The sequence below is a fragment of the Malaclemys terrapin genome, chromosome 1, assembly GCF_027887155.1.
Source record: "Malaclemys terrapin pileata isolate rMalTer1 chromosome 1, rMalTer1.hap1, whole genome shotgun sequence".
In the NCBI taxonomy this organism is placed as follows: Eukaryota; Metazoa; Chordata; order Testudines; family Emydidae; genus Malaclemys; species Malaclemys terrapin.
Window position 1 is genome coordinate 98,970,798 of NC_071505.1, and position 143,105 is coordinate 99,113,902.

At 41.9% G+C, this 143,105-nt stretch overlaps 2 protein-coding genes across 4 annotated transcripts; one reads left to right on the forward strand and one right to left on the reverse strand.

The window, feature by feature from the left end:
• Positions 1-5,314: 5,314 nt before the first annotated feature.
• APPL2 (adaptor protein, phosphotyrosine interacting with PH domain and leucine zipper 2) lies at positions 5,315-62,094 on the forward strand. Of its 2 annotated transcripts, none has more exons than XM_054032911.1 (21): positions 5,315-5,611; positions 11,644-11,742; positions 27,916-27,975; positions 28,393-28,464; positions 34,218-34,305; positions 37,240-37,281; positions 37,391-37,449; positions 39,012-39,158; positions 42,024-42,106; positions 49,458-49,616; positions 51,246-51,434; positions 52,438-52,480; positions 52,562-52,618; positions 52,724-52,812; positions 54,724-54,882; positions 55,053-55,102; positions 56,374-56,548; positions 57,832-57,868; positions 58,022-58,162; positions 60,026-60,073; positions 60,976-62,094. In XM_054032911.1, exons 1-21 carry the CDS (start codon positions 5,558-5,560, stop codon positions 61,105-61,107), a joined length of 1,983 nt encoding a protein of 660 aa, XP_053888886.1. In that variant the 5' UTR covers positions 5,315-5,557; the 3' UTR covers positions 61,108-62,094. The 2 variants fall into 2 exon arrangements, with proteins under 2 accessions (XP_053888886.1, XP_053888895.1); XM_054032920.1 differs by lacking the exon at positions 5,315-5,611 and adding an exon at positions 12,815-12,897 and having other exon boundaries at positions 11,662-11,742.
• Positions 62,095-63,074: 980 nt separating this feature from the next.
• WASHC4 (WASH complex subunit 4) lies at positions 63,075-121,389 on the reverse strand. Of its 2 annotated transcripts, XM_054032953.1 has the most exons (33): positions 121,314-121,389; positions 115,928-116,067; positions 113,677-113,730; positions 113,441-113,506; positions 113,214-113,259; positions 109,907-109,974; positions 105,605-105,687; positions 102,906-102,948; positions 102,357-102,460; positions 100,288-100,408; positions 97,569-97,692; positions 97,328-97,455; positions 96,307-96,467; positions 93,810-93,936; positions 91,920-92,045; positions 91,291-91,398; positions 88,675-88,821; positions 88,428-88,507; positions 86,951-87,056; positions 85,813-85,929; positions 84,464-84,632; positions 83,794-83,948; positions 83,030-83,104; positions 82,831-82,935; positions 80,121-80,255; positions 79,167-79,275; positions 78,333-78,399; positions 77,466-77,552; positions 71,781-71,928; positions 70,371-70,467; positions 69,437-69,633; positions 68,504-68,603; positions 63,075-66,498 (listed from the first exon to the last, which is right to left on the reverse strand). In XM_054032953.1, exons 1-33 carry the CDS (start codon positions 121,372-121,374, stop codon positions 66,431-66,433), a joined length of 3,522 nt encoding a protein of 1,173 aa, XP_053888928.1. In that variant the 5' UTR covers positions 121,375-121,389; the 3' UTR covers positions 63,075-66,430. The 2 variants fall into 2 exon arrangements, with proteins under 2 accessions (XP_053888928.1, XP_053888936.1); XM_054032961.1 differs by lacking the exons at positions 63,075-66,498; positions 68,504-68,603; positions 69,437-69,633; positions 70,371-70,467; positions 71,781-71,928 and adding an exon at positions 72,863-77,172.
• Positions 121,390-143,105: the final 21,716 nt, after the last annotated feature.

Sequence of the window (143,105 nt, forward strand, 5' to 3'; positions counted from 1 at the left end):
TGGGAAAATAACACAGCAGGGCACAGACTATCCAACAAATTCTTGGACTGCATTGGAGACAACTTTTTATTTCAGAAGGTTGAAAAAGCTACTAGGGGGGAAGCTGTAGACTTGATTTTAACAAATAGGGAGGAACTTGTTGAGAATGTGAAAGTAGAAGGCAGCCTGGGTGAAAGTGATCATGAAATAATAGAGTTTGCAATTATAAGGAAGGGTAGAAGGGAGAACAGCAAAATAGAGACAATGGATTTCAGGAAGGCAGATTTTGGTAAGCTCAGAGAGCTGATAGGTAAGGTCCCATGGGAATCAAGACTGAGGGGAAAAACAACTGAGGAGAGTTGGCAGTTTTTCAAAGGGACACTATTAAGGGCCCAAAAGCAAGCTATTCCGCTGGATAGGAAAGATAGAAAATGTGGCAAAAGACCACCTTGGCTTAACCACGAGATCTTGCACGATCTAAAAAATAAAAAGGAGTCATATAAAAAATGGAAACTAGGACAGATTACAAAGGATGAATATAGGCAAACAACACAGGAATGCAGGGGCAAGATTAGAATGGCAAAGGCACAAAATGAGCTCAAACTAGCTACGGGAATAAAAGGAAAGAAGACTTTTTATCAATACATTAGAAGCAAGAGGAAGACCAAAGACAGGGTAGGCCCACTGCTTAGTGAAGAGGGAGAAACAGTAACAGGAAACTTGGAAATGGCGGAGATGCTTAATGACTTCTTTGTTTCGGTCTTCACCGAGAAGTCTGAAGGAATGCCTAACATAGTGAATACTAATGGGAAGGGGGTAGGTTTAGCGGATAAAATAAAAAAAGAACAAGTTAAAATCACTTAGAAAAGTTAGATGCCTGCAAGTCACCCGGGCCTGATGAAATGCATCCTAGAATACTCAAGGAGCTAATAGAGGAGGTATCTGAGCCTCTAGCTATTATCTTTGGAAAGTCAGGGGAGACGGGAGAGATTCCAGAAGACTGGAAAAGGGCAAATATAGTGCCCATCTATAAAAAGGGAAATAAAAACAACCCAGGTAACTACAGACCAGTTAGTTTAACTTCTGTGCCAGGGAAGATAATGGAGCAAGTAATTAAGGAAATCATCTGCAAACACTTGGAAGGTGGTAAGGTGATAGGGAACAGCCAGCATGGATTTGTGAAGAACAAATCATGTCAAACCAATCTGATAGCTTTCTTTGATAGGATAACGAGCCTTGTGGATAAGGGTGAAGCGTTGGATGTGGTATACCTAGACTTTAGTAAGGCATTTGATACGGTCTCGCATGATATTCTTATCGATAAACTAGGCAAATACAAATTAGATGGGGCTACTATAAGGTGGGTGCATAACTGGCTGGATAACCGTACTCAGAGAGTTGTTATTAATGGTTCCCAATCCTGCTGGAAAGGCGTAACGAGTGGGGTACCGCAGGGGTCTGTTTTGGGACCAGCTCTGTTCAATATCTTCATCAACGACTTAGATATTGGCATAGAAAGTACGCTTATTAAGTTTGCGGATGATACCAAACTGGGAGGGATTGCAACTGCTTTGGAGGACAGGGTCATAATTCAAAATGATCTGGACAAATTGGAGAAATGGTCTGAGTTAAACAGGATGAAGTTTAACAAAGACAAATGCAAAGTGCTCCACTTAGGAAGGAAAAATCAATTTCACACATACAGAATGGGAAAAGACTGTCTAGGAAGGAGTACGGCAGAAAGGGATCTAGGGGTTATAGTGGACCACAAGCTAAATATGAGTCAACAGTGTGATGCTGTTGCAAAAAAAGCAAACATGATTCTGGGATGCATTAACAGGTGTGTTGTGAGCAAGACACGAGAAGTCATTCTTCCGCTCTACTCTGCTCTGGTTAGGCCTCAGCTGGAGTATTGTGTCCAGTTCTGGGCGCCGCATTTTAAAAAAGATGTGGAGAAATTGGAAAGGGTCCAAAGAAGAGCAACAAGAATGATTAAAGGTCTTGAGAACATGACCTATGAAGGAAGGCTGAAAGAACTGGGTTTGTTTAGTTTGGAAAAGAGAAGACTGAGAGGGGACATGATAGCAGTTTTCAGGTATCTAAAAGGGTGTCATAAGGAGGAGGGAGAGAACTTGTTCACCTTAGCCTCTAAGGATAGAACCAGAAACAATGGGTTTAAACTGCAGCAAGGGAGGTCTAGGTTGGACATTAGGAAAAAGTTCCTAACTGTCAGGGTAGTTAAACACTGGAACAAATTGCCTAGGGAGGTTGTGGAATCTCCGTCTCTGGAGATATTTAAGAGTAGGTTAGATAAATGTCTATCAGGGATGGTCTAGACAGTATTTGGTCCTGCCATGCGGGCAGGGGACTGGACTCGATGACCTCTCGAGGTCCCTTCCAGTCCTATAATCTATGAAATCTATGAAAGTGACTTGAGTTGGGCATCCAAAAATTAAGACATCAAAAATCGCTAGTCACTTATGACAATTTAGGCCTTTCTTGCAAAAAAAGCTCTACTTTCTCTACGATTTTGCAGTTTTTATTTTTTACATTAAAATAGTTACACTAGCCTTCACTAGAACTGAAGGCAAAGTTATTCCATTCATGAAGCTGAATAATCCCTGTTACACACAATTATGAAAAAATTAGTTCTCTCTCCAGTGATCATGCGCACACTAAATACCTTTGAGTCCTGTTTGCACAGAACTAGCAGAACCAGTCATACCAAATAAGTGTGGTGCAGTGCTGGAAAGATAATTATAGGCTTCCGAACTTGAATCATTAACTAAACAAAGCCACCAAGAAAAACAGGTGAGCCCTCAAAGGTTGTGCTCTCGAGAGTGTCGAAGACATGAAGCAAAGCCACAGGTGTTACCTTGGTTTGGGAAGTGTTTCAGAGTACTTTGTTGTTGAACTACTCCCCCGTATGCAAAACCATGAGGAAAAAGAAGTGGACAGTTATCGGAGGAAGGAAGTGGCCTGCTAGACACAGTTAAGAAATCCACAAATGACCTGAAGCTAATTTAAGAGGCATGAATACCCTCTGGCCATAGCATGGAGTCTGAGCCTCAAATGGGGTTTTAAAAAGTTTTTAAGAAAAACAAAAAAAGCCAGGACTCCAAGACAAATGGAGACACTCTATCACATGCTAGCATGACAAGTTCAAAAGGGTCTTCTGTAAAGAAGTGTTCTTCACAGGTTACCACACCATCTTAAAGACCTCTGTAACACAATTAATATTTAAAACTTTGTTATTTCTGTTTTCTTCAGACATGAATGTATTGATTCCGCCTCTTATACTTGATACGTGTGAAATACTAGCTGATTATCTTTGTTGCTATGCGGTCTCTTTCCTGAGGGAGGCAAAGTGAAGTTAATGTGACAATCCAGTTTGCTGATTTTAATTAAGGGACTGGAACAGAGAGTCCAACTTCAGTGCCGGCAGAGCAAAGCCATGCCAAGGCAGACTTGGCACATTGGGTTAAAGGGTCATATCAGAAGCTTCAAAAGCAATACTATTCAACATCAGACCAACATAAATTCCAAAGCAATATAACTTAGTCAGAAGTACAGTGCCTGATGACTCTGTCAAACTTAATTAACGTTAACCATCTTTCAGTTGATTTGCAAAATTTTCCTTATGCCCCACTGCTTATGTACTTTCTGCAATAAGGAGGACCTTGTTTGCATTTTAAGGTGTTTATAATGTTTCAAGAAACACAAAAGCAGAAAAATTAACAGAGATTTAGATCCAACAAATGGGCACTGAGATTAATGGGAGCAGAGTTAGGCCAATGCTGAGCAGTTTTGAAATTTCCACCCTGTATATACTTAAAAAAAGAAAAAGGCGAGAGCAACATCATAACTGTATGAAGAGAGTGGAAACTTCTCTGTGGGGCCAGTGTCATATCATTTTAGACCCAAAATGTTACCTCCCTTAATGTTTCCTGTTTGATCAATGTGTAGTTCCTCTGGACTCTTAAGGGCATTCTTTTTAAAGAGGCTGCTGATTTTGGTTGCCTCAATTACTGGTCTTGGACCAATGAGAGAGACAGCTCTTCGTCACCTTTGAAAAATCAGAAGTTGTTAGCCTTGGTCACAAAATGCTTCCTGGCATGTGTCCAAATGTGGAATTTAGACACCCCACGCAATTAAGATATTCCAGGTTAAAAATCTGCCCTTGTTAGTAAGGGATGAAGCTCTCAGCACATTCCCTCTCACATAGGAGCGAGCCAGGAGCACTCTGCTTCTGTTATGTTGGGCTGCCAAGTAGACAGACAAGTAAGGTTGCTCTAACTTACACCAGGGGCTGCACTGGGCCTACAGAGTAGCCCACAGAATATGGGAGCCCCCTTTACTTCCACTCTTGGACTGTGACTTCTGTGCTGCACTGCTTGAAAAGCAGAGCACAGAATCTGGCCCACACAAGACAGACAACATGTCTAAACACAAAGTGTGCGGGGACAGACAGGATGTATGAGTTCCACAACATCACCAAGGGGGACAACCCTACGAGAATAAAAAGTTGGAGGGGGAGTGGAAATGTCGCCTCATGCCCCGTTCTGCTTGTGCCAGTGGACAGGGCCGCAGATGCGAGAATGGGGAGAACCGATCACTGAAACCTCGGGAGAGTGACTCTCAGATTTATGTTCTAATAAATCCTCTGAAGCAGTGTTCCACGGGAAAGTTGTAGACAGGTCACTGGCCTGGTGCAGGGGGGAGGTCTAGGGGTGGATTGGAGTGTTGGAGAGCAAACCCCCTGCACTCATCCCAGAGGCAGCTCCTGTGCTGGAGGCTTGGGACTCGCTTCGCGTGCTGGGCATTGTGACCCACTCCTGCCCACTTCTCCATCATGACAAAATGCAACTGGCGGTTTGGGAACCACTGCTCTAAAGGCTGACCACTGGATTTGCTGTTAAACTAATTTTATTGTCCCATTTAAGTCAGTTGGGAAGTTAGGCCAGCCACTCAAAATATCAGTGCATATCTAGCAGCCATCCCTCATTTCCAGGCACATCCCTCAGTTTAATCACCAAGTTCCACTCAAATTTAGCATCTCCTCCCTTTTCTTGGACTTCCCACCGGCTTCAGGGACACACGAAAGTGAAAGTATTGGAAACCCCCCCCCCCCCGGCATTTTAGGTGTCCCGTGCGTGAATAATTTCCCCGCGTCCCTCATTTTGGGTCTTGGTCAGGCACTGAGTCACCCACCCCGCGCTGCGCGTGGGAGAGAGTTTGGCGTCTGCGGCTCTGCAAAGAGTTAACCGAGGCAGGAAGCGCTCAGCCGTCACACTTCCTGCCAGGGGATCTCCCCAGCTGTCACTCTTCCTCGTGACTCGCTGCCTTGTGGGAGGAGGAGGAGCGCTCCTGCCTCGGTGCCTGGGTAGCAGGCTCGGCTGGGGCGCCCGGCGGTGTTTACCTGACTCCTGCACAAAGCAGCCGCGGGGAGGGGACAGAAGCCCAGGTTGGCCGCCTGGCTCCCCGCTGCAGCCAGCCAAGCAATACGTGTCCGGGCTGGGACGCTCTGCAGCCGCGGAGTTCATCCGGCTCAGGGACTCACGCTCCGCGGAGAGCCAACATGCCCGCCGTGGACAAACTCCTCCTGGAAGAGGCTTTGCAAGACAGCCCGCAGGTACCCGCCCCCCACCTCTGTCTTATCGCCGCTCTTGACCTGTCCCTCCGGGGAGCCCCCGAGCCGTTCTCAGGCTGGCGGGAGGCGCCTCTGCTGTCGGTGCCGCGCGGCGTTTCACGGGCCGGCTCGGAGCGGGGGGTTGTTTTCACTATCCCGCCGTGCCATGGGGCTACTCTGGGGCTAGCCCTACTCGGGCCGTGCAGCGCCGATGCCCGTGACGCACCTGCATTTCCAGCGGAGTGAAGGCCACACGGGATTCAGCAGGCCCGAGCAAAGGGGTGTGTGTGTTAAACCTCCAGTCCTGGCGGGGGGCAGCAATCCAGGCTGGTGGTTTTGGGCAGACGCTGTGCAAGAATAACAAATGGTAACATCAGGAGTTAGTGTTCTACCACGTTGTGCTGCTGCGGCGCTTTTCATCTGCAGCGCTCAGTGTGCATGGAAAAAAGTGGGTGGGGAGCATGCCACCGTTTTACAGATTGAGGAAACTGAGGCACGGCGGGGGTTAAGTGGTTTGCAGCGGCCTAGGTGAATATTATCTTTTTGCTGTGGGAGCGGGGAAGTAGCCACCCAGGAGTAGGCTGAGCAGATTCTCAAAGTGGAGAAATTAGGTCACCTGTCACGGGGGCAGGACTGCGGGGGAGGGTTTCATAGCCCGTCTGAGAGGGGATGGCACTTGGGATGAGAAAAGGGTGCCCTGCCCTCTGTTCTCTGTCAAACTGCCCCCTCCCTCTCACGGGTTGGATGTGACTGTGCAGGCTCCAAGAGGAGGGATCTGTGGGGAGGGGGGAAACAAGGTGCCACCCTATGACATGTCTTACAGGCGATGGTGCTTGAGATGCATGTGCACTTAGCTAGCCTGCTGTTGGTTTCCCTAGCTCCTCTGACCAGGGTGGTGAGAAACTGCAGGGTTTATAAAACTGGGACAAAATATTGTTTGTTATAAAACTGAGAGAGACACCAGGGCAGTCGCTGAAAACAGGGATGTTCCTGGGTTTTAGGGTCACAGTCACTGAGTGGGTTCATAGCACAAAATCCAGACTCTTACTGCCCTCTCCACTTCCACCCCAGGGGGCTAAAGAAGAATTTCCTTGTATTAGACTAGATCCTTTCCCTTCTGTCTAGCATACTCTACACCAAGGCAGGCAAACTTTTTGGACTGAGGGCCACATCGGGTTTCCAAAATTGTATGGAGGGCTGGTTAGCAGAGGCTGTGCCTCCCCAAACAGCCAGGCATGGCATGGTCTGGCCCCTCCTGCTTCTTGCCCTCTGATGGCCCCCCAGGGACTCCTGCCCCATCCAACCCCTCCCCCCCCCCCGTTCCCTGTCCCCTGATAGCCCCTGGAACCCCCGCCACCCCATCCAACCCCTCCTCTCATTCCTGACTGCCCCCCGGGGACCCCTGCCCCATCCAACCACACCTTCTCCCTGTCCCCTGATTGCCCCCAGAACCCCTGCCCCGACTGCCCCCCCCGCCACCCTATCCAACCCCTCCTCTCCTTCCAGACTGCCCCCTGGGGATCCCTGCCCCCATTCAACCCCCTTGTTCCCTGCCCTCTGACCACCCCGACCCCTATCCATACCCCCTGACCACCACCCTGAACTCCCCTGCCCTCTATCCAACCCCCCCTGCCCCTGCCTCCTTACTGCACTGCCTGGAGCACCGGTGGCTAGCAGCGCTACAGCTGCACCGCCCAGAGCACTAGGACAGGCAGCTGCGCCGCCTGGCTGGAGCCAGCTGCACCACCGCACAGCTCATAGCACCGGGTCAGGACCCGGCTCTGCAGCTGCGCTGCCCCAGATGCTCACAGCCCTGCAGCCCAGAGCATTGCGCCAGCAGCGGAGCAAGCTGAGGCTGTGGGGGAGGGGGAACAGCAGGGGAGGGGCCAGGGGCGAGCCTCCTGGGGAAGGAGCTCAGGGGCCGGGCAGGAGGGTCCCGCAGACCGGATGTGGCCTGCGAGCTGTAGTTTGCCCACCTCTGCTCTAGATCACACAGTGACCTCCATGCTAGGCCAGCTGCAGCCAGTGCTGCATTCCTATTGGAAAAGCGAACCAGGGACCTGGGGAATACTCAACACACAGGAGAGGCTAGCAGGTGACCTGTATTGATGGTGAAAGGGAGAGAAGGGTGAGAAGGAGGAGCCCTGAGAGTTGGGGCAAAAAGGGGGGCAAAAAGAATGGGGAGGGGAAAATTAGGGAAGGCAGGGAGACTCTACAGGGGCCTGGGGAGGAAGACGGAAAGGTCTGGGGAAACAGAAGTCACAGGGCAGGGTTTATGGATGGGGAAGAGAGGGGACTTCACCAAGGGATGGGAAGGAGGGGCACTTGTGGGAAGGGGTGTGCGTGTATGTAAGGCATGATGAAGGAAGAGAAACAAAAGGAAGTGGCAGTATAGGGAGGAAAGAAAGGAGGATGGGGTGAGTGGTAATTGGGAGAGAAGTCCTAGATCCATGGCAAGGAGAAGCAGTAGTCTCACTAGGATGGACCTACTGAGGCTCTGTGACCCCATTCTACCACCACCCCAAATTGGCTGGTCCTAGACCAGCAGGAGGAAGAAAATCAGAACTTGGGGGAATCACCGCCTCCTTCCTTTTGATACAGGGGGCACCCCACAATTTACTGAACTAGAGTAGATTTATTATTAATATTACTTAATAGTTATGGTGTTTACATCTCCAAGGCTCAATGCAAATATTAATTTTGAAGAACTTTATACAGCCACTAAGTAAACTCATTTTTCTGCTCCATCAACACCATCTCACATGATTAAAAATTTAACAAAAACTGAAAGCAACCAAAGAAAGCACGGACTAGGGTTTATAAGTCTCCCCAATCTTTCATGGCCTGAAACAAAGGAGCTTAACCCTTCCTTTACAATGGGTAGAAATACTGGAAGAGTAAAGACTATATAAACCTAAACTTTTGCAGGACATTTTTCACTTGATTCCTTCATCATTTGTTGTTTTATCTAGGTTTCTGGAAAAATAATTTCACGTTTGCATAATTGCCATATGGTCCTGATTTTTTTAATCATAAATTCATTCACTCACATGAATTTTTAATTCACAAAAATTAATTACATTTTCAAATTAGTAACATTTTGTATGCAAGAGACCTGATTCTCCACTGTCTATTACTAATTTGTGTTGTGGTAACACCTAGGAGCCTGTCATGGACCAGGACCCCATTTTGCTAGATGCTGTACAACACAGAACAAAAAGACTGTCTCTGCCCCCAAAGAGCATACTGTCTAGCACCTTGTATAGTAATTTACTCCTGAACAAAGTGGGCCTGATCCTCTTTTGGTCTGTACCTTGTATAGTCATTTTCAGAAATGCAAAGGGAGAACAAAATGAATATAAAACAATTCCTTTCCAACAAGGTGCCAGGCAGTGGAGAATTAGGCATAAGTTATTTATTAATAAGGTTTGCAAAGCTCACTTTCTCTCCAAGAGTAATGTAATTATATCTTCATTGTCCCCAAGCACTATACAAAAAAGCCCCCACCGTTTAAATGTGTTCCATTTAAAGTGTTTGACTGCAAATTAGGAGACAGACTGACCCAAGTAGTCATGCTGAATTCAACAGTTACTCATGTGAAGACTGGATGTTTCCAGCAGCAAGGGTGGTGGTGGCATGATTAATGAAGCCTCCAGAGAAATGTTAAAAGGTTATGTTTGGATTATCATGGTTCACTGGTGCACCATTATCTATTATGTAAGAATTTGACAAAACAGCAACAAGTAAATATACATCTGTTTTAAACCAGTGTAACTAACAAATAGTGATTTTAAAAAGAAACATCATAAAGATTTTGAACCTTAACATCCAAACTATTTGAATCATTATAGGGTTTACTATTTTTGAACAAAAGTGCTAATTGAGTCAAAATTTAATGACTAAATAAATGGGTATCTAAAATTAAGTAGCTGATTCCATATTTAGGCATCTGAATAAGTAAAGCTGGGATTTTTCAAGGTGCCTGTGCTAATTTCAATAGGATATAGGCTTCTAACAGCCATCTGTGCCCCGTATTATAAAAATATATATTTAGGAGCCTAACTTTAGGCATCTATTTTTTGAAAATCTTGGCCTGAGAATTTTCTTGCTTAACATTTCCCATAATTCTGTTGCTTTATCCTGTAACCACAATCCTTTGTTTATTGTGTCTGGTCAATCAGTCTTTTGTCATAGCACAGTATAATAATGTTCAGTGTTAGGTAAAGGAAAAGATGGGGTTATAGAGAATAGAAGTTTTAAATTACTAAAACTATAGTCAGTGATTGCAACAACTCAAATCCATTTATTTTTGAAAATTAGTGTGTTTCAATTATTAAAATCCAGACTGGGGCCCTGTTCTGGAAACTCTCAGAACATGGGGCTCCCATTGAAAGGAAGTGCTGCATGCCAAGGGCTTGCAGGATCAGCCCTTATGTAGCTTTCTGTTGGTGTGTTTTGAATTCTTTCCCTCTTTGATTTGTATGTGCTGTTGTTTTAATTAAAACAATATTTTGCACTTCTAATGCTCCTTTTTAGCCTACCATCTTAAAGTTCTTTCCAGGCATCAATTATCCCCCTCGATGTTTCTAAGATAGGTAATAATATACCCATTTAACATTAGTAAACTGAGGTGGTGTGAGATTAAGTGATTTACCCAAGGTAAGCAAGTACAGCCATGCAGAGTCTAAAATAGGACCTCCAGTCACCTGTTCTAATTACTAGACAACACTACTTCACACCGTAAATAGACACTTCTCAACACAGATGAAATCAGACGTTGTCTTAGTCCAAAAATCTCAGCAGAGGTGGTTTGAATCTCTCAGAAGCAATGTAAAATCTCTGCAAGGAGATTTGCAAAAAAAAGTAAATGTCCTGGAGAAGCAAGGTTGCATCCTCCCAAATAGTGATGCTTCTTATAGCTTTCCTAAGACTGTAAAATAAATTCCCACAATTAGCATCTAGATACTTCAGGCACATTAGAGATGACTAAGATAGGACAGATAAAACACTGACTAGATGTCAGGTCTAATATGGTTATTAAAGTACTAGAGTTTATGGTAGACAGATGAAACTAATGCAAAGTAATTTAGCTGTGCAGATGGGGAAGACCTTTTAATTTAGTATCAAACAGATTGGATTGACCAGTTAGGACACTTTGAATTACCAAGATGCAGAATGACTTTCTGAAAGAGACTCTGTCAAAGTTACACTGCCAGCCCAACTTTTTACCTCCCTTTTACTTGTATTGTCCTGATCTATTAAATTCACTTGCCCAGCACTAGTCCCTGGCCTTGGTTTCCTCCTTTGCATGTAGCACTGCAACAATGTAATTTGCTGTCCCTGGCAATTCCACTGAAACAAGCCAAGTGGATGCATTTCTCCAAGATAACACAAGTTATGTTTTCCTCTCTGCTGCTCCTCCGCTCATAAGAACAAAACAGAATGGCAGAGTGAAGAAACCATGCTTACGGACACGCAGCACTAAGTGTATATGTATGACTGTTGTCACAAACCAACATACTGCTGTTGGATCTAATTTTAAGTCTACCAGTTTTGGCCGTATTCTTTTAAAAGTTGTTCAACACAGAAGCCTCCTGAGATGGCATAATGGAAGATAATTTGTTTTTATTACCAAGGGGTGCTTTTAATTCATTCTAAGAGTAGAGAAATAAAACTAGCGATGGTGTTTTGACCACAAGACCTTGGCATGGCTTTGATTACTGTAATCAGCAAGAGGAATTTCAGGATTTGTTACATTCCTGACTATGCTGGAAGGAGTGTCTACCAATTAGAGCAAGAAGGTGTTTGTCAGGAGGACTCTGCCATTGCTTTGCAGTGTAAACTTATTTGTGCATCAGTTTACCATCTCATTATAGTGATCAATTGTTGTGTTTTTACATTGTTGGATAAAAGAAGCTGTACACTGTATATTCAAAGTCTTATTATGCTGACTAATTTGTTTTGCTACAGTTTGTTTAAATTTTTTTAATATTTCCATTTGGGAGTAAAACCTTTTGCTTTTTCTTTTATTAAAGACTCGCTCCTTGCTTAGTGTATTTGAAGAAGATGCAGGAACCCTTACAGACTATACAAACCAGTTGCTTCAAGCAATGCAGCGGGTCTATGGGGCTCAGGTAATCTTTCATTTGTGTTGACTTTGTTTGGCAAGCAGTAGAGGCAACCTTATTAATCGGTTCCTAACAGATACACTGATTTGCAAAAGTGCAGAACATGTGCAGCTCCCTTTGATTTGTGCAGAAGTTGTGTGGTTGCTCTGCTCTTTTGAAAATCAGTCTCGATGATATTGTCACTCCTGTCTTGGTGTTCCTCCGCTTATTCAGAAAACTGAAATAAAATAAAATAAGAATCGTGGCACACACTTACTCTTGTGTATACTGCAAGGTCAACATTTTCAAACTTGGCTGACTAAAGTTAGGGTTAAATTTTCACTTAGATGCCTATATCGCCTTTGAAAATTGGGCTTAGGCATGTGTGTCATTCATATGCTTTTGAAAAATTTACCCTAAATACCACTGAATAGTAGTGAAATTTAAGGCTTTTCTGCACAGGGAGCTATTCTGGAATATCTATTCCTGATTAACTCAATGTGTGGACAGTCTTATTCTGAATTAGCTAATTCCACTGGATTCCTTGGATTAGTTTGATCCACTGAAATAAACGAATTTGGAATAAGTCACTCTTATTCCAGAATAAGTGTGTCCACACATGGAATTAATCAGGAATCGTTAATCTAATTTAAATTAATATCCTACCTTATTCCAGATTAATTGTTGTGTGCAGACAAGCCTTTAGGGACAGTTTTTTAAAGATATTTAGGCACTTGAAGGTGTAGAGAGACAGTGGGATTTGGGCTGTAGTCCACGAAAGCTTATGCTCTAATAAATTTGTTAGTCTCTAAGGTGCCACAAGTACTCCTGTTCTTCTTTTTAGGTACCTAACTAATTTAGATGTTTTTGAAAATCCTACTAGGCATCTTTCTGCATCTTTAGGCAACTAAATACCTTTGAAAAGATAGCCATAAGTTCCTTTTGAAAATGACACCCAAACTCCCAAATCACTTAGGCACCTTCCAATTTTCCCCCTTGATCCTTATTTAGGTACCTTTATTAGGAGCCTAAATATAGATTTAGATGCCTAATTTTAAGCAATCAAACTTAAAAATCCCTGCCCTAATGTTCTGAACAGGAAACAGAATCCACATCTTGGGCCCAAACCTGCACCACTCCACTCTCACAAGAAGTCCCTTTGACCATAATGGGACTATGCAGGTGAGTAAGGCGTGCTTGAATGAGTAAGGGTTTGCAGAATCAGACATCTTATTCTATTTTTTTCCTTAAACTTAAGTGACTTTGTATTCAAATGAATGCTCGGAATCTTTATAGGAGAAAAGAAAGGGTCCAGTGTTGCCAACTCTCCCAATTTGATTGCAAGTCATATTTGAGATATTTGATGTTTTACTTAAAGCCCCAGCTCCAACAGACAAGTGACGAAAAGAAAATCTCAGCTTTCACTAAAAAGTAAATTTCTAGCCCTCATACTTATGGAGAAAAGACAGAAAATATGACCCAAGTGCACCTTGAAAGCACAAATCCCACACTGCAAATAAAATACCCAGATCCACAAAGATATTCAGGCTCCTAACTTCCATTGATTTTAATGGAAATTAGAAGCCAAAATACCTTTATGTACTGGGGCCAAAGAAAACAAAATTTCTTACTTTGGTTTTTTGGATTTTAAAAATCACTAGCTTTTTTGTTTTTGTTTGTTAATTTTGTGATTTTGGTGGGCCTAACCCCTGATTTTTCAATAGTTGTGGTTGGCAAAACCCACTGCCCTTGTCTTTGACTTCCACAGCTCAGAGGTAAATGACTTTAATAGCTGTGTAAACATTGATTTACAGTATTCTTGGGAAGCAGGTAAATATAACCCTTATTTTACAGATAAGAAAACTAAAGCAAAGGGAATTGACTTGCCTTAGGCAAGTCAGTAGAAAAGCCAGATTCAGAACTCAAGGCTCCCTACTTTTGTGCTTATTCTTCTATATCATATTCCCTCTTAAAAAGGAACAAGACTGCTAGGACTTCCTGGTGGGCTATCAGTGAGGCCAACCATGATGTATTCTAATGAAACAACTGCTAAAGTGTGTTTGGCCCCACACACAGATAGCAATTAGCAATTAATATTATGAACCTGATTATTTAGTTTATTCACAACTGAGGAATTCATAATAAAACATGAACATACAACAGATATCACTGACGGAGTCTACTACATATTAGCCATCCACACAGAGATTATTTTCGGGACATTCTCTTTGGAACCAAAATAAATACTCTTACAAGTCACTATTCCCCTTCCCCATCGAGGCAAGCAAACATAATTCATTTTACAACAAGAGGCGTGTGGCTCAAAAAGAACTGCCTAAAAAGTCTAGTATGATATTTTCAATGCTCAGTTGCCATTACAATGAATCAGAACTGGTTTCCAGGTGTTCTATGCATCTCTGAAATTCTCAGCCATGCTACATTACCTTTAATAAAAAAAAGATTCAGGAGCTATATAAACCAACACATATTCTTTAAGATTACATGCAAAGAATATAAGGACCCGAGTATAAAGATTTACAGCAAAACTGTGCAAAACAAACTACTTTATTGGGGTTGTCTCTCTCACAGACAATATGATACTCTGAACATTAGTATTTTCTTGCTACTGATCCAGGGTTCATTTCAAACTGCATTTCTGGGCCCTGGGCACTCAAACCCAATCTGATGTCATAGGATATTTATTCCCCAGGACAGCACACTGTCCACAAAGAGATCATTAGCAATGCTGCTCACATTAGATGCAAGAAGCAATACTGAAAGCAGCTAGCAGTAAGACATTATCATTGACAATGCTTCCAACATTAGCCACTAGGACCTGACTTTTCACAAGTGACTGACTTTACATTCCCAACTTTAGATGACTTAAAACAGTGGTTCTCAACCAGGGGTATGTGTACCCCTGGGGGTACAGAGAGATCTTCCAGGGGGTACATCACCTCACCTAGATTATTTGCCTAGTTTTACAACAGGCTACATAAAAAGCCCCAGCAAAGTCAGTACAAACTAAAATTTCATACAGACAAAATGAGAAAGTAAGCAATTTTTCAGTAATAGTGGCTGTGACACTTTTGTATTTTTATGTCTGACTTTGTAAACAAGTAGTTTTTAAATGAGGTGAAACTTGGGGGTATGCAAGATAAATACAACTCCTGAAAGTGGTACAGTAGTAGGATGACCAGACAGCAAATGTGAAAAATCGGGACAAGAGGTGGGGGGGGGGTAATAGGAGCCTATATAAGAAAAAGATCCAAAAATCGGGACTGTCCCTATAAAATCAGGACATCTGGTCACCCTATACAGTAGTCTGGAAAGGTAGAGAACCACTGCCTTAAGGGAGCCTGATTTGCAAAAAGGGTTAAGCACCTGCCCCCTGAAAATGAGATTTCTCAAGTCAGGCCCTCAAAATTAATAGTCACTTGCAAAAATTTAGAGCCCAAAACAGCTAATGCAAGAAGTGCTTGGGAGGAGAGTGGCCAAGGAGGAAATAGATCGGGCAAGGAGTAGGAGACTCAGTAATATAGCAAAGCATGGGAGAGTGTAGTGGGACAGTGCGAAGAGGAAAGATTATGGGGAAGCAAGAAATAGAGAAGACAGAAAACAGAGAAAGAAGAGAAAAGACAAACAAAGGAATGTATCTCACCAGATACAGCAAGTTTCATGAGTCAGTCAGTGATGGGTGGAGTCTCCCAATTCAGTGGGTGTACTCAGCCACTCTGCCTCCTCCTCAGCCAACCGAAGGGGCACCAACCACATGGAGTATCCTGGTACCGCAACCGAAATCCTGGCCCAGTGCGGAGCTTGGGAAGGGGCGGGTGCCTAGAGAGCTAACCCATGCCACAGCAATGGTTCCTGCCCTGGGGAGCTGGGCCTGGGTCCCTGAGAAGAGGTGTGGGGGCAGAGGATGCTGCTGCAGGTGGTCAGTAACCACAATGCCTAGAGTGAGGAACCAGGCCCAGCCCCGGAGGACAAAAGCCACCACTGTGGGGTTTCTGTGTGTGCAACTGAGCCCATAAGCCTCTGCTAAAGCCGCCCTGGCCACAGGCAAGAATCATTGTCTAGAAAAGCCAACTGAAGCATCAGGAAGTAGTAGGAGGCCCCAGAGCTTGAGTTTATATATGCCCACATTGCCTCCCCCAAACCATCTTACTCCTTACTGCCCCTTTGTGTCCTCTGAGTCACACCTCTTGTGCTACCTCCTCTGTTTGGGACTGCCTCTCAGTTTTCATATATCCATGCTCCTGTCCGCTCTCCACTTGTCATACTTAAAACCCAGTTCTTTTATGAAGCCAGCCAACACTGACCTTGTTGGAGTGTTGATCTCACCCCACCTGTACTGTATTGCTTCCTGTGGGTAGCAATCAGCACTAAATGCAAGCTGTTATCCATCCAGAAACATGTTTGTAGTTGCCCAGAAACAGTGCTGTGTGTGCAAATCGTTCATTTAATTGGCTGCTAGCTTATAAACTGTCAGTCACAGTTTTATTTAAAGATTTATCAGATCACTTGAAAGTCATGTAAGGAGAAACGAAGTATTTCCCCAGTATGGATGGCCTTTTTTTTTTTTCTTCTTTTTTAAGGTAATAGTTTTATAATAACTTGAGTGCAATTTATGGGTTTTTGGGTTTTTTTTTTTTTTTTTAAGCTACAGGATCCTATTAGGTGGTAGTGGGGCCTAATTATTTGAATTGTACATGTGTATTTTTGGTGCCCCTTGTATCAACCAACTTAATCGTGTTTGTTAATGCCATTTCTAGGTGCAAGCACTAGAAACTGTTTAATATCTGGTTAGGTGTTCAGTAAACGTACACTAGCACAGAGATACAAATACAGAGAAGCACCTGATTTTGGTCATATAAGATAAATAAATCACATGTCTATGAGTTCAGATTATACTTGCTGCTTTATTTGTATGCTCCTGCCTGTGCATTGTAGCCACAAGCAATTTAGCTTTGTGATGTTCTGATGGAAGAAAGCTTCCCAATAGAGTCTATCCCAGCTGCCCATTTAAGGGTTGCCAATATTGCCAAAACCAAATGTTCAAAAATCATGAGTCAGGCTCACCAAAAATCATGAGATTGGCTTTAAAATCATGAGATTATGTAAAAATAATAGATTTTGTGTACTTTTTATTTGCCTTCTGCTTTTTGAGCCTTTAGGGTGCACTGGGGTCACATTTTGAAGCTTTCTCCACAGCCACGAGGGCTGCAAACTTACTTTTTCTTTAAGAATGAAGGCTGAAATGATCCCATATCCACTTGACTCCAGGAGCTGGGGCTCTAAGGAAAACAGTATTTATCATGAGACTCATGACAAAATCATGAGAGTTGGCAACACTGCTGTTTCATTTCTATTGATGGGTTGAACTCACAGAAGTGACTGTGCCATTAGTAATAGTGATGTGTCAGACAGGCTGAATTGTAGGAGAGAGATCTTTCTTAAGTGAAGCTAGTGTTTACGTGATAAGGCTGTAGAGTTAAAACCAAGCAGCCTGTGCCCCAGCTTGCATTTCCAATCACCAGGTGCCGTGCCACACTGAATTAAGTCCCTCCTGAAATCTGAATGTCATTCTCCAGTTCCGCTCATCATGCTACAGTAATGGCCCAGTGGGGACCTTCATATGCCAAGAATAAAGAAAAGAAGACACCACAAAATAAACATGATTTTTTTTTTTTTAAATCGGTAATTCCATTTCATTCCACAGTCGACTAAAGTGTATCAACCAGGCACCTGAAGGGGAATCCTAGAAACAAGTTATAGTGCAATAAGATGCTGAACATTGTCAGTGCTGTGGCATTTTCTGTAGCAGTCCCAATAAATATATTTGTATGCTAACAGTGTTTGTAGCTGCTGGGGAGCAAGGGGGGAGAAAACTAGAAGCAGTCTAATGCTGCCTTTAGCAATGCAGAAAGAAAATATTTTTGTGCAAAGAGACATTGGAGAAAATGTCCTGAGGATTAGGTAGGTGCTACCAAGCAAAGTGACAGCACTGAGCATCACTTATGTAATTTGGAGCTGCCTAGGATTCCTTTAGTTTGTTCTTCAAACTAGTTTCATCCCACCACCACCCATATTTAATTCATGAATCCTTACACTCTCTCAGTGATGCCTCTTTTTGGCTCTAAGACCACTCCTGGGGCTCAGAAAGCCTGATTTAAAGCCCTTTGGAGTCCATGGGAGACTTTTCATTGATTTCATAAGGTTTTGGATCCATGAATGAGTTTCCAGCTCTTTGGGAACATAGACTTGGTTACTTATTATTTTGCCGTATTGCAATCTGAAACATCCAAATATCGTGAGTCAGGCTCTACAAAATCATGAGAATGGTTTAAAATCATGGGTATTTATTATTATTATTATTATTATTAATAGTATAATAATAATAATAAAAAATGTGTTCCTTTTATTTGCCTTCTGGTTTTTAAGCTTTGTGGCTGCACTCTGGTCATCTTTTCAAGCTTTTCTCTGCAACCATAAGGGCTTTTGTTTTCAATGAAAGTTGAGATTCTCACGTAACCATGTGTGGCTTTAAATCAGATATCATATAACACGAGACTTGCAATAAAATCAGTGGAGTTGGCAACACTGATTTTGTAAAGCACCATGTACATTTATGATGCCGTATTGATCACAAGTGTGCATTATTTATATGAGGGGCACCTCCTGTGATGTATTCTCCAAATGTAAATAAGAAGACAGTTAAAGGTAAACAGGATTTAAATGGATGATGAATATTGTATTTACAACTCCGTGGAACTCCATTTCATTGTTGCTGGTGAGCTTTGGAATTGTCACCAGGCCTAGAAGCAAGTTTATTAACATTAAAAAGGTTGTAGAGCAGTTTTTAAACTAGGAGATGGGGGAAAGCCGACTGCTGCAGAGGAGCATGTGGATCGGACAGAGACTTCTCTTAGAGGAGAGTCTGTTGATAGAGATTCTCTAGGTTAATAGTCAGGAGCAGAGGATGGAAGAGGATAATGTAAGGGCCAGATCAGACGAGAAACATTCACATAAAGAATCGAACACATCAGAAAAGGGCAGACAAATAAACAGTGACAAGTTTTTAAAGTGCTTGTACACAAATGCTAGAAGTCTAAATAATAAGATGGGTGAACTAGAGTGCCTCGTGATAAAGGAGGATATTGATATAATAGGCATCACAGAGGACAAACAATGGGACACAATCATTCCGGGGTACCAAATATATCGGAAGGACAGAACAGGTCGTGCAGGGAGGGACTATATGTGAAAGAAAATGTAGAATCAAATGAAGTAAAAATTTTAAGTGAATCCACATGTTCCATAGAATCTCTATGGATAGTAATTTCATGCTTTAATAAGAATTATACCATTAGGGATCTATTATCGACCACCTGATCAGGACAGTGATCGTGATGATGAAATGCTAAGGGAAATTAGAGAGGCTATCAAAATTAAGAACTCAGTAATAGTGTGGGATTTCAATTATCCCCATATCAACTGGGAACATGTCACCTCAGGACGAAATGCAGAGACAAAATTGCTCGATACTTTAAATGACTGCTTCTTGGAGCAGCTGGTATGGGAGCCTACAAGGGGAGAGGCAACTCTCGATTTAGTCCTGAGTGGAGCTCAGGAGCTGGTCCAAGAGGTATAACTATAACAGGACCGCTTGGAAATAGTGACCATAATATAATAGCATTCAACATCCCTGTGGTGGGAAGAACATCTCAACAGCCCAACACTGTGGCATTTAATTTCAAAAAGGGGAAATATGCAAAAATGAGGGGGTTAGTTAAACAGAAATTAAAAGGTACAGTGACTAAAGTGAAATCCTTGCAAGCTGCATGGACGCTTTTTAAAGACACCATAATAGAGGCCCAACTCAAACGTATACCCCAAATTAAGAAACACAGTAAAAGAACTAAAAAAGACCCACCGTGGCTTAACAACCATGTAAAAGAAGCAGTGAGAGATAAAAAGGCATCCTTTAAAAAGTGGAAGTCAAATCCTAGTGAGGTAAATAGAAAGGAGCATACACACTGCCAAATTAAGTGTAAAAATGTAATAAGAAAAGCCAAAGAGGAGTTTGAAGAACGGCTAGCCAAAAACTCCAAAGGTAATAACAAAATGTTTTTTAAGTACATCAGAAGCAGGAAGCCTGCTAAACAATCAGTGGGGCCCCTGGATGATCGAGATACAAAAGGAGCGCTTAAAGACAATAAAGTCATTGCCGAGAAACTAAATGAATTCTTTGCTTCGGTCTTCACGACTGAGGATGTTAGGGAGATTCCCAAACCTGAGCTGGCTTTTGTAGATGACAAATCTGAGGAACTGTTACTGATTGAGTGTCACTAGAGGAGGTTTTGGAATTAATTGATAAACTTAACATTAACAAGTCACCGGGACCAGATGGCATTCACCCAAGAGTTCTGAAAGAACTCAAATGTGAAGCTGCGGAACTATTAACTAGGGTTTGTAACCTGCCCTTTAAATTGGCTTCTGTACCCAGTGACTGGAAGATCGCTAATGTAACGCCAATATTTAAAAAGGGCTCTAGAGGTGATCCCGGCAATTACAGACTAGTAAGTCTAACGTCAGTACCGGGCAAACTAGTTGAAACAATAGTAAAGAATAAAATTGTCAGACACCTAGAAGAACATAAATTGTTGGGCAAAAATCAGCATGGTTTCTGTAAAGGGAAATCGTGCCTTACTAATCTATTAGAGTTCTTTGAAGGGGTCAACAAACATGTGGACAAGGGGGATCCAGTGGACAGAGTGTACTTAGATTTCCAGAAAGCCTTTGACAAGGTCCCTCACCAAAGGCTCGTACATAAATTAAGTTGTCATGGGATAAAAGGGAAGGTTCTTTCATGGATTGAGAACTGGTTAAAAGACAGGGAACAAAGGATAGGAATACATGGTAGATTCTCAGAATGGAGAGGGGTAACTAGTGGTGTTCCCCAAGGGTCTGTCCTAGGACCAGTCCTATTCAACTTATTCATAAATGATCTGGAGAAAGGGGTAAAAAGTGAGGTGGCAAAGTTTGCAGATGATAGATAATGTTTTCACCCCTGAACTCACAGAGAGCCGAGAAGATGCCTTTTTATCTGAAGATAGTTAGGACCAAAGCAGACTGTGAAGAACTTCAAAAAGATCTCACAAAACTAAGTGATTGGGCAACAAAATGCAAATGAAATTTAATGTGGATAAATGTAAAGTAATGCACATTGGAAAAAATAACCCCAACTATAGATACAATATGATGGGGGCTAATTTAGCTACAACAAATCAGGAAATAGATTTTGGGGTCATCGTGGATAGTTCTCTGAAGACGTCCACGCAGTGTGCAGAGGCGGTCAAAAAAGCAAACAGGATGTTAGGAATCATTAAAAAGGGGATAGAGAATAAGACGGAGAATATATTATTGCCCTTATATAAATCGATGGTACGTCCACATCTTGAATACTGCGTACAGATGTGGTCTCCTCATCTCAAAAAAGATATACTGGCACTAGAAAAGGTTCCGAGAAGGGCAACTAAAATGTTTAGGGGTTTGGAACAGATCCCATATGAGGAGAGATTAAAGAGGCTAGGACTCTTCAGCTTGGAAAAGGGGAGACGAAGGGGGGATATGATAGAGGTATATAAAATCATGAGTGATGTGGAGAAAGTGGATAAGGAAAAGTTATTTACTTATTCCCATAACACAAGGACTAGGGGCCACCAAATGAAATTAATGGACAGCAGGTTTAAAACAAATAAAAGGAAGTTCTTCTTCACACAGCGCACAGTCAACTTGTGGAACTCCTTGCCTGAGGAGGTTGTGAAGGCTAGGACTTTATCCAGTTTTCTTTTAAATGCTGTTAAATTCATGGAGGTTAAGTCCATTAATGGCTATTAGCCAGGATAGGTAAGGAATGGTGTGTCTAGCCTGTTTGTCAGAGGGTGGAGATGGATGGCAGGAGAGAGATCACTTGATCATTACCTGTTAGATTCACTCCCTCTGGGGCACCTGGCATTGGCCGCTGTCGGTAGACAGGATACTGGGCTAGATGGACCGTTGGTCTGACCCAGTACAGCCGTTCTTATGTTCTATGCCCGTGGTCTGCGGAGCAGAATTTGGAGATCTGAGTGTTACAGAGAGGAGAACACATCATAACCGTTCAGCTGATAGCTGGTTTGCAGGGAAACTGTAAAGATTTTTTTTTTTTTCCTCTCCAGAACTAGAATCCTGCTGTAGCTGCTGGCACTGTTTTACAGCAGAGCCATGACTTGTATCTTTTCTCTTCCTCTCAGATGATCCTTCATCAAGCCATTCATTACTTGTGAGGACTGAACACGCCATTGTGAATCAGCTTAAACAGGGAAAGCTATAAAATAGCCTGATCCCGTGAGCTACTGATCACTCTCAACACTAGGGGATCTCAGCATCTCCCAGGATTGGGATCTTAATTTCTAAAGCATTCTCTCTGCAAAGTTAAATCATTACAATGGTAGCATTTTCCCAATTGCCAGACCATTGAGTGCTTCAGATAGCATATAGACAGAGCTGGGTAACACATTCATCTCATGCCTCAGCTCCATTTGAGCTGAGCCTGGGTTTAAGGTTGGATACTTCCCATGATCCCAGAAGAAGGAAAATCCATAAATCCTTTGTGGACATCCTCCTCTTCCTATCTATGAGCAATTAGGTATCCCAAAAGCATACCAATTAAAACTTTATTGCACACCATTGTGTATACAGGGTGTGTGTGTTTATATTTCCCCCCTGCATCTGCCATTGCTATGCAAAGTAGTTTTGTATTACTCCACGCTCGTTTACATGCAAAGTTTTGAAAATGCTGTCCTTAGCACAGAGAAGTAGATATGCTGAAAGATTCATCATACTGGGGTTGGACAAGATGAGGTGGCTCAATGCCTTTAAAGCTAATTGTATAACTCAGTTGAATCCTTTACAGGTACTCTTATCTGGAATCTTGTAGACAATTATATGTAACTATCCACTATTGAAAAATTAGGGTTAATTCCAATTTTAATTCAATCTGACTGATGTTTTTACCACAGAACTTATTTAGAAAGAAAAGGTGTTGAGAAATGATGGACTATCTCACAAATAAATTGTATGTAAGTGCAGCTGAGTTTTCATTATGAACTGGAGGGAGGAAGAGCCTATTCTTGCATCAGGTAACTAGCTGTGTGCTTGACAGATGATAATAAAAGGTAGAGTCACACCAGAAGCCCAGATATGAACACTCTGACACTTTGGGGAAGTTCAGATCCAAAAATTAATAAATGGGAATTTTGCCATTGACTTGAATGAAAGTGGGATCAGACCCAGAGTTGACTAAAGTGTTGAAACAGCGCATTTCAAGTAAAGTCCCTTTTTCATTTACATATGGTAAAGAGAGGATTTAGATGCATTACGTTGTCTTCTTTATCACAGCCATGTAATCTGATGCTGGTAGATCTTTGTTTACTTTTTCCGTTACAGCTCTGAGCACTTGGTAGCTAAGCTCAAAACTAAATGAAATAATTCATCCAGGGTCGTCACTGCTTAATTAGAACGGATTTCTGTCCAGTCCTCTCTTCCTCCCAATAAACATTTGTACATGATTTCCCTGGGGATTTTTTCCCTGCTATAAAATCAGCTAATGAAAATACATGTATTTTGTGTGTATAGTACTAACGAAAATGAATTTTGCCCTCACTTAGATTTATCAGACTGCTCAGGCTTTCAATATGTTTTCTAGTCGGTAATCTGTCCTTACTGACTTTCCCACTACAGAAGCGTTTGATTAACTCTGAGATTTCAGAAGGAGCTGTGGGGTATTGTGACAGAGAGTAATTTGAACAGTTGGAAAAAAATTTATAATAGTCTTTATTTTGCTTCGTGCCACCGTTTTCCAAGAGATTTTTCTAATGTTGTTTATTTAATGATAAAAGTACATTTACAAACAAATAATGTTTGTTCTTCAACTTAATCAACACATTATTTTCAGCCAATTCAGGATAATAGTATGTTGCTGTATTCCAGGTGGAAATGTATGGAATTGAATTAACTGCTAGAATGGATTCCAAGGGCTTCATGGATCTGTAAATACAAGCAATGCAAACAACAACTTTTAATCCCTTCAGTTGATTAATGGTGGCAACAGAGGAAGGGGGCACAAGACAGTGCCAGAGAGAAGCCTGACTGAGAACGAATTGGAGGAGGGTTAAGCTGGAGTTGCCCAAAAAAAGTGTTTTTAATTAAGCAATGTTGCCACAGGCTGAGCAGAGTGTCTTGTCCCTGGGTAATATGGCGGTATTTACACCTGTCTGATTAACTTGATTTGTGTGCTAGTGTTTTCTGTTTGTTTGGAAATGACATAATTAAAATTTTATACTGAGAATAGGGTCACAATCTGGCAGGTAGAGAGAGGTAGGTGTGTGTGTGTATAACTAAGCATTAGCAACCCCAGATGGATTCACATGTACGCGGTAGTAGTGTGCACTGTATTCTGACAGAATGACACTCACCTCAGTGCACATAGCCAGCCCTAAGGCCTATGCACCACTGAAAGCACCGTCTATTGGCTTCAGTGATATTTCAGTGAATGGAGATCTTGTGCTTGTTTTCTGCCAGGGTAAATCTCAGCCCTCTCCACCTTTTCTCTCTATTCCTGCCGAGAATATGAATACTCTCTATGGGGTCTGCATATGGCGGCCATTGCCTTGTCATGTAATAGTCACCATTTAACTCAAGTACCAGGCCCCGAGCCCTTGGCTATGCCGTAGAACAGCTCTCTGCACTCACTGCTCCAATCGCTTAGGGCCTGTGAAAAACCATCTTCATGATCTAAGGGGGCCAGAACTAGGAGAGCCAACATCTGTCTTATGCTTGCATTGCAGCCATTCATGTAGATACCCTGCTAGACAGAATATGGCCTTGTTTTTTCCATGGCCTGAACATGACTTTACCACTCCTCATCCCCTGCAAACAGTGACTCTGCAGAGGAGTTAAGATGCTGCAGAGGCCCATGCAAAGACTGTTTCTAGAGTCTTTCACTCAGATTCTGTCCTATACCAAGATGTGCTTGCCCAGAAGGGCAGAGGAAACCATCAGGGAGCAGGTTCTGCCTCCCTGATTCTAATGGTACGTCTGCTCTAGCTCTGGCCCATTGGTGTAAATTAGAGCAGTGTAGAGGCTGCTCTGACTTACACAAACAAGCTATGGTTTTATTTTTTCATTTTTTAAAAAAAATCTGAACTCCTAAAATAGAAATAATTCAGAGGACTAATAATTGGAGAAAGGAGGGATCTAGCCAGGGCAAATATATAAGACCTGATTCCCCATTTTTTTACACCAGTTTTATGGCAGTGAAACAAACAAGACCTATCTGGCTAGTGACAAAGCTTCTGCTGTTGGAATCTTTAGTCTCCCTCTTACATATCCCAAGCCAAATTCTGCTCTCATTTACACAGATATAAATGTAGGTTAACTCTACTGCTTTAGCTGAGAGTAGAACTTGCTTCCTTTCCTACCCCGGCCTTCCCCCACTCGCTAGGTTTCTGATACACAGAGGAAGACACTGAGGGCAAATAGCAGAGGTGTGAGGGTGTTTCAAGCCCAGCATCTTCACATTTACCTGTTGGTGCTGTCACAATACTAATAGCAACATGGGGTTGCAGGAGCTTTACATTGTTTTCTCAGGACTATTTAAATAGTATTTGTTGTTGAAATCTTCTATGTGAGAACAGCCCCAATACTAGCTCAGAGTGTCTTTCAGCTAAACTTCTACATTATGGTTATTAGTAATAAATATTTATATTCTGGTAACACTCTAAGGCCTCAGTTGGGATTGGGACCCTCTTGTGCTTGGTGCTGTACAAACACATGAGAGATAGGGTTTGCAACCTAACTGACCTCCAGACAGCAATTCCGGGCCCCAGGGCAGAACAGTCAATGGGCCCCCACGCATGCACACGCTGTGCCCATGTGAACGCGGTCTGCCTGACATTTGGGTGGTGCTGTGCCTGTACTGACTGGTGCCCAGCGAGCTGCTGGGCACGCTCTTCCGGCATGGCCAGGGCTTTCACATGCCTGCCCAGTAGGGTTGCCAACTGTCTAATCACGTAAACCCACATACCCTTGCCCCACCCCTTCCCTGGGACCATACCCCTGTCCTGTGCCTTCTCTGAGGCCCCACCCCTGCTCACTCCATCCCCCCTCCCTCCGTTGCTCGCTCTCCCCCTCCCTCATTTTCACCAGGCTGGGGCAGGGAGTTTGTGTGTGGGAGGGGATGCGGGAGGAGGTTCAGGCTGTGGGAGAGAGTTTGGGTGCAGGCTCTGGGAGGGAGTTTGGGTGCGTGGGGGCTCGGCTGGGGTAGGGGGTTGGGGTGTGGGAGGAGGTGCGGGCTCTGGGTGGGAGTTTGGGTGCGGGAGGAGGTCAGTGTGTCTGTGCTTACCTCGGGTGGCTTCCGAAAGCAACCAACGCACCCCTCTGGCAGCAACCCGTATGCGGGGGGCCAAGGGGTCTTGGTGTGCCGCTGCCCACAGGCACCACCCCCACAGCTCCCATTGGCCGCAGTTCCCAGCCAATGGGATCTGCGGAGTTGGCGCTTGGGGAGTGAGCAGTATGTGGAGACCCTCTCCCCAGGGGCCACAGGGATGTGCTGGCCGCTTCCAGGAGCGGTGGGGAGCGAGGGCGGGCAGGAAGCCTGCCTTAGCCCTGCTGTGCTATGGCTGGGGGCCTTTGGGCCCTTTTAAATCACCTTTCCCACCCTACCACCTAAAGACACAGAATCTCTGTGAGTGAGAAGGAGTAACGGAGAGAAATCCTTGAGACTGTGGGGTGCAGTTTGTGTCTGGCCTCAGTCTGCAACATGAGCACTGCAGACCAGAAATTGCTAGTAGCGCCAAAATAATGGTGGTGCTTTAAATTGGCCTTAGGGTTCAGTGGCTAAACCAGTTCCCCTCTTTGGCTTAGATTGATTGATTTCACCTGTTCTGGGGCTACTTTCCCATCCCTTCTCATTATTCCTCCCCACTTCTTTCCACTAGTTCCTCCTCTGGATTGCAGATTTTAAGTGGGAAGTTATAACTTGTGACTTCTTTAGAAGCTGCTGTGTAATGCATTCTGTGGGAAGGGGAGCATCAGGCATAGTTTGTGACCTTTTCAATGTACCTGGTCGCAAAGTTACTCCCAGACTAGCCATGTGTCAGCAAACCGCCTATTCTTTTTACTCTTGAATTTGGGCTCAGTCCTGCAATCCATCCATTATGAGTGTACTTAAATTGATGCATATTAATAGTTCCACTGGCCCGTTTGGGATTGCTCTAAACATTGCTCTACACACAGCTTTGTACGGCTACCACAGTTTGAAACCTGTATAGTTCTATCAGTACAACCCCCTAGTGTGGATGCAGTGATACCTGTATAACTGGTATAACCTGTATATTGGCACAGCTTATTCCAGTGAATTTAGGCAAATAAGCTATACTAATATAAGGCACCTTTAAACTAGTATAACTGCATCCGTGTACCAATGTAATTATTTCAGTAAAAAAAATCATACTTCTAACCAATCAGTTAAATTCATACTGAAATCGAATGTAGACCAAGCCTCATTCACACCAACTGGCCACGGGTCGTATGAATTGGTGGAGGGCTTTGGGACTTTTCATGTACACAGAGTTAAGCATGTGCTAGAGTAATTGCAGAATCAGAGCCACCCGGCACATCTACACTGCAATAAAAGACCCACAGCATGGCCATGGCTGGCCCAGGTCAGCTGACTTGGGCTTGCGCAGCTCAGGCTGCAGGGTTATAAAATTGCAGTGTAGCTGTTTGGGCTCAGGCTGGAGCCTGGGCTCTGAGACCCCACAGGTGATAGGATCTCAGAGCCCGGGCTTCACCTGAGCCCAGACATCTACGCTGCTATTTGCAGCCCCACAGTCCCAGGCTCGCGAGCCTGAGACAGCTGACCCGGGCTCTAAGACTTGGTGCCGTGGGTTTTTTTATCGCAATGTAGATATACCCATAAACTGTGAAATCTTTGAGGCAGGGAAGGTCACTTGCAGTGTGTGTATATTCCCCAGGGTCCTGGTCCTGTTTGTGGCCTATAAACACTACCACTATCCAAATAATAAAGTAGTAACAACAGTAATTCTAAATATTTTTGGTTACCTCTACTAAACTCTCCTTTTTGTTTTGTAGAATGAAATGTGTCTAGCCACACAACAGCTTTCCAAGCAGCTTCTTGCATATGAAAAGCAGGTACGTCTAAAATTCTATGTTTGCAAGGGTAACAGTCTCAACCTTCAGCTGATTAGATGGTGCATATGAAAAATCTATTCAAAGGGTAGGATTTTCAAAATGGCTCATCATTGGCCTAACTCGGGTCCCATTGAAGCCATTGGGGGAAATCGCCTGTTGACTTCAGTGGGAGCAGCGCTGAGTATTTTTGAAAATCCCATCCAAAATGTTTGTTAGTAAATTAATGAAGATGCAAAGCAGCCTATTCTTGGTACGACCATTCCCATTAAATAAATCAGATAAACGTTATTCCTTTAGACAAGGAAATTAAAATATAAAGTGCATGTATGAAAGTAGTAGTGCATATTTGTAGTACGACATATTGTCTGTATAATGACCTTGTTAACTTACAGTATCAATATATATTTTTATTTTCAGAATTTTGCCCTGGGTAAAGGAGATGAAGAAGTGATATCCACCCTTCATTACTTTTCAAAAGTAGTGGATGAGGTAATTTAAATGGCCTATAGCAATATCATCATGTTCTCTGTCTCTTTAGCCACTTTCCTCTGACTACAACTAAAGGCTAAATTCTGCCTGGCCTTTGTGCGACCATGTAATGGAAGGGAAGGAGTAATAAATCCCACTCCCTTTATATAACCCTTGTGTTTGGAATTATTAATAATATTTGAAAATATTAATAAGGGAAATCACCGAACACTAATTTAACCATAAATTCCTTTATTAAATCCAAAGGCCAAATGGTACTGATACAATTGCTCTAAACATGCCTTAAAAGCCTAAATAATAAGCAATTTACTACAGCCAAACAGTAACAAAACATTGTAAGTATCTTGATCAAATGCTTATAAAACAGGCTAATCCCAGTAGTGCTCAGACCCATATTGGCTGACTCCAGCATGGTCAGGAATTAGCAATGAACCCTTGAGGAGTTCACTTTTTATACCCTTTAACAAACAAGTGATGCCATTGCCAATTACTGACTGCAGCTAAAAACCAAATGGAGACAGTTCACCCTTATTTCCAGTCTTAATCCAGACAAGATATACCACCTCTTTTCTTCCCTAGGCCTTTTCTTCTTACCTTGTTCCCTCCTTCCTGCTGACCAACAGCTTTTTTGTTGCACCTGTGTTCACATGGGACATAACACTGGTAGGTGGGGTGGGAAGGTCCATGTTGGCTCCTTTTAAGAGAAATTTTTTTTCTCTTATTGCCTGTAGTCATCCCTATCAGTCAGAGGCCTTCCTTTTAGAAACTTCCCCTTATTTCATTAGTTATTCTTTGAACCAGACATCCTGCCTACTTCATTCCATTTCGCCTTATAACTCATTATTTTTAAGACCTTCCTTCTACATGCTATTGAGGTCTGTTTTTACAACACCTATGTATTTCCTTAATGAATAAGCTAACTTTCCTTCTTTCATTTAATACTTATTCTACACCAGGTAAGGATTGGGCAGAGTTGCAACCCCAGTGCCCAGGGGAGTGTAGAACTGCTACTGGGATGCTCCCGTGGAAGCATACCGCTCCTGTGGGAGAGCAATGTCCCAGCTCTGCACCCCACTCCCATATGTGTGAGGGGGAGTAGATTGCATCCCTTAAGAAATGTGCCAATTTGTATTACTAGGGGAGTGCTGGGAATATTGGCTCAGAATCCACAAAGGTATTTAGACTCATAACTTCTATTGAAAGTCCTGGTCTTTGTGAATCTGGGCCATTCAACCTCTTTGAGCACACACCCTCCCCTCCACCCCCCTGCAATTCATCATCCTCAATGCAAGGGCTTTGCCAAACAGGCAGGGGAATTAGGGGAGATTCTGAAATGGGTCAAGTATCAACTGGATTGGGCTAGTTTATGATCTCCTCCTTCTGATAGAAAAGGCCTTTACACTATTAAGCATTAAACTCTGCAATCGGTGCCCATATTTTCCGGGGAAAGGAGCATCACAAGCAACAGTTAATGAAGTTTCAAATAGTCACCACAAGATGACACAGAATTTTATGCTGTAGGATTCAGCAGGAGTTTGATGGCAAGAGGGTTGGTTTAAATCAGGCTACAGAATTGAGTACACAATGCTTTTGTTCTCTCCAGGCAGTGCATGTCACTGCTAAGAAATGGGAGTTTTTCTAAATATGGCCTCACTGGGCATGAAATAATGTTTCCCGGGTGGTCTGAGTATCTAGGTGCTTGTATGACCTCAGTGTTGGAGTGGTTTTTTTGGTCTTACCTCATCCCTTCTAGGTTCCACAGGGTCTGTGCTTGTATAATCAGAAATACGCTACTACCTGTTTGTTTACTTTTAACTTTTGTTTGCCATTAAAGTAAAAAGGCAATGGGTTGTATTGGGGCCTAATTTAGACAGAATAACAAAACTTGGTTAAATAAGCTCAAATATTAGCATGGTGTAACTCCATTGACTTAAAGTTACCCCAAAGATTAATTTAGCCCTTACTTGCTTCCTGCCATGCCATTTCTTTCTGGTGATCTTTAAAAGGACTGATGGTTAATGTTACGTAACAGGCTCTCTCGGAACACACACAAAGCATTGCTCCCTCTTACTGGAGTATAAACAGGTCAAAAATCAATGTTTTCTCCCTTCCAAGGTACAAACAAAGCCCTACTCTTTGCTAGCTGTGAGCACAGAATCCATTTTGTTGAATCTAGGCTTTTCCTCTTAAGTTGCCCACTCCTTCCTTTCCTCAGCCTCCTGTCAGCTGTGCCCCTGGAATTTACTGAATCCCAGTTACGACTGCTCTACAGCCACGTAACCCCTCCAAGCTGGTTCCCTGCCTCTGCAGACTTGACAGGAAGAACAAGTTTGCAGAACTTGGCCTTACCGGGCAACCACGTTTAGGGATCCAGACAAGTAGCATCCTGGGTCTCAGTAATCCCTGACAGTATATAGAACATCACATCTTTGGTCTCATCTGTGGAACCTTTTGCCAAGCCCCAGCATGATCATGGACGTCCTAGCTGAGCCCAGTCTGACCCTCTCTCCCTGCTGCTATTGACATGGAAAAAGGGACTTCCCCATCCATATATAACAACATGCCACAACACATGTCTTTATGTGCTGGATCACATTCTGGTCTGGATTTTAAAGAGATACCTACAGAAATTGGGGGTGGGGGGAGAGGGAGGGAGAGACTTGCCATGAGAGTAAAGCATTTATGAATAGGATCCTTTATTTGTAATGGTTCCTATTGTGAATACATTTCAGTTTACACGAATGAAAGGAAAGAGAAGCTCTAGCAGTGGGAAATGGTCCTGACTCTGTTGTGTAGAGCATTAACAAAGAACGTGGTTAATGGAGGCTAATTACTAATGAAATCTACTCAAAGGCTCAAGTGTGAAGGAACTGAAATGCTCTTTGAATCCTTTAAAAAGATCAGGCAAGGATTAAATTAAGCTTTTAGGCTGAAATCCTCATCAACCATGCACATCTTGAGTAAACAAGCTTTGGGGATTGAAGTGCATAGTATCCTCTCACCCAACCCACTGAACTCGGGTGCAGAAGCAGTGGCCACTGCTATGTTGTGTGAGTTGTGGTAGCAGCTGTAACACACTGTGACACTCCTCCTTACCTATTTGGCTTTTCCCTGGATCACTGCTCAGGGACTTGCACTGGTTATTGAATGGTTCTATTTATCTCCTCCATAGTCTGCCCCTCCACCCCGTTCCATGCATTAAAGAATATAACTATGAATTTTTAATTCGTATTGTAGTAGCAGCCTAGCGGTTTTAGTCACACATCGTGGCCCCACTGTGCTAGGCATTGTACAAACACAGACTAAAAAGACAATCCCTGCTTCTAAGAGCTGATAGACTAAGAGTTTGTCTACAGGGGAAAGTTTTTTCCAATAAGGGTTAAACATAGCTACTGAATGAATCAAAAAAAGAACTTTTATGTGTAGGTGCAAGGCAGTTTGTGCCGAGAAAACTAAAGATACACTGAAAAATCTTTGCCGTGTAGACAAGCCCTTAAGTATAAGATGAGACAACAGATAAGTACAACAGACAGACAAAAAACACAAGGTAACAGTGAGATGATTATGAACCGTATGACCAACACACCTGCTACCCAACCATTGTTGAGTTTCATTGGGAGTCACTCCAAATGACAGTGGGGGAAAGACGTATTGTATAGAATCAGTGTTCATTTAAGCAGTGATTAAATTACTCTCTCCCTGATCTTGCAGTCCATACTCAGGCAAAACTCCCATTGCCTTCAATAGAGAGAGTTTCATGAATCAAGAGTGTAGGATCCATTGATCTTAATAGGAGCTCAGCACTTATTAAAATCAAGAGGTGCCTAAATGTGGCTTTTAGAAGTCTAACTTGCTGCTGCTGCTTTTTTGTTTTTTTTAAATATTGGCCTTAATCCATTTCCCTCCCCCGCACCAAAAAAGGGGAAAAATCAATCCAAATAAATAAGAAAATATTGATAAAATGAGAAGTTTTTAAAAATTAAAGCATTAAAAGTATAAAGAACAACACTTCTTTACAATTTAATTTGGACCTGAGACTAAGTTGAGTTAATGTTCAAGGACATTTTTCTTTTTGTTTGTGCAAGGTGGGTGTACTGTGCCAGGTGCAGCCCAAGTGAGAAACCAGTATTTAGACAGTAAATAGTGTGGCGGTAAACATTTTGCTTCAAAGCCTCTCCTTGAGCAAGCTTAATTTATGGGGTCCTGAGGAACTGTTGGACATTTACCACTGTCATTTTTGTTGAAGCTGTTAAAATTGTTGATGACTACAGAACTGATCCAGTTCCTAGTACGGTCAGTGGCAGTCTTTCCATTGACTTCAGTGACAACTGATTTTGCATTATATTTAGTAGTGCAATGCATTCAGTTTCCAGAGGAAAATGCTTAAAACCAAACACTATTTGAGCTGTTTGGGTTGACTCAGTATTTGTTTGTTTTTGGTGGGTTTTTAATACTCCAGGTAACCAGGTATAAGGTCAAAATTATTAATAATAATAAAAAATTAATGACACCTGGTCTGTCTGAGGTATTCCCTCCATATGGGATCAGAAATATCATACGACCACGAAGCCTGGCATTATTTGGCCCAATAGCTAGTTCCCTGAGAAATTTTTAAATCCCAAGAGAAATGTAAACACAAATGCTTTAAATACACCTGGAGAGACAAGGTGGGTGAGGTAATACCTTTTATTGGACCAACTTCTGTTGTGGGGACATGGTAATTGTGAGTGGTGTCGTCATTCTGGTGAAAGAATTATTTGAGGTGGAGACGGGTGGAAGAATTCTTCTAGTTCTCCACAAGTATGGTATCAGGTTCTGAGGTAGGGCAGAAGTTCAGTCCCTTAGAGCACAGATCATGCAGCTCCAGTGAGGGTTAGTCTTGATAAACTGATGCTGTTTGGGTGTCGTGCAGTGTCTACTTGGTGGATACTGGTGCTGTGGTGTTCGGTGGTTGTGGAGTACTTGTAGTTGGTTCCACTTGTTGTTGTTGTGTTGGGTGGCTTTCATCAGTTGTTTGTTTGTTTGTTTGTTTTTATAGTTGTTTTGGATTTCTTGCATGATTTCCAAGTAACTTTACAGACGCTCCCGGACTTACGCAAACGTTGCGTTCCGGAACGCCTTGCATAACTCAAATTTTGCGTAAGTCGGAAACCTATCCCCAACCATTATGTACCTCCTCTCCCTTCCCCCCCCCCCCCCCCAAAAAAAAAAAAAACCCCCACAACCCTCCTATTTCTAGCTTACGGAACTTTTTCCATAAGTGCGGATTTGCGTAAGTCGGGTTTGCGTAACCCGGGGGACGTCTGTACTGTTTTTTTTTTTTTAAACTCCAGTATGTGGGAGCCTGTGATGATTTCTCATTTGAGGTGGTCCCTTCTGGGGCATGTGAAGTGCAGTAAATGGTGCCTCAGTTTCTCTGAAGTCTGTCTGCAGAGCTGTTCAGCATATTTGCAGTTGTATGTAGTGATCATGCGGTTATAGAACATGAGACCTCTGGGGATGCTTTTTCTTCATGTTGTGGAGTTTCCATTTCAGATGGCTAAATTTGATACCTTCCATTGTTGTATGCAATGTAGTTGTAGTAATAATAAATATTTATTTACCTCATCCACCTTGTCTCTCTCAGATCCTTGGACTGACACGGCTACAACTACATTGTAGACAGAGGCCTATATGGCTCACGGGCTGATGACTGTGTGTCTGTAGTACTCTGTGCACAATGCAGTATTTTCAATCATTTCTCTCTCTTTCAGCTTAACATTCTCCATTCTGAGCTGGCAAAACAGCTTGCGGACACAATGGTTCTCCCGATCATACAATTTCGAGAAAAAGATCTTACAGGTAAGTTTTGGTTAGATTCCAAATTGCTATCAACTCATAACTTTTGGTGCCTGACACATTTTGTTGTAAGCTGTTGACTGTTTATCAATTTGTCATTAAGAAACTTGGTTTTGTATTAATTGCCAGAAAAATCTGATCTTTTCTTACTTGCTGCTAGACTGAGCATTTTTGGTCAGACATAAATTTGTAGAAGTCCAGCACACGTGCTACCTGTTTCAAAATACAAGGCCACATTCTCCACCGTGTGATCTGTTTTTATACCAATGTGACTTAATTGAATTCGGTGGTGTCATACTTGCATAAAGCTGGAGGAATGCAGTGGTGCTCCAGGCTTGTGAACATCTGAAAGGAGAGGTAATATTAACCCTACTGTGAGAAAACTGGGTTTGAAAAACAGGGGCAGGATTTTTCTGACTACAAAGCATACCTGTTTTTCCCCTGTTTAGGCAGATCAACCTTTTTAACTCTGTGCCACCCATGGAAAGATCCAGATGGCACGATGGCACAAAATTGGAAATTCCTTGCTTACAAAACAAAATAGTGCAAATATTTGGAATAATTTTGAAAGCAGGTTGCTGTGCAAGTTCAGAGAGAGTCTAATCAGCACATGCAAGAGACGCATAAGATTTTATTGACTGTATCTCAACTTTAAATAATAATAAATAGTTCCCATGCTCAGCTCACCTCAGAAGGCATTTAGGTGCCTACATTTGTTTGAACTGGTTTTATTGGAAGAGAAAACAACTGCAGTATAATTGTGAAAGAAAACATGCTTTGGAGAAATTATGATTTTCAGCTTGTTTAATTTCCATACATCACTATAGAGCAGTTAAGACTATGAATGGGCCTGTGACAAATGCATGTTGTTTATAATAGTTCTGTGGTAGGTGTCAAAACAAGAGGCACATAATGTCCAAATACCAAGATCTTTGTCCTGCAGATGCTTTCATATCTGCTTAACTTTGCTCACGTGATTTCAGTGAGACCACTCATATGCTTACAGTTAAACATGTACGTAAGTGTTTGCAGGGCTGGAGCTTAAGGAGTTACATTTTTCTATTCTACTCTTCTATGTATTCATCATAGTATCTGAGTGCCTTTCAGTAGTGCATTAGGCAACATGACTAATATCTGTCACATGTTTGTTCTCATCCTTTTCCCAGGGGGAAAAGTGTGTATGCACAGCAGTGTGTCTTGTTTTTAATTAACACATACAAACATATAGCATTGTGTGTGAGTCAGAGAAGGGAAGGTAAAAGAAAGGCACCTTGCACTTGGAGCAGAAGATGGTGAGGTTTGTGATGGTCTTTAGTTCCTGGGGGAGTTCATTCCGTAGTCTTGGGCCAGCCCCTCAGAAAGCTCCTGTCTCTCTTCAGCTCTTTGTGTGTGTGTGTGTGTGTGTGTGTGTGTGTGTAATTTGCACCCAAAATTTCAAATGACCTCTGCCCTTGTTCATAGGAGGGGAGAGGGCAAGGAGATATATCTCATCCCCACTATCTAAAGCCCCAGAGGTGTCAAGAACCCAAACTTTCTCCCTGTTCTGTAGATGCCAGAGTCCCATCTATTACCTGTCAGGCTGCCAAAATCTCTTGCTTCCCGAGAGCAGTTATGCATTTTCAGTACAGAAATCTGTAGCCCACTGAAAATTTGGTGTAGGATAAAATTAACTACTACTACTAATAATAATAATAGTACAAGCAGTTGTCTACTTACAGCCTTATTTTTCATATTGGATGCAATAAAAACCTTCATGTACTAGTTTATTTGAAGCTGCCTCAGAATTCCCACTTCTTGCACTAGAGGAACGCAGACACTGTTGGGGCATTGAGCTACAGCACAGTTTTGGTCTATGTGAGCACATGGTACCTTGGTGAAGAACACAAATCCTGCAATTTCTCTCTAAGCCTTTCACAATTTCCTCCTGGGTATTCTTACTGAAGAGATTAATGCAAGTTACGGTGCACAGGGAGGGGGCAGTGAGAGCAGCACCTTTGAAAAACAGCTTATTTACTTAGCTACCTTTCCTCACCCCAATCAGAACATTTTGCCGAATATCCTTAATATTGGCCCCAACCCAGCAGTCGCATCCACATTGATGTTACTGTGGCTTTGCAAAGGCACAAAGGTCTGCCCAAGTAGGTCTGATCCAGTTACAGGATCAGGGCCCTAGTTCATATGCTGTGGCAGTCACTGGTGGGCACACAGCTTTCTATGTGTCATTTAAGCACTGGCAATATGTTGTTCAAAACAGCAGATTTTTTTAGGCAAAGGACAGCTTCTCTTTGGTAATGGACAAAGTAGCCTGCAGGTTCCTTGTATAAATTAACCTGTACATACGGGATCTTTTTCCATTGTCAGAGCTTGTACAGTAAAGCAGGTTTATCTAAATCTTACCTACCTGCGTGTACAGGTGCTTCCTTCCATGCTTCCTTTCCTGAGGTCCCAGCAGGGGCCTGGCAGTGGAGCATCATGTGACCAAGTGGTACATTGGAGGAAGAGAAGTATTTCTTGCAGTAAGGAGGGAAGTGGATCGGTAAAGTGAATAGTAATGTAAAGCACAGCAGAGCATGAGGGTGGAAATTATTTATATTGCAGATGACCCCCCTCCCCCCCCCAAAGGCCCTGTTAGGATTGGGAACTCATTTGTGCTTACCTTGAGGTGTTTATAATTTAAGACAAGCCCCAAATGGATGAAACAAACTGGGGGCATAGGAGATGCCAGCGGCTCATTGCAAATATTTTGTAAGTGCTGCTCTTCATGTATTATTTTCAAGACATGAACATAAATTACACATTTCTGTTTGTAGGAGTAAAATGACGTAGGCAACTGTCCTTCAAGTACCTATAAAGGGATTTAGTTTTGTTGTGATTCTGCTTGAATGAGCAATGTATATAGCTCTCTTCATTCTGAAGTGTTGACTTTTTTTATTTCAGAAGTAAGCACTTTAAAGGATCTTTTCGGCCTTGCTAGCAATGGTATGTTTTATACTTTTGTTTGTTTCTAATGGCATGCACTAATTATGTCACAGGAGACATGTTGTGTATATACCCATGCCATGATGCTGAAAATGCTTCTTGTTTTTAGAACATGATCTCTCCATGGCAAAGTATAGCCGATTACCAAAAAGAAGAGAAAATGAAAAGGTAAACAAAAGTCTTTTATAGTTTGGTTCTTATTCATTTTTAACTACAGCATTGGCAAATGTACAGACTTCTGGGTTTTGTGGATTGAATCCACAGTAGCTCAAGACTCCGAGTGATTGCCTTTTGAGTCAGCAACAAAGCTTTTAGGCCTCAGTTGAGAGAGGTACTGAAGCATGTGCCTAACTTGAAGGAACTATTTATATGTTCCAAGTAAGGCATGTTGTGCTGCTTCTCGGGGCACCCAGGACTGTGAGACAGCCTCTGTGTCACACATGCGTGCTTAAGTGTTTAGTTGAATTTGAGGCCATAAAGCAGCAAGGGGAACTGTAAGGATGACTTCTTCATGACAGAAGAAATCCAAAATGAATACAAAGATTTTTATAGGCCTCCTGCTGTAAAACCCATCTGTCTGCCAACCTGCTAAAGGGAGGATGCTGTACTAAAGCAGTGGTGTCCAAAGTGGGGTGCACAAGAGGATCCTTGGGGGTGCGCAGCGGGAGGAGCTTTTTTTTTTTTTTGGTAGAGCCGGCGCGGCGGGGGGGTGTGCTCAAAATAATTTTACTGATAGGAGTGCACGATCAAAAAAGTTTGGAGACCACCGTACTAGAGGATTATTGATGCAGGGTGTTTGTACCTGAAGTGATGTAATAATGCCATATATCTGCTGTGCTTGAAGGACTACATTCTCCTCTTCAGTGTGCCTGGCAGGTCTTTGGATATTGAGTCTCATTCCACCTACAGCAAATGAATGTGATGTCAATGGGACTGATCCTGCATTTTTTGCACACCCAAGCCTCCCACTCAGTACAAAGTGTGCAAAGAACGTAAGATTGGGCCAATAGGGGGGCTTTACACTTTTAGAAAGATCAGAAGATGATTTAAGGGATCTGCATTGCAGATCAGAATGCAGTGTTTAGCTCCTGTATCGGAAGTATGTGCTTGGAGATGCAGCAGATCGTGACTTGTGCCCAGAATTACTTGTTCTATGAATTACACACACATAGGACCAGGTTCTGATCTCTGCTACAATGAAATTACTCCAGACTTGCGCTGATGTAACCAAAGTCATAACCTGATGCTTACAATTTAAAATATGCAGTACTTGTGCTATTTATAGCCCAGAGAGCTGCTCATATGCTTGAAGAGAGATGAGGTGAAACTTCTGTTGGTGAGAGAGACACGCTTTCGAGCCACACAGAGCTCTTCTTCAGGTCCTTGGAAGTTTCTCTTTTTCACTAACAGAAGTCAGTCCAATAAAATATATTACCACAACCCCCTTGTCTCCCTAAAACCTTGGGACCGACACAGCTATAACTACACTGCATACATCAAGTAAAGTTAGAGAGGCAGTTAAATATGTTGCCAGGTAGAGCCTATATTAATTGTTTTGTTTTACTTCTAATGCTTGTTTTTATCTTGTCATGGAGATATTGTTTCCCATAATGAAAAATAAATATTTAATGATGACATTAAAATAATCAGTAAATGATCTGGATATATCCATAACATGATTGTGCATTGCATGACTGTCAGTTTTAAATTCTGCCCAAATTTTTATTCAGCTAAAGACGGAAGTAGTAAAGGAGGTGGCAAATGCAAGGAGGAAGCAGCATCTTTCATCATTACAGTATTACTGTGCCCTGAATGCTCTGCAGTACAGGAAGAGAATTGCAATGATGGAACCTATGCTAGGATACACCCAAGGACAGGTATGTACAGTAAAGCCAGGATAGTGGAAGTGTCACTTAAAGGAACATGTCTCTGGGATATGAAAGACATTTTGGCATAGAAGGAGTTGTGGCAGCTGACACATGAAAATAGGGAAAACCTTATTCAAAATGTTTTCTGTTAAAATGTTGTGCTGGCATTTTTATTCTTTCTGTGTGAACCTGTATATTTCCTCTCTCTATTCAAACAATGTGCATATTGAACCAAATTTTGCAAGGCCTTACTCAAGTTGTACTTTATTTATGGTCAGATAGTTGGACATTTAGTTATTCATAAAGATACTACTTTAAAAACACACACACAAAAGCAAAATCAGCACATAGTAGGCTGAATGGTATGGACACTAAACTGTCATCACAACAAAATTTGTCATTGTTCACTTTGTGCTTTTATAAGCTCACCTGTGTGACAGTTTACTTCCCAGCATGAGATAGTCAGCATGCTGGTGAGTCTTGTGTGAACAGGAACTGGAGCATGTGTTGGAGAATAGGAGAGAGAGTGTAGTCAAGTGGATTGTGCACTTGGAAATCCTATATACTAATCCTTGCTCAGCCAGTGATTTGCTGTGTGGCTTTGGCCAAGTCTCTTCCTTGGTTTCCAAGTCCATAATATGTGGCAGTAATACTAAAAACCTACTGCCCAGGAGTGTTGGGAGGATTAATTGATTAATATTTGTACAGCACTTTGAGCACTCTATTTTAAGTTCCATTTACACTGCCAGAATGATGTAAAGGGTCCTTAATGTAAATGAGAACTAGGACCTGAAACTACTGAGTGTAAATAATAAGTCTATGCCAGAGGTTCCCAACCTGTGGGGCACACCCTTGGGGCGAGGCATGGCTGGGGCCTGGGCCAGCCCCCATGGGGGGCGGGGAGGAAGTGCCACCCATCTCCACTCCTGGCCCCGGCTGCTGGCCTTGGCCCGTGGCTGAGGCTCCATCCCTGCCCCCAGCTATGGCTCCAGCCTTGGCCCCTTTACCCGTGTCCGCATCCCTCCCTCCCTCCCTCCTGGAGCCACATGCCTGCTCCTGGTCATGGCTCTGGAGGGGGTGGGGGTGCAGACAGGAGTAAGGGGAGGTTGCGAGGTAAAAAGTTCGGGGACCACTGGTCTATGCAGTATTATCTAGTGAGGGGGAAACCACATAAAAGTCAAGTAGTTCAGGGCCTTCTCTGCAAATTATCCGCGCTGCTTTAGTCTGCAAAACTGCTGGAAATCGCATGAGAACAGGCCTTTGCATGAGATTTCTGTTGCTTCATACTTCCACTTGGGACAAAAATAGAGTGAGTCTGTTTCTTAACTCTCCTGTGCTTTGCATAATCATCTCCACCTGTGCAAAAGTTGTGTAACATAAGAATTCTCTGTCCACTTACACCAGTAGAGGGAGTTTACTCCCTCTTGGCACAGGTGTCAATCGCAGCAGGGGAAGACTGCACTGATTTTCCCCCAGCTAAAATCAAATGATGCTCCCTCCTCCTGTCTAGAGTGAGTAGTGCTTTCTCACAGTTCCCCCTCCCGGGCTGGTGCAGCAAGCGCTTCCCTTCCTGTTTCAATCTACTTTAACCACTGAGGCCTCTCTGCAGAGTAACACAAGGCATTCCCATTTATCTGCTTGTATGCAAACAAAGTGCCAAGCTGGAATCGTGGACTTTGGATGCCCTATACGGTAATGCCTTGTTACTGTGAGAATGCAAAGTGTCAAGCCAGCCCGAAGCCAACTCCTATTCATACATAAGAAGCTGTAAAGTGCCTATCTGTCTTTGTACTGTAAGTTGTCCATATTAATCGATCAGCTAAAATGTGCGCGCCTTGTGTTTCATGTTTCCAAAGAGAGGATGAGTATGAGGCTTAGCATATTGGAAATAATTTGGTGGGAGGAGCAACTGTTAGTGTCTATATGCTGTAGCTGCTTCTTCCTGTGCATGGAGATGGCAGTAAGATAAGATATGGGATCTAATATGAACCAATAGTTAATGCATGAACAGTGTTTGATTCTTTAATAATGAATTAACACTCGGTTTTATCGGTTTCCATCTAACTCAAGAGCCACTAACTAAAATAGCCTCACTGAACTCTTCTTGGGAAGGGTAGTCGGTCAGAATGAGTAGGGTTTGTTTTCCTCGCCCCCTATCCATTTCTTCCATAGCAGTCATCTGGTTACGCAGATTAAGAGCACAGATGCTAGGGAGGATCATCTCAGGCCAGGTCAACACTAGGAGTACTTTGGTGGTGTAGCTATATGGGTATCCTATACCAGCAAAGCACTCCTAGTATGGACACAGCTTATACGAGCAAAACTGCCAGCCCCGCTCCTCTCCCCCTGCTATACCGGTAAAAGCACAGGTTTATTGGTATAACTACAGGTGCAGTAGGGGCTTTTGCTGCCACAGCTATGTTGGCCATGGATACACGTCTTTACACCCCTGACTGACATAGCTGTGCCAGCAGATGTCTCTAATGTAGACCTGGCCTAATAAGCATAATTAAGGGGAAAATCCTGGCCCCAGCTTACGCAGCAGTATGGGGCACAGTAGTGCGTACTGCCACATAACTAGGTTCTGCACAATGCTGACAAATCTGGAGGATGGAAGAGGGGTGACATGGTTCTTTAGGCCAGTTAATAGTGTTAATATTAGTAATTTGACTGTCAGTGTGGTCACTACCCTTCATGTTTGGGGGGAAGAGGTGGGACAGGAGAGGTTGGTGTTTCAATAATGTCTTAGATTTGAATGGCAGTCTGTGACATGAGTCACCACAGGATCATGCTTGGCACCTTCCCCACCATCCATTTTTTGATTGACAAACCTTTCTTAGATAATTTCCAGAATACCCTTATTATATTTTTCAGATTAACTTTTTTAAGAAGGGAGCAGAGATGTTTTCCAAAAGAATGGACAGCTTTTTATCATCAGTTTCAAACATGGTTCAAAGGTAACACAACACCTAGGTTTCAGTTTGGTTTTCTGTATTTATTTGTGTTAAATTCAAGCAAGATTACTAACGTCCTTCCATGCCTGGATGGGGCTTGCCCCACACAGGGCCCAGTCCTGCAGTCCTTACTCAGGAGAGGAGTTCCACCAGACGGCTGCAGGGTTGGGCTCAGACTAACAGAGTTTATTGATTTTTTTTTATTTCATTTGCACTTCACTGTGTGAAAGAACAGATGGGTAGGGAGGTGTGTGTGTGTGTGTGTGTGTGTGTATGTATAAAAGGAATGTACTATCTGCATTGCAGAGAATACGTGCATAGCAGAGCCAGAGATTTTTTTTTTTCCAATGGCAATTGAGGATCTTTGGAATAAAGCCCAAATACTGTACATTAAATAAGACCATACGCCCAATTTTTTAAATCTGGGTACCTTTAAAGGACATCCAAAACCCCATCTTTGGACACACAAATCAGCATTTAGGAGCATAAAGAGGGTAAATAAACACCTAATTCCCTTCATGAGCACAGAAATTCGGGAGTTGAGCACCTGTGTTTGAAAAGCTTGTGCTGTATGTGATGTCACTGAAAAACTTTTAAATGGGGAAAAGTGTAGTCTAAGCCAAAAAAAACCCCTAACCATTTTAATAGCATTGTTTTATATAATCTGATTGTTTGATTTCTGTTTTCTAATAGTTTAGGGCCTGATGTAAAGCCTATTTAGTATTAATGAATATTAATATTATGGTAGTGCCCAAACTCAGGATTGGGGCCCCATTATGCTGGGTACTGAACAAACATAGAAGAAAGACAATCCTTGCCCTAGCTAGCTTAGAATCTACATTGAAATTGATGGGTGTCTTTCTGTTGAGTTCAGTGTGCTTTGGATCAGGCCCTTACTGAATATTTTCCCAATTTTGTCCTTCTGCATTTGGCAAACATTTGTTTTTCCTTGCATTTCTAATGGAGATGGAAATTGGTTTCCTTATCATTAATGCTCATTAGACGAGAACTTGACAGTGAAATCCAAATTTATAGGCAGTCCTGAAAACATTTTAAATCTTACATTCTAACTGGGACAGATTAGATAAAGCACTAAACAGACTTTTAGGTGGGACACTAAATTGTAAAAAGCAAATAAGGGTTCCAGTTTTTTAACAAAGGCATATCCAAATCCCTGCCTCTTCTGGGCTTGGTGGCCTTCTAAATATAAATTCATGTGAGAGCAAAGGTCATAAATAACCTGGAATATGTACTAGAAAGGAGTTGCCATACCAGAATTGATCAATGGTTCATGTACTCTGGTATCTTGAATGTGATAGTGACTAATGCCAGCTGGTTCAAAGGAAGGGATAAAACCCCCTCCAATGCACTTGCCCAACTGTTTTATACTATACCAAGATTGGAAAATTTGTTCCTGATCCCAGCTGGCAATCAATCCTCATGCTTCAGGACATAAGTTTGATAGTCATAATTTTATCCACAGTCACGTAACTGCAGCTGCCATTCTTGTTCATAGAAGTGTCTAATTATTTTTCAGTTTCGCTAAGCCATTCTCTTTAATAAAATCCCACAACAGTGAGTTCCCTTTACAGTTTGCACAAAAGTATTTTCTTTTTCAGCTTCAATTTTGCTGCCTTCTAACTTCCAACGAGCGCCCGTCTTGTTTCTGGACTGTTTGAAAAGGCATGTAAAAGCATGTGACTGGCTTTCACTAAACTGTTCCTTATTTTATATACCTTTTTCCGACTTTGACTTACTTTTATCCTTTCCACATTAAACAGTCCTTACAAAGATCCCTCCCTATGGTTCAAATCATTCATGTGGGCTAAAGTTCATTTTTTAAACTCCCCAGAAATAGCATGTACCTTCTATTTATGAGATGCCAGAATGTTTTGTCTATATACAGTAGATTTGTCTATACAGAGCACTGTTCACACTCTAGTTAAGACCATAGAAACATGTTATAGAGTATAAAGTCCAGTGGACAGTGGTGTAGCCAGGTTCTAAGAGCAGGGGGAGTGAACACATAAAAAAAGGCACCACCCGCTGCGAAGCAGCAAAGGAAAAAAAAAAGGAAAAAAAAAAAAAAAAAGAAAAACCCAAGTCTTGCCACCAGAGACTGAAGAACCCGCCACACCGAATTACCCACCGCCGAATTGCCGCCGAAGACCCGGAGCAACTGCTGTGGGAAACCCGCACTGGATTAGTCCTCAGCCAAGTGCAGCTGGAGCCGCAAGGTAGCAGGTGCCCCACAGCAGGCACAGGGAGGAGCATCACCCGGCCGCCACAAAGCGAGGGCGGGGGGGGCAGGAGAAGCACCGGCCGCAGGAGCCGCCACAAGATGCACGCAGTGGAGCCCGAAGTGAGTGCCGCCGAAGACCCGGACGTGCTGGGAAGCGCCGAGTGAGTGCTCAGGGGAGAAGCCGCTCTCCTGATCCTCCCCCCAGCTACGCTACTGCCAGTGGACACTCCTGTGAGGAAGCACAAAGGACTAGCTGGAGGCAGATGGGACTCTCACTTGTGCTCCAGAGTCTCAGCTTTCTTTTAAAAACAAAAAGTCTGTAGCTGTTGTGATTGTGAATAGAAGCTTGAAAAAACAACCCAAGCGTAACCAGTGCAGTGGTGTCTGCGTGAGTTTGCAGCAAGACTGAAACAGTATCTTGAAGAGGCATGAATAGCACTATTTATCTCAATGAGTTACCAAGATGCAGATGATGACACTTTTAAATAGCAACACTGTTAACTATTTCAGTGACCAAAGCCTATAAAAAAAGAAAGGAATCATCATACATCCTCCGAGTGATCCATATTTTTTGGTGCCACAAGTGGATGGGCTTAGGAGATGCCAGCCTTTCCTTCCCAACCCACCCTGCAATTAGAGAGGAGACAAGCCCCAGGAGCCCAGCAGAGCCCCACTGAAAGGAAGCCCAGCCTGAGGCCCCACATAAACTCCATATATGAGAGGTTTTGTTAGAGGAAAAATATCCGTGTTAAATATCACTACCGTTAAAAAAAATCACTAAGTAACACTGTTCTAAACATAGAAAGTAATGTTCTATTTCATGTTTAAATATAATTTAAATAATGTACTCAAGCGTCTCCTATCCAATATTGACTGTCGTTCCTTACACTAAAAAGCTGACACATTTTAAAATACAATCTGACTTAGTTAAAATTCAAATCTATTGATCAGCCTTTAACCTCACATCATGGGATTGAAGGGAACACAGTTGGTTTTATTTTTCCGGGAGTGGGGCTTTTCAAAGTTGGGGAGTCCTGGAAATGAGCCATTGCAGAGCAGAGCTATAACGCTATGTAAGAATGAATATGCCTTTAGTCAGTCAGATCCTGCCTAACCTGGACTAAAATGCAATGTTCTTCATCCAGGTTACGATCACTGCTCTGACCCTCAAAAGAACAGCAGCAACTACAGGAGCTATAACGTTTAGTCTCCCAAGCAGCAGATCAAGGGTAGGGTTGTGGTCTCAGTAATGGAAGAACTGGCCCCAAATGCAGTTGAAGCAGCTTGCTGTCTGGCTCAGGTAGGCAGTTGCCAGCTCTATGGGTGCCATATTTCCTATGGGCTGTAGGGTTACTTTGAGTATTTGTTATGTCTTGGAGGCACTAAAGGCGCTCCTGCTGCCTCACACATTCCGAGGTTTCACACACAAGCTGTGAAGGAATCCCAGCCAGCAGAAGTCCAAACATTGCAATAAGCATAAATTATATGTGCAGGTCCAGATGATTCTCTTTTTGTAAGCTAAGTGACAGAACTATTTGATACCTCCTTCTCTTGCCTCTCCTTGCCATCTATTGGGTGCAGTCAGTAACTCCTGGAGGGCTTGGAAAAGTGAGTAGAAAAATCCGATGTTTTGTGCTGTTATAGTTTTTTTGAAAGGAGGGGAATGTCTTCTAGCATATTGTCCTTGTGAGGCACCTTTTCAGATACAGAAGGCTGACTATTCGGTCTAATATCTTCAGCCTATGTTTTGAAAACCGCTTTCCATTGCTGAAAAAAGGAAGAACTTTTTCTTCGTTACATCTAGCCACTGTCTTGCTCTAGGGGGAGTGAAATGTCACAAGTCTTGGGACCCTCCTCTGTAATTCCGGGTTCATAATTCTATTAGCTGTAGAACTTGCTCTCACCCCTTTACTTGTTAGGACAATCAGAGTAACAGCTGCATAGGTCAGGTATAGCTATACCTCCTTTTTCCATTTGATGGCCTCCGCAGCTCAGAAGTCGGCTTGGTGTTTACAGATTCCCATGTCCCCAGCAACAGCTACCAAAACATCAGAAGGCCACAAAGGATTGAAAGTCCCATTTTAGCAACCAACCCTATTATAAGGGATCCTCTTTGTTCATTTTTCTTAGAAGACAGGCTTAAATAGGTACCGTTTTGACCCTGAATGTTATTAATAGTGCTCCATAATATACCTTGGTCTTAATATTAAACTGCTTTCTTCTTTCCTATTCTGAAAACAGTGACCTTCCTTGTTCATTATTTTAGAACGACACCGTGGTTAGAACATCATCCCCAGCTGCTGCTTTGATCCTCTGAGGATTAGCCTGTACTAGGGGAATTCTCAGCAGAATAGGGCTGGCAGACCCCAGCATCAGGAATCAGAGGGTGCAGGAAGGTGGCGTAAAGTCACCTATGTTCCCCTTCTCCCCAGATGAGCCGAACGCTGTTGCGGTGCACCTGGGGATCGCGTCCATCGTGTCTCACTTTTAGCTAACCACTATTTTTATAACTGGGGAAGAATATCATCAAACTTACCCTGTCAGTCTTTAAGGCTTTTTCAAAATGGCCGGCACCACACAGAAGGGCATACAGACCCACAATCGCTTTCTCACTGAGCCTAGAATGGCTCTTTGGGCAGGAGGGATGCCTGGCCAAATATGAGCTGCTAATGGAGGCATTGCAGAAGCAGGACTTAAAGTCTAATAGTATGTCTGATTGGTCCATCAGGTCACGGAAATCAGTTAATGTTGCCTTCTGATTGGCTCAAGCATTAGGACTAAAAAGACAGTATAGAGGTAGTCTGCTAGCGTTCGATGACACAGACCTCTTAGCTCTCTTTTCACATTAGTACAGGCAGCATCGATGAATGTGAATTTACTCCAAAGCTGAAAATGCATAATAGTGAGAGACTGGATCCATGTTTGTACAGCACTGTAGTGTGTCTGTTGCTGTATCCGTGTATTTTTATTTTTCCAGGTTGAATTCTGTACTTTGAGACCCTTTTGCAGTTACCATTCACCACAATGGGAGTTACGCAGGGATGTGAAGACAGATTTGGGTTCTGCTTGTTTAATTCTAACCATGTCTGCTTTCTAAATCATGTCTAGGTGGAAGATTTTATTATTTTAAACTTGTTACAAAAGTGAAAGACTTGACTTCACTGCAATGGAAGGGACACTGTCAAGAGGAAAATAGAAATTAAAAAAAAAAATCTTACTGGTGTTTCCGATAACAGTGTTACAATAGAAAGAATTTTTAAAGTCTAACATACTTCTCAAGATTTATGCTACCAAATTCCCTTTTTCCATTTCTTTAATATTGAACAATGAATCTAGAATGCTCAGACTTTTGTTTAGTCTGTCACTTTCTGGTTTTCATGCATTAACCAGTACGGCGGGGTTAGGGTTTCCAGTAATGCAGGGGAATGTTTGAGCCCACTCTACCCCTCCTGTTTACAGTGATTTTTTAAAAAAAAAAGTCTATTTGTAAGAGGTTTTGTGAGCCCCTACTAAAAAAGGGAACCTGAGTTTTAGCCCCAAATCACTTGTGTTTCCTTAAGTAGCAATTCCTTGTATTGTTCCTCCAAGCCCTTTGTAGATAAGACAGTTGTGGCAGCTTCAGATTGGGTCAGATTCTGCAAACCATACTCACATGGAATAACACTCAGGTGAGTAAATCATGGAAGTCAACTCAGTTTGAATAAGGGTGAAAAATCTGGCCCTTTGAGTCCAGGCCCATGTGACTGATGGGAGGACTCTGCTGCCCTTCTGTATGCTGACAACTGCCACCAGAGCATTTCTGAAAGTGGGTAGCACACTGTTGAAAGGCTCTGATCAACTAATCAGTGGTTCAGTGACAGGAACTCCAGTTAATCACGCAGTTCTCAGAAATAACCAAACCAGTTCTACGAAAGCCAAGACACATTATTATAAAGCCCAGCAGGAACATTACTAGGAACATACCGATTTAGTATTAATGACTGCATCTGTTTGCTCAGCTTCAATCACAACGCATATGCACAATGCTGTTTGGCTGCTTGAAGCTTTGTTTGTGTCTCAGAAAAACAAAGCAACCCAGCCTGATTTTCACGGTTCATGTTTAGCATTTCACATTCCTCACAGTCTCTTCACCTCCGCTTCACTCCACTATCCTGCCCTGTTCCCCTCAGCCCCTTCCCTTTTCTTTCCATGTAGCTTATCCCCTTCTAACTAAACTGCTCACTCAACCCCCCCCATCCCCAAAATAAGGGAACTAACATGCTGTTTGCCGCTATCACATTGCTTGATCTGCTTGTGTATTCCACCCCTTCCCCCACCCTGTGCCTGTCATCTCTATTTAGATTATAACTTCTCTGGGGCCCGGACCGTGTACTACGCTGTGTTTGTGCAGTGCCTACCACAATGGGGCCCCTTTCTTGGCTGTTCCTGTGACAAACAGAAAATAATCCTGCCATCATATCATGCTTTTTGGTCATTTTCATATCTCCTCTCTCCGTATCACTCTCCTTTATAATGTTCGGGGAAGAAAACTGCCATCCTTGGTGCAAACAGTACTCCTTCCAAGAAAAAACACAGTACTGTTTGAAATATGTTCACAGTAAATGCTGTTTTCGTAGAAATACAGTAAATGTGTTTGTACAGCATGCCTACAGGAAACTAGCTGCCAAGCACACACGTTCTTAAACACCAGAATTTCAGGACAAACACCAAGTGAAGAACCTGGCGATACTGTCGCTACCAAATTAAAAACACAGCCTTACTTGTGTTACACAAGTTTTCAATGTCTCCTTTGCAGGTACATCTTGTTTCTGTAATCCCAGATTAATTTACTGGGAGCAATTCCTTAATCTTCATCTCTTTCTCCATTCCTTCCTTCCTTCCTGTATTCATTGACCAAGTGCTCATAGAGATCCTTTCATGTGTATTCTTATAACTATTTTTCCTATTTAAATCCATGTAAAAATCACTTTCTCTTTCCACTACTCCAAACCAGCAGGGAACTGTGTGTAAACACCTTTTGTGCATTTAATCCAGCTGTGCCACAGTAGCATACAATACGTTGTGTGTCCCTGGTTAACTGACTGACAGTAAAACGGGTTTGATTTTTTCCAGCATACAGGGAGAGTTGGATGCTGAAGCTGACGCCATGAGAGTATCCCAGCAGGACTTGCTTTCAGTTAATGAGTCTGTTTACACCCCCGATTCTGATGTCACCTCACCAGCAATCAACAGAAACCTTATTCAGAAGGCTGGCTACCTTAATCTTAGAAAGTAAGAAAGATAGTCCACCGTGTTTGTCTGTGTGACTGGTGGTTGATTTCTGCATTATTTCTACCATGAAGATTCTTTGAGTAAAATTTTCAAAAGCGCCTAAGTGATTTCAGGGCCAAATCTCATTGAAAATCAGTGGGATTAAGACTCCTAAATCATTTAGGCACTTTTGAAAATTTTACCTTTCAGTTCCTAAATCACCTTAGAAAATGGGATTTAGGAGCCTAAGACATTTTATGGGCTTTTGAAAGTCTTCCTCTTTGTGACTAATTGGTTTTCCCTCTACCTGAATTCACCTACAAGGCCTGAATTCGTGCGTTTGAGTGTCTAAAAATAAAATGTCATGTTGGATTGAGGTCTGCAGCTCATTGGAGCCTCTGAGACTGGGATCAGGATGTTCTCTTTTTTATGGGCTAATGAAAATGCAATACTGCTTACAAGGAGGAGCTAGATTTTGGATTTTAGGGCTTTCACCACAAATTTCCCTTTATACCATCAGAGTGGTACAGAGAAACCAGGTCCATAGCGTTGAACATGTACCCCACTAGAGCTCAATCCTGCAGAGTTTCTTTTAGTAACCCATTGACTTCAGCAGGAGTTATGGATATGGAAGAGGAGAGGAGCAGAGGTGGATGGGGTCTGATTATTGTGTTTTTGAAATAACTTAAAAGTCAGTTTCCATTTAATTTGAACAGTTTTTGCTAGTTAACTGGATTACAAATGTTACGGTTTAACAGCAGTGTAAGAGATGGGTTACAGCATCGTGTAAATGACTCCATAGAAGAATGCACTTTCAATATAAGAGTCTCCTTGTAGAAGTGTAACTTTTCAAAATTTATGCCCATTTGTGTTGAAATTTCTGCTGCTCCTGATCACTGAGAAGTACAGTAGAACCTCAGAGTTATGAACTGACTGGTCAACCACACACCTCATTTGGAACTGGAAGTTTGCAATCAGGCAGCAGCAGGAACAAAACAAAACAAAACAAAAAAGGCCAGTACAGTACTGTTAAATGAAAAAAATTAAAAAAAAAAAAATTTGACAAGGTAAGGAAAATGTTTCTGTACTTGTTTCATTTAAATTACGATGGTTAAAAGCAGCATTTTACTTCTGCAGAGTAAAGTTTCAAAGCTATTAAGTCAATATTCAGTTGTAAACTTTTGAAAGAACAACCATCATGTTTTGTTCAGAGTTATAAACAACCTCCAGTCCCAAAGTGTTCATAACTCTGAGGTTCTACTGTATCTTTTTTGTTTTTTATTGAGTACAATAACATTCCATGCAGCCTCATCTCAGTTGTTGGCCCTAAACCTTCTGCTGTTCGCAGCTAGGAAATATTGCAAATGATTGTTCGTTTTAAACTTGATCACTCAAAACCAACTGCTCCGTAACCCTTCAGCTTGCCCTGGGGATGAGTCTCCGTTGTGGTTGGGTGTCTTTGACATGTTTGTTGAAATTTAGTTTACAAGTTACAAAGATCCATGTTTGACAATAAGGATCAGCCCTGCATCTGCAGCAGGACCTGCTCAAAGTTTGGTGGGGGTGGTTTCTGATCCAGGAATTGAATTGGGATCATTTCTAACTAGAAATACTGTGCTAACTGGTCTTAATACTGTGTGTTTCCTATAGTAAAACAGGCCTGGTGACTACAACCTGGGACAGACTCTATTTCTTCACTCAAGGGGGAAACCTGATGTGCCAGCCCAGGGGAGCAGTAGCTGGAGGACTGATTCAGGACCTGGATAACTGCTCTGTAATGGCAGTGGACTGTGAAGACAGACGATATTGCTTTCAGATCACCACTCCTACAGGAAAATCGTATGGGTCACAAGTTTTCTGTTAGAGAGCAACCAATCATGTCCGGTGTACCAGATGGGGTTTCAGAATGCCTAATGGTTGTGGTAACACAGTTCCCTAGTGACAGCCATTTGAACTGAGCTGGATTGCCATCATAACGCCGCCCTACAGGAAATAGAATATTTTTGCACCTTTAAATGAAGTGCGCATGTTGCATTAATGATGAATTCCTTTAGGAATAGGGTATTCACACAGCTGGCTGCTCACAGAGAGGCACAATTTAGTAGCCGGAGTGTAGGACTTAGGTACTCCAGAATAATGCCAGCTCTGACATTCACTGCCTCTGTAGATTTATGATAGCTCAGTTCTCTATGTGAATAATACCGACTTGCCTACCTCAGAGTGCTGTGAAAGCTTCATTAGCTGCAGAGCCAGGTATCCAGTATAACCCTATGGATTAAGGCTGTAACAGAGTCAGGATTTTTTTGGTGCGAAAGTTGCAGCCGTGGCTTGTTAAAGCTGTGGTTTTGGTGTGGTCAGTTCAAGTACCACACAAAAATAGAAACAGGTACACCACCATGTAAGCTGCAGCACCTTCTGCCAAGGTACGCAGCCTGCCTTCCCGAGCAGGGCAGCAGCACAGAAGGGACACCGTGTGTCCTGCCTGGCTCTCAAAGCCAGCATGACGGAAGGGCAGCTGCACCAGGTTTGAATGGCATTGCAACCCTGCACAGCAGCTCGCAAAGCTGAGTGAGTGGTATTGCAACCTGGCGCGACACCACTCAAATTCACGGCAGCTATAGAAAGTTGTGGTGTGTGTTTAAAAGTTGCGGTTTCCCCAGCGAAATCACGGCTTGTGATTTTCTTACAGCTTTATCTGTGATATAGAATCGCAGTAGTTAAAGATGAATTTGCGAGATTGAGTCTCCCCCCTTGAAACTGTCTCTGTGTGCAGGGAGAGTGAGTGCATGTAATATAACTATGATACAAGAAAAACATGAATCTAATGTATTTGTGTTTTTAGGGGGATAACCCTTCAAGCAGAAAGTAAAAAAGAATATGAGGAGGTAAAATATTTCACTGGTTAACGTTTTTACTTTCTTATCCCTTAAATAGTTTGGAGTGTTCAGTTTCTTTTCTCCTTACAGTGGATATGTGCGATCAACAACATCTCCAGGCAGATCTATCTCACCGACAATCCAGAGGTGAGAGCTTGTTTGTTTTCTTCTGTTCTTTCCAACTTGCTTTGTTGGTGTAGCACAGGGACCCATAGCATTGCTGTAAGGGTGAAATGTCATTTTGTTTTGTAGGCTGTTGCAATCAAGTTAAATCAGACGGCCCTTCAGGCAGTGACCCCCATCACAAGCTTCGGAAAAAAACATGAAAGTTTGCGTCCCAGGTAACACTTGCTTTTCTGTATGAGTGATTTGTGCTGTTGTGCAGTCAGTCAGACTCTGCTTACGGGGCAAGAGAAATGTGGGAAGCCCTGACCCTGCAACTCTGTCCATCCCAGCAGATCCCTGTGCCTGTGCCGAATCCCAGTGAAGGCAATGGGATCCCATATGAGTTCAGGGCTCTGCTGCATATAGTCCAGCTTGATCAAGGCCCCAGCCACTTCCAATTTTAACGTACAGGTGGGGTTTCTCCTATTAATTTGTCATGAAACAGACACAGTACTTAGATTGTAAACTCTTTGGGACAGGGACAATTTTATTATATGCTTGTATAGTGCCCAGCACAATGGGGTCCTGATTGCTAATTGGGGGCCCTTGAGTGCTGTCACCATACAAATTTGATGTAGACGGCCTTGCCCTATTCCTGTGTGTATTCTGAAACCAGCAGTTTTCGCTGGGTCTGATCCTGGACCCATTCAAGTCAGTTGTTAAAGCCTCTATCCCCAAATAGAGGTTGTTAATGAAGCTGCGTGCACCTGGATGTAAAAAACAAACAAACATACGTTTTCCATTGAATTTTTCTTGAGAAATCCAGCCTCTTGACCAGCAAGAACTCCTCAGTCTCTGTGACTGGGGTCCAAAGCCAGCTGCAGAGACTGACTATATTCATGCTCTGAATGCATGACCCTAAAAGCAGAGCACTAAATAAAATAGAGCAAATTAGAGTAGAGTGTCTCTATCAAACGTTAGTAGGTAAAAACCTCTGTATGAGTTTTGTATACAGTCCTGCCGTGATTTTTTACAGCTTATGTATTTCTTACTGGCTTGTGCATATCTGATCTCTAACCCTTCAAAGGTTTCACCTTTTTTCACCCAATACTGACCTCCAGCTAAAAACTAGTCCTTCCCAGTTTACTGTGATTCCTTAGGGACCTCATAGGCTCCCACAAGCCATAGGAAGTGCCAGTCAAATGAGAAAGAGAAGGTGGATGAGAATATCTGTGGCTCAAAAGCTTGTCTCTCTCACCAACAGAAGTTGGTCCAATAAAAGCGATTACCTCACTCACCTTGTCTCTCTCATAGCCTGGGACCGCCACAGCTACAACTACACTGCATACTTGCTTTCCCATTTCACTCAGGAGGTGGGAATTTTACTTTGGTCAGAGTTTTACGATGCCCTGGATGATTTAATAATGAATAACTAGGGAAAATACCTGCATTGAATTTTGTTACATGGAGGAAAAATGTTAGTTGGGTTGCAGAGAGTTAGCTCTGCGTTATTCTGTGCACAAACAGAAAATCAAGATTCTGCTATCAAAATAAATAGGCTTAAATATCGGTAGGGGATTTCTGCAGTTGCAGGAAATTCAAAAGCAGTTCCACACCCTGAGGAACTCTGGGAGGAAGAACAGGGACGAATGTTACATAAAACACACAGTTTGCTCCTGAGTATTGTACCAAATCTGTGACATCTGGGAACTTTGGTGGTTGTCACTATGTCCATTCCCTTGCCATTCAGGACTTCACAGATAGGTAGCTCAGATCCTCTCTGCTCAATAAACACAGGTCTCTAATACTTGAGCAGATACACTGGCGCAGTTCTGATTATAACCAATAGAAGGCAGTGGTGCGCACATCATTCACCATGGTAACATGTAACCAAGAGCAGACATTGCAGCACATTTGGAATTTGTTCCCCTTCTTTTCGGATGTAGCAACATTTCTTTTCACTAGTAAGTGATTTTATTTATGACGATGAAGAGGAAGAGAAATTCAGTTAGTAGCCTCAGTGACGTGTTAATATTGCAGTTTGCTTATTGGGGGCAATGAACACTGGGATTTGGTGTAAACCTGTCTTCCTTCCAACGTTATGACATTACATTTTCATTCAAAACCTTTCTCCATTTTCAATGTAGCCAGAATGTGAAGAATATGGAGATGGAGAGTGACAAGATCATCCCTAAAGAAGAGTCCACCAAACCCGATTGCACAGAGTTAATAGCACCTGGAACGCCGATTCAGTTTGACATGGTACTTCCTGCAACTGAATTCTTGGATCAAAACAGAGGTGGCAGGTACAGCCAGCTAACTTTCAACAAATTTGACCAAACGGTTTGAGAGGAAAGGGCTATTCCCTTTACAACGTTTGTGTATGATCATTCAAACTGATAATGAGAACTTTCATAAAATCAATCTGCTGCTCTGAGCACATATGTGATTAGATTTTCTTAAAAATATTTTTCAGGCGCACAAACCCATTTGGAGAATCTGAAGACAGCAAGAACGATGAAGAAGGTAAACACTTTTTTGGCTCATTATAATGGAGTAATAGTCACAAGCATACGTATAGGAGTATAAATGGCTTTATAGATGGTTTTTCAGCCCAGTGCTGGGTGCCCAACCAGCAGCCGCTGTTCTCAGGCCCCCCCCCCCCCCCCCTGCAATAGTCTTGCAACCCCCTTTTGGATTGGGACCCCCACTTTGAGAAACGCTGACCTAATATAAGGGGCCTCTGATCCCAACTAAGGTTTATGGGTAGGGCTCTACCCAAATAATGGCTGTGAAAAACGCATCACAAACCATGAAATCTCGCTATTGGAGGGGGAGAAAGGGTAGGGCTGGGATGCCCCAGCTGGGGGCTCCTACCATGCACCAGGCTCCAGCTGCTAGTCCCGACAGGGCTGGGGAGGAATGGAACGTCCTCTTCCCCTGTATAGCTACTATTGGGGGGTGGGGGGGAGGAATCAGACCCACCTCCGCCGACTGCAGTAAGCTCCGTGGCTGCTGCCTTCAGAGCCCAGGGCTGAAGTAGTACAGAAGCAAGGGTAGCAATCCCGTGACCCCCTTACAACAGCTTTGCAACTCCTCCCAGTGACGCCCCCTGCCCCCAGTTACAACACGGTGACATTTCAGATGTCAACATCTGAAACCATGAAACTGAGTAATTTTACAATCCTACGACTGAAATGAACCAAAATGGACCATGCATTTGGTAGGGCCCTACAGTTCTGGGTGCTGCTGTATAATACAAATAGTAAATAAGAGCTTGTGATGGAGATGGGCACTTAGCTTAGTATGCAATAAGCAAGGAATTTTAAACAGAAATTTTATCACATGAGATTAGAACCGGAGGCTTTATGCAGAATTATTGTACAGTTTTTAAGAGTGATAAATAAAGAGTCAGTCCAATTACTTAAAAAACAGCCATCCCAGAGCTGGAGCAGCAGTGAGAGAAAGACCAAGGGTGGTATTACAAGTCAAAAAGAAAAAAACTTCAATAAAAAATTAATCAGTTACAAAATGTAATATATATTTGTCTGCTGTAATTCTTATTTGTTACACTTGCACGCAGTCCAAGCATTTGGTAAAGCTGGGTCAGACTAAAACCTGGCTAACAGGGAATATGATTGAAGAGGAAATGATGTGAAAGGCACAGTTATCCCAAGTTAGGACCCAGTAATTGACCATAGTTTTTCAGAACAGTTCTGGTAGGAATTAGATATTTGATAACTCTGAACACCGTCATGAATCAGTGTAGTACAGGAGCCCACTGCTTTGTATTCCAGATTCACTCTTGCAGCAGATGTTTGTAGTTCGGTTTTTAGGATCTATGGCTGTTCAATCAGATGATACAAATGAGGTGATTTATGAAGCTATGAGGCAAGTGTTGGCTGCTCGTGCCATCCATAACATCTTCCGTACAACTGAATCCCATCTAATGGTCACCACCAAGAGTCTCAGGTAGAGTAAAATTCTTAACACACTCAGCCCTACTATTCTGTTTTCCATTTGAGGTATCTACAGGCAACAGGGTGTTTTTAAATACACCACCTTTGTTTCCCCAAAGGGTAGGAGATTTTACACATATGGATCTCTACAGACAAAACAACAAAAGTTTGAACAGGGAAAGCCCCATTGTTACAGGCATAATTTTTTTAATTATAAAGCCGATTGTGTCACTACAGTGGAGGAGGTTATAGCATCCACGCTGTAACCATTGCCTTTTGTAACAGACCAATGACTGGGCCCCCCACTCAGATCTCTTTAGAGTGAGACTAAGTTCTAGCAATAAACAAATCCCAAAGTTGCTCTGGTATCATCTAAAAGTTTGAAATTGGGGGTTTCTACTGACCTGGGTGGGCCCCAGCTCCTGGGACTTGCTGTTGTAGAGGACTCCAACTTACATTAAAGTGGGTCCTTTCTTGTCTCACACAAGTTAGAAATCATCCCATCCAAACTTTCAGGATGCAGCAGGGCTGCATGTTACTTCAAGAACAGTAGCAGAGAGGTCTAGAAAGATCGCCTCTGTGCAGACACTCCTACTTCACTTCGAATTTGAAACACAATACTGCAAAATAGGTCACTTGTCCAGTTTTTATTGCTTTTAAATAAGTGTCAAAGCTGCCTCCCCATCAAAATTTTCAGATAGGTGAGCCAATGCACAAGTCAGGTCTCTCTCTCTCACACACACACACACACCCTTTATTTTGGGTGTTTTTATTAATTTGATAATGTACAGGTACAAACCTGTGTAGTACTAGTTCATGGCACATAGGCTAGTCCAAGTTTCCTATGCCATCAGAAAGGCAGCATGGCAAAGGGCACTGGGCTGGGAGTCAGGGGAGCTGAATTCCATTCCTGGTTTTGCCACTGACCTACTGCAAGACTTTAGGCAAATCAGTTCAAGTGCGTGCCTCGGTTTCCCCATGTGTTAAATAGGTATAATGACCCTCTTTCTTTTGTAAAAGGTTTAAGCCAGTGGCTCTCAAACTTTTTTACTGCTGACCCCTTTTACATAGCAAGCCTCTGAATGTGACCCCCCCCCTTATAAATTAAAAATATTTTATATATTTAACACCATTATAAATGCTGGAGGCAAAGTAGGGTTTGGGGTGGAGGTTGACAGCTTGCGACCCCCTGAGGGGTCCCAACCCCCCAGTTTGAGAACCCCTGGTTTAAGCTATATGGCCGATGTCATGACAGAGGTGCTCAGTATTCTTACTTAAAACTTTTTATAATTGCAGGTTAATAGATCCTCAAACCCAAGTTACACGAACAACTGTAAGTAATTCTTCATTTTGATAGTAAAGTTTAAATAATTGCAACATCTCTTTGTTTCCCTCTGCACTGATAACATTTAATCCCAGAGAGGATTGGTCTCCCAACCTAGTTGAGCTTTTGCTAGTTTTAAAGTTCTCTAATATGCTTTTTCAGTTTGAACTTGCCAGTGTGACGCAGTTTGCTGCCCATCAGGATAACAAGAGACTGCTTGGTTTTGTGGTCCGTGTCACCGAGTCTCTGGGGGAAGAATCCATGAGTGCGAATATTTTTGAGAGCAACACAGAAGGCGAAAAGGTCTTGTGATTGGTTTATATTGTATTTTTATACAGTTTTTTAAAAAAATGAATCGTAGTGTCAGTCTGCCTTTCGGAAGCCTCCTATGGGGGAAGTGTTATAGAAACAGATTCAGGTGGCTTCCTTTATTCTTAATCTAATGATTGAGGGACATGGGATGGCATAAGCACATAGAAAGGAACTTATGTGAATGCTGATCCTACTATCTAAGGTCTTAGGAGTCAGTGTCCAGCAGCAATGCTGGCAAAAGCAAGGTTGTCACCTGTATTGTGACGGCTACCTTTAAGTTGTATGCAGTATAGTTGTAGCTGTGTAAGTCTCAGGCTATTAGAGAGAGAAGTTGCATGAGGTAATCTCTTTTATTGGACCAATATGTTTAGGTGAGAGACAAGCTTTTGAGCTACACGGAGCTCTTCTTCCAGTCTGGGAAACATACATCCAGTGTCACAGCTAAATGCAAGGTGGAACAGATTGTCTAGCATAAGTAATTAACACGTATTCTAAGGGACCATTCAAGCCCTGAAAAGCACTGTGTGGCTCGAAAACTTGTCTCTCTCACTAACTGGCTTTGGTCCAATAGAAGATCTTACCTCACCCATATTTTCTCTCTAACTACCTTTAAGAAAACATGAATTGTGGGATAGTTGAAATAGACTGACAGGGGAGTGGGAGTGTTAACTCATTTCCTAATCTCCCAGACTTTACAACTTCTTATAGAGAAGAAGACAATGCAGAATGTGTCTCTGGTTTGATATTAATGGATACAGCTGCACATGAGATAACAAAAGACTGTGCAAAAAACTAGTAGTAAAGATGGGAGAGACCAAGCCCACTACTGATGTGGAAGAACTTTTTTCATTAGTAAGTAAGGCCCTGATCCACCTAAGTTAGGCACCTGCCTCCCAGTTGATGTGGGTGTTTCTCTCACTCTCCTGTTGAAGTTGTTCAACAGTGTATGAATAATTAGTCATGGAAGCAGGGAGACTTGAGCTTAGTCTCCCACCTCCCAGGTATGTAGCCTAACCACTGAACTACAGCATCATTCTCTCTTGCCCAATGACTAAGTATTTATCCAAAGTGGAACAGCTTCAACAGGAGAAATTGAGGGAGCCCACATCAGAATAACCCACAACTCAGTAGTTAGAGCTCTGGTGAGAGATGGGAGATCCTCTTCAACCAAATCCTCTCCCCAGCTGCCTGAGGGGGCAGATTGAACCTGGGTCTCCCTCATCTTATGCGAGTGCTCTAACCATTGGGCTAGAAGTTATGAGGTGGATACCACTACCACCACCACCACCACCACATCTTCCAGCTGTTTTGTGCAGAGTGAGGCACAGGAAACAAGTTAGGTGCCTGATTCCACATGCCAGAGCTAGGCACCTCCCTACAGCCTGGAATTAGGCGTCTATCTCCATGAGGGAGCGGTTCTTAGGATATACCCCTCTTGTTGGCATCTCCTCTTAAGTGGCTCCCTGCCTAGCGTGCTGGTTTTTTGTGGCTCTCCCCATTCTTTGTACAGGGAGTGTAGGTGCCTGACTCAGGCTTGGTGGAGCTGAGTGTTGTTCCCGTGATTTCCCAAGCATCTAAAAAGCTGAGTGTCATGATGCTTTGGGTCACTGAGGGTCCACTGAAGCCACTAGTCTTTCCAGTGACTTCAGTGAGCATTGGAGCAGACCCTAGCTTTGTAAAACAGACCCATTTAGACGTGCATTCCTATGATAATAGGTTTTTTTAAAAGAGATACTCTAGCTATATGAACAGTCTCAGAAATGATGAATTTTCATTGCTGATGCTTCATACAAGTTAGCATAGATTTTTAAAGTTTTACTAAAAACTAAGTCCACTTTTTTTTTTTTTTTGCAGATTTGTTATGCAATAAGTTTGGGAAAGGAAATTATTGAGGCTCAAAAGGTGAAGTATACTTGTTTTATTTTGATTTCCTCTCACCAGTCTCTCATTGTAATGCTCATTTATGTTCTGTAAATTTGACAGCACTGTGTGGCTCTCAGTGTATAAAATACAGTACAAACTGAAGACTACTGCTGCTACTGCACATTGAACACAGACATGCATTTAACTTAATCAGCTAAACAGCACAAGTTTACATTTAATCTGATTCTGCACCAACCTAAATCGAATTTAAATATATATGCAATTGTCCACTGCAGGGAGAAAGTCCTTGTCAAGTTTAAAAATAAGCCCTCTAAGTTAGTGAAAAAGGCTCCGAAAAATGAAAAATTGAGATTTCTGCACTAATACTTCACTGTAACTATCCCCAACTCTTCTCCTCGGGGCTGAAAAGTTAGGATGTGTGTTTTCCACCCAAAATAAATGAAAGTTACAATTGTGAAGATTCATATCAAAACCTCATGATTTACCAAAATTTTCCTACACATTTCTGGTGTCACTGGAGTTCCAAAGCAAGTTAAATGTATCAATAGTTTACACAATAAGCAAAGTCCCCTTCTCCCAGCAAACAGGGTAAACTCATTATTTCTTCAATAGTTGACAAGTTACCCACAATTTTCATCAAATATTTCAAGGGCTGGAGTAGTAATTCCAGGCAAGAGCAGCAAATAAAAGCTCTAATCCTGAAAACAATCATGCATGTGTCTAATTTTGCACAAGTAGTCCCACTGTACTGCAAAGTTGGGACCAAAATCTCTCTCTCTCTCTCTCTATATATATATATATAGCCATATTTTAAAATATGTCATGCAGAGAACACAAACCTGAACAGAAACTCTATGTGCTAAAAAAAGAAAGATACCACAGCATGTTGAACTTAATGTTCATTAACATCTTCATTTCAGGATCCAGAAGCACTAGCTCAGTTAATGATGTCCATGCCGCTAACAAATGATGGCAAATTCAAATTATTGAATGACCAATCAGAAGAGGATGGAGCCATACCTGAAGAGAGGGGGGAGGAGTCAGAAGCATAAACTTGTCATGCCTCATATGCTGGGTAGGAAGGGGGAAAGCAAGGAGTCTTTTTTGCAAAGAGCTCTGGTTTCCAAATGTTTGTGCACACCCTGGGCCAGATTCTGTTTTCTCTTACAGTAATGAGAATAAGGAGTAACTGAGTGTAGTTTCTCTTGACTTACAGTGGAGTGAGAGCAGAATCTTGCCTTCTGGGTTTGTTTGGAATAACTGACAATCTTTTGTGGAGTATTTCAATGTTAGCTCCTTGATGCTGGCAGTCAGCTGAAAAATGCTGACTGTTTGAAGCAAAGGGTTAATGTCACATTCTTCAGTTTTATACACTTTCGGTTAGTTTGGAGGTGCTGATCACCTTATCATTGACTTCAGTTGGAGTTGTAGATGCTCAGTCTCTCTGAAAATCAGGCCACTGTAGAAATTTTGTACCCATAGTGATTAGTAATTTCCATAGTTTGCATGATAGTGTATCTGAATGAAGGTTAAGAAAAATGCACTATTTACTTTATTTTCAAATGAAGTTTTTTAGTTTCTAGTGTACTTTAAGTGTAACAAGAATTTATCTTTTGTGCTAGTCTATTTACAAAACTATTTGATAAACACTAATTTTTTCCTATTAATCTATTTTTGTATTGCACCCAGAATAAGCTTACAAAATAAATTTAAGTGCCTATTCATCTTCATAGGGACCACACTTACTCAATTACAGAATGTATAAATCCTGGATATAACAACTCCTGGATTTGTTAGTTTTAAATACAACTAAAATGCAAACAGAATCCAGAACTAGTGAAGGAATTTGCATGTTTGTGTGTGGTTTTTATATGGTTACGCTTCTTGACAGTAACAGCCAGGGATCACGGTCATAAGTCAGTATGTTTATAGCATTAAGTATGGTTGTATAACATTAATTTTATGGTGAAATATAAAGTTTGACAGTCTGCAACAGTCTTCAATAAAAAAAGTTTACCAATAAAATGCTAGATTATAAATCTGTGGCATAGTGACTGGTGTTTTCACATAGCTTGCTTGAACTGAGGCACTTTGTGCACTGGCTAAGGAGTTTTCTCCAGTTTCATCTGCAGTAAGTTATACAGGACTTGCTTATGGAGGTTTTGCCATTTTGTGTTGCATAATCAAGAAGCAGCTGGTCGGTTAAATCACTGAAGACTGTATGCAGTGGCAAATACTTTAAAGACAGACAGCACAGGAAAACCCATACAGCATGGGTTCATGCTGTTCTCTATCTAGTTTCATTTAAAAAACTTAGCTGGAACAGCTGATTGAATTAAATCTAAATTTCTTGTTGGGCACTTAAGGAATTAGCTTTTCTGATACTAGAGCAGGGATTGTCAACCTTTAGCACGTGGCCCACCAGGGTAAGCACACTAGCGGGCTGGGCGAGTTTAGTTACCTGCTGCATCCGCAGGTTCGGCTGATGGGGGCTCCCGCTGGCTGTGGTTCGCTGCTCCAGGCCCATGGGAGCTGTGGGAAGCTGCAGCCAGCACATCCCCCAGCCTGCGCCGCTTCCCATGGCCAGTGGGAGCCCCAATCGGCTGAACCTGTGGGCGTGGCAGGTAACCAAACCAGCCCAGCCCACCAGGGTGCTTACCCTGGCGGGCTACGTGCCATAGATTGCTGATCCTTTTACTAGAGAGCTTAAGGTTAACTAGAACAAGACAAGGAGGATAATCTTCCAAAATATCTTTGCCGATGCCCGTTTTGCATGGAATCAATATGGCAGAAGGCCAGACACACATCAGATTCATCACTGAATGTAAGCACCATGCAAGTTAATTATAATTAGAATGAAGTATTACTTCTCCAACCCTGTGTATTGATTTGCTCACGTTACTACTGACACAAGCACTGTTCTGTAAGAACAGTCACACTGTTACCAAGAGAACTGAAACCTGCTTATAGTTCAGAGGACACCTGTTACTGAAGACAGAAAAAAAAAAAAATCAAAGAATGATGTTCTCAAAATTACATTTATTAACTTTCTGTACATAGTGTACTCTACTCACAGAACCAAAAAAAAAGACTGAGGTAACAAAATACCCTTTTTGTAAAATGAGTTAGATAATACATCTTACATTTGGTCCTTCATACCTGAGAAATTGAAAATGGTTGTCATCAATGGCCATCCGATGAAAAGTTCAAATTTCCCTCCAACTTACAGAATGCAGTAGGATCTCCGGAATCTGCACTTCAGCAACCCACGGGCCAACAGCTATACACTGGAAGCATATTAGCTGCTCACTGAAGTGTAGATGGGTCAGCTGTTAGTGGAGCCATCACAGTGGAATCTCTCTCCTCAGCCCCCACAATTGGGCCAAGGGAAAGGGCACATGAGATGAGTCCTGGCATTCAGTAAGTCCCTGAAATCAGACTAGAGCATATACTAGACTCCTCCCCCCCAGTACTGCTGTTGTGGGGGAAGGAAAATGGGGGTGGGAAAAGGGATGTGTAAGGCTGGACTCTCCTTGCTGTTTGATTGAAGAATGACAGCCAATCAGGAGAGGGGCATGAGCTTTTAAAAGGGTTGTTGCTACATGTCTGTTTCCTGTCACACACAGTCCAGCCACAGAAACAAGTGAAAGATGGCAACAGCTGCTGCTTTCTTGCTAGACAGGCAGCTTTCAGCAATGCCTCCCCCCCGCCCCCCTCCAGTTCCTGACTGAAAGGAAAGAGGGAGCTGGTCTATCAGTCCTCAGCAAAATGAAGCCAGCTGCAGCCATCCTTGTTCTCTCGCTCCCATTGGCTTTTTTGAGTGAAGTGGCAACAGCAGCTTTCCTAAGATTCTCCCAACCAGCAGCCCAGAGCCTCATTTCCACAATTGTGCCCAAGCTGCAAGAGCTGCTGGACCAGGTTCTCACTGTAGTAGCACCACATGCAGTTGTAATCCCTAGTGAAATGGACGGGTTTAAGGTGGAGCTCTTCCCCCACTGGCACATGTGGGAGTGTGCCCCAGTACTCCAGCTTGAAACTGAATGAATCCATACAACGGTTCCCCCCATTAGTGAGATTCTACTGCATAGTGAGATGTTTCAAATACATTAGCTACAGTCCTATATTAACAAGAGCTATATCATTGTACATATGTATATATTCACACATACATTACACATCCACATATGCTACCTCTAAACAGGGTACTAAAAATAGCCTTTAGTCCTTCCTGTGGAATTTTGCTCATCAAAACCACATTAATCTGTTAGCACTGTACAGATCAGGCATATACACTATCCAAGATTAACTGCAAGGTATTAAGGGTTTGTAATAGCATTCTTCCAAATTACAGGGCAAAAGGGAAAAGTGCAGACTTTATTATAGCATAGGTGTGCCATGAATGTACATATTTACATAGAGTCAATCTACAGGAGAAGTGAGAGAGACTCTAGCCATAGATTCTTTAGACCCCCAAGAACCTATGAACTATACCACTGAAGATTGGTCTGGAACAGGGACATACATATGCATATGCACATACAGGAGCAGGGAAGTTAGCAGTAGTAGCAGCACTGCTGAAAATGTTTGCTATTGGCCCAAAGAGGTCAAACTAGACACAAATAATTAAAAATAATTACAAATTAAGTATGAATGTCTCATTGAAATAAAACAGCACTTCAAACAAATACAAATTAGGGTATGTAGCACTCTTTAGGGCCATCTCAGCACTTATGACAAATTGCAAATAAAGGATTTAATGAGTGCAGCCAAGTAAACGGTTTGTGATGCTTCTGCGTCATGTTTTCAGCATTAGGGGAAAAAATTCCATGCCAGTCTGGTCCCTTCAGTTTCAACAAAACATCATTTGTCCTAGATTTCTACATGAATCAGTGACTGACGGGGGCAAATATCAGGTGTGTCACACATTATATTAGTCATATATACATAATCAGTGACCAGCTTTGGAGTAATTATGAAATCTTTATAAAACAGCATCTTGCACTGTAATTAGGAGAGGAGGCTGGCAACTATGGTCCAATAAAATATACCATATGTGCCAAAAAACTGCAAGTCATAGTTAAACTAACTGACGTGTTATTTAGCTAGCAAGATATTGTTTTATGTTCTGGGTGATTAAAACATAACAGTACCTTTTCATAGTTAGTGGTAGCTGGCACTTAATTTTAAGATAAGACTAGCCATTTGCTTGAGTCAGGAATCTGGATAACTACTGTCTAACTCTTGCACAATCTACAGCACTGTAGTCAGCACATGTTTACGTTATACAGAATTCTCACAGTGTACAGCAGCTTTTAGAGCCTGCAGTGCAATTATTGTTGATCATAAAGCATGTAAGACTGTTTGGACAACACAAAGGGTGTAACAGACCTACAAAGGTAAGGAGATATAGACTTGAGGCTGAAACTTGTGCTTAGGTACTACAGCATTCATGAAATGTAAGATTACTTAATATGCACAGACACCCATTCATACAGTGCCTGGTCATAAGAGGAAGCACTATCTCTGGTTTTCTCTTCTCTGAATTTCCTTACTTTTGTAGATGAAAGTCAGGCCTTCAATGTAAACCTAAAGCAGTTTCATTAGCTAATTCCCCCCCTTCTTTGGTATGAAAGAAGAAAAGGCAGGGAAAGTGAGCTACTGAAGGGGCCCTAAATCCCCTTAGGTCAGCTGATATGCCAATGGATCAATATCAATGAAGAATACAGGCTTTGTGATATGCTAATATTAATAAGGGTTTCTGAACTGTGTATCAGTCTCAATTTTCATTCACAAGGTATGCCGAGCATTATTATAGTGTGGTATGTGATTATGGTATTAGTGCCACATATGCTCTGGATATGATGCATTCCCAGCACCCAAATTATTTTTCAGACAACAGACACTAGAAATGCAAATTGTCTGCCTTTAATTGTTTTTCCTGGTTGAAAAGATCACAAAATGCCCTAGTGCTAACCATGGAACAAAGGCCAACAAGGTCTTTTAAGTGATGTTTTAAAGTTAGGGATGCGAGAAAACATCTGAAATTAGGGAATTACTAATTTTGATCTGCACTTCTGTAACTTAAGATAACGGTTGTTCCTAAATCAAGGTTTTACATGCTACGTTTCAGCTCAGAACAAAATTTTGTAAATAATGTAATAAAGTCCTGAAAAATAGGGTTTTCCAAAGGAAATACGGACACAAACTCAGCTATAGTAGCCCACTGGGTACTGCTACAGTATTGTACCGTTTTCTATTGATTTTAACACAAGAGGTAAATCAAATCTAGAGATTTTATCCCTACAAAAAGTTATTGGCAAGAACAGGATAATGAATAATTCTGATAGCTCATACAAATAATGCATCCCAGCAATATCATTTCACAACAGGCTCTGCATGTGCAGCGGTGGAGAGGTCTCCGTTGCTTGTTTTAACAGATTCTTCTACAGAAGAAAAAAAAAGAAAAAAAGTTGAAACTAAGATATATTCTATTTAAAACAATTTGCTATATACCAGGAACGTTCCAGTTCTATTCTCTTGGCTGAGATATCCTAACTGACCGTGCAGCAATAAGGCCCTGACCCTGCAAAGCACTTACATGCACAACTTTGCTCCTGTGGTTAGTCCGAGTGAATGGGACTACTCACATGAGCAAAGTTATACACGTGCTGGAGTGCTTTGCAGAGTTAAGATCTAAGCACTGAAGGGAAAGCCTATGATATTGCTTCTCACAGCATTTCCGTTTAGCGTAAACTTTCAAGCCTTGACTACTGCAGAACACACTTTGCACACGACTGGCAAGTTTACCATGACTATGAATACTTACCCGGATGTGTCTTTCAGAGGAATACTCTATATAATTGTGGCTGGTTAACTCAAAGTTACCACAGTAGTTGTCCTTTTCTGTTAATTTTTTTTTTTTTTTTTAAATCTGAATAGTAATTTGAGCACCTCCAGTCAGAGTGAATAGAAATTTTAAAATGTACATGAAAAACTAATGCTATTTCATCCTAAAAAAAGTTTCCTTAGTGAACTAGCCAGCTTCCCTTGGCAGAAACAATAACGGATCCTTTTAGGACAGTCCCCTTGATCTGTCTACTCCCTTTATGTTTCTGGCAGACTTACAGTGGCACATTTTATTTACATTTTTAAAATGAAAAATTGTGTGTGTTTTTAGCTGAAAACTCATAACATCTGTGATAAGAACCTACCAGAACTACAGACAGGAAGTTTATGTTGTATTACCTTTAAAAGAGGCATTTCTGGCCAAGTGCTGCTAATTCTGTTTTCAACTTCACTACATTCACCTGAGTAGGATTAGCTATAGCAATTTTCCTAAATTGCTGGACAACCATACATCTACCTCACAATTCTTGTGAGCACTTTTCATTTTTTAAAGAGACAGGCTTTCAACCACAGCATGCTAACTCTCCCTGCCCAAGAAAGCCTATAGAAATTTGTGTGGTAGGATTATTCTCCTGACACTGAATATATATAACGCCTACTAATGTTAATTGGGCGCTTCACCTAAACCATGAATCAACAATATACTCCTTAAATCCTATATTAGCAGTTCATTTGCCAAGATTGTGAGCATCTGCATGTTAGAAGTATAGTATGTTCAAGCTTATCTCCCTACATGTTGCCAATGATCTCTGTACGAGTGTTAAAAATAGTTCCTTAATCACAGCTAAGGCTACGGTTTAGTCATGGGTATTTTTAGTAAAAGTCATGGACAGGTAATGGGCAATAAACAAAAATTCATGGCCTGTGATTGTACTATAAATACCCATGACTAAATCTTGGCTGTGGGGCCGCTCCAGCAGCGACTAATGTGGCTGTCCCCAGGGCTGCCAGAGCAGCTGTCCCTGGGACCAGCTGCTTGGGTGGCCCTGGGGTCAGCCACAATGGCCGCTGCTGAAGTCGCAGAGAGTCACAGAATCTGTGACTTCCATGACAGACGTGGAGCCCTAATCACTGCCACTGAACTGTAGCTAGTAGCAATGATGAATAATTCAAATGGCATTCCTTCAAAGAGTTTATCATAAAGACAGTGGAGGGGAGGAGTATACCATTACCAAACTGGTGATGGTGAGAATGATAATGCATTTAGCCCATTAAGTGATATTACTGTTATTTGCCTTCCTCCCCCTATCACTGGCTTTTGGGCTCAATAATCCATTTTAAAATTCACTCCACTCCAGATATCATCACCATCAGCTGTCCTTGAGTCCTGAATCACCATTAGGTTCTGACAACATCTGGAGTGTGTAGGAGTTCTGCTGAATCAGCTGATAGTAAGAAAAATGTAGTTACACAGGACAAGGAGAGCGTGCCCCATGTTGAAGACTGAGTCATATTGCAAAGGAAACCACAAAATCCCAATCAGGGTATCTCTGAAGACACAAGAATGTCAAGTTCTAAAAAAGTTGTAAAACATTCACTAACCTTCTCTCTCTTTCTTTTCCTGGTTTTCTTCTGCTGCAGTTTTGTCTGCTCTAAAAAATATTCTTGCACTGCTTAGCGAGAAATAAAGCAGTTCAAACTCCTAATTAAAAATATTGAGACAAGAAAGAGACTTTCAGTAAGCAGGAGTATATCACAGAATTATTATCTACAGCATGTGTGAATGGGATCTGCAGAAGCACCTAAGTGAAAGTTAATGAGATTTGTGCTTTTAAGTCACTTAGGTGCTTTTGGAAATCCTACTTTATACCTTGTTCACATGTGTTTTACAAAGCACTTAGACTGGCCAAAAGAACTTTATATTAGTGTATTAAATAGATTAAGTCTTGAGTCACGTGTGTTACTTCTATACATTTGAATTACTGTTACCTTACAGATATAAGGGGTGGTATTATCTACATAAGACAGAAAGAATTGTAATTTTTGTGCCTTGAAGTTAAAACTACTATATTTCAAGATACTGAATAACGCTTGCCTTTCCTCGGTTTGATAGCTGAGACATTATTCATCTTCACAATTCACAGAAGTCATAATATCCAATGCTATGAACCAAGCTCCTTTGACTCTCTATACACAAACATATACATCATCATATTGTTTACTCCTAATTCCATGGTCAGTCATTCTCTCTCAAGTTAGCCATCTATTGTAGATTTCAAGCTCTTAGGAGCAAGGTATTTCTCTTCTAACACATCTTAAAGCACCAAGCACGCTTACAGCATTAAATACATAATTAATACCACCCAGCTCATCCCTTCTTTTGAGAAGGGCATTTTTTTGTGCTAGGCAGCAGTAAATAGTTTAATGGTCTCTACAAATTCTTGATGGTGCTTTCTATAGCACTAATAACCAACTGAACCAAGACAAGCAAATGTGGAGTTCAATACAAGTCTCATAACTGGAACCATAATGTACCTGTAAACAAACTTCCAGTCGCTTGTGAGTAAGGTTCATAGTCTGTAGTAGCTTTTCATCTTGACTAGTTGATTGCACATTCTGTTGCTTAGCTACTGCTCTTATCTCCTTCACATACTTCTCCCTGACTGACTGGAACCAGTGAAGTGAATCAAACTCCTGGTACTGATTCAAAAGCTTTAGAATGTAAGCCACACCTGCAGTCATTAACAAACCATTTACCAAAGTCAAATTGAACAAATGCAGGTACATATTCGCTTTACATGCTACGTTACAATTAAGTCTTAACTATGAAGCTACAATAAAGAGCAAGTTTTACTTTATAAAACATCACAGCTAGATGTGCTTTTATGCATGCGCCCCTAAAAATAAAAATGTTGAAATAAATAAAATCGTTAAAACACCCAACAAATGATGAAACAGACTTGTGTAAAATTCCATTTTCCTGTGAAGTGTTGTCTGTCCTAGTAGTGCACGTAGAGACGTAAGAGAACTAAGTATACAGCATTGAAACTGGAAAGCAATAATCTACACAAGTCCGTCATGCTGAAGTAAGGACAACTCAAATTTTAAAGGTCTCAGAGTAGCAGCCGTGTTAGTCTGTATCCGCAAAAAGAACAGGAGTACTTGTGGCACCTTAGAGACTAACAAATTTATTTGAGCATAAGCTTTCGTGGGCTGCAGCCTACTTCATCAGATGCATGTAGCGGACTGTATTTCCCACTACATGCATCCGATGAAGTAGACTGTAGCCCACGAAAGCTTATGCTCAAATAAATTTGTTAGTCTCTAAGGTGTCACGGGTACTCCTGTTCAAATTCTAAAATCACAAATAGTGGGCAATGCTAAACATAAAAGTTTTGGCAAATTATTATTTTGTAAAGTCTTGATCACGCCAATTGATTGGAAGACTAGACAGTATGCTCAAACTTACCCATGGCAAAACCATCATCAGTGAAAGCTGCTCCACCTTTGTTCTTTTTATTCAGCTTCTCTTTACAGCTAATTGAATGTTCTACGAAGTTGAGAGTCTGAAATGAAGGAAAGGTAGTTGTTCCAAAGAATGTCATTTCAGACTTGGTCTACACTAGCACTTCTGTTGGCTTTGGGGGAGATGGTCAGCTGAGGATTGGAGGGTTCTGAGTTTGCACAATAGAATTAATAATGTACGGTATAATTTTCATTATATTTGCTGGTGATGTCAAGTGCTTTATATTAATATAAGGGACATAGAATAGGAGCACAGAACAGGTGTCCAATGGAGGTTTAAATAAAGCTAAATATAAACAAAATAAATGACTTTTCTTAAACCTAACCCAAAGATCTAAGATGTTTTTTGAAAGCTCACTAAAGACAGTATTTTAAATTAGTATTGAATTACTCAATTTTATTTAGAAAGTCACACAGGAGAGTCTCATGCAGTTTTATTACTCTGTTTAGATGGAGCTACTCTTTCATATCATTGAAGCACTAGCACACAATGGATGTGTTTTAGGCGAAAGGCCAATTCTCTTCGATCACCCAGTGGGCAAACTAATAGTTTATTAATACACACACCAGAGTGGTGCATTCATTAGAGTGTAGCTCAATATAGTTAAATGTTCAAAAAGATATTTAATGAAGCTTTCTGAAATGCAGCCATCTCTGAAAAACAGCTGAAAGATGTAGGGAGAAGGAGAGAAATGTTTCCCCTACTTGTTTGCATATATTCATTCATTATTTTTCTAGATTTTCCTTCGATTATGTGGCCCCCTTTTCCTCATTTACATCACCCATGATGCCACAATCACAGCTGGAGGTTCAGCCACCTTCAGCTAATTTTCTAGTATAAACGCTAGTTTTGGAATAATGAACAGTTCCCAATTTTGGCCTTGATCATGCAATCGATCCAAGTGGGCAGAACCCTGCTGAAGTCAGTGGGGCTCTGCACAGAGGCAAGGATCTTCCTGACCAGATCCAACTGCAGGATGAGGGCCTTAGAGTTTATACACTAGAACCTGGAGTTAAAAGTTGTTGGAGGTCCCCAAGCTGCTGCTGGAAGGGCACTTTTGGGGAAGATGCATTTAATATCATTGCTTTTTCTCCTTTCATTCCTGTCTTTTTTCATCACATGCTATCCCAGATGCCTCTCTTCTCTTTCTCCCATTAAGATTCCTCCACTGACTTAATGTAAAGGATGGAAAGATTTTTTTAAAGTTACTCTTCCAGAGGTCCCATCTGTGCATTGTTGGGAGTTGGTCCTTAAGTCGGCTTGAATAGCCTACTACACATGTACTTGTGGTTTAATGTTATGCATCATAAATAAAAAAAAGTTCACATTAATAAAAGTGGCAGAAATACTAACCAGTGGGGGAACAATAATGTAAAAGTTGCGCAAGTGCATGTTCTTTGGACTGCGGAATTCGGGAGCAAACACGTCGACAAGCATTTTGAAGTACTCTGTCCCTTCTGCAGAATTACGTGTGAGATCAGTGAGGACAGAATCCAACTGCCTGCAAAGAATGAGAAAATTTCTTATCTGATCATTTTCTGTGGCACAGCTCTTCTTCTCATTCATCACTAATAGTTAGTACCCCACCTATGGGATTTGGAGGCAGTCCAGTGTTTGTTGCTGGAGGCTCCAGGAGTAAACCCAGCCCTTCAGTCCAGGCAACCAGAAGAGCTGTCCTACAGTTGTAGAAACACTCCAGCAACTGATTATTAGTATTAAGACAACTGGGTATAATGTATTAAACAACCTAAAACAATTATATGTCTAAATCTCCCTTAAGAGAAAAATTCCATTTTGTATTTTGGTAATTTATCAGATTGCCAGGGTGGCTGAATGAAGAGAGAAACTGCTAACAGAAAGAAAAGTATTAGGCAAGAAATTTCTCATTCTGTTGCACAACTTCTCTCCTAATTCATCACTAATGGGAAGTAGCCAGCAGTGAATCTTAGAAGTGGGGGGGGAGGGGGATATGCAGAGTTTTTTATTATTATTAATAATAATAATTTTTATTCTAATGTAGTAATAATAATAATAATAGTCAGGAAGGGAAAGGTTTCCCCACATATAAGTCAAGGAATTAGGTAGAAACCAACCCAGAACACCCTCCTACCAAAGGCTCGCCTCTGCAGATGAACTGAAATTTACTTTGCAACTCTTTGGATGAGGCTCATACACATTGTGACGTTGCACTCTATATGATTTTATGAAAATATGCTAATTTAACTGCTTCATGCAAAAGGTCTCTTGTAAGGTATAATTAGAAAGCTTATAATCTACTGAGTGTGTTCATCCTATTTGTATAAATGTACCACTCTTGTATCTGAAACTAGAAATATGAAATATAACTCTGAGGGCCTATTGTAATTATGCAAAGTGTGGGCCATTAATGTTGGTTTGGAATCTTGATGACTCCCACTAACCAGGACAATTAAGAACAGCCGTACCGGGTCAGACCAAAGGTCCATCTAGCCCAGTATCCTGTCTGCCGACAGTGGCCAATGCCAGGTGCCCCAGAGGGAGTGGACCAACAGGCAATGACAGTCTCTCTCCTGCCATCCATCTCTATCCTCTGACAAACAAACAGAGGCTAGGGACACCATTCCTTACCCATCCTGGCTAATAGCCATTAATGGACTTAACCACCATGCATTTATCCAGTTCTCTTTTAAATACTGTTATAGTTGTAGCCTTCACAACTTCCTCAGGTAAGGAGTTCCACAGGTTGACTGTGCGCTGTGTGAAGAAGAACTTCCTTTTATTATTTAAACCTGCTGCCTATTAATTTCATTTGGTGACCCCTAGTTCTTGTATTATGGGAATAAGTAAATAACTTTTCCTTATCTACTTTCTCCACATCACTCATGATTTTATATACCTCTATCATATCCCCCCTTAGTTTCCTCTTTTCCAAGCTGAAGAGTCCTAGCCTCTTTAATCTCTCCTCATATGGGACCCGTTCCAAACCCCAAATCATTTTAGTTGCCCTTTTCTGAACCTTTTCTAGTGCCAGTATATCTTTTTTTAGATGAGGAGACCACATCTGTACACAATATTCGAGATGTGGGCGTACCATCGATTTATATAAGGGCAATAATATATTCTCCGTCTTATTCTCTATCCCCTTTTTAATGATCCCTAACATCCTGTTTGCTTTTTTGACCGCCTCTGCACACTGCGTGGACATCTTCAGAGAACTATCCACGATGACTCCAAGATCTTTTTCCTGACTTGTTGTAGCTAAATTAGCCCCCATCATATTGTATATTGTATTAGACAGAGATTTGCGTGTTTTATTTTATTTTGCTTGGTAATTCACTTTGTTCTGTCTGTTACTACTTGGAACCACTTATATCCTACTTTCTATTTTTAATAAAATCCCTTTTTACTTATTAACCCAGAGTATGTATTAATACCTGGGGCGGCAAACAGTGGTGCATCTCTCTTTATCAGTGTTATAGAGGGCAAACAATTTATGAGTTTACCTTGTATAAGCTTTATACAGGGTAAAACGGATGTATTTGGGTTTTAGACCCCATTGGTAGTTGGGCATCTGAGTGTTAAAGATAAGAACATTTCTGTTAGCTGCTTTCAGTCAAGTCTGCAGCTTTGGGGCAAGTAATTCAGACCCTGGGTCTGTGTTGGAGCAGACTGGCATGTCTGGCTCAACAAGACAGAGTGCAGGGGTCCCGAGCTGGCTGGCAAAGTAGGGGCAGTAGTAGTCTTGGCACATCAGTTGACAGCTCCCAAGGGGGTTTCTGTGATTCAATCCGTCACACACATTTTCCCCAATACTCCAAGAGACTTCTGTGAATAGTTTCCCAGATTCCTAGCATGCCAACTGGTGCAGAATTCTAACATCTTGCCTGCAGCAACTTTAAGGCCCTAGAGCCTTGGCATTTTGGACAGAGTGAGCTGAACAGGGTACCCTTGGCTTTTGTACTCCATATGCTTGAGATATATCTTTAGAGTGCTAGGAATGTCCATGTATGCCACCAACTTCCAAAGGGATGGCTAAGGGTTAGAACAAAATTTTAGCTTAATATTTGGTTTCAAATCAGTAGTCTGTCCTCATTTGGATCTTATGATGGCCTCAAAGGAGACATCTACAGAAAATAATCTATTTCAAAATGCTTGAAAGGGATGATATTTAAAAGTACCTTGCAAGCCACTAGCATCCTGGCCTGGAAAAGTCCTGCAGATTTGTTCTGTTTGGTTGGGGTTTTTTTAATTTTGTTTTTGTTTGTTTTTCGGTAGTGCATGTGTGGTACTTCCCCTGGCAGTTTACAGGTGGAAGATAACATGCTGCGTATCCTGGTCTGAGGACCACTCAAACCTCGATTGTAGAAGTCACTTTTTAGATGTCTGCATGAAAGGTTGCCTGCCTGCTCCCCAAGGCTGGCTAGCTCCCAAGTAAGTACTGTCGGAGCAGCCCCGTACCACTCAGGGCTTTACTCAGTAACAGGATCATTTTGAACCTGGGAAGGAATTTCTCACTTACCCCTCTGTAATCCCATAATGGTGCAACTTCATGGGGAGCAGAATCCTCAGAAGCCTCTGTTCTGGTCACAGGCTGCCTGAAGTACTCCTTACACTTTAATGAGCAGCCAGCCAGCGGAGGGGGACAGGGAGCAAGAGAGGGAGAGAGAAAACCCCTTTCCCTGGCAGAGCAAGGTTTTATTACTATGATAAGTAGGCACAATTCCCATACTGCTGCTGCCTGAAATCTGCACCCCTTTCCCTGGCTGTGAGTGAGGGTCCTTGGACTGAAATTTCTACTATGCAGCAATCTGAGGGAGGGCTTCCTGGGAACGACAGGCTTTTCTGCAGGGCCAGACATGCTGTCGGGTGGGAAAGGGGCAGTTAGCTTGATACAGAACACTGAGAGATTCTGTGTAGGAGAAAAGCACCAGCAAACACTCCCTCGAGGGAGCAGGGTGGTGAAGTCAAAGGAGAGGGGGTTTGACCCTGGATTTTCACCCCACTTGTTCAGTAATACTAATTGCTGCCTTGCAAAAGCTGATGCTAGCTTTTGATTTTTGGGATTCCAGAATCTCAGGGTTTGCTAGATCTACCCGAGTACCAGGAAATTGCCCCAATTCCTAGTGGAAGGAAGGGGAATGGTGTAGGAGCCCCACTTCTTTCCCCAGGGAGCAGAGGATCCATTTCAGTATCTGGAGGATGGGACTTTGGGATCATTGGGGAGGGGGGGGAAGAGGGAGGGCAGGTTGTTTCTCTCCTTCCCTCCCATCTGTTGGGAGGACTTACCCCAAGCTGACTGGATAGCATCCTCCCCATCCTTAGACTCTGCATTAGAGTTGCAGCTCTTGGGATGGGGGGACCTGACATACCGGTCCAGTCTGAGCCCCATGCCCTGACAGAGAACAGGCAGGACATAATTTGCCCTCTGAAGAGCCTGTAAATGGTGCCTCGCATGGAAAACCCGGCTTAGATTTAGTCTGCTGTTTTCAGGATAGCTCTGCCATGCCTGAATGGGGCAGAGGTGTCCTGGAGAGGAGGGTGCTTCGTTGGTGGAGCTTGGTGGTTGAAACCATCTCACTGTCAAATACTCAATCCGGGGGAAGAAGAGGAAGAGAAGGAAGATAAATTGCTGCTGCATGAAGAAAGAAGGTAATAGGAAACCGAACCACCAACTTGTTCCATTGCTGGAGACAGAAAATCTAGAGGCCTGAGCTGAAGGGCTAGGCTTAGTCCTGGAGCCTCCAGCAGCAACACTGGACTGCCTCCAAATTCTATAAGTGTGGGGTATTAACCATTACTGGTGAATGCAGAAAGAAGCTGGATAACAGAAAATTATACGTATCCACTCTTAAAAAGTTCAGAATTATGGGAATACGTTTTCTAGAGATTCACTCCAAGCAAAGACAGCTCCCTTCAATGACAAAGAAGTAGTGAGAAAACGAGTGCAAAGTTTTATTAGTTTACATCTCAAATCAGAAAGCATATAGCAAGGAATTAAGCCAGACCTGTATAGCAAGCGTGACTGCACGAAAGGTTGTGGAACTCTATGGCAACATGGTAAAACTTTCCTCGACCTCCTCAAAACACCACTCTGTTTAACTCAGAATTTCCACCTGGATGAAGTGACAAATCTAGTATTTGCTCACAGCAGAAATGATAAAGAAAGCTCATGTTATTTTATCTGGATCTATAGCCAGCTAATAGGTGAGCAGAATACAGTTATATCCATAGACTTAGAACAAGAAGGAGCTTATTTTAGCAGCAGGTAACGGCTATAAAGCAGAAGATTTGCTTGTTTCCCATCCATAGCCCCAAAAGAATAGTTTAAGGTTCAGTTTTAAGACAGGCTTTGAAAGATGACTATCAGAAAGTTTTGCCAATTGAGATATTCCCTGTACCCATTGCTGGTCACACTCTGATGCCTCTAAACAAGGAAAGAAAACCAACAGAAATCTAAGCGTGAATCACTTAAAATACATCAGTGTTCAGAACACATTTTAGCAAATGTGGTTCAGATAGGCCACCACCAGCTATTGCTATTCTCTGTATGAGAGAATACTTTTGAGAAGAGCCCAATATAGTTGAAAGCAATGGTTTCCTCCTACACATTTCACCAGTGTGTTCCAAATGGAAAATGCTCATTTTCCTCCATTCCTTCCACTACACAAGCCAAGGTGGCCAGGTGGTGCTTTCCCCAGAGTCCTCAATGATATCTGAACAGGCCTTGGAATAGGATTAGTGAAGCGGGTTTGTTTTTAAAGTCTCTCTGTAACCAGAAAGGAGATTTCTAAAACTTAAGACATTTACAGGCTAGAACTTTCCTCACCAAATGATAATTTTACAGAGCAGCTGAGTTCCAAATGGATCCAATTGGTACAAATGTCATTTTCAGTTTAGCATCTTTAAAGCAATAGTGTCTGATTAAACAAATTAAAGACATTAATTTCATTTTATCTTTTGTAAAGCATATGAATTTTTTAAATAAGAAAGGCACAAAACACAAGTTTAAAAACAAAGACACTTGCCTCCCCACATCTCAAAAACACAATGTCGGGTTACCTTGCTGCTTTTTGTGTTTCTTCTGAGAGTCCTTCTTCTTTCACTAGTTCCTCAAAATTAACAATATCTTCAAGGTCAGGAACAAACCTACACAATTATTGTGTGTTAGGTTTACATTTAACTGTGGTTTACTCACTGATGCATCAATTAAGTTAAATTATAAATAAATTACACAATGAACCACCCTTGCCTTCAAGGCTCTGACACTGCTCTGCGTACATCTCTCTCTTTCTCACCCAGGGTCTGTTAATTCCACTACCAGCCTTGTTCCCTTCCTATCTTTCTTCCACAAGAATCTCTGCGCTCTCTCCCATGTTGCCCTGCTATGCCTGCAGTGTCCTCCCCAATCTCATATGCTACCAAGCTCCCACTCCTCCAAAAGCATCTTTCAACCATGACCCGTACTTCCACACCATCCAGATAAAATCATAGCTAACAAACAAGAGGAAACATGATGAACACCTTCAGAAAACATCCAGCCTCATAATATTGCCCATAAACCACCCATTCCCCTCACCTGACGCCATCTCTTTTTCTGCCATATGACCATATGGTACAACACCTAGCTCGTAAACTTTGGAGGGTACAAACTGTGTCCTGTTCTCTCTGTAAAATGTTATGTACACTATGGCACTATATGCAATGATAAATAATCATTTTGGTCTTTAAGAGCTCACCTACGTAATGTGCTATACTATACAAAAGGTTATGGTTTTGCAATGTAAGGGATTCTGAACTAGTTTGCAGGACAAGAGATACAATTCCTTTGTATCCTTATACAGTGTCCTTAAGGGAATATCAGTATGAATTGGGTAGCACAGGGATATAAAATATTAGTAGCAGCATGAAATATATTCATGTAGGTACCTAATTGCACTACTACAGCAGTGAAGTCCACCAGATCTTATCATTCGCACATAGCCCATTGCATTGCCTTTAAAAACAAGAAAAACAGGAACATACCTAAATTAGATATTTACATGTACACATTTCAAAATCCCTGTTAACTCTGAAATTCTGATGCCTTGGGGTAGCCAGAATGGTTTTACAAGAGAAATATTCTGAAGCTAATTACATGGAGAAAAAATGCAGATATTTTAGAGTTTAATGGCACAAAGTCCAAGTAGAGGAACAAAACATGAGCCATGACTGGCTTCATCTAAGGAGATTATGCTCACACGCACTACATTTTTAAATTCCTTAACTAAGGTCCAGTAAGATACAGGAAATGTTTGTAAGATCAGGCTTTAGATCCCTACACCATTGGTGGCATCAGTGTGCCAAAAGTATTACTACAACTAGTAAATCAAATTTAACTATTATAATATATGCACACATTTGTATTTGATTCAAAACACCTTTTGAAGTATCTAACAGAACTGTACTTCCCGTTTAGTGGGAAAGATACTCAACCTGGATGAATGGTGCCTCAGTCAAACAAATAAAAATTGAACCCAAAGCAAATAAAAAAAAAACATTCATACAAGCTCTAGATACATCTTATACTAAAACATTTAGGACCCATTTTTGTGTAATTAGGTAAAACTCCAATTACTTCAATGGAAGTGCACCTGCTTATATCAGGCTTGAATTTGGGCTTCAACCATAAAATATAGGTAAAATAAGCAGTGTAGTTATAGGATTACAAAGACTTCTGCCATTAAAATGTTTGTACATATTTTTAGATACAGTGATGCATACCTATCTGACTTATGAGCTGCCTGAATTGGTCAAGGTAACTTTGTCCGTCAGGCGTTATTCCAAGTTTTCTGATGCCCCGGTTGAACTTCTCTGCTCTCTCAAAGGGATACTAGAGAAACAATTTTTGCAGTTTGTGAGAATATTTATCTTTGAAGAATCTACTTGACTTTTCATGTCAAACCCCATTTTACCTTCCATCACCAGTCCACAAACATTCACACACATTCCTTGTTCAATCTTTGAAAGTGTAACCCTGTCTGTGCATAGTAGTTTGTGAAAGTGTCATTTGACCAGGTCGGGTGTGCAAATTGCAAAGATGAGATCTGTTACTGCTATATATAAACAAGACAGCACTCTTCTTATAAGAGCAAACTACATACAAAGAACATTCCAGTACATTTTTATTCCAAACATTAAGCCTCAAATTTTTCAGAATTAGACGTGCAATGGTGGGAGATGAGAATTAGGCACAAGGCCTTGAGAAAGAGATAGCTACTGTACTCGTATACCAAGTTTGTGCATTAATGTCAACAGTGATCTCTATTACAAAATAGACAGGAATATTTATTGTAACTTTGGTAAACTTGATTTGGACTGGAGGTTTAGAACAACACTAGACTATATCTGCACCAAGCATCATTATCAGGTTAACAAGAGAATAAACGTACCCCATCCTATAATACAAAGGAGTGACATGTTGTGTCTGCTGAGGAGTACCATCTAGTGTTCAGTAAGCAATTAGAATCAGATAAGCCAGTCTCAATGCAGGAATTAGTATACACTGCAACACTGTATTTTGATAGACCAGAAGGTGTCACTTGTCTATTAACATATAATTTTCCTTTTATTTAAAAAGTGACATTTGTAGTTCAGTGTATATCAGCTTTTCAGTGCAAAGGCAGCACAGTTTTTAATCAAGTTATTGTTTATCCAAGAACTCCACATGTAGTGTACCTTATGATCATTTTGATCCTTGACTTCCCTGAAGAATCGGATATCTTTGATCAGTCTGGATTTGATATGTTCATCATACATGAACTGGCTAAAGATATAGAACTTTTTCCTCAGAAACTGGTAAGTGAAATTAACCTGCAGTAAAATTAAAAATTCAGAATTAGAAAAAACCCTTTCAAATTAACATGATTCTCTAGTGACTATCATTCAGTAGCTTCTTGAAGCTTTTATTCCATATTATGACATATTTTTTGTAGGTGGACAGTTCAACACAGCCTGCCCCATTCTGTGGATCTCAAAGAGACTCAACCTGAGCAACTTTCTTCCTAAAGAAAGGTAAATCTTTTGTTGGAAGGTTTAATTTCCTTTAGAAAGGCCAATAAGGGGGCAAAGGGAACCTGGAATATAGGCTGATCTTTTAAAGCTCACGACTAGTATAGGAACTAGTTCTGGAGTATCCAATTTCTGTCACTCTTCTTAGCGTATGAGAAACCATGTCTCAGGTGGCTCATGACCAGGATTCATAACAGTGGGGCAACAGTGAAGCTCATTGAATGTCTGTTTTCATTGTAGTAAATTCTATAGTTAAGATTACATGCAAAGTTTCATTATAACCTTCCCACCTTCTTTTCACTTGCTCAAAATTTTCTAAAATATTGTCCCTTGGAATTAACCACCCCCTCCTTTTTCCCCCCTAAGTTACAGTTCATTCCCTGGTCTGCGTGGACAATCTTTCTAGACCGTGGGTGGGCAAACTGTCTTGGGCCGAGGGCCACATCTGGATGGGGAAATTGTATGCAGGGCAGGGGGCTGGGGTGCGGGAAGGAGTGCGGTGTGCGGGAGGGGGTGCGGTGTGCAGGAAGGGGCTCAGGGCAAAGGATTGGGGCAGAGGAGGGGTGCAGGGTGGATGAGGGGGCTCAGGGAAGGGGGATGGGGTGCAGGAGGGGGCTCACGGCACAGAGTTGGGGTGCAGGAAGGGTGCGAGGTGCAGGCAGGGGGCTTAGGGCAGGGAGTTTGGAGGCAGGGTACAGGCAGGGTTTGGGCTCTGGCCCGGCGCCACTTACCTAAAGCGGTGCCGGGGTGGTAGCAGTGTGCACTGGGGCCAGTGTGCACTGGGGCCTGCCCTGTCCCCGGCCCCATGCCACTCTAGGAAGCACCGCAGCCCCTGGAGGAGGGATGGCGGAGGGCTCCGCGTGCGCTGCCTCCCCTGAAGCTCCCATTGGTCGTGGTTCCCAGTTCCCGGCCAATGGGAGCTGCGGGGGGGTGGGGGGGGCAGTGCCTGGAGGCAAGGGCAACACACAGAACCCTCTGCCCCACCTCCACCTGGGGCCCGCAGGGAAGTGGTGCCGGCCGCTTCTGAGAGTGGCGCAGGGCCCGCGGCACTACGGGTGGCAGTCCCGTGGGCCAGATCCAAAGCCCTGAGGGGCCAGATCCGGCCCGTGGGCCATAGTTTGCCCACCCCGATCTAGACAACAGGCAAAAGCGAATAAAGCAGGAGGCGTCTGCCTGGCCAGGAAGTACTGTGACGTGCAAGACAACTCTATCAGTCACTGATATCTCTGAGACAACCAACTCCAATACGAGAGGAACGTATTATTAGCATCATGCTTGTAAAAGCAAGCACTTTCCTGCATTGCCACAAAGAGTAAGAACCCTCATTTCTAAACATTTTCATTTTGTACATGGTGCGTTAGAGAAAGTGCTTGTCCTTCAGTGCATAGTGCTCATCAAGTTCTTATGTTGTGCTGGCTTGGTAGGAAGAAGGGGACAGAAAGACAGAGAGGGGTAAAGAGAGAGTGAGAAATTGAGTGGCAGTCCAAAATTTTATCATTTTTGGGTTAGTTGGATTTTCCAGTCAAGCTTTGGCACCACACCAGGTTTTTTAATTACTTCAATTACTATGAATATGCAACATGTAAACAGATAAAATTTCAGTTGTAACAAACATCTGCAAAGCTTTACTAGGCTCAATAAACACAGTACTGTTATTTACAGTGTATAGGATGGTGTTCATTTTTACTAGACAGACTGCTGTCCTTATGCCAAAGATCATTACATTCATTCTATTTAGAAATCCTAAGCTCTCTAATAACCCATACCATAGAATGGCATCTAGATTTAAAGAAAGAAGGAAGTAGTAAAAGTCAATGACAAATCTTAGCCAAAGTAAAGTGAAATACATATTTCATAGAACCAATTTAAAAATGACCTTGCATTTCCCAAATTCTAAAATGGCAGTCTAAGTTGACTTAGTAGACATCAGCATCACATTTCTCCTGATTTGCTTAAATGAAATGCTATAAAACCCCCATCCTACCAAACTTTAACAAGTAGCGATATATGGCACTTTAATTATAAAGACCATTATTTAGAAATTAAAGTGTTGTAAACATAATACCTCTGTTTGATAACATTTATTTTCATCTTTAGGGTAATTCAGAGGTCTTCCAGGACATTTCTAAACATCTTGTCAGCTGTGGCATTTGCACACAGATCTGACTTTATAGAGTAACTACTAGTAATATAACTCATAAGAGACTTTTGATGTTGACTGCTTGGTGTTTGAGGACTACTTTGTTATATTTAATACAAAAAGCTATGTTCATGCAATATTAAAAACTGCACAGTTAAAAACTCAAAGGTCAGGAAATGCTGGAGTTCTGACGCTGTTCTGTACATATTAAAAAGAAACAGTCCAGAAGATACTTACTGTTGTGTTCATGATTCCTGTGCCATGAGTTCGAATTGAATTAGCAACGTGCCGGATATTGATAGTGTTCAAATGCTTATTATTACTAGTTCTCTCAATGAAGATCTGCAAAGAAAAGGTCATCATATACCCCATATCAAAACCAAAGCTTATAAAAATCAGATATGAACTACCCATAGAAGTACAGAATACACCTCACCTGATTATTGAGATTGTAGAGGTAGCGAGATACAAACACATGAATATTTCTCATGATTTCCAAAACATCCAGACCCTGAAACAATATGGCAAAAATCCTTAATGGATTAGAACAGCCTCCTGGGAGTCATTCAAATGTATTCAAAGTAACTGCTAATTGTGCAAATTAATTACTTGAAAGTCTTTTTGGAAGCAAAGTAATTAGTTATGTATGAAAATCATCACTTTTCCTTTCAATTTTGTGAAAATATCTTTGCAATTTGTTCTGGGCTACTTCAGGGCCTAGACTTAATTTATGGTTTGATTGTTTGTTTTGTTTTAAATTTTATAGTCAGTGTCACATTAAAATTCAGGTTTTTTGCTTGCATCTTTTAACATTTTTGATTATCAAGGTTCTTTAGTCAAATCTAATAAGTGCAAAGCAAAAAAGGAAAAATTGGACCATTTTCTCAAATTCCAAATAAAAATGTAAAAGCCTTCATATTCAAGGTTCACAAATTAATAGCTACTTTTTTAAAAAAATCATTTACTGTTAATTACACCGTTTCACTGCTCAAAATGAAGAAGTATGGGTCTAGGAATCAGGAGTTTTACCTTGGTTATGCCACAGACTTGTTAGTCTTGGGTAAAACGTCTAGGCAAAAATTTTAGAAAATGGCCTCTAATTTTGGGTTCCTCAGTTTCTGTACTTTGTTAATGCCTTGAATAATTATCTAGGACTTCCAGAATAAAGTGGCATATACAATACCCACACATATACCTCACCTGTTCTAAAGTCTGACTGGGAAGATGTGCTTCTGTCATAATTAAGCCATAGCGCTGAGTTGCTAAATTCCTCATTTCACTGTATGTGGCCCAGTCATGAAGAGCTACAGTTGTTAGGTTGTAGAAGGTCTTGTCTAGGTAGTGTGTTACATAAACTGTAAAATCAAGAATAATAAAGTATGCATTAAACTATTAACTGCAGCTCTTAAATTGCTGGGGAATAGCAAAGAAACAAAAAAGGAAAATCCATAAATTCTTGCACTGGCACTTAAAACTGGATTCTCTCGAAGAAAAGACTGTAACAATAGCCCTAGTGGGGTCATCTGTGGGGACTGAACCCAGGACCTCTGCATCTAAAAGCCATGAGCCTTTACTAACTTGAGCTGAAGGACCAAGCCCACTAGTTCAGAGGCAACAAACTCCTAAACCTCTCTATATAAGCTAGCCACTAGAGGTGGGTAAAGAGCCACAACATTAACTATGGATTACGCTTGGAACGCCACTTTTGTATATCTAAGCTGCTATTAGGGTGCAACTGAGATCACAGAAATCCATAAAGGAAATAGTTAAGCAAAAAAAAAATAAAGGAATACCAGAAGGATTATCAGAAAAACTAAAGAGATGCGGAGAAGAGTTGAGGGGAAAAAAAAGTAAATTAAATGCAACCTACCTTTGATGTCAATGAACCGATTGAAAAATCGAATTGGGTTCAGAGAGAAAAAGTGGGCCAGATCCTTCATCCCAACTCTGTAAGGATTTCTGTCATCAAGCTTTAAGTGTGTGTGCACAGAAAGACGTAGATCCTTTTCTATTTCTTTACACAATTTGTCCAGCAAGTGCTATTCAAGGGAGTGATAAAAATGATGCTAAGAGTCCATACAAAATCCTATTTTAAGAGAGATGAAATTTGCCTACAGAGCAAGAAGGCTAATGACACTAGTGACTGTGACTACAACTTAGAAATAGGTGAACCTGCAGTATAAAGTCCTTGTTTGAAAATTTCAGAGAGTTCCAGGGACTGGAACTAGCACTAGCAAAAGAGGCCATGTTGATGCCCTAGTAGTCAAACTGAGGACTAATTCAGAAACTACATGGATAACTACCTTTTATTAGAGATAATATGAGATGCCCAACTTCCAAATGAACAGTGTCAGTTCTAGGACACCCATTTACATTGACTAATCAGGAGGATTTAGAATGTTTTTGTGGCCAAGTGAGGCTTCTACAATTTTTTACACCAGTGTGGTTCCTACCTAGATTTAAGCAGAGGCCCATCCATTCCCTGCAAACCCCCCCCCCCCCCACCCCCATTACTGTGACCATTCAAACTAATTTAAAAACCCATTTGGCTTCAACCAAATTCAAACCATGTTTGTTACAACAGCTCAGATGGGACCAATAAGATGAGATGGACAGAGTGGTTGCAAGCCACCAGTGCCTGTTTGCAATCCTAGGTTGAGAACCCCTGGTTTATATAATGAGTCTACAACAGACGTGATTTACTAAGAAAGGTGTAGTTCATTTCCAATAAGACTTTGTACAGTTTAGCAAAACCTTCAATATATTATTTTGTCTGAGATTTTCTCTAGAATCCCAGAATAGATTACATTTGTTGTGGGACTGGACAGAGAGAAAGAGTGGTCCAGTGGTTAAATCACTAGCTAAGGACTTGGGAGATCTGGGTTCAATTCCCTGCTCTTCCTGTGCGACCCTGAGCAAGTTACTTAGTCTCTCTGTGGGTCAGCATCTGTAAAATGGGGGTAATAGCCCTTCTCTAACTCACAGGGATACTGTGAGGATTGATATATTAAAGATTGAGGTACTCAGATACTATGGTAACAAGGCCAGGTAAGAACATGAGATTGAGAAAATGTTCATTTTCTCATGTATCTCCATACTTCACAGCAGTCTCAAAGACTTCTATATAGTTTTTATATAAAAGCTGACTTTAATACACAATCCAAATAAACTGTCACCATTAGACCCCACTCACAGTAAACCCCGAACTTGTACAATTACCTCATTTAAAACTTCCATGATTTCTTTGTCATAGCACTCCAGAAGTACCTCACAGGACTCCAAGTGTCTTGAATGCATCATAGCAGGAACACAGTCCCGTAATGCACTAAACATGTACTAAAAAATCAAAAAGAAACTAATATGCAAACCATAAGACAGACACGTCAACAAACATCTCAAAATATTTAGCATATGAAGGCTAAAATCTGCCCAATTTAAACAGTTTAAAATCTCAAATCCAAAGAACAAGGATCACTTTCTAGTTGATTTTATTTCATATGACTAGTCACTACAATAATGTAAAACCTAACATACTGTAGCTTTAAGCTTTTTAAAAATAATCCGTGTGACTGGAAGACTGATGGATTCAGTTATCCTAAAACAATGAAGGAAAGAATGTTAAGTACTGTAAGCCAATTTGAATGGACTGTTATCGTCCCCACCCCCCCAATCATTAGATTAACTAACAAGTATTCAGTTCTAGCCTTTTGCAAGTCCATTACTTAAAATAGTGATTAAACATAAATTCGTCATAGTGGATCAGACAAGTGATTCATCAAGTTTAACATCCTGGACCAGTGGTTCATCCCTGGTAAAAGCCAGTATTGGATGCTTCTGAGTCAGTTTTAAAAAAAAGTTAGAATGCAATTATCGAGTTATGCAATATTGCACAAGGAGGGGATAAAACTCCAATATGGCCCCTATGGCAATCCTTTGGAACCCAGGTAATAAGTACCTTATAAATACCTAAATATAAAAATAGATGCATACCGAATCAAAAGATTACTAAGATTTTTCCATTTTTTGTTTTAAATCTGCCAAAGACCTTAATTTAAAAAATGAAATCACTGAGGGGCAGGGTAAGGAGAGACAGACAAACCACTGCAAGTGATGCCTACTATTTAAAGTACTGGTTGAGATTTTCAGAGCAGTTTATCAGACATGCCTTTCATTAATTTTAAAGGGAAGATAAGTCTATCTAAACCCCTTTAATGCTCTGAAAAATCTCAGCCTCAGTTATTTGTAACACTGGACTTGTGATTTTTAAACTGTTTTACAATTTTAAGGGTTTTCTTCCCCCACCTCCCCAGTTCAGCAAGCCACTGTAACTGAACAATTAGGGGTATTTCGTATTTACCTGCAATCTAGATGCATCAACTGCGTTTTCATACACATCATCTAAATAAATTGGGAAGACTGCTCGATGCCAGTACAAGAAGCTACAATCACACTGTGTTTGGACGCTAAAATGAAGATATTTGTTATTAAACAAAACCCGAAGCTGCGCAAAAGAACATGTAAAGGATGGTGAACTGCACGTCAGCAAGACCATATTTTTGCAGCACTGCCCCCTTTTTTGTTTTTTACGATCATCTACGCCACAGGTTATTTCATAGCACTAATGCTCAAGACACATGTACATGGTATTTATTATTTTTCCACTGGCCTTCAAAAGAAAATGTAAGCTCTTTGATAAATGGATGCCCATTTTCACTATCATATCTGTAAGCACCATATCAAGCTACTGAAATGCTGTTTCAGGGTATACCATACCTAACCTCTGTAATGATATCTTTATGCTTCCTACAGCAACATTATAGTAAAGGAATTACTCTTGTCTCTGATCAGATGATGTACACCAGCAGGGCCGGCTCCAGCTTTTTTGCAGCCCCAAGCAGCGAAGCAAAAAATAAATAAATAAAAAAAAAATAAAAAAAAGATAAAGCACTTCGGCAGCAGCTCAATCGTGCTGCTTCATTCTTCAGTGGCAATTCGGCAGCGGGTCCTTTGCTCCCTTTCTTCCTCTTCAGCGGCACTTCGGCGGCAGCTCAAAGAGGAAGAGAGGAACTGAGGGGCCTGCCGCCGAAGACCCGGACATGCCGCCCCTTTCCGTTGGCCGCCCAAACCACCTGCTTCCTTCATTGGTGCCTGGAGCCAGCACTGTTCAACAGTGCCAAAATACTGAGCCACATGCAGACAAGCATCTTCCTCACTGATGCTAGTAGTAGATACTGAACTTGAAAATGCTGACAATTTATAAAGCATTAAGAAGGTACAGTGTCATGGTACAAATTCATTTACATTACTGGCGTTTACATGACATGCCCAAAGTATATGTGTAGGTCCACAGACCATCAAGGTTCTATGAATAAAATCTGTGTATAGCAGTGTTTGCACAAAATCACTGCTAAACATTTCACAGCCAGTTACAATTTATAGCAGCTTAGGAGGGAGGTGTTTATGTAAAATGCAACATAATGCAGGAAGCCTAATCTTTAATATGGAGGTATAAAAATCAAGGAGGTTATAGGTTCCAAAAGTGATGGTCCATGTCAGATCAAACAAAAAGTTGGGTGCACCAGTCAACAAAACCTGCATTTCTGCAAGCTACTCCTCCTTATTAAAGATTAGGGAAGCCACAGATGTCATTATAGAATTCTGTGGCCCACATGCTAGCCAACCCTGGTCTTCAATGTACATGAAAACAATCAATTATATGTAGCTAAGTGTAGAACACAGAACATCCTGCAAGATTTCATAAACTGCATCACGAAATCTCAACACATGAGCCGACACTGCTTTCTCCCCTCCCCCCATCCTTTTGTGCTGCTTACCGCTCCTTAAGTTCACTGATTAAGTCCAGTTTTTTCATAACTACTTGGAGGGGAAGCAGCTCTTCATCTTTAAATGTTTTCTGTTAAGAAAAAAAAAACAGCAGCGGAAAATGGGCAGTCATTTATTGTTTAATTGGAAAATAACAATTACTTTTAAAGTTGTCACAACAGCTGAGTGAAAAAGCTGTTTATTACAGCTAACAAGGTAACACACCGTAGTGAGGGTTTGAGCAATAGTTGCACTTACCATCTGTGTGCCCACACTCAGTGCAAGGGAAACAATAAGGCGCCTCTGTTTTGTACTTGGCCCGTTCAGGGTATTCTCAGCCAATACCAGAGCAGAGAGCACATCCAAGCGCTGTTCACTGTATTTTTTGTCAGAAATTACTCTTTTCTTGATGGGAGAAACAAAAATAGCAGCTCACACTTTATATTCATGGAAAAGTTATCAGAGACCAAAAGCAGCAGCCTATTCTTTTATTTGAAAATCTGGGCACTTGTCACACTGGAGATCAGTGACTGGTTAGGAAGCAAGGCTCATATTTAGGAATATGGATTTGATTCAAAAGAGGTATGACTCCCTGCAAGATTTGGTGCCATAGGAGAGAATTCCTTCTCTGATTATAAGGATATATGCTCAGCTTGAAACTCTTCCCCTTCAGCGTTGTCAGATGCTCCAGGTACATGCAGCAAAACAACTGCTGTGCTGCGGAATACACTATGTACACCCTAATGCTGCATTAATTTGGAACAGCACATTAACAGATTAGCAAGCACCACAGAGGGCCTGCAGTAAGTGACTTTATGCTGTTGTTTACTGATATGAACCTTTGTTTACCTTTTAAAAAGGGAATTAAACATCAATCTATTCATACGGGGGCAGGGGGAGGGTAATCTCCTGGTATCTGTTTGACATACAAATCTTTTAGTGCGCTTGGGTCATATTGCTATTTTTTAAGCTTGGAATTTATTTAAAGCTGTAAAAAAACTATAGAACAATTATCTGATCATATGGGTATTGCCCATTTTTAAAGCATGTGTAATTTTCATAGCAGCTTTATTGTTTCAGACAGGTTTGCTGGTTCTCTGTTCAACAGTGATACCCTTGAAATGTGTTAGATCTGTTTATTAAACTAAAACAAACATTTTGTTTATACTCAAAATGTGATAGAGGAGATGTGCTAGATTATAGCTAAGTTTCTGTTACATATATTAAGTAAGAATCTGAATAATATGCACATGTACTGTTTAAATATGGAATGTATTTAACACTGAGCAGAATTATGCGCACACACAGGAGAAATGGAAAATCCAATGGCACCATTTACATCATGCAAATTGGAGTTCAGCTGCACAAGAACATATATACTAGCATTTCACATCAGGAGAGCCAAGCTGAAATCCAGTTTTTCCCTTTGCCCACATAACGTAATTCAGAAATCCAAGGACAGCAAGTGTTCCAAGTGAGGTGCATTGGTCCCACTTCTGGGGAAGCATGCACAGCACCTGTGTACATTTGAGATCAGGCAACTGGCACTTCCATAAGCATTACATTTGTCCTACCCTTTCCTTTCAAAGAAGTTTAACATTATATAGTAATCATTGAAAGTACTGTGTATGTGAAGCCCTAAAACTGTAACAGTGTGCATGCTTATACATACCATCACAAATCACTTCATAAAGTAACAGTAAAGTAATAAAGTAACAAAGAACAGGTAGGCTAAATGAACAAACAGCACCATGTGATTAACTAAACAAAATTGCAATTAAAAAAATTAATCGCGATTAATCGCAATTTTAATCATACTGTTAAACAATAGAATGCCAATTGAAATTGATTAAATATTTTGGATGTTTTTCTACATTTTCATATATACTGTAATCTGTGTTGTAATTGAAATCAAAGTGTACATATTTTAATTACAAATATTTGCACTGTACAAATGGCAAAAAATAAATAGTATTTTTCAATTCACCTCATACAAGTACTGTAGTGCAATCTCTGTCGTGAAAATGCAACTTACAAATGTAGATTTTTTGTTGTTGCTGTTACATAACTGCATTCAAAAACAAAACAATGTAAAGCTTCAGAGCCTACAAAAAGCGGGCAGCATTATCTCCTGCAAATATAAACCAACTTATTTGTATGAGCAATTGGCTGAACAAGAAGTAGGACTGCGTGGACTTGCAGGCTCTAAAATTGTACATTGTTTTATTTTTGAATGCAGGTTTTTTTTGTACATAATTCTACATTTGTCAGTTCAACTTTCATGATAAAGAGATTGTACTACAGTATTTGTATTAGGTGAATTGAAAAATACTATTTATTTATTTATTTTTACAGTGCAAATACTTGTAAGAAAAAATAAATAAAAAGTGAGCACTGTACACTTTGTATTCTGTGTTGTAATTGAAATCAATGTATTTGAAAATGTAGGAAACATCCAAAAATATTTAAATAAATGGTATGCTATTATTGTTTAACAGCGCGATTAATCGCGATTAATTTTTTTTAATCGCTTGATAGCCTTAGCCACAGGAAAAGATCAGAACAAGGCCAAGATAAGAGGAGCAAGTGAATAGAAGAACGTAAAGAGAGTGTGTGCCACTGGTGGAAGAAAGAGGAACAATATAACAGGATTATCATCTTTGTTCATGTCAGTACAGTGCCTAGAACAATGGGGCCCCGATTCTTGATTGGGGTTCTTAAATGCTGTAATAATAATAGCAGCAATAGAAATCGTAATAGACAGGGTGGAGCGAGACCACAGACAGTTTCAAATCAGGCGAATAACTTTGAGAGATTAAATAAAACGATTGAGGGTGACATAGGATTCCATACCTTGAAACTTGGATTACATACCTTGGCTATAGAAATAGAGTTAAGCGCCTGATGCTGGAGATGCTGAGTTATGTGTGTCACAGAATCTGCCACAACCATACTTCTTCTATAAAATGTATGTTCTATTGCCTGCATCAGTTCCAAAACACAGTGGTTCATATTAATTATAAAGTGACAATCTAAGTAATTTCTTTCTGTACTAACCACACTGTCCACCTGGCAATACAGGATTTCCCTTCACCACCCTTGTATTTTATATTAACTGGAGATGCTGAACACCCAAAACTTTTGCAAAAAATCAGGCCACTTATTAAGGCGTCCATATATGGTTTTCAGACTCTAACTAGAGGTAACCATTTCTCTTTAAAAATCTTAGCCCTGTATGTTTTCTCTATTTCAGCTCAACTTTAGAAAGATACTCTTCAAAACAGTGAACATCTTTCCCTGCAATAAGAGGATTGAGATAAAAAGCAAACTGTGGAGGTGTTTAGAAATTACATAAATATACTTTCCCTTTCTCTCCTCCATCCCATCCAATCTTTTAGAAGTCACTTTGACACATTCTATCACTCCATTCTTTGCATGTGGTGTCTCACAGCAGCTGTATAATGATGCTTAAATGAAATCATAATGCCAATCCTATAACCTACCTTGAGAAGTTCCACAAGTCTGCATAATGCTTTCACTGAGGTTTTGGTCATAGGTTTTTGCATTGACATGTAGAGATTCATTGTGGTTTTAATGATGGTGCTAAGGCTGTAAGCATAAAGAAAACCCTAGAAACAAATTGGGGGGAAAAAAGAAACTCCACAGTAATTTCAGACAAGTAAATATTCCCTATTTTTTTTATTACCATACAGAACATAAATTCCTGCCTTTTCACTAGCCCTCCAGAGCATAAGCAGCTCTCTCATGGACAGTCCAAGCTTGTATAGTCACGTGAAACTGGAAGTGAATATCTGTCAGTTAGTTTGTAATTATGAAGCTGCAAAGGAATCTGCAAGTCATTAAATCAGCTAACTATAGCTTTAGAAACAATCAATACAATTAAATCACAAGCCAATGAACCAACCATTCAGACAGACTAATCACAGTTCGAGTTCACTGTAACCCAACTAGGGTCACCAGATGTCCCGATACTAGAGGCTTTGTCTTATATACACACACAACTATAGCGCCCTGCCGCCCCCAATTACAAAAAAAGTGTACTGATTTTTCACACTTACTATCTGGTCACCCTAAACCCAACCAAGAGAGGCATCAAGATGGAGAAACTGGACTAGGACGAGCAAAAACAGTTGCAAAGTCCCCAAGAGATAAGTGAAATCAGTAAGATATGAAGTCATTGTAAACCTCTACAACTTCTTTAAAAATCCAAATTTCATAATAAAAAACAAAGGAAGGGAAAACTGAAAAAAACCCAAAGAATATCACTAACATAGACATTAAAATGTGTCAAACTCTTTCAATCGATTTAGGCTACATCCAGAAAGTCCAGAACAGCATCCAAGTATTCAACATACAACTTTCAAATGGAATACAGCAAAAACTTGGAGAAATATAGCAAGTTAAAGGTGAAACTTTCAATTTGGTATAGAGAAAAATATCATAGCATATTAAAAGTAACTACTCAAAATGAGAAGAATAGATTCTCCCATTGGGATATCTTCAGATCCTTAATTCTTTATTTATTCTCATTTTAAGGAGAGTTTAAGTATAAAAAAAAAAAAAAAAAAACACCTTTCACGTATACTATGAGCTCAGAAGGAAAAAATTCAGTTGATACTGAAGCCTGGAACTAGCAGTATCCATCAACAAAGGCAGAAGTGAGGACAAAGCTGCTACAAATGAATGGGGAAGACACTAATGTTGTGTGTCTATTGTACATTCTCTATTAAACTTGCATTTATTTTCAATCAACTTTTTGTCAGGAAGCTGCATACAAAATGTGCAAGAAATAAATGCAGAAATCGTGTACACATACAGCAAAACTATGTACTCTTACCAGAAAAGAAAATTAACTGCATCAGATGCTAAAGAGATTGAGTGCAACACAATTAGGCAATAGCCTGGAACTTGTTGCCAGAAATAAGAATATGATAAATACAACTAAATTAGACCGCCATCCCCGCCCCAATGTAAGCATCTCAGCATTGACATTATACTTGAGAAAGACTACTTGAATGGGAAATGGGAACTACCTTGGGAAATCACTGAAGCTTCATTGGAAAGATTCCAGCTTCAGCCCATGAAGATTCAGTCAGACATATTATTACTTTTTTCACTTCCCGGAAAGCCCCATTTCTACCATTCTATTCTATACCATTCTAGTTCTATTAAGAACTAGACTGGACAACACATTTGAGAACATATTGCATAAAACCCTGCATTTGCAAGGGAATGCCAAGACGACCACATAACTTCTATGATTCGTTTTCAATACTCACTAGCTTCCTTCTAATCACCCAGTTCTTAATGCAAAAAGCAGCACAAATACACTACATATAATTAAACTAGCAGCATAGTAAGAAATAACCCACCTGTATAAAGACATTACATCTGTTAGAAAGGTCTTCAGCAAACTTATCCATCCGCTGTTCCTTAGACAAGATAGATTCCATTTTTGTCATCCATGAGCTCACAAAGACATAATATGACTGCATCTCTCTGGAGAAAGAAAAATAGGTTACTCACTTCAGAGAGCAGCTGAATGCCATTACCAAGCATCGATAGCTAGTCCCTTCCAAGGAAAATGCATAGGAATATTCAGTCTCCAAATGCAATACTTTGCTCCCTTTGCAATGGGTACTAGAGTGCCTCAACCTTAAATGCTCCATAAGGAAAGTATTAGCCTGCATGTGACTAAGAAACAGAAGTTAAGAAACTTGCACAAGCTTGAACAATGAATCCAAGTCAGAGTCAGAATTAAAACTTAGATCTCCTGGTATTTCAGTCCTCCAATTTTCTTAACAGAAGGCCATGTTGCATAAGATCTCATTGTAAATACCTTGAATGAATAGCCCACTCAGATGCACTATTTTTTTTTTTAATTAAAGTAGTGAATAAATCTGCAAAAATAAACTGTGCAAAAAAAATTTAAGTTATTTCAGGGTAAAAAGCTTTACCAAGTTTAAACCATAAAACAAAAACTCTATATGATCTGTTTCCATATTAATGCCTGACTCAGTATTGTACAATTTGTTTTAAATACTGTAGTTGTAGAGGATGGATATACTGATTACACTGGATATTATTAAAAATTCATTAAAAGTTAAGAACATAAGAATGGCTACACTGGGTCAGACCAATGGTCCAACTGGCCCGGTATCCTGTCTTCCAACAGTAGCCAGTGCCAGATGCTTCAGGGGGAATGATCAGAACAGGGCAATTATCAAATGACCCATCTCCTTTCATTCACTCCCAGCTTCTGGCAGTCAGAGGTTTAGGAACACCAAGAGCATATGGTTGCATCTTTGACCATCTTGGTTAATAGTCATTGATGGACATGTCCTCCACGATTTAGTTCTTTTTTTAACCCAGTTACACTTTTGGCCTTCACAACATCCACAGGCAAGGAGTTCCACGGGTTGACTGTGCGTTGTATGAAGTACATCCTTATGTTTGTTTGTTTTAAACCTGTTGCCTATTAATTTCACTGGGTGACCGTGGTTCTTGCATTATGTGAGGAATTAAGTAACACTTCCCCTATGTATCCAGCAGTGTTGTAGCCATGTTGGTACCAGAGTATTAGAGAAACAAGGTGGGTGAGGTAATATATTTTATTGGACCAACTTCTGTAGGGGAGAGACTCAAGCTTCTGAGCGTACACAGAGCTCTTCTTCGGGTCCAGGAAACGTACTCAGTGCATCACAACTGAGTGGACACCCTGAGTACGTTTCCCAGACCTGAAGAAGAGCTCTGTGTAAGCTCAGAAGCTTGTCTCTCTCACCAACAGCAGTGGGTCCAATAAAAAAAATATTACTTTTCCTATTCACTTTCTCAACACCATTAATAATTTTATAGACCTCTATCATATTCCCCCTTAATTATTTCTTTTCTAAACTGAACAGTCCCAGTCTTTTTAATCACTTCTCCTCATATGGAAGCTATTCCATACCCCTAATCATTTTTGTTGCTCTTCTCCGTACCATTCCCAATATTAATATATCTTTTTTGAGATGGAGTGACCAGAACTGGACACAGCATTCAAGGTGTGAATGTACCATGGATTTATACAGTGGCATTATGATATTTTCTGTCTTATCTAATTCCTTTCCTAATAGTTCCTAACATTCTGTTAATTTTTTTTTTTGACTGGTGCTGACCATTGAACAGATATTTTCAGAGAAGTATCCACAGTGACTCCAAGATCTTTCTTGCATAGTAACAGCTAATTTGGAGCCCGTCATTTTGTATGTATCACTGGAATTAATTTTTCCAAAGTGTATTACATTTTGCATTTATCAACATTGAATTTAATCTGCCATTTTGTTGCCCAGTCACCCAGTTTTGTGAGATCCCACTGCAACTCTTCACAGACAGCTTTGGACTTAACTATTGAGTCATTTTGTATTGTCTGAAAACTTTGCCACCTGTTTATCCCCTTTTCCAGCTCTTTTATGAATATGTTGTATAGCACTGGTCCCAGTACAGCTCCTTGGGGGACCCTGCTATTTCACCTCTCTCCATTGGGAAAATTGACTGTTTATTCCTATACTTTGTTTCCTATCTTTTAACTAGTTACAGATCCATGAGAGGACTTTCCCTCCTATCCCATGACTGCTTACTTTGCTTAAGTGTTTGATGTGGGACCTTGTTTAAGGCTTTCTGAAAATCCAAGTATGCTATTATCAAGTGGATCTCCCTGCCCACATGCTTGTTGAAACCCTTAAAGAATTCTAACAGACTGAGGCATGATTTCCCTTTGCAAAAGGCATGTTGACTTTTCCCCAATATATCATGTTCATCTATGTTCTTCTAAGTTTGTTAATGATAATAAGCAGTATATCAAAAGGTGCAGTCCTTTATAAAACCTACTTGGTAAGTAACTGAGCCTTCTGTTGTAGAAAATTCTCCCTTTGAGTTTTAATCGCATGATGGCTTCTCCTATCCAGAAGTTTGGCAGCAGCTGGCATTTTCTGGATCAGAAAGTTATCAGCAAACCAAATAATATTAGCAGTTAATGTGATGGCTGGCACCTAGAGCACCAAAAGAGGAGAAAAAATTAAAATCAAACAAACAGGGTAGCAATTCCTAATAATTAATATTGACATGAAATTAATTCCAGTTACAAAAATCTAAAAATCAACAGTATACCACCCGCCACAAGCTCAGAACCTTTTTACTTGAACTATTTGTTATATGTCAGAAAGAGTGCAAAACTTTAACAGTATTAATCAACTATTCCTTGTATGCAGCACAAGTGCTATGTGGGGGGAAAAAAAGTTCCAGCCCTGAAAAGCATATATTTACATCAATATGCAGAATTATTATTGTAAATGTTTCTCAGGTGTGTTAAGCCATGCACTGCTCATATGTTCATGTATTTTGAACGAGCTACAATAAATTCTACTGTAGACAAGATTTTCCATTTTCCACTAATGCCAAGGAATGGTAACATCTTACGGCCAAAGTGTTAAGGTACAAAGTCTTTCCTCAATCCCCTAATGTATTAGAAAAAATACATGTACAGAAACCACAATAAAAAATATTTTTTTCTCAAGAACGTTAACTATCTTTAATAAAATCAAAACATTTCACTTTTGTAACTTAGCCAAGCTTGTAACCCAATCTAAAACCATCAAGAGAGTAAACAAGTTAACTTATCCAAAAATAAGCTTTTAAAAAGTTAGAATAATATTAAAGCTGATACATCAAATACCAATAGCAAAGAAATGGAGATGAGGTAGATACAACCTCCTTTTGTACTCAGAATAATTACGTTTTACTTTTGAAAAATCTAGCCAAACTGCATTTTAATAAAAACTAAAATATATTTAATTTCATTTTGCTTTTAATATATTTTTTAAATTATTAAAGGAAACAGCAAAATCTTCACCTTTTTGCCAATGTCCAGTAACGATTTGTAAAATTTCTTGTCTACTGTCCGAAAAATCTGAAAATGCAGTACAAAGAGACCACAAATTCCTACGTACTTATCTCTCTGGTCAATTTCTGAGGGTTCACCTTGTATAAATACATACAAAAGAAAATATTTTTGAAATCTGTTTCTAGACAAACAATATAAAAACTTTTACAAACAATGAAGTCCGCATGAAAAAAAGCTCATCTTGAATTACCAAGTTTAGCTTCAACATTTGCAAAAATTGTGCGAATACTATGTGCAAACTCTTCGGCAAAAGTGCTATTCTTCGAGACAGCCACTCCTCCATTGAGAGAGTCAAACTGTTGTTCTATACAGGCCTGAAAGAAAACAAGACTCATTTACAATGCTAATTCCATGAAGTCTGGGCATCCAATGACTATTGTTATTGCAAATAGGTTGTCTCATAGCATGAATCTGTAAAGTCACAGTTTCAATTTAAAACACAGCTGAAGTCAATGTTCAAATGTGTTTTGTTTGGTTCATTACACGGAATGAATTTTAGTATTAGGGGATAAGAATTTTTTTTTTTTTTTTTTTTTAGCAAAAATGTGGGCTTTATGTTTTGTTATTGATTGGTTTTGCTTATGTAAGGCACTCAGACAACTCAGTTATGGCAGACTATATGCATTTCCAGAATAAAATACATTACTAAAAAGCTCTTGGCTGATCAAGGGTATTGCCTCATTTGTTTTTAGGATGTGAATCATGAAGCTGAAATGTTCAACAACAGGACAGACATGATATTGTAACCTTAGTAAGGAAAGAGAAAAAGTATGTTGCTGGATATAATGAAAAATATTTACTAGATTTATAATTTTTTTTAAATATTTTCTTCGCGTTCTTTTTTCTGGTCAAGGAGGAAAAAAGCTGTCTTGCTTGCATACTGGACAAATTCCCACTGAGCCATCCAAATTAAACATACAATAAAGTCTTTGTGTAAATGTGACATTGGAGAGAATTAAAATGGAAAATTCTTCTTAGCTAGCTGGCAATATGATTCCATGAAGTAAGAAGCATTTCTCGCTGAATAAACTGAACTATGTTTGACAATAAAGTGTACTTACAATTGGCATCTAGGAGGTTATTCATAGGAGGAGGGGACTGACATTAATTAGGATATAACAATTATAAAAGACCTAAATGCAAAATAACGTGAAATGGCTCTCTTGTTTCAACGCTTGTTTACAATTTCAAATTTAAGTATTAAGGGCCAGATCCTCTGTATAGTGTATTTCAGCATAGTTCCTCTGAGACAATGCAGCTACACTGATTCCCACCATCTGAGCCCCTTTAATTTCCATATTTAAAGTTTAAGAAAGATTTTACTTAAAACAAAGATCTCCACACAGTTTTAAGTCAAAATATCCAAGACTGTTAAGTTGTAAAAGAAAAACAAGGAATTTTTGGCTTGAAAGACTATTCATGCCTGTAGAATTAAATTATTTGCCATCACTACATGCCACCTGCCTGCATCAGTGGGGACAGTCCCAGCAGCAAGGAAGGGAGACACTCGCCAAGGGACAATAGGTAGCTCCTCCACTGGGAGCCTCAGGCACCCATTGGCCAGCTGGTGGAGAGGTGTGCTGATTGGTCAGCATTCCTCAACTCCCAGGATTTAGCCCAGTGCAGGGGCCACGTGGAACCTGTTTCAACTCCGTTCCAGCAGCCCTCCCTACCCACCCAAACGAGGAATGGGAACTCAGCCGGATAGATGCTGTAGGTCTAGCCAACTGCCTGTTTAGGAACTTTTCCTCCCAGGGGCCAATTGGTGGAGGGCCAGGGAGTTTTGTGCCTGGCTCGCAGCACCTGCAAGCCACAGTGGGTTAAGTAGGAACGCGCATGATACCTAACTGAGGTACTGGGTGGTGCTGTTTACTTGTTGTAACTTGAAGCTGATTTCCAGTACAGTTGAGAGAATACAATGAATGGTTCCCAGAGGTAACAGACCTGGGATTTTGGTGATGGGCCTTAGGCTCATGTGGTAAGTGGAGACCTTGTGGTCTTCATGGTCCCCATCCTGTTGCACCTGAAAGGGGGAGGTTGCTTGGACTCAGAGCAAAATCCTGGGGGACAGACTCAAGAGTGTTACCCACCATAATGGTTTATATGGTTAGAAGCCCTGTAACTCCTGCACTGGAACCAATTATATGCCTGGTATAGGAGAGTGTAGGTGATGGGCAGGTAGCACCCCACACTTGTGTTAAAGTTTAATAAAAGTTGCAACCTGTCGCTTAATTCCATGCATGTGTCTATTTTCATTTTTCCACTGTGTCCACATCAATGAAATTCTTGTTACAAACCTGATTGCAGTATGGCATTTCTTACTCAGAAAAAACTCCCAGTGACTACAACAGAAGTGCAGGTCTGGGCTCATTATTGGCACTGTTTTGTGACTTCATAATTTACTGTTCAGTGCGCCAACTAGTTTGATCAACACATAATTTTCCTTATGCTCTGTCAATACCATAAATCTGGCTAAAACTTCAGCGTCACAAATGCAATCACTTTTCAATAAGACAGATAACAGCAGGCTTATAAACAATATGTATTTAAACTGTATTTTCAAACATGTTTCAGGTTTTTCTCCATGGCAAGAAATACTAGCTATGAACTTGCACATTTCTGAACTGAACAAGAAAGGTGCAATTACCTTTTAGCCACATGTTATTTCGTCATATGTACAAGCCTGATGATGATTAAGGGGTATGATTCATGTTTTAACAAATACTTTCAAAATCAGAACTATTGTAGCTGTAAGGAAAATATCTAAAGTTAAATCATATCCAGTTTAACGAAAATCAAAGCATTTACAGAAGATCAATATCCTATTATACAACATTTTAGAAATTAAGTCCCTAGGATACAGCTTCCCCACTGTACTGTGGAATGTGTGTTAATCTACATTTATTTACCTGGAATATCATCCCATCAAGTAACTGGCCTTCCAATTTTAATAACAACTTCTCAAATGGCTTCAGTTTATCTTCCTGAATCCCAAACTTTGAAGGGTTGTGATGGACAGATTTTAGTAGCCTTGAGAAAGAATATACACAATCCAATTAAAACAAAATAACCCCATCTGTATCGCATCTTATATTTGTTTCAAGGAGTCCTCCATTCTAAGGGTATATCTATACTGCAGCAGAGAGTGCTTCCAAGCACAGGTAGGCAGACACGAGCTAGCTCTGCTCAAGCTAGTGTGCTACAAATTGCAGTGTAGCCCGGAGTAGCTTGGGCTAGACACCCGAGTTCAAACCTGTCTGGACTCCCTGAGTATATACTTGGGTGACTAGCCCGAGCCGCCACCCATGCTACCCCGGCTGCACTGCTATTGTTAGCTCCATTAAAGCTAGCGTGCTAGCATGTCTGCCTACCCGCATTGGGAAGCACACTCCCAGCTGCAGTATAGATGTATTCTAAGAGTCTAGAGTCACTAACACATCGGTTGCAAACTGTGAGTTGTGACCCCAAATAGGGTCGCACCATCAGCAGTTCTGGGTCCAACAGGCCAGATTCAGCCTGCGAGATGATGCTGTCTGCCCCTAAACCTGTCCAGACCTGCTCCACAAATGCTGCACCAAGAAGCTGCCCTTTTGATCTACAAAATGGCACCGTCTGCACAGCACAACCTCACATGTACAGCATGTGCAGAGGGTGCCATTCTGTAGTTCAAAACAACTGCCTCCTGGTGCAGCATTTGTGGAGCAGGTTAGAACATGTTGGCCGTGTGAAGGTGGCTGTGCAGATGCCAATTTGGCCATTTGCACCATCTGGCTGTGTAAGCACCCAGCTGAGGGACTTGACTGCAGTAGTCCCTTATCAAAAGCCTCATCAATAGAGCATCCTCTCTGCTCGAGCAGATAAGAGCCTGTGGTAGCCTTTTCTGAGATGCGAATCTGCAGTGGCTTGTAAGCTCCTTAAGACAGCGCCCATATCTTCTTTTATGCCACCCTGCGTACCCTGTTGGTACCCAAGGATAAAGAATCATAGTAAGTCACTGTCTCCACGCTGCCCTAGTATCAGCACACGGCCTTCCTAAGTCGTGGCCTCATTTGGTTAATAGTGAATTCCTCTTTCTGATTTGTGATAAGAGGCACAATGCATTCATTTTTACATAGAGTAGGTGCTTCAACCTCCAGCAGCAAGTCTAGTAATGCAGTTATTAATGGAAAACAAGTGTCTGAGAAACGTGCTTGCAAATATAATGAGGCTTTCTTTGATTATGGCTTCACCAGTGTTTTGGTCAAGAAAGAAGAAAGGCATTAGAAAACATACTCAATATGTAAATTCCTTGGATTCCTTGGTCACTATGTTGCCTTGTTGCTGTCTGGAGTCACAGGAAATGATAAGTCTCAAAACATGGTCATGTAGGCCCCCAGCACTAACATATCCCTAACAGAATCCATGTCTGCCCTTCACAAGCTAATCATTTAAAGGTCACTGTGTCAGCACAGGCAAATTGCAGAACAATCCATCCCTATTGGAAGATTTCTATGAAATCTCAACTGATTTTGCACTACAGTAATATCACACGGCACTTGATCCTGCAACCCTTACTCAAGCAAATATTTCTATTCAAGTCCATAGGGCTACTCTCAAGTAAGGGTGAGAGGATACTGGAGTTTTAGCCACAGTTCACACTTCCCTTTAAGATAAGATTTCTTATCAAATACATTCTCTCTCAAACATCAGCAGCCATTGCCCTTCTACTCAAGGTTGTACCAGCAGCCCAATTAACAGGCTGAGTTTGTAGGCGTTTCAATCTGGCACTGTACATTTTTACTTGCGCCAGTGAGATGACACAATGAAGACCCAACTCTGCTCCCACTGAAGTCAGTGGCAACTCTCACTGACACAGGCTCAAGCCCTAGAAGTTTAGCAAATACCAGGGCTTTCAAACTCATTTTCTTTAGACCAAAATTTGTCCACCTGTTTTTAATATTTATACTGCGGGAATATGTCTAAGGCTCCACTTGCATACCTTTTGTACATGGTCCAGTGGTCTTTCAGAGTGGCATGATTGTCAACTATTTCATCCAGCGTGAGTAAGACTGTCAGCAGCTCTCCTAGATGCTCATACATAGTCTGTTAAAGAAGTTCCAGTAGTTACTCAAATGGTTTCATGCAAAGCAAACAAAGATTATTTTTTTTTAGTGTTCTTTCACTACAGAGAAGGAATGTTACAGTTAGCATGGAGGTGCCACTCAAACTAGCTGACCTGTCTTGACAATGAAGGTAGGATTCTCAAAAAGTGTTTGTGACACAGAAGCACAAGTCCCATCCACTTTTGATCTAAGAAAGTTAGCATTTGCCATATCTGAATGTAATGACCATTTCCATATAATAATCAGAAACAGTGACTGGACAACTCTATCCTGAGAGCAGGATTTCAACACACATTGAAAATGATGCTTTAATTCATTTTTCTAGTCTCTCTCACAAGAAAACTTAGAAATGTTTTTCAGATTTGTTTATAAAACTAAAAAAAATTTAAAATCCTCTAAACAAGTGTTGCTCTAAACCATCTCACCTGGAAATGAACTCCTGATGTCTCTATAATTTTAGGTGCATTCCTGCAATAGATAAGGAAACAAAACAATATCTTATTTCTCCATTATTAGCTAGAACTTATTTATTTTGCACATTTAATTGTTGTTAGAGGTATCAGTCCCTTAAAGGTTTTTCTTGCATATTTTACTTCAAGAAAGTCATTGTGGTAATTAGTATCAGGGGGTAGCCGTGTTAGTCTGTATCTACAAAAACAACGAGTCTGGTGGCACCTTAAAGACTAACAGATTTATTTGGGCATAAGCTTTCGTGGGTAAAAACCTCACTTCTTCGGATGCATAGAGTGAAAGCATCATGTGCCAGCAATGCCCCTCTGCCATGTACATTGGCCAAACCGGACAGTCCTTCCGCAAAAGAATAAATGGACACAAATCGGACATCAGGAACGGTAACATACATAAGCCAGTAAGTGAACACTTCAATCTCCCTGGTCATTCTATTACAGATTTAAAAGTCACTGTCATTGAACAAAAAAACTTCAGAAACAGATTTCAAAGAGAAACAGCAGAACTAAAATTCATTTGCAAATTGAACACCATTAATCTGGGCTTGAATAGGGACTGGGAGTGGCTGGCTCACTACAGAAGCAGCTTTTCCTCTCCTGGAATTGACACCTCCTCATCTATTATTGGGAGTGGACTAAATCCACCCTGATTGAATTGGCCCTGTCAATACTGGTTCTCCACTTGCAAAGTAACTCCCTTCTCTCCATGTGTCAGTATATAATGCCTGCATCTGTAACTTTCACTCTGTGCAGCCGAAGAAGTGAGGTTTTTACCCACAAAAGCTTATACCCAAATAAATCTGTTAGTCTTTAAGGTGCCACCAGACTCCTTGTTGTTATTGTGGTAATTGTTATCAGTAAAGAAAAATATATTCCAATACATAATAAAAATGCATATTCAAAATTGGTTTTGACAACCAACGTAACAATATCAGGTTGATATTTTCCAAATCATAATGAACCATTGGTTTGCTAAATTGTAGGTCTAGTCTGTTGCACATGTGTATTAAGTCCCAGTGACGTTAATAATAAGCATTTTTATTGTGTCTGTTATCCCAAAGGTCCCAAAACACTTTACAAACTTAACCAACTGATAAGCAAGCTAGACACCCAGCTTCACTTCATTCACCACTGAAACAGAGCAGCTGTGTAGAGATGGCAAAGTACTGTTAAATAGCAGCCTCGGGTAGAAGAATACCATAACCAATTAAAACAGCAGAGGACACTTAGTCAGAAAGAATTAACCTATTCAGAATATGGCCAAAGCTCTAGCATTCACATCCCTAACTCTAAGACACCATGAGTTCTTTCAACGACCAAGTCTCATCTTTTATTTTACATCCGATTTGTAAGATAACAGGTCCAGGAGTACAGTGGCCCCTACCACAGTAACACTGCATTGATTTAGTACCGACTCATTTACAGTAATGACTCACAATAGAAGTTATGCACATATCATGTAGGGTGCACATCCCCTTCAATACAATATGTTGTATGCATACTTTTTTCAACCATTTTATAAACTGCATGATTTTTTAAAATTTTATAAACTGCAAACATTCAGTCTAAATATGTTTCCCATGTGACTTTAGCCTAGGAGTGTTGCTAGTACATTGAGACCAGATATACAAATTGGCTTGAGTTTCAGAGGTGTCAAGCACCACAGATCCCACTCACTTCAACTGGAGTTTCATACCTGGAAATCATGCCCTTAATCTCTCAAGTGATATACACTAAAATTGACAATACAAAAATGAATAACTAAGACTAATTAGCAATCATAGCATCTCCACCTGAAAACATAAGCTCTAAATCCTACAGATGAAACCAAAGACAAAGTAAGTAAATGCCCAAGACCCTCTGATGTAAGACACTGTCTCCCATATACCAAGACATCATTACTGTCAAATTGGCATATGAAGCCATAAAGCCATACTCAAGACAATACCTATGATACTAATGTTTAAATAAAAAACTGATCATGTTTGCTCAAGTACATGTTATGATCAAGTATCAGAGGGGTAGCCGTGTTAGTCTGAATCTGTAAAAAGCAACAGAGGGTCCTGTGGCACCTTTGAGACTAACAGAAGTACTTCTGTTAGTCTCAAAGGTGCCACAGGACCCTCTGTTGCTTTTTACATGTTATGATCACACATTTATAATATTAAAATTAAATAATGCGACCGAATTTTTTTAAGCTTCTGAAGCTATTTGATTTTACCATTTCTTCAAAATGTTAGACTGGTATCTCCACAGCATCTCTCAGCTAACATAAGGCATCCATTCCTCCTGCCACTAGGGCAGGGACTAAGTCCAATAATTAGAGGCATAAGGATATAAAGGTCAGCCACATTAGCATCAAGATTTGTTCCTTCTGAAAAGAGACAGCGCTCCTGAAATATGCCTTTTAGTTTAAAAGACATTCTTGCATCTCATCACAAAAACGCACCTCAAGCAGACTATGATTCTTTTAATAAATAAAATCCTTTTAAAAAGTAGCTTATGTGGGCACATAAGGCTGCATTAAAAACCACTCTCCACATTTTCTGACTAGAGTATTACAATGGTTACCATGCTTTAGGGAGATCATAACATCTTGCATCTAACATCTTTGTTTAATAATAAAAAGGGGATATAGCATTTCTGCCAATAATTACTTGTTGCTGGTATAGAGAACAGCCAGCTGATGAATTACATTCATCACCACTTCATAGCACCGTGTAACAAAACAAGACAGCTCCTGAAATGACAAATTTTGCATACATTGGTATTATTTCCAAGACAGTGAACAACAATCATGCAACCAGAACCCCAAGTTCAACTTCCGAATTCCAGCCTGAGGCTTCTCAAAACTGCAGCCTGGACAGGAAGTCAGACACATTTCCTGAAGCGTGTTTCTTTAGGATTTAGGGTTAATGAAGCTACACAGAGGCATAAGAGGGAGTAAGGATCCTTCTCCTTATTGAGTGGCCAGCAATAGGGCTAGCTAGAACCACAGTCCTGATGTTCAGGGGAGCGTCACTCAGATGCTTCCTCCCAGAATAAATGTGCAGACACTGGGCAAGGCTTTGCCCCACCTCACACATGCAATGGCCAAGAGCTGGCTGGTTGCTTGGGGGAGTATAGTACACCTTTAAAATGGATGCAATAAGTTACACCCCACCCCAAACAAAGAGCCCTAGAAGGCCTTACGCTTCTGAGGCACAAGGCCTCCTACAACTCTCCCTCAGGCAGTGTGTGTAAGCACCACCACTTTCTATGAACTCCATGACAAAAGCATGCTCTAGCCCAGTGGTTTTCAAACTGGGTTACGCATATCCCTAAAGGTACATGAGCTCTTGTCAAGGGGTACGCAAGAAAAATCCTATAATGGCAGACAATGCATTTTATTTAGTAGAGGTTTTCAAACTCTGAGGTGCACCCCCCCTGGGGGGACTCAGGGAGGGAGTGCCACCTCCACCCCCGACTCACCTCAGCAGAGCCACCCAGCCTGGGTTACAATTTGAGTTACAATTTTTGGTTGTAACAGGCTGGGTGGCCCACTGAAGTGAGTCAGAGGGTGGAGGTGGTGCTCCCTCCCTGAACCCCACTATGCGGAGCTGGCCTGAGCTGCCTAGCGTCGCCACTTACCCCTTCCCCGAACATTCCTCCACGCCCACCTACGGAGGCGCACCCCACAGTTTGAAAACCTCCAGAAGCTGTTGCTAAATGGAAAGCAGAAATCTGGGGAGCACGTGACTCCGCGTGTCCCCTCCAGGCATCGCCTCTGTCTATCTCAGATGGGGATGCGTGGGGACTACATTAATTGGAAAGGGGTATACAGCCCAAAGTTTGAAAACCACTGCTCTAGCTCTAAACAACCATTGTTCTCTTTGAAGCCATGCCAAGCTTAAGCCACAAATTACAGATAAACAGCTACAGTTCAAGACAGAAAAAAAGATTATTTTCATGAGTTACTGACATGCTGGATTTAAAACTGAAAGTGGAGAGGACAGAGAATTCAGCCAGGGACACAAGAACAGGAGTGAACATTTGAAATGCAACCGCAAGACTGGATAGGATTATGAAGTCATCTGGCACATCTCCACTAGTGATGATACACACTGGAATCAATGGTGGAGTGGTAAATAACGAGGACAGGTCAGTCATACAGAGCGATCTGGATCACTTGGTAAGCGTGCCCCATCCAAACAGAATTCATTTCAATACAGCCAAAAGTAAATACATCTAGGTACAAGGAATGCAGGCCATATCTATAAAATGGGGACTGTATCCTCAAAAGCAGTGACTTTGAAAAGGATCTGGGGTCATAGTGGACAAGCAAATAAACAGTGTGATACTGTGGCAAAAAGGGCTAATGTGATCCTTGGATGCATAAACATGGGAGTTGGGAGTAAGAGGTGATTATTACCTTTTTAATACAGCATGGGTGAGACCGACACTGGAATACTGTGTCCAGGTCAAATATCCACATTTTAAAAAGGATGTTGAAAAACTGAAGAGGGGGAAGAAAAGAGCCACAAAGTGACTCTAGGGCTGGAGAAAATGCTTTACAGTGAGATTTAAACTGCTCGATCTGTTTTGCTTGTCAAAAGGAGATTGAGAGGTGACTTGATTACAGTGCATAAGTACCTTCACGTGGAGAAAATACCAGGTACTAAAGGGCTCTTTAATCTAGTGGAGACAGGTATAACAAGAACCAATGGCTGGAAGCTGAAGCCAGACAAATTCAAGTTAGAAATAGTGGGGGGGGGGGGGGGGGGATTCAAAATGCAGGTAATTAACAATTAGAACAAATTACCAAGGGAAGTGGTGGATAGTTTTCAGCTCAAGACTAGATGCCATTTTGGAAGATGTGTTTGGCTAAAACACAAATTACTGGGCTCAACACGTGGATAACTGGGTGAAACGTAATGGCCTGTGGTATTTCAGGTCAAACTAGATGACCTCTTGGTACTTTCTGGCTTTAAACTATATTAATCTATGGAAGAGTTAAAAAAAATCTAAATTGGCTTTTTATCATATATGCAGTTGTTTTACATTTTGCATTTCACTCATCTTGGACATACGAACAGCCTGTTCAGTTTCACTTTCTGCTTTTCCTTTGCTTAAAAACGTTGTTTGGGTTTTAATTTCATTTTCATTTAAACATTCTTTCTGTATTTGGCTTTGAGGTTTCTAGGTTTTTAAAAACAGAACTTAAATGTCAGGCCTAGAACCAGTTAACATTGCCCCTTTAAACCCTTAATGCAGAAAGTTCAATTTCATGGCACATATCCAACTGTCAGCAACAGCCTATGCAGCAAACTGACAGATTTTGAAAATCTTCTAAGTATATTAAACATTATGTGGTTTAATCCTGCAGAGGGTAGTGAAACATTGGCAGGTATTCCTAAATTAGTATCATAATTTGTCTCTTTAATATCACCTCAGTAAATATTTAGCTGTTACATCTGTTGAGAACAATCTCTGGATACCAAGAATGGTCAAATCCGCAACAAATAGCCAATACGTTTATGTAGCAGCTATACGAAAACAGCATTTTCTGACTCCTCTGCCAGCTCTGCACATCCTTGACTATGTCAGTGTTTCTCAGATGGTAGACACTGTCACCAGCCCATTCCTACTGGGGAATAGGAAATGGAGCACAGCAGTGGGAACAGGACAGGCTCAGTAAGGAGAGATTCTTCTTACAGATTCTTATAAAGCAGGAATTGGATACAGCTATTTGAAAGCTCCCCAACCTTCCCTCGATGGTCCTGGGGTGATATCTTACATACAGGAGTGTAAGCAAACACCCACTCAGCCACTCTCTCCTCCTGGCTCCCAGAACTCTCAGCTGAGCCACAGGAGCACATGTAGCATGGGCCCACAGAGCCATCAACAAATCTTCTCCTCTAAACAGATGAGTAGGAGAAATTGGGAGGTGAAAAGTGAAAGAGAAAGTTGATGGCTGGGTGGGAGAGAACAAAAATCAGGAGACAGAAAGTGGACAATAAAAGGCAGAGATATTAGCAACTGCATGCAGGAGAGCTTAGCAAGTATTTTCCTCTGATATTTGGTCTACCAAAGGGGACCACTAAGAACTCTGATACACGATATTTACAAGACAGTAAATAAAGTCCTGTTTAATGAAGACTGAAATTACATTTTCTAGACACAGTTTTGTTTAAGCACTATATATTTTTCATTTTTTACTACAAGTACATTTTTCATGACAACAGGATCCTGTTTGTGATTGCACAATCACTTGCTATGGAAATCATGCCAGAAAAAGAATTATAACTTCTACTGTAGAATGAACACCAAGAACAAAGGAAATCCTCAGAAACACAGATCCTGTTTTCATTCAAATGTCCTTGGTAATAAGCACAATTGTTTCTAAAAGCCATGTTATTCCCCAGAATTTTTTTTGTGAGGCATCATCATTTGTTTTAATCTTACCTCATTCTGAAGGAAGATGAACAAACAAATGGTTTATTCCATGCTAGCACTACCACTTTTTATATTATTCAATGGCAAACTAAAATTTACCATCAGAAACATGCAACAGAATGCTAGACCTTTAACATAAAATGACAGAGTCACGCTATATTTTCTCCTGTTGAAGTGTGTTTAGGTAAACTAGTTTATTTGGGCACTGAATCTGAAAATCTTTTAGCCTTCTCACACTGGGCTTACAGTGCTTGAAACAGCTTCAAGTGCAGAAACACAATAGTGAACAAATTGCACCTAATAGCTCTCTATTTGAAAAGATGAGTGAAGGAGGTTGGTTGTGATAGCTGTGCAGGCAAGAAGTTGTAATCTGCATACAAAAGTGACTCCCAGTACCGTTGAATGGGATGTAAATAGGATATCGTAATTGATGAATCCACTTGACAAGTAGAAAACAAACAAACAAACAAACAAACAAAAAAAAACAGATTACAACTGCTTCAAAGCCAAGATGCACTCTTTACCTGTAAAAATGAAATAAATCTTCCCATCTGTATTTGGGAATCACCTTCCACCATGCTGGAATCTGTGGCTTGAAAGATAAACAAAAGCTTCACTGACTTTAGGAATATCAGACAAACCTATTCATTACACTGAAGCCTGGATGACAAACCAATTTTGTTTGACCTTTAATTAAAGCACACTGCTATAAAGCAATGTATTTCCAATGAATCCTTAACAAAGACTTGACTGTGCTTTGCTAAACAGAGAACATCTTCTTGTTCTGTATTTCTATAGGACCTAGTACCATGGGGTCCTGGTCCATGACTGGGGCTCCAGAGCACTAGCCTCAACATAAATAATAAATAGGATGTTACAAAGTACCAAGTTTCCTGGAGCACCAGTTTAACATTGTGTCAGCATTTATGTCTGTAAACACATTATTCTGGCAATTATAATTGGCCATAAAATCTCATTTGACAAAATCTGGCATACGGAGTCTTAAAATGCATCAACCTGGGAGTTATTAAAAACTTAATGCGTAAGACTTTTATACAAGACCACTATGAATAACAATAGCTTTAATTTTAAAAATTAAATTGGGTAAGAAGTTAATCCACAATAGGGATTAAGCACCTATGGTATTGTGAATTTAATTTGAAACCTTAGTACAGTGTGCACAATAATTGCTTTTCTAATGGCAGTCTGGAGGGGGCTTGTGCAAGTCCTTTGTTAAAAGAGCTGACTTCAGGTCCAGTGAAAGAAAGTCTCAGCCGTTTTAAATTCTACCCCCTTTGCTTTAAGAAGATAGCCTTGAAAATCTACATCAATATAAACCAATCAATGGGGATGAAAGGCACAAGCAGCTAGGCTCCACTCTTCTGCAGTAGAAGGCTCTGAGATTCCTAAAGACTGTATCTTTCTCCAACACACACTTTTTAATGTACAAGTCATTCTGTTAAATTTGATGTGTACCCCAAATAAACATCTTGCTGACACCACCCCTAGGTCAGTCCTGCGCATAGTGATGTGATGGTGGAAGACAGGAATTTGTCACATCGGGAGAGGAGAACAGAATTTTTTTTCCCCAGAGACCAACTCAAAAATGCTCTGCCTCCTATTTTTAGACCCTGCCAAGACAGGGACCTAGCTAGCTGCTGCTCACCCAAGTAAGCCTACAATTGCTATGGCAGCTGCTACAAGAGAAACAGCTGGCTTTCATGCATCTAGAGGTGTTGGTTAGAGGACTGCATTCCCATCCATTCCCTGTTGCTGACTTCTCCAGGAGAAAGAGGAGAAACAGCAGGACCAAACTGCTGTCACAGAATAAGCAGCTTACAGCTGCTGCAGCCCTCTTTTCTCCCTGCCAATGAGGCAGAACATTTTTGAGGGAGACCTTTGTTACAGTTTGGCAGTATGTCACTATGATTCAAAAGGCTTTAAACGTGTCTGGTAGAAGTCTGCTTTAAAAAGTTATCTGCAGTTAGAGAAATGATTCATCAAAAGAACCAAGATAGTCATATTTTACAGCGCACCTAGAATGTGCTAGACACGGTCCCAACCTCAAAGAATTTACACACTTCTATAGTCCTGTCTATCCAAGGATTTCAAAAGGCTTTACAAAACTCTAATGAACTGAGCTTCACAAGGCTACTGTAAAAGAGGCATTATCTTCCCCATCTTTCTGATGGGAAAAACAGAAGTTTAGTGACTAGCTCTGAGGTCACACAGGAAGTCAGTAGCACAGTCAGGAGGAGAATTCCGATCTCCTAAGTCCTGTGCTTTAACCCCAAACACCATGCTTAAAAGCAAGATGTCACTAGTAACCCCTTCATGTATGAGTTATCAGTTTTACGCTGTTAAAAAAAAAAAAAGTAAACTTTCACCCAGAGGGAGATCTTATGACCTATCAATTGGGGAAAAAAAGCAGAGTCCTGCATGATGTCTGTCTGTCTCTCTCTCTCTCTCTCTCTCTCTATATATATATATACACACACACACACACACACACACACACAGAGGCATGAGGCACTATAACCCACCCCTTACTACTTTAAAAACAAGTGTCTATGTTGAAGTGTTACAATTTGGCTTACACTATCTTAAAATGCAGAAATTCAGAATTAAGTATAGGTAGGCCTCCATCCTTCAGTAGTATCATGGCCTTAAATCCATTGACACCAGTGGTTTTTATGCCAAGATAATGACTCAAGTGATTAACCAGCACTAATATGCCTATGTTTTGACAGCACAAGCAGTGTCAAACCCTGCTCACTTTACTCATGAGGTACTGAAGCCATTATGGCTCTTCATGAGTAAGGCAAGCAGGATTTGGTCCACTATATATATTGCCACATGTTATCTGAAGATATCTTGCAAAAATCTATGCATTGGGAGGAGGAGTTGGATACGAGTTTTAGGACTAATTACTTATATTCAATATATAAACCTTGAAAAATAACTGCAATAGTACACAGGGCCGCCCAGAGGATTCAGGGGGCCTGGGGTCTTCAGTGGCAGGGAGCCCCCACCGCTGAATTGCCGCCGAAGACCCGGCGCTTCGGTGGCAGGCCCCAGGGCGGAAGGACCCCCTGCCGCCAAAGACCCAGAGTGGAAGAAGCTCCGGGGACTCAGGCCCCACGAGAGTTTTCCGGGTCCCCGGAGCAAGTGAAGGACCCCGCTCCAGGGGCCCTGAAAAACTCTCATGGGGGCCCCTGAGGGGCCAGGGGGAAATTGCCTCCTCCCTCCCCCCCCGGGGAGGCCCTGATGGTACATGTGCTCACAAAGTAGTTTTTTAAAATACAAGACAGTGTGAACCTACATTAAAGGTTTCAGCATTTAAAGGGAAGATGAAATCTTTTTTTTTAAAAAAGCCTCATGCTGCCCTTTCTGAAAGAAACTGTCTCCCTCTCTTTGTATGCCCAGTGCCCTGCCCTCTCTCCAAATCCTTCCTTAAAAGCCAAAAGTGTTCAAACACTCTCTTGTTATCAGTCCCCATTTCCTGCCTCTCATATAAGCAGTCAACACATACATAAAGCAGAGACAAAATATCAAGGAAGTTCCCACTACTATACCAGTGCTTCACAGCAGATAATGGCTATTTCTGGCTAAAATCTTAATGATGTTTGATGTTAATTCAATGTAGTTATAAGACACTGATATGCAGGGCTTGTATTGTAACAGAGACCAGGAGTTCAGGTTTTCATCAATAGAAAAAATGTAGTAAAAGTACATTTCTAAGCCTATAACATAAGAGTGCAATTATTTTAATATAAGCAGCAGCAACAGCATAAGAAAACACTAATTGACACTATAAATGGAACTACTTACCTCCTTCTCCATAAAACAAGAGGCCATTATAAAATTTAGTTTCCGCCTACCAACAAAAGGAGAGATTTTTTCCAGATTAAAAAGATATAAATACTCAATTTACAAAAATACATGGCTTTTGTTTGCAGGATTAGAAGCTAAAAAATGCCAAGATGTAAAATCTACATTTCAATTTGCCAAACTGTAAACATTTTATAACAGTAATAAAGACAGGCTGTAGGAATTACCTCATATTTTAACTTCTTGATTTCACAGCAAAGGGCAGCATACACAGTTATTACTTTGTTCAGAACCTAAACTCATCAAGGAAAAAAACAGAGTTACAAGTGTTGTATAAAAGTATAATAAATAAAAACATATTTGACACATTTTTCATGTTCAAAGCGCTCTACAAAAAAAAATATTTACAGATTTTACTACAGAGACCTTGTAATTAAAAAATTCTAAATTTAAAGCATTTTACCTTGTTTTCTGTATTTATGAGCTCCAGCAGGGAAGACTGTTCATAGGGCAAAAGCTAAACATTAATTGAAAATAGAAATATTAGAAGACTTTCTTTACAAAAGCATATGTTTAATTTCTAAAAGGAATCACCATTTATATGATTATATTAAGCAACTTAATTTTTTCAACCTAGTTCCAAATGCACTCAGTACCAAAAAGACACTAAGTATATGCTACGGCAGGCTACCATGGAGAAAATATCCAGTTCTCATATTACATGGACTCATCAAATCCTTTTTCATGAAGGTATGCAAGGGTAAAAGACAAATGAACTATGTGAAATGTATAACAATTATAGAAATATTAAAGCAAAAAGTTATGACTGCTATAAGACATCTACTGGGCCCAATTTTTAAATGGCTTCTAATTTTGTAATTACAAAAATGTGTGCATACCTATTTGTGCAGGCAGGGCATGTATTTGCATACATAAACACTTATTTTGGATTTGAAAGTCAGTCAAGAGCTTTTCTACCCCATTTGTGCATGCTAACACTGAGTCTGGATGCACAAGTTCAAAGTTTAACCCACTAAGGCTTCTGGGCAGGCATGTTCCCAGAAGGGGATAAAAGTTAAGTTCTGTTTTTAAATAATGCCTGTAAATTCAACATAAAAAAAGAACTAACATTTTGTACTTCATGAAGGACAGGAAGTTTGTGACCAGGGAAATAACTGGCTTTAGAAGGAGGAGGACTATTGTGTGGGTTTTTTTGCCCTCCTTTAAAATGCAATCACTGAGGCTAGTGAGCCAAATGTAACCTAACCTGTATTTTAGTTGCAAATATATCTATGCATGGCTCAGTTTACACCACTGTGCTCAAATATTCTGTTCTTCTGTACGGAACAAGAATTGTACGCAAGAATTTGGTTCTTTTAACTGCTCAGAATGTAGGATTCTTTTAAGTTTCACTAAGCTCCAAAGGACAGAGAAAAAATAATAATGTGAAATGATATCTGACAAACAACAATGATTTGCTATTTTATGGTTAAAATGGGTTAGGGGAAATTTTTTTGGCACAACTAAAAAAACTGAACAAATAGAAGGGCACAATTGCATGGACCTTTTCCCTTCCAGGGTACAGGGAAAATATATATTAGTGACTGTCTCATTACAGTGCAAGCTTAGCCTCAAAAATATTTTTGTTTTAGCTCTTTAAAAATATCTTAATGCTAATATACTTTTAAATATTTTACCTGAAGGTAACTTTTCTAGAAAGATATTTGAAACAGTTTTCTGTAATTTGTAAGATTCAAAAAAGTTTATAGTTCTATTTGGGTCTATCAACAGAAGCATCACTTTAAATAAATCACAACTAAAAAAGGCTTCAGGTCCACTCCAGACAGAAGGCACAATGGCTACTGGCCCATAGAAGTGCCATGAACATCCTAGACTCTACAGACAGTGGTTACTAATTCTTCTAAAAGGTCTGAACAGGGTACAAGAAAGAGATGGTGTACACTTTTTCCAGCAGCTGTAGAATGCCAAATTAGACACCCTGCAAGCACCCTTTTCCCAAGAGTTTGTGTCTGACCAACCCAATCGCCATCTACACTCCAAAGAGCCTAATTATCAATGATGGAGGGACAGGACTCATTTAGTACCCCAACATTCTAACATTATCAGAAAACAACCTGCCCTCAGTCATTTGGGGAAGAATACTCTAAAGCCTGAAACATGCAGGCAAAGCCTGGCTGACAATGGCATTCCACTGATCAGAGATAAAGAGGCCGTTAGGCCAAGACCATATCCTCAGGGTGACTCTAATCGCTCATAAATGCAGTTTAGAAATCTGACTAGTAGAGTTCAAAAGCAGAGACCTTGCAATACCTTCAAACTCTCTTCCAACTATACAACTCATTTGCAAGCGAGAGATTTTTTGGCTTCCAGATTGGCACACCATGATACCAACAGCTTCAGCCTTATGGTTCTCATGCAACCCAGGAGAGAATAAGTACTGTATTCTGAAATGAGAGCTCCATCTCTGAAGGCTTTTCATAGATGCTTGGTAACAGAACTATAAGCTATTGGACAATCACATTTCTCCATTTAATTTGACAGTTTTGTATTGATGGAATACAAAAACGTTTGCCCAGTAAATCTGATCATTCCAGAGATTCATTAGTAAAATCATAACTGAATTCCTCTGAAATGCATTATTCTAATTTGTAGAAGACGTAGATAATTCCAATATGCATTAAATATATACAGACCTTTAATGCTATAGGATCAAGATTGAAGTCCCAAACATCTCCAACTGAGTCATCCAATGCATCTTCTATTCTCCTCAGCTGAGAAGTATATTCCTCAAGAAATTTCCCATAATTCTTCAACTGTACTTCAGCATGAATTTCTAAGAGTAAATAGTAATATTTATGTAGTATCATAAAGTTGAAGTATTTTACAGGATACTCACTGAACTGCAATATCCTACAGATTATTTAAAGTAAGATCTAGTTTAATCCGTTATTTAGTTTACAACATTGTTTCCTGAAATCACTTTCAGTTAACAAGGTTGACACCAAGAAAATGCAAGTTTTTCCCTTGGTTTATAAACTCAAACATACCAATTTAAAGGGAAGTTATGTTATTTGCCAAGAGCAGCAAAACAGTTACATTATTTTTTAGTTTATGCGTATTTTCAAGACTGACCTTAAACAAGCTAAACTACCAGAGATGTCAACTTTACAACATGAAGATACCTAAGTAGATAGCATATACAGACAACACAAATTATGACATCTTAAACTTAATATTGCACATTAGCTGAAAGAGAGATCCCTAACCAAACATCTATGGTAATATTATACCCTTGAGGCCATGAGTGTCTTATCACTTCTTAGAACTCACTGGTAACTGCATTAAAAATAGCTGTTCCTACCACTACCTCCTACTTTGATTGCAGGATTACGTTGTCTTAAGTCACCACCCAAAATTCTAACCATCTTCAAGCTAACTCTCCCTCTGTCAGAGCATTCTGCTCTACCACCACTCAGAAATTAGATGGCCAAATGAAGCATGGCAGCCCACTCACTGCCAAAAGTGGTGATATATTCAAGCAACATTCCATTGGGCAAATATCAAGAATATTTGTGTTAGTTGGTAAATTAAGTATGCAGGTCACTGATCTTTATAAGTGCTGCTGCCTGACTGCATACTTCTGGCAATAAAGTGCGTGGTTGACTGGTCAGTTCATAACTCTGGTGTTCATAACTCTAAGGTTCTACTGTAGTTAAAATGCCCCAAAGAAATGGAATGCTTGTCCCAAATTGTTTATAGCCTAGATCAGTGGTTCTCAAACTTATTTGACTATACCCGCCTTTTTTCTATCTGTAGTAGTTTATGTCCCGACTCCTGCCACACAAATATATATATATACCAATCAAAAAAAAAAAAAAAAAAAATCAACATGCAACTCTCACTAACTATTAAAAACAGTAAGGCATCGATTTAAATAGAGCCAATGATTCATTGTAATAACAGCAAAAGCAAAACTGAGATTGTGGTCAATGCTTACAATTAAATGTACACACTGCATCATGGTTAAACACTGGAATAAACTGCCTAGGGAGGTTGTGGAATCTCCATCTCTGGATATATTTAAGAGTAGGTTAGATAAATGTCTATCAGGGATGGCCTAGACAGTATTTGGTCCTGCCATGCGGGCAGGGGACTGGACTCGATGACCTCTCGAGGCCCCTTCCAGTCCTAGAATCTATGAATAGCAAATGGATTAACGTACAGATGGCAACACCTTTGTATAATGCTATGCAAGCTTAACAGATATCCATCAAAATGCACAGTGCCATCTACAGTCAAATGCACAGTGCCATATGAGGACCTAATATGTCTGAAGGAATCAGTTTTGCTAGTTATTCATTGCTGTGGGTAAAATGTGTGCAGTAATTTTTTTCCCCTGGGAGCCAGTGCAGAGAAAATACTTTGTAATTGGTGTTAATACCATTTATACTGTTCCACCATTGATGGGCAGCCTCCTGTAGAATAGAAAAATAGCTTTTCTATCTTGTCCCCATAAAAAAAAATTAAGTGGACAAAAATATAAGCTCTGAAGCAGCAAACACACATACAAAAATATTAAGCATACAAGCAGTCCCGTTGATTTCAATGAGACTACTAATGAGAATAAATTTAAGCACATAAATAGATGTGTTCAGGATCAGGACCAGAGTAGATTCAATTGATACAGAAGGAATTCTGTAGCTACCTCAGTATTTGAAAAAAATTCATTCACAAGAAGCAAGTAGGAAGCTTGCCACTTCGTGGTAGTGGGGCAGATACCCATTCGTTTCTATAGGATGTAATCTTTAACTGAATATAAACACTTCCGGCTCTTATGATTGTGAAGGTAACTATCCAAAGGGCAAAAGTTAAAATGCCAGGCTAGATGCTTAGCCCCTGAAGCAGTTGATGTGTTACAATGTTATATACTAATCATCTCTCAATCACACCAACATCCAGGCTAGAACAATTTAGAAGTACCTGTCGTTGGCTGCCTAATTTAGAGATATGTTCAACCATTAAACTGGTAGAAGCTGTTTGCCAGCCAGTTATAGAAAGAGTTTGAAGTAATAAGGCAACTTTTGTTTGTAGCCTCTCATGTAGGTGCAAAGACAATATTTTCTTCACTTGGACAAGTTCACTCACTTGAGAAATTAATTGGCAGTACAGCAGAGAACGCAGTAAATCTTATTTTGTCATTTCCATGCAATGAACAAAAAATCCTACTTCAGACGATGTAGATATTATACAGAAGGATAGGAAGTCAGTGCAGACACAACACTTTATAAACTGTACTCAGATTTGATTGATTCAATTTCCTTTCAGCCATTCAAAATGAAACCAATAAGATTTGGAGAATGCAAAACCTTACTCAACAGTGAAGATAATACAATTACAGAAATTTTATAAAGCAACAAAGAGTCCTGTGGCACCTTTAAGGCTAACAGATGTATTGGAGCGAAGTGGGCATTCAACCACAAAAGCTTATGCTCCAATACATCTGTTAATCTTAAAGGTGCCACAGGACTCTCTGTTGCTTTTACAGATCCAGACTAACACGGCTACCCCTCTGATACTTGACTCTAATTGTATTAATATTCTTTAATAAGACAGACAGTACTTCTATACTGGGTATACATCATCCCATGAGGATTCATTAATGATAACTGCATTGTTATATATAGGCATGGAAAGATTAGATTTTTATTGGTAATATGTTGGTAAACCTGAATTTCACCGTACACACACAAACCAACAAACAGTATTTTCATCGATAATCAAAATTCACAGATAGGCCAAGTAAAAAGAATTCTTCTTGAGAACTTCTTAGATTTGATATAAGAATATTTACTTTGTTTATTTTGACATGTGATGTTGACAATTTCTATTTTAATGGTTATCCAGCCTTAACCTTTTGAATCTCAACATCTACTGTCATTATATAATTGTCGTCTAACCCTCCCACAATTTCCCGCAACAGTGAAAATTTATTTTTAATCACTTTTTCTGTTTCTGTGTTTAAACATCAATATTATCTGTCAAAATTGTAAGAAAATAAAAGCTGAATTCTGCCAAGCCTAGTTATATATGTGACATTAATGCAACATTAAGAGCAGGTTAGACAAACACCTGTCAGGGATGGTCTAGATAATATTTAGTCCTGCCTTGAGTGCAGAGGACTGGACTAGAAGACCTCTCGAGGTCCCTTCCAGTCCTATACTTCTATGAGTCTATGATTCTACACCAGACTGATTTGGTCCCCCATTTCCTCTGTTTAAACAATTATAATACTTAATAGTTAGATGTAGGATTTAGTTGTAAAGTTAAATGAGACCAACTTTAAAAAAAATCTTTCATATCGTGGATTTTTATCCAGCTTGCTTGGAATACAAGAAACTTCCTTTTAAAAACAGGCATACCCATTTTGTTTTCCTATCGCTTTGCTCATTGAGAAGTAAGCTGCTTGTCCTCTATCAAGCTGGTGTGAAAGAAGTACCTCATGTCAGAGGTTCTCAGCTCCACACACCTGCTAATATCTGGGAAGCAATGATTAGGCACCATTTTATGAAAAGCTATACTTTAAACTTTCCTTTTTCGGTGCATACAATTGTTAGAAATCATAAATAAGTCAAGTCAGTTTTCATTGAAAGTAAATAAAATAAATGTGGCATGAACAGACAGCCACTTGGGAAACTTATACTGTCTATATGAAACAGCAGCTTATGACAGACATATTTGCTCAGTAATAACTGGTGTAATTAATTCAGCTTGACCGTTCATTTTACAACACATGCACTCTCTGTTTAGAAAGTAAGTTGTCTACAAGGACAGAGAATTAATGGATTTTTGACAGGCACACAAGCAGGCTGACAAAGAGTTAAGCATCATTTTAAAAAAAGTTGAAGTGAAATTGCAAGCGAATGCCCTACTTAGTTCCCTTTGAGCCACAGCAAAAACACATCACGGAACTAATTTATTCCAGCATGACTTATCCAGCTAATCAAGACAGCAACTGCAATGAAAGAGGCTTCACTGTTTCAGCAGGAAAAATCCCCAATTCATGCAAAATTCAGTGTCTCCCCATGTTTGATTCCCACCTCAGTGTTTGGGATATTTGCTAAAACCTCTCAAATGGGGGCCTGTGGAGGGAGGAGAAACAAAAGGAAGATGAACCTTTGAACCACAAATTGAATATGAGTCAACAATGTGATGCAATTATGAAGAAAGCTAATATTCTGAGGGGTATTATCAGGAGTGTGGTATGTAACACAAAGGAGCTACTTGTCTTGCTTTACTCAGGACTGGTGAGGCCTCAGCTGGAGGACTGTGTCTAATTCTGGGTGCCACAGTTTGGGAAAGATGCAGACAAATCGGAGCGTCCAGACCAGAGCAACAAAAATGATAAAATGTTTAAAAAAACCTGATCTATGAGGAAAGGTCATGTTGAATCTTGAAAAATAGACCGAAGGGGGAACCTGATAATTTTAAAATACCTTAAGGGATGTTGTTCAGAGGAAGTTGATCAATTGCTCTCCATAGCAACTGAAGCCAAGATAAGGAGTAAATTGCCTTACACTGCAGCAAGGGAGATCCAGGTTATATACCAGGAAAAACTTTCCGACTGAAGAGAAGCGAAGCGCTGGAACAGGCTTCCCAGGGAGGCGGTGGAATCCCCATCGCTGGCGGTTTGTAGGAACAGGTGGGGCAGACGCCAGCCAGCGCTGGGCTAGGACAGGTTACCTGGCCCTGCCGCAGCGCAGGGGGCTGGAGGTGGTGACCTTGCTACGATCGCAACCCCACCCTCAACCCAGGCAGCCGGACAGGGACACTGAGCCCCCGACCGGCTCTGGGCAGGGCGGGGCCCGTGGCGCGCTGCCCCCCAGGGGAGAGGCCCAGGGCTGGGCCGGTCGCTCGCTCCCCGGCCCCGCCGGCAGGGCAGGGCACACGCGCGCCAGGGAGGCGCTGGGGCACCGGGTGCGACCGTCCCCCATCGCGCGCTGGCCCTTTGGCTCCTGCCCGCGCCCCGCTGCTGACGGGAGGGGCCCGGGGCCCGGCTCTCGCCCCCGCCCCCCCGCTTACTCTGCGAGCCGTCGTCGAAGCGGTCGAAGTCCCAGTCCGGGGAGAGGGTCTCCAGCGCCATGGCAGCAGCGACCGGGCTCCGACACGGGACTTCCGGCAGCGCGCGCGCGCTGCACGCCGGGAAATGGAGTGCGGCGGGGCGTGCGGCGGCGGCCGCAGGGCTGGAGCCGCCAGAGGACCCGGGCACGGCCCGGAACGGCCGCCGCAGCAGCGCCCCCTCCTGGCGCAGCCGCGGGAACTGCAGCAGCCGCCGCCGCCACAGCTCGGCCGGAGACCGCGATGCCAGGGCAGGTCCCGCAACAGCCCCGCCAGGAGCCGCGCAACACGGCAAGCCGGGGCCGGTACACCTGGCGCTAGTTGGGGGTCAGGAGCCTTGGATGCTATTCCAGGCTCTGACACTGAGCTCCTGGGTGACCGTGGGCAGGTGACGTCGCCCCCCGTGCCTCAGTTTCTCCACCCGGTGTCTATCTTGTCTACTTACATTGTAAGTCAGTGGCTCTCAAACTTTTTTACTGGTGACCCCTTTCACACAGCAAGCCTCTGAGTGCGACCCCCCCCATAAATTAAAAACACTTTTTAATATATTTAACACCATTATAAATGCTGGAGGCAAAGTGGGGTGTGGGGTGGAGGCTGACAGCTCGCGACCCCCCATGTAATAACCTCACGACCAGGGCCAGCTCTAACTTTTTTGCTGCCCCAAGCAGCAAAAAAAAGCGCCGCCCCGCCGTAATACCCCCCCTCCCACCGAGTGCCGTGCCGCCGACCCCCCCCGCCGAGCGCCGCCGAACAACCGCCGCCCCTCGCCGCGCTGCCGAACACCTCCCACCCCCAGCTGCGCTGCTGAACCCCCCCCACGCAGAGCGACACCAAACACCCCCCGCCAAGCGCCTCACCGCCGAACAGCCCCTGCCGCACTGCCGAACACCCCCCGCGCCACACTGCCGAACACCCCCACCTCCCAATGGAGCGCCGCGCCGCCGAAACCCCCACTGAGCGCTGCGCCGCCAAACACCTCTGCCCCCCGCGCAGTGCTGCACTGCTGAAGCCCCCCTCCCGCCCCCGCGCGGAGCATCACCAAACACTCCCCCACTGAGCGCCGCGCCGCCAAACACCCCTCGCCGAGCGCCGTGCTGCTGGAATCCCCCCCCCACCAAGCACAGCGCCGCGTTGCCCCCTGCCACTCCTAGATTGGCCGCCCCTTACCAGGTGCCGTCCCAAGCACGTGCTTGGTTGCCTGGTGCCTGGAGCCGGCCCTGCTCACAACCCTCTGAGGGGTCCCAACCCCCACTTTGAGAACCCCTGTGTAAGTTCTTCAAGCACAGCAAGTTAGTGCTGTGTTTGTACAATATATACTGGGGTCCCGACTCCGGCCTCTAGGAGGCAAATAACACATTCGCAAGTGGAGTGGCCCAGAGCAGCAGCAGGGACAGTCGCAACAGCAGCATTTGCAATAATAATAGGTTTCAGAATAGCAGTAGTGGGAAGCACCTACGGTTCCAGGAGGTGCAGCAAGAATAGGACCACCCAGGCCAGCAGTGCCACCATCCTGTGTGCCAGCTGCCCAGATAGCAATAACATCAAGAGCAATGGTAGCAGCAATTTCAATAGAAAGAATATCAGCCCCAAAGGGGACAGCAGCAGCAGTAGCAATACCATTCAGAGCAAAGTGAACACTTGCAATAGTCTCAGCAGCACCAGCGGGTATAGACAGAGCAGCAGCACTTATCTGGGTAAAGACAGCAAATCCACCATTTGGCATTTATTCATTTTAAAGCTGTTTCTGGGGAAGACACATTTTGTTGTGTGTTTCATTAAGACATTTGACATCTCCCTGATCAGTTTTCATCTCATTTAAATGGATGTGAAAAGAACAGAACAGACTTGAAACAATGGCGTTGAAATTCATTTCTTGTCAAATTACAGAAACAATAAACCAATCTTTATTTCAAAGATAATTTCAAATAAGAGAGATGATGCTATGTGTATTTTTGGTCTGTGTTATCAAACAGTTACACAGCACCACCAGTGTCTCCCCTCAATTCCCTGGTTTCTGTTGTAATAGCTACTTTAGATTCTTTTAAAAGGTCACAAAAAGTTTAAGCGGCTGATTGTGCAACATGCTGACCATCAGCAAAGGACTGGGATCTCTCACTTTCCATTTAAATCAATAGGACTTGTGGGTGCACAGTATCTTTAAGTAGGTATTAAGAATTGCCCCTAATTTAGGCTAGACATTCAGGGCCATACTCTATGTACATGCAGCTTTCATTGAACTCAGTGGAGCCCTCATGTATATTCAAAGCTAGGATATGGCTTCCAATTTTTTAAAAGAAAATAATATGTGAACTGAATATGTACAAAATAAAATGTTCCAGGGCGTGTGCAGTTTTTATGAAGGCTGCGAAACCTGAGGACAAAGTGAGCTAACCAGCCAAATGCACAACAGCCACACTGTTATGATGTGCATAAAATAGAGATGTCCATGTGAGCACAAAATGGAAGACAGAAATGGGAATGCTTTTGAATGAAAATGTTACAGTGAAAGAAAACATTTGGAGAAAAGGTTTTAAGTGAGTTAAGCTTTAGTAACAATTAGATTTTTTTAAAGCATTAAGTTACATGTTGCCCTTTTATGATGCCGTTTTTGAAATGACTGACTAATGCTTTTCAGTTTATTCACTGGGTGGCACTCTTTGTTCAGCTACATTGGTCTTGTAGTTCAGTTGTTGGTGCTGCTGGATTTTATCTGACACTGACTCAGACTTGCTTGTGAAAATTACTAGGTTTCTAATGACAGCCAGTCAAGACTAGCTTTGATTGATAAGTATATTGTGCTGACTAAGCAGTGGTTTGTATGCAATTTGCTCAGCTGAGCTTCTTAGGGGATTTTGAGCATCATTTCTGAAAATTAGTTAATCTCTATGGAATTTTGTTTGTACTAGAAAGTTTTTATTTCCTACAGTGTGACACGGTGCTGTTCGCATCTACAAATAGAGCCTGTTGAAGGCCAGCAGCTTGGACATTTACATCACCCAGGGCACCAGGTATGGTTAGAGTAGGAAGGAGTTAGGTAATCTGATTGGGTTTGGAAGGGTAGAAGGGATCACTTACACCCACAGGGAGCATGATGAGCTAATGAGGTAATTAGCTCACCTGTTGGAGAACCCAGGGAAGAAAGCAAGCTGACTCAGGGAGAAGGAAGGGGTCTTTATTCATCTGCTGCTATATTGTGTTGGATATGGAGTTTAAGGAAGAAGCAATAATAAACACACTTGGAGAAGTATTGTAGTGTCAGGTATAATCCACCACGAGGGCTTATCTACCCAGATTTGCATGAGTTGAAGGTGGAGTCTGTTCACATACATATTTATAGGGAAGTCTGTGGGAGTGCTGGAATGCCAAAAAAAATCTGTTGTTCGTTTCAGAAAATGCTGTAATTGACTTGAACTTTTACAATAATTTCTTGTTTGATAATTGTAATATTGCCAAAGAGGGATACAATGGGGAGAGTAGTTTATTGTTCTGGTCATTTCATTGTCTGTGAATGTATGATTTATGTTGGACCATTGTGTGTCACATTCTATGTAAAGTTCAACAAGTAACTTAAGACTATTATACCACAGAATACTAGAAAATGATAAGGATCTTCCATGTATGTGGTTAGTTGAGCTCTTGGGGGCAGGGACTGTCTTCTTGTTCTGTGTTTGTACAGCACCTAGTACAGTGGGGTCCTGGACCATGAGTAAGGCTTCTAGGTACTATTTTATCACAAATAATATGCAGAAGACTTAATTGAGTGTTCTGGTTATCTATTTTCTTGATGGAATTTGAAAAATACTTTGGGGTCAGATAACTATGGATTTGTAAATCACTAGAAGCCTTCTCTTATAAGGTGCTGAACACATCCTTATCCTAATTCCTACTGAAGTTAGTGGAAGTTTAGAATACTGAAAATCTTGCAGCATTGGGCCTTAAGTTTGTTTGGTACTTGTCAGTAGTAGCTTAGGATATCTGAAAGAGGGTAGGCAAAACTGCTAAACAACATTATTCCTGGAGCTAGTTTATAAACTGCTGGAGAAGAGCATCCAGAGAAAATTCATTACTAGTGTAAATGGGCAAAACTCCTCCGGAGTCAATGGAGCTGCACTTACAGTGGGGCGAATTCTTGGCTGGTGTATCTGCAACAGCACAGGTTATGCAATGACTCTCTGTAGAACATTTACAGCCTACCTGTTAGCTTTTTTTTTTTTTTTTTTTTTAATAGATTGTAGGCAGGAATTTTATCTTGTGGCTGGATTTCCAAAAAAGAAGTATCAGGGATTGCTTTTGGTTACTCTGTAAAAACGAGTCAAGTGTGATTTTTAACAGCTGTATGGGTGGCATACAATTCTGTCATCAGGTAGTTAGTCTTGCCACCATTGATTATGGAAGCAAAGCCAACTAGGCTGAAATGAAATCCAGTCAAGACCAGATGAAAGAAATAATAAAAGCATATATGGTGAGAGCATCTTAAAAACGATGAAACAAGAAATACAAGGTTCTCATGAAAGCTTGCTTTAGTAAGTAGAAAAATATGGGAAAAAGCTGCCACAGTATCTCGTGTTTGAGATGAAACTGTCGTGCAATTAGCATAGTCTTTGTTCTGTTTCTTCTTTAACTAACTCACTTATAACACAAAATTGCCCAAGTATTTGTCAGTCTTGAAGGGATGGTTGAAAGAGAAAATATGCAGGAGAAATTTGACCAAAAGTCCTGTCAACGCTGGCTTCTAGCTGCAAGAAAACTACACAGAGCTGACTTAATTAATCAATAAATCCAGGATGTGACTTTTTCAAGAGGGACCAAATCCTGGAAAGGTCCTGAACACCTGCAGCTCCCATTAACCTTCAGAGTTGCAGGTATTCATTTATTCTCAGAATGTAGCCTTCAGGTATGATTTTAAAAAGTGCTGAACACACCTTGCAGAACACTGAACACCTCCCACTTCCACTGAAGTCAATGGGAATTGATGGTGCTCAGTGCTTCAACGAGATTTGGCCCTACATTTGTTGCTGTGCATTTGTGTACATGCTACTTTGAGTTGATGCTGCTGGACATGTATGTACACATTCTTGTTAGTTTGTGTACTTGTAAGTATAGAGTGGCTCTGGCCATGTGTATGACTAGATCACCAGTTGGCGCATACACTTCTCTGATAGAGTTGGTACTGAAAATTAGGGACCGAAACCAGTTAGATTAGAAGGAAAACCATCCTGGGAAGCTGTTCATGCCTAGTTTTGAATTTTTTTGAAAATTGTATTTATATCCAGCCACAAAAATCTCCAACAGAGAATACCAGTATTTGACAAAGGAAGAAAACTCCAGGTCTGCAATCCTGCCCCACTGGACCATTGACTTAAGTGAGGCCAAGATTTTATCTCAGATTACTAAACCTGAGGGGCATCTTTTCACATAGATACAGGGGTAATGGTGAAAAACTTGTAATATAGTAGTAGTATTCCAAAAGCACAGAAGATGTGCATTGTAATCAGTGTACAGAGTAATGCACACTCTGCTGCTGTGAAACATTACTATGTCACAAGAGGACCTATTGCTCATTTTCAGATGAATAGATCACTTTAATCATTACAGCCTAGATCCACAAAAGGTCTTTAAGTATTGCAATGCTGAGGGTGTCTATGCTGTGATGTAATCCCAAGGGTTTGAATTCAGGCTCAAGCCTGATTCCCCTTCTTTCTATGTACAAATTAGGCTAACTCAGGGCTTGCACCCAGGGTCCCAGGTCTCTGGGGGGTCCAAGCCTGAGTCAAGCTGGGACCCAGAGTTCAAGCCTTATTGCTTTGTAGTATAAATGTAGCCCCACTGGATTTTTTTCTCTGAGAGTCTGTCAAAAGTACCTCACAATCCCATGAGCCTACTTTGCTTGTCCTCTGGACAGTCAAGTTGTCCCACACTGCACCATGACCAAAGGGCTAGCGTGACCATGTTTTGGAAGAGTGCTAGGAAGTCTGGGATATGGGTGGTTGGACTTAGGCCCTCATAATGCTGTGTAGACACTGGAACCCCAGATTTGACCCAGGGTTCCACAATTCCTAACCTGGGGTTACAAATAAGTGTAGACACTCCAAGACCTAGGTTAACACACCCAGGGTCTGCTAACTCAAGTTCTTCTAACCCTGGACTTACATTGCAGTGTATACATACCCAAAGTGCCTTATAGGTACCTTGAAAATCAGTGGATCCCACAAACCGTGGGTTAGTTGCCTGTGCTCCATATGCAATGCATGCAAAGAGAGAGATGCCTGAGAATGGAATCCACACTAGGTGGATAGCTGCTTACGTTAGCAAGTGGGAGGAGGAAGGAAGGAAGAGAAGGAAGCTTAGCACAGTGGTTAGGGCACTTACCCAGGATTTGGGAAACTTGTGTTCATCTGTCCCCCTGCCTGATGTGGAGAAGGGAGTTGAACTTGTCTCTCACACTGCAGAAGAGTGCTCTAAATATGGGCTGGTCTGATGTGGGTGTCTCTCAAGCTCTCTTGGTGAAGCTTTTCCACTTTGCATATTTAATTTTTTTTATATACTGGGCCAGAGACTGTGTGAGAATGACTCCATAGTCCCATGTGTAGGGCACTTATTTGAGAAGTGGGAGACCCCTATTCAAATCCCTTTGTCTCATCAGACAGAGGTGTAAGCCTGGGACTTAACTCTCTCCCATACTAAACTAGCCTTGATTAGCCTTGGGTGAAACTCTGGTACTTCACCACTAAAATTAAGAAAAATGCTCGGCTGCTGCTAAGGCACCCTCGCTTCAGGAATGCCCCTAACAAGAGTTATAACACCCAGGGTTGTAAAGTAGAGACACCCAAGCACTGGGAAGTTTAGGGAGGATACAGAAAGACCCCAACAAATGGTAAAATAGATAAGATAAGCTCTGACTAGCAAATTTATGCTGACCATCTGCACAAATAAAGGTCAGAAATAAGTTACAATTCAGGCATGAAAGATAAAATGTAAAGAAAGATTTGAGCAGGGATGAGGAAACATAAGTGCCAGTGCACAATTGGTTACATTTTGTTACCTGGGGGTATTGAATAATGTGATAGGTTTAGTGAAGTTAAAGGAGGTAGCTAGTTTTTGGGAATCATTCATATTTGGGAATCCTCTCCAGACTGCAGTTCAACATCAAGCTGCTAGATCTCTGACCCCTTTGCATGACTGTGACGTGCAGAGGCATCATCGGCATCCACAGACAAGTGGACTGGCCATTGGATGAAGTTTGTCTGTATATTGGGAGTAGTGAGCATAAGAGATTTGCTTGGCATATATGTTCTCAGTGTGTATTGCTAATAAATAATGTTTAGTGTAAGGCTCTTTCACTGGGAAAAGATCCCACAGACCCATAGAGCCCTAAGCCCTGTGAGAAAGGGCAGATACTTAAATTGACCAGCTTTCTCCCTGAGCCCTATGGGTAAGGGGAGGTGCCTTACACCACGAGCCCTCAGTAGGGAATGGGCGGGCCTACCTAAATTAACCGGGGCATGCCTTGAGCCCTCAATAGGGTATAGTGAGGTGCCCTAGATTTTTGCAGGTAACAGAAGGTGGAATTGAATCTGGGCTTCCCACCCTAGGCTAGAGTTTATAAGGGAGCCCTCCTCTTTCTCCCACCCATGACCATTCTGTACAGAGTTAGGTATGTTCAGAGCACACCTACAGGATTAGGCTGCACAAGAAAGATAGGTGGGGAAACACTTACCTCCATCTGGTTGAGGATCATGCTGGGGTTTAGGCATGAGATAAGCACCTGAATGCTTTCCTAAGGCAGCAGCGCATGTGCCCAGAGGCAGAAATTTAGGCACCATGGAGACTTTTTCAGCAAAAATGAAGGCACCAAGTGAGGTTAGGCACCTACAGGGTTAGGTGACAGCTGAGCAGGGACTTGGGGATTTAAATCCCTTTGTGGAGCTGGTTCTACCTCTATGGCAGAAACATCATTGGAACTGGCCTGAATTGCTGTAATGGTTCTTGAAATTCGAGACAACTGGTTTGGTGATTACTAAATGGACATCTGTATGATTTCCATCATCTTGGAAGAAGTCGTAGGAATGCTGTCATCCATACATGTGATTTAACATACTTCTCAACATGTGCCTCCTAGTTCTTTGTGGCTCTTCATCACTATGGAAACTAAAGTAAAATCAATAGACCTGCTCCCTCTGTGTTCTTTAATGCATGATGTATTCCTTCTCCTTGCTGAAGAGGGACACTGGTTTCTGTGGTCTCTTTTCCCCTTTGATGCATTACTTTTCAAAAGGCTGTGAAGTAAGTGGAGATGTTCCTTTGCAGAGGTGTTTTGGAGCCCAAGGTAAATTAAATAATTACAATCCCAGTTTTTCACATGTGCATTTGATTAATGCCATGCTTTAGGTGTGTGCAGAATACCACCATAGATCATTACCAGTTGCTAACCTGTGAAGTCCAGATATGCTGCATGAAGCTGAAATGTCAGTTCTTAGATTGATCTTTAGCTGCTACATCACATTATTGACAGTCTGACACAAAAGCCTGTATCTAAAGATTCTTAAACATAGGAGAAGTTTGAATCTAGATCTAAACTTTGTGGCTTAGATCTATTTCTAGTACCATCCTGTGTGGAGGTAGTGTCCATTCTGTGCATGGAATATGTGAGAGTTCTATCTATATAGATCAGTAAGACAAACACATGGACTAATTCCTATTGCCGGCTGAGTTAGTGAAATAGTTTGTTTAGCTCATGAAAAAGATTACTTTTTTTTTTTAAGTTGAAGGTCTTATTCTTGTTGCTATCTCAATGCTTTTGGCTGGGTCCTGAAATTACAGTTCTGTATGTATATGACCCCAGATGGTTACAATAGGATCTGCCAAATTGTAAAACTTAAGTTATCTTTAAAAAAATGTAGAGTGTATAGAATATAAAAAATTGACAAACATTTCAGAATAAACGACAGCTGTCATAAGATACATTTTAGTGCAACAATATTGAGTTTTCAAGGTCTTTGTTGTACAATTTAAGAATTTTCACCCTATAATTAGGAGACATTTTAGTGTGTCTGCATAAAAATACCAGCAGCGATAGCATAACATATTTGGAAATTAAGAGATTTTTGCTTTTTGTGCTTAACGTTTAAAAAGAAAAACTGTGATTACTCCATAGCTATTCTTTATAAATTCATATTTTTTTCCTTCTCTAGTTTCTATGCTACTATTAAAACATTCTATCCATCTACCTGCAGGTATAAGTTTTCTTCCTATAGGATATAGTCTGGTACTTTGTCCAATCTAGGTTGTTTTTTTTTTTTTTTTTTTAATGTCCCAAATAATGGGAGTCCAACTAATTCTTTGGGAAGACTTCCATAATCCAATAGATCTTGGCTAAAATTTTCAAAAGCACCTGAGTGATTTAAGGGCCTAAGTCCATTGACTTTCAATGAGATTTAGGCTCTAAGTGCCTAAATCACTTTTGAAATGGGTCTTAGGCTCCTTAAGCACTTAAAATTTTTTTTGCTCCTTTACATTAGTCCTTTATTTTCCCTTTCTTAATTTCATTACATTATTCCTAGTTATTTCCCCTTGTACCATCCTGTTCTATAAGTTTTTATGCCTAAATTATATCCTAAATAATTCCTCCCCTTCCTTGGGACCTTAAGCCACAGCCCTTGGTGGAGTGCAATGGAAGTACCCCCATCTTGGGGCATGTCTACACTACGAAATTAGGTCGAATTTATTTAAGTCGACATTTAGCCTCCAATTTTACAAAGTCGATGCTGCATGTCCCCATTATGCACATTCTGTCAGCGGAGTGCATCCTCACTACCATGGCTAGCATCGACTCATAGAGCGATGCACTGTGAGCAGCTATCCCACAATTCCTGCTGCTGATTGGAATTCTGGGTTAGGCTTTCAGTGCCTGATGGGACAAAAACATTTTCATGAGTTGTTTTGGGTACATATCAGCCTCCCATGATGCACTTGCCTCCTCCCTCCCTTCGCCATTTTCGTGCCTAAGCCTGGGTTACTCGTGCAGACACCATAGCACGGCAAGCATGGATCCTGTTCAACTATACACTGTTGTTGTGAGCATCGCAAACACCTCACGCATTGTCCTGCGATATTTGCAGAGCCTAGCCAGGAGTCGCCGCACGGAAGAATGTGATGCCATGCAAATAGCCGTGCTGGAAGCCATGGAATGGAGTAATTCGCACATGCTGTCAGCGGCAGCCGGGCTTGTTGACACAGTGGAATGCCGCTTCTGGTCCTGGGAAACAAGCACAGACTAGTGAGACGGCATAGTTATGCAGGTATGGGATGAGGAGCAGTGGCTGCATAACCTTCGAATGCGTAAGGCCGCTTTCATGGAACTTTGTGAGTTGCTTTCCCCAGCCCTGAAGCGCAGAAACGCCAAAATGAGACCTGCTATGACAGTTGAGAAGCAAGTGGCGATAGCCCTGTGGAAGCTTGAAACACCTGACTGCTACCGGTCAGTCAGGAATCAGTTTGGAGTGGGTAAATCTACCGTGGGGGCTGTTGTGATCCAAGTAGCCAGGGCAATCAATTCACTTCTGCTAAGAAGGGTAGTGACTCTGGAAAACGTGCAGGAGTGGATGGCTTAGCCGCGATGGGGTTCCCTAGCGGTGGTCGGGTGATAGAATACACATCCCTATCTTGGCACCAGACCACCTTGCCAAAGAGTACATAAACCGCAAGGGGTACTTCTTAATGGTATTGCAAGCGCTAGTGGATCACAAGGGCTGTTTCACCAACATCAACATGGGATGGTCGGGAAAGGTACATCTTTAGGAACTCCAGTCTTTTCAGAAAACAGCAAGAAGGAACTTTCTTCCCAGACCAGAAAATTACCATTGGTGATGTTGAAATGCCAATAGTTATCCTTGGAGACCCAGCCTACCCCTTGCTCCTGTGGCTCATGAAGCCATCCACAGGCAGCCTGGACAGCAGTAAGATGCAGTTCAACCATAGGCTGAGCAAGTGCAGAATGGTGGTAGAATGTGCCTTTGAACGTTTAAAGGGCTGCTGGCACAGTTTATTCACTAGGTTAGACCTCAGCAAAAGCACCATTGTTGTTGTTGCTGCTTGCTGCGTGCTCCATAATATCTGCGAAAGTAAAGGGGAAAAGTTTCTGGCGGGGTGGGGGGTTGAGACAGGTGGCCTGGCAGCCCATTTTGAACAGCCAGACACCAGGGCACTAAGAAGAGCACATTGAGGCACACTGCGCCTCCGAGAGGCTTTGAAAACCAGTTTCATGAATGATCCACCACTGATGGGACAGTTCTGTGTGTTGTTCCTTACTCTTTTTTGCATGTACTGCCCTGTAAACTAAACCCCCACCAACCACAGTGTGCACAGTGAATAAAGAGCCTCTTGTCCTCAATTCATGCATTTTTATTATGCTAACAAACACTGAACAGAGACAGCAATAAATAGCAAAGATAACCTGGGTCTAAGGGCCTGATAACATGGAGGGGAGGGGCAAGGACACATAGCTTACTACAATTGCCCTGTCTAGTAATCAAAGCTGTGGGAATGAGAGCCTTCTGCTCCATGAACCATCCCCTGGAGTTGAGTTCAAGGGATAACGGAGCTTCCCTCCTTCTCTCTCCCCCCCCCCTCACCCCCCAGATTCTAGGACGTCTGGGAGAGGAGGATATGGAACTTGGTGAGAGTGCAGCTGGTTCATCATTGGGTGCAGCGGGACTCTAAGGTCTAGCTGCCTTTCCTGCACCTCAACCAGATGCCTCAACATGTCTGTTTGCTCCCCCGTAAGCCGCAACATCTCCTCTTGCGTGTCACGCTCTTGATCCCTGCATGTTACCTGCACAATTGGTCGGTGCGCATGCTCTCCGACAGTGTAAGCCTCCATGCATTCAGCTGGGCCCTGTCAGTCTTGGAGGAGCACATCAAATTACAGAACATGTCTTCCCTTGTCTGCTTTTTTCACCTTCTAATCTGGGACATCCATTGTGCTGGTGTGGAGGAAGCACCCACAGACAATGTTGCAGCTGCAAGGAAAAACATACATTGTTGAAAACAGGTTAACTCTTGTAATGAATGAAACACTTCACAGCAGTAAATACATTCCCTGAGGTACATGGCCCCATTTTGTCTTCTAAAAGAAGCGCCTACCAGTAAGGTACAACACATGGCACAGCGCTGGGCAGCAGATTTCGGGTTTTCAGGCAGGCATGGTAAGCACACAAGAAAGGGCAGGTGGTGTCAGGGCACACCCGGGGACATTTTTTGGTGGGGAAACACTTGGCACATAAACAGGATTTTCCAGGGAGCACCCTTTGTGTAGTTGGACTGGCCGCCACTGTATCCCAATTGTTTACCTCAAATTAAACATTAACCACAATTGTAATCACACTACAGGGGTTAAATGCAGGTGTGCACTCACCAGAGGAGCCTTCCCCGCCATCACAGTCCAGCAATAGTCGGTCCCGGGAGGGGATTGGCCCCAGAGTTAGGAAAAGATCCTGGCTGTTGGGAAGAATGGATCCTCCACTTGCCTGCTGCGCATTCTCCTCCTCTTCCTCCTCCTCATCAACAATGTCCTCCTCGTTGTTGCCCGTGGCTGCCTGGGTCCCCTGGGAGGTATCCATGGAGAGTGTTGGGGTACTGGTGGGGTCCCCACCTAGAATCACAAGCAGCCCCTCATAGAAGTGGCATGTCTGTGGCCCAGAACCAGAGCAACTATTTGCCTCCCTTGTCTTCTGGTATGTTTCCCTGAGCTCCTTTATTTTCACACAGCACTGCTGTGTCCCCATGATGTAGCCTTTTTCCACCATTCTCTGTGCGATTTTTGGCATAGATGTCAGCATTTCTTCTGCTGGTTCGGAGCTCTACCTGCACAGACCCTTCTCCCCACACAGCAATCAAATCCAGTGTCTCATGTATGCTCCATGCTGGAGTGCATTTGCAGCCCTGGGCAGGCATGGTCAGCTCTGGTGGTGAGATCTCCATGCTGATCAATCAGGAAATGAAATTCTAAAGTTCCCGGGGCTTTTCCTATGTACCTAGCTGAAGTGCAGTGGAGTTCAAAGTGCTGTCCAGAGCGGTCATATTGGAGCACTCTGGGGGTATGTCTACACTACGAAATTAGGTCGATTTTATAGAAGTCGATTTTTTTAGAAATCGATTTTATAGTTGATTGTGTGTGTCCCCACTAAGCGCATTAAGTCGGTGGAGTGCATCCACATTACTGAGGCTAGCATTGACTTTCGGAGCATTGCACTGTGGTAGCTATCCCACAGTTCCCGCAGTCTCCGCCGCCCATTGGAATTTTGGGTTGAGCTCCCAATGCCTGATGGGGCAAAAACATTGTCGCAGGTGGTTCTGGGTACATGTCATCAGGCCCCCCTCCCTCTGTGAAAGCAATGGCAAAAAATCGTTTCTCGCCTTTTTTCCTGGGTTACCCGTGCAGACGACATACCACGGCAAGCATGGAGCCCGCTCAGCTCACCGTCACCGTACGTCTCCTGGGTGCTGCTGACAGACGCTGTACTGCATTGCTACACAGCAGCAGCAGCAACTTCTTGCCTTTGCAAGTTAGCAAAGATGGTTAGCAGTCGTACTGCACCGTTTGCCGCTATCTCCTGGTCGCTCCTGCCCGACCTCGGTGATGTCAGTCGGGGGCGCCTAGGCAGACATGGGTGCTCCTGGCTGACCTCGGTGAGGTTGGTCGGGGGCGCCTGGGCAGACATGGGTGCTCCTGGCCGATCTCGGTGAGGAGCTCCTAGACAAAAATGGGAATGACTCCAAGGCATTCTCTTCTTTAAGTTTTGTCTAATGGAGATTCAGTCCTTCCTGGAATATCATGCCAACTGGAGGCTTCTGCCTCAGGCTGCTCTCCCAGCCAGCCCCGCCTACCCCTTGCTCCCATGGCTCATGAAGCCTGGACAATAGTAAGGAGCAGTTCAACTATAGGCTGAACAAGTGCAGAATGGTGGTAGAATGTGCCTTTGGACGTTTAAAAGCTCACTGGCGCTGTTTGCTGACTAGGCTGTTTGCGATTAGATTAGAAGAGCACAGCAAGGCGTGCTGCGCATCACAGAGGCTTTGAAAACCAGTTTCATGACTGGCCAGGCTTTGGTGTGACAGTTGTGTGTGTTTCTCCTTGATGCAACCTGCCCCCTTTATTGATTTTAATTCCCTGTAAGCCAACCCTGTAAGCCATGTCGTGAGTCGCCCCTCCCTCTGTGAGAGCAATGGCAGACAATCGTTTTGCGCCTTTTTTCTGCAGACGACACACCACGGCAAGCATGGAGCCCGCTCAGATCACCGTGGCAGTTATGAGCACTGTAAACACCACGTGCGTTATCCTGCAGTATATGCAGCACCAGAAACTTCAAAAGCAGGCAAGGAGGCGACAGCAGTGCGGTGACGAGAGTGATGAGGACATGGACACAGAGTTCTCTCAAAGCATGGGCCCTGGCAATTTGAACATCATGGTGCTAATGGGGCAGGTTCATGCCATGGAATGCTGATTCTGGGCCTGGGAAACAAGCACAGACTGGTGGGACCGTATAGTGTTGCAGGTCTGGGATGATTCCCAGTGGCTGTGAAACTTTCACATGCGTAAGGGCACTTTCATGGAACTTTGTGACTTGCTTTCCCCCGCCCTGAAGCGCAAGAATACCAAGATGAGAGCAGCCCTCACAATTCACAAGCGAGTGGCGATAGCCCTCTGGAAGCTTGCAATGCCAGACAGCTACCGGTCAGTCGGGAATCAATTTGGAGTGGGCAAATCTACTGTGGGGGCTGCTGTGATCCAAGTAGCTAATGTGATCACTGAGCTGCTGCTATCAAGGGTAGTGACTTTGGGAAATGTGTAGGTCATAGTGGATGGCTTTGTTGCAATGGGATTCCCTAACTGTGGTGGGGCGATAGACGGAATGCATATCCCTATCTTGGGACCGGACCACCAAGGTAGCCAATACATAAACCGAAAGGGGTACTTTTCAATGCTGCTGCAAGCACTGGTGGATCACAAGGGACATTTCACCAACATCAACATGGGATGGCCGGGAAAGGTACATGACGCTCGCATCTTTAGGAACTCTGGTCTGTATGAACAGCTGCAGCAAGGGACTTACTTTCCAGACCAGAAAATAACAGTTGGGGATGTTGAAATGCCTATAGTTATCCTTGGGGACCCAGCCTACCCCTTAATGCCATGGCTCATGAAGCCATACACAGGCACCCTGGACAGTAGTCAGGAGCTGTTCAACTATAGGCTGAGCAAGTGCAGAATGGTGGTAGAATGTGTATTTGGACATTTAAAAGCGCGCTGGCACAGTTTACTGACTTGGTTAGACCACAGTGAAACCAATATTCCCATCGTTATTACTGCTTGCTCTGTACTCCACAATATCTGTGAGAGTAAGGGAGAGACATTTATGGCAGGGTGGGAAGTTGAGGCAAATCGCCTGACTGCTGATTACGTGCAGCCAGACACCAGCGTGGTTAGAAGAGCACAGCAGGGCGCGCTGCGCATCAGAGAAGCTTTGAAAACCAGTTTCATGATTGGCCAGGCTACGGTGTGAAAGTTCTGTTTGTTTCTCCTTGATGAAAACCCACCCCTTTGGTTCACTCTACATCCCTGTAAGCCAACTGCCCTTCCCTCCCCCCCCCCCCCCCCCCCGATCTCTGCTTGCAGAGGCAATAAAGTCATTTTTGTTTCAAATTCATGGATTCTTTATTAATTTGTCACACAAATGGGGGGATAACTGCCAAGGTAGCCCGGGAGGGGTGAGGGAGGAGGGAAGCACTGGGTGGGGTGGCAGAGGAGGGGAGGAGGGAAGGACAAGGCCACACTGCACTTCAAAACTTATTGAATGCCAGCTTTCTGTTGCTTGGGCAGTCCTCTGGGGTGGAGTGGTTGGGTGGCCAGAGGCCCCTCCCCCCCGCCACCGTGTTCTTGGGCGTCTGGGTGAGGAGGCTATGGAACTTGGGGAGGAGGGCGGTTGTTTACACAGGGGCTGCAGCGGTGGTCTGTGCTTCTGCTGCCTTTCCTGCACCTCAACAAATACGCCGGAGAATATCAGTTTGATCCTGCAGTAGCCTAAGCATTGCTTCCTGCCTCCTCTTATCATGCTGACGCCACCAATCAGCTTGATCCTGCCATCTCTCCTCTTGTTCCCGCCACCTGTCCTCATGTTCATTTTGTGCTTTCCTGCACTCTGACAGTGTCTGCCTCCATGCATTCTGCTGGGCTCTTTCAGTGTGGGAGGACTGCATGAGCTCAGAGAACATTTTGTTGCGAGTGCATTTTTTTCACCTTCTAATCTTCGCTAGCCTCTGGGACGGAGATGATACGGGGAGTGTTGAAACATTTGCAGCTGCGGGAGGAAAAAAAGGGAGAGTAGTATTTAAAGAGACACGTTTTAGAGAACAATGGGTAGACTCTTTCACGGTGAACCAAGCTGTTAACATTACATAGCATGTGTGCTTTCTTTACAAGGTCACATTTTGCCTCTTATATTGAGGGCCTACTGGTTTGGTGTGAGAGATCATACACGCAGGGCCGGCGGGCAACAGAATTCGGCATGCAGGCAGACATGGTAAGCCACAGTCTTTTGGCTTCTTTAACCTTCATAACATGTGGGGATGGTTTCAAACAGCAGCGCCCTCATTTCCCATACCAAGCACCCATTGAGTTGGCCATTTAAAATGGGTTGGCCATTTAAAAGGAGGGGCTGCGGTTTTCAGGTTAACGTGCAGACACGTTAACAGACTTTTCCAGTAGCTGTACTGGCCGCCAATGCATCCCAAGTCTTCAGGGCAAATTAATCATTAAACACGCTTGCTTTTAAACCATGTATTATATTTACAAAGGTACACTCACCAGAGGTCCCTTCTCTGCCTTCCAGGTCCTAGAGCCCACCTTAGGTGGGTTGGGAGGGTACTAGATCCAGGGTGAAAAAAGGTTCCTGGCTGTTGGGGAAAAGGGTTTCTCCGCTTGCTTGCTGTGCGCTATCTTCAACCTCCTCCTCATCTTCCTTGTCCCCAAAATCCACATCCCTGTTGCGTGAGAATCCATTGACGGAGTCCACACACCGGGGTGGGGTAGTTGTAGGGGCACCCCCTAGAATGGCATGCAGCTCATCATAGAAGCGGCATGTCTGGGGCTCTGACCTGGAGCAGCCGTTTGCCTCTCTGGTTCTTTGATAGGCTTGCCTGAGCTCCTTAAGTTTCACATGGCACTGCTGCGGGTCTCTGTTATAGCCACTGTCCTTCATGCCCTTGGAGATTTTTTCAAATATTCTGGCATTTCGTATTTTGGAAAGGAGTTCTGATAACACAGATTCGTCTCCCCATACAGCAGTCAGATCCAGTACCTCCTGTTCGGTCCATGCTGGGGCTCTTTTGCGATTCTGGGACTCCATGGTCACCTGTGCTGATGAGCTCTGCATGGTCACCTGTACTGATCAGCTCGCCACGCTGGCCAAACAGGAAATGAAATTCAAAAGTTCGGGGGCTTTTCCTGTCTACCTGGCCAGTGCATCTGAGTTGAGAGTGCTGTCCAGAGCGGTCACAATGGAGCACTCTGGGATAGCTCCCGGAGGCCAATACCGTAGAATTGCGTCCACTCTACCCCAAATTCGACCCAGCAGGGTCGATTTCAGCGCTAATCCCCTTGTCAGGGAGAAGTACAGAAATTGATTTTAAGAGCCCTTTAAGTCGACAAAAATGGCTTCGTTGTGTGGACGGGTGCAGGGTTAACTTGATCTAATGCTGCTAAATTCAACCTAAACTCATTGTGTAGAACAGGGCTGGGACACCTCCCGGAGGCCAAACCCATCCAATTACACAGCGTTGTGTCTACACTACCCCTAATTCGACCCAGGAAGGTTGACTCTAGCACTTCTCCCCTCGCTGAAGTGGAGTACAGGCATCAATTTTACAAGCCCTTTAGGTCAGCAGAAAGGGCTCGGTAGTGTAGACACTCACATTATACATTCAACCTAACGCGGCATATGTCGATCTAATGCCATATTGTAGACCATGTCTTACTAGAAGTTCCCAAGAAGCAGAGTGTGCTGCAAGCACTGGAAAACAGGGGAAGTGTGCCATTTGATAAGGTACAACATGTGCTCCCTTCTCCATGGAGATGGATCTACTGACTGGTGCAGAGAAGGAAGGACCACAGCCCCACCCTTGCCTCTCCACACCTCTTTGTAGAGGCTAGCACCACTGTAGGCATTAGCCTGGAGCATTCTTTGTGCTACCTGAGCAGAACAGGGACTGTGTTAGAACCTTGCCCAGCAGTGGCACAAGAGACTGCAGGGAGAAGAGTGCTCCTTATGCCTTTTCCCTTTCACATACCCATGTGGGGCAGGCACAATCTGATCCTCATTGTCACTCCCTTCAAATATCTGCAGACAGCTATGTACCCTGCTTCGGTGTCTTTAGGGTACATCTGCAGTAGAGCTAGGAGATTCCCAGCTTGAGGAGACATGCACATGCTAGCTCTGACTGCACTAGTGCATTCAAAATAGAAGTGGTGTCACTGCAGCACAAGAAGTAGGAGGGGCTAGCAGCTCTGGCCACAATCCCATCTGAGCCCCAAGCATGTACTACAGTAGCTAGGTCCTTGAATTTCTATTCTTAGTGTGCTAACTCTGTGAAGCTAGACATCTAGTTTTTTGGTTTTGTTTCTTAGCTTTCCTTATAAATCAATCCCTCCAGCCACCTAGTCACTCTTGAGGTTTTCCCTTTCATTCCCTCCACTTTGTCCTGTTATTTTAATCAGGGTTCAAGTGAACAAACATGCAAAAACTGTAACTAAATAACATGCACCTTCTGAAAGTCAGCTTCACAATCTGCAATTACAGGCAAATACACTTTCCTGTCTTTTCCTGCCTACAGTACTTTGGGAATGCAGAATTTTAGCTCACGCAAGCATATGGAAAGAGCAAAGGGATTTTCCCAGAAACATTAGAAATGTATACAATTGCTGATCGGCTATTTTTCACAGAATCTGGATCCTCTTCAAAGTGTCTATTGCCGGGGCCTGTCTGATAGTATTGGGGGTCTGAATGTAAAGTTTCTATGTGCTTTCATCACTTTCTCAATTCTTCTTCTTTCAGTCAATTCTTTTCCCATGTTGTCATTAAATCTTCCCAGTTTCTCTCAATCTTCCCCTCCATCACTTTCCCCATGTTCTCTTTGTCTCTCTGCATTTTCTCTTAATCCTCCTTCCTTTCAATTGTATTCACTCAATCCACCCACCCAAAACCATTTAAACAAATTCTAAGAGTGTGGGGGGAAATGCATGCCCCGTATTTGAACTGTCCAGAGAGGAAAACAACATCAACTAAGAATTGGCCAAGGGCACCCTTTTCTGGATTTTTCAATTTACTACCAAAAAAAAAAATCCAGAGGATCCTTTTAATTCGAAATGTTTTATTAAAAATGTTATAATTTCTGTAGACTCATTCACAATCTAGATTGTAGTGGAATTACAGTGAGGTCTGAATAAGGAGGAGTGCATGGCTGTGCTACCCAGAACAAACCACAGAGCGAATTAGGAGATAGTCACAATTCAGTCCTCGTCATTCCTTTACCCCAGGGGGAAATAAGGTGGACCAGATAAAGGGCTGGCATGACTTATTTCCCACTCTGTGCTAGCTCTGTTGTACTCCTCATCCCTGCAAATCCACTCTCTGGCCCCCGGCGTTGGAGGGGGAGTTGCAGCCCTGCACTGATAGCTCTCTCCTTTGCACGCAGATGGGCAATAAGGGTAACTAGGGGAGAAAGGGGGCTTACAATTAAGCCCTAAGGATTTTTGCCCTGGACACTAAAAAGGGAGCCAATGTTTTTTTCCTATCTGGTAAGGAGTGGGCAGGTGCATATTCTTTACCAGTGCCTTGCCTACCATCCGTTGCATTCCAATGTGCTCTGTTCCGGTTACAAGCTCATTGAGGAAGCTTGTCTTGATGTCTTCTCCATTTTCTTCCCTATCTCGTCTCCTATGTGTTTGATCTTCTCGGGACAGTATTAGAGACTGGAACAGGATGTGCCCTCTTCCCCATCTCCTTCTAGGGATGGGCCTCTTATGTCTACAGTGCAATTAAAAACCCAGGGCTAGCTACTGCCAGCTGTCTGGGACTCTGGTGAAGGGGCTATTTAATTATGGGGCAGATGTTTGGGCTCAGACTGCAGCCTGGGCTCTAGGACTCTGCAAGATAGCCTAATCCTGGTACAATTTTCAAACAGTGTTCAGATTACCAATGTCCTGCCTACCCCCTGAGGAGGTCCCCCTTCACACCCTGTCCCCATGGAACACTAAAACAGCCTCCTCCTTCAAGAAGGAATTCCAGTGGGTAGAGAAAACTGAGGGGACTCAGGATGGAAGAGGGCTCAAATGAATTAGATGTTTCAGAGGGGGAGCAAGGGGAGAGGTTTCAGCACAGCATCACTGCTGGTGGGGAGCCCTGTTTCTCTTTGCCTTGCTACATTTTTCTCCAAAAAACATGCTTTTGTTATTAGGGCATGAAGATTAAAGAGGAGATATAACACATAGACTGCTTGTGATGGGGTAGAGTTTTATTTCAGGTAGATTTCAATAAGAGGGCCTGTCTTTTACCTGTGTAATTAAATAAAAGGGTGTATAAAACCCCTCCCCTCTAGATTTCTATCTAGGTTTCTATCTGCATTGCAACGTACTACACCCAACCCCTCAAATAAAAACAAGAGAGATTTGGAATAAGAAAGAGTCATGACAGAGGTGGTTAGATAAAGTTTGCCAAAAAATTGTGAAATTTGTTTCTGGTTTTTATCAAATTGTCATTTTTGATAAAAGTTTCCACCTACAGCTGGTTATTTAACTATTTTCCATTCTTGCTTTGCACTGTGGTCAGGAATAAAACTCCTGCTAACAGTACTACCAACCCCGAGCATTCAGAAATCATGGGTCAGGCCCGGAAATCATGAGACTGGTGTTTTAAAACTAACTAATCTGGGAGTGTTTTTGTTTGCTGTTTTTTTGACCCTGGAAGATTCGTATTTTCAAGCTCTTCTCCACAGCCCTGAGGACTATAAACTTACCTTTTAAAACTAAAGCTGAAATGTTCATGTAATCAGAAGACTGGTGGGGCTTTAAAAGAAAAACCAGCCCCAACAAAACAAAGAACACCACATATTATCAGACTCCCAGTAAAATCACAGGCAGTGGGCAAGGTGGATTTTCAGGACGATACTGCTAGCTGCACCACTGACACCAGCATCCATCCTTCTGACAAGATTTAAAACAAATAAATGCCATGGGTAACTTTACTGGCTCGGTAGAAAGGAGAAGGACTGGGTGTGGACCCTCAAGGCTGGGGATTTAAGTATGGGAACTACAGCTAGTATCCAATGCAGCAGCGTGTGGCCTCAGCAACATGGGTTACCCCTGAGTGCCTAAAACCTGTGTCCTTCACTCAGGCCATTGGCTCCTCAAACAACATTCCATCAAATTCACTCCTCTGGGCCCTCATCTTCAGGATTCTTAGTGAGCCGAAACAGGGAAACTTAAAAGCGCATTTCATGCTCCAGGATCGGTCTACCCCAGTGCTGGGCACGGCGTGGGCTTGACAAGAGCTGGACCAGCACTACCCTCTCACCTATCAAACGCACCTGCAGGGCAGGGAGCAGGCGCGCTGCTGGAGCAGACCTGCAGTACCTGTTCTGAGGAGAAGAAGCAGTTTCCCACGGGGCTATCCTCCTTTTGTGCAAGCAAAGCAACCGAACGCC

What these genes read in the sequence shown, in the direction of transcription:
- APPL2 (XM_054032911.1), top strand. Translation starts at nt 5,558, where the DNA reads ATGCCCGCCGTGGACAAACTCCTCCTGGAAGAGGCTTTGCAAGACAGC. An exon ending in TTTCAAAAGTAGTGGATGAG is followed by an intron (nt 28,465 to 34,217) that starts GTAATTTAAATG and finishes TCTCTCTTTCAG; the next exon opens with CTTAACATTCTCCATTCTGA. An exon ending in TTTCGGCCTTGCTAGCAATG is followed by an intron (nt 37,282 to 37,390) that starts GTATGTTTTATA and finishes TCTTGTTTTTAG; the next exon opens with AACATGATCTCTCCATGGCA.
- WASHC4 (XM_054032953.1), bottom strand. Translation starts at nt 121,374, where the DNA reads ATGGCGCTGGAGACCCTCTCCCCGGACTGGGACTTCGACCGCTTCGAC. An exon ending in TCATGGAAGTTTTAAATGAG is followed by an intron (nt 84,633 to 85,812) that starts GTAATTGTACAA and finishes TCCCTTGAATAG; the next exon opens with CACTTGCTGGACAAATTGTG. An exon ending in TCGGTTCATTGACATCAAAG is followed by an intron (nt 83,949 to 84,463) that starts GTAGGTTGCATT and finishes TTGATTTTACAG; the next exon opens with TTTATGTAACACACTACCTA.